Here is a 137,175-nt window from a genome sequence, read left to right as displayed (position 1 = left end):
AGTGACCTGAGACCTGATCTTTGGAATATAGCTTACCATGTTGGTTTAGATCGTTAAAGTGGGTGAATAGTATCTACATGGTTGTCATGGATCCAAGCAGCAAGTAGTTTTCACATTCCAAAATAACCTGGAATTTAAACAAAATCATTAGGCTCTCAGAAGCTCCTATTTGCATTTTCCATTTCATTTAGTTGCTGAAAACCATGCTTTCTCAAAGTCATATAGTCAAAATCTAAATGCAGTACCCTAACCCTGCTTTGGCATAGGCCCTGGGTATGCTTCAGACCCTGGGTGTTTTGTGCTGGACAAAGTTAACCTTTTGAACACTGAGCATTTATTTCTGTATTTACCTTCTATTGCTGCTGTTGAATCCCTTTCTAGGTTTTTGTTTTTAAAGTTGTATTTGTCCTCTGCTTAAAGTGTGTGTGGGGTACTACTTCCTCTGAACGGGCTGGACAGTTGTCACTCTGATCCACTTGTTGTCCTGCTCCATTAGGAGCTCGCACGCTGAAGTTTTGAAGCACCATACACGGTTTCTCTGTTGTATAATGTTGTGTGAAGCTGACCAGTGCTTTTCCTAAGAAAAGGGCCTCCCTCACCCTAGGGCTCAAAGAGAGCTAATATACGTTTTACTCCAACAGCACAGCGTTTAACTCTTTCCTTCCAGAATTCATAACTTGGTTTTCCAAGCTGATCGAAAGATCAGTTGGTTACAGACATTACTTGTTTCCTTTGTTGGTCAAAAATATTAGAAGTCCATGCTGGCCCCCACAGTGTCAGAAAATGTTCAGCTGTCAACAGTGGTTTTAGTTTATGCCCTGAGGTTTGCATTCCCCTCAGAGTTTCCTTCCCTTCTCTAACAGCCTTGGCCCTGCCCATGTGTGCTTCTGTGGTACTGTTCAAATACTTTCTCTGCTGCAAACTCTGTTGTCTAATAGCTTTTTTGAGGTCTTTTTGATCAGTTCAACTCTTCATCTCAATTCAAATTTCAGTGGAACAAACCTCTTATTTCCATGCATTCTTTGTGTTTCTTCCCATGTGTTTCACTGTAATTGTTTATGTATGGTCGTATTAACGTGCTCTTTGCGCAAGGCAAGCTGAGATGCATTTTGTATGAGGGATACTGTATAAAATGTAGGTCCACGGCATGTTGATGGTAAAACTGTGATTGACCTTGCTAGGAGTGGAATCAAAGCCTTTAAGATTCTGTTGCAAGGTATGAAAAGGAGAAGTTTTCTGAAATCTAAGCTGAATTCGAAAATCCTAAATTGCTTCTATGAATGCTTGGAGTGAAGAAATAATCTTTCAGTTGAAAAACTGCACACTTCTCCCCTAGTCTCCATAGGGATGAGGAGAAGTAAAAATGTAACCATTGCTGTCTTGATTTATTGGGGGAATCGAGCAGGAAGAGAAATGAATAGTCAGTTTTCTTTATGGAAAGCACCTTGGAAATATAATCATGTTGAGGTTAGTTATTCCATCAATCTTTCTTGAATTCAAAAAGGTTTTCAGGACTTTTAATATTTTTATTGGTATGCTAATTCTTGAATTCTGTCATTACAGTCCTTGTAAATATCAAACTTGTCACTAACAACATGAAGAATGTAAGCAGGTAACTGAGATACCATGCATTAGTTACCACTGGAATGAACACTGTTTGACAATTCTTTGAGACCTGACCAATGTCCCCGATTTGTGGAGACCCTGATCAGTAGCTGAAAAGGCACAGATCTTTTCCTGAGTGATAAAAACAAGCTGACAAAAGGAAAGATCTTGATCCACAGCTGAAAATAGGCTGTAATCATCTGAAAGAGCTCTTGCCAGTTCATGGGTGCATGGGCTGAACTTCCAGTTGCCACCTGTGTGAGTTGAGTTGTGCTCATTTTGCAATAAATTGAAAATTTCATAAACTGCTGGTGTGTTGGACTGTAAGAAGCAGTGTATTCAGATATGTACAAGAGATTTCTGGAGAATTGCCACCTTTCCATTAGCTAAGGGAGCTTAGAATAATGCTGTCCATTTAGTTGATCTTGCAGGTAACACATGCCCGTTTATGTCTAGATCCAGGTTCTTAACTATAGTTGTCTTTCAGTTAAGCCCTTTTGGTTCACTGGCAGAAAGAGATATTTTTATGTTCTCTTTGGTCTACCACTTCTGTAGACCATGCTGGCTACTTTCTATTTTTTCCTGGCAACTAGTCATCATGAGTTTTAGGTGGTGGTATCCTTGTTCCTAGCAGGCTTTCTGCTGCCCAGACTATGAATCACAACAAAATAAATTTGTCTTATGTTTTATGAAGTTCTACAGAATTGTAAAATAATCGATTGAAAGGGAGCTCCAGAGTTCATCTGGCCCAACCTTCCACTCTGCAGAGGTCAATATAGGTCTACAGCATGGTATGAAGCATACAACACCCAGCTCATTAATTCTTGGGAAGCTTTGATCTTTATTGACAGTGTCTGCAACCACAGCATATGGCTCTGCTGGGCAGGTGATGCAGCATCAATATACTCTGTCTATGTATAGTTCTTTATTAGTAAAAATCTCCCAGAAGCCTAGGTTGAAAGTCCAGCATCCAAAATTTTCTACTTCTGTAACAGTTTCCTGTTCTTAGTTTGGGTGTTGTGAGTGTGTTCTGATTGCTTACCTCCAGATTTCAGCCCAAAATACCAGCAATCTGTCTCCTGCTTAAAGAACCTAGAAGAAGAAAATAACATAGTGGTGTATTGCTGTATATTGCTATTTGCATATATCATTATGTGCTATGGCAATACAGAGACATTTATCTTCCCTCCAGAAGAAGGTATTTGTGACGATCTCCCTGTTAAAAAGAGAACTTTTTGTTGCAGTAGGTTACACTGTTCCTCGGGTACTGCTTTCTCATTTTAATTTTTTTGTTGTCAGGACAAGCGAAATAATGACTAGATAAGAAAGGCCTTATGAGTGGGACCTTTTACAGCTTCACCCTGCAAGTTGCTTGGGCACAGAGGTGTTCAGGTACCCAATTTCTGCAGATGCCATTCAGCCAGCACTGAGAACCATGGCAATCTGACAGAACAGCTTCCTTTTCTTTCTTTGTAGAAATTGAGGACATGCAGCCTTTCATATGATCTGAATCTGAGAAATTAACCTACCCAGATGCTTAAAAATTAATTAAGGGGAGGGAGTGAGCAAAACCAGCTCCTGGTTCCTGCAGCTGTCAGTGGCCATAAATCAGCCCTGTTTTTCCTTTTGAAGCAGGACAAGAGCATGAATTTAATTAATGGCTTTGACTTGCTCTGGAAACACACGGTAGAGAAATTGCCCTACCCACACCTTTCACAGATGCTGTAAACATACAAATGTTATTGTGTATTTACTCATGAGTGCTTTCCAGCATCATTGTGTTAGATACAGTTGAATGCCTCAGGCAGGTGGCGAGCCAATGACTGCAACAAATCCTCGTTCTTTGGACACCCAGATCAGAGCCACAAAGGAGCAGCAGGTTAGCTCCTGGTTTCTTGGTTCCACCCGAGTTCTGCTCAACAAAGGCATTAATAATGGCTACTACAGAAAACTCTAGAGGAAAACAAAAAGAGTGTGTTTGAGTGTTGTTTTCCATAATTGGGAATTTAATTATAATATGAAGAAAAAATCAACTAGATTTATCCTGCAACTGTTTAAAAAAAAAAAAAAAAGAAGGAAAAAAGCTTATTCTTTTTTTAAACTCTCCCTGCAATGGATCATCAGGAATATCTCTGCATTTTTTGATTTTTCTTGTATTTTTAATTCTACCTTATTTTGTGTAAAGAGACACAGAAACTGTCAGGCTGGATCAGACCCTAGTTCAGTGCTGTAGTCAGCATCAAATACCTCAGAAGAGGTTGCGCAAACACCCTTTGGGGAGCTGGTATTATGCAACTTTTACATCACATCAAACATGGCTTAAGTCTCCAAGTTTGAAGACTTACATTCTCCTAAAACCTTTAACTTTTTAAAACTTTTATTTGATTTTGTCATGTTCACTGTTGTGATGATGGATAGTGTTTGTTGTTTTGTATGGAAACGTCATTACACTCTTTACCTCGGTAACAAATTTATAGATAGCAATTGCCCAGGTTAGTTATGCTGGAGGAATAATTTTCTTTATCTAGTCCTTTTTTTGATCTGATTGAAGTTCCCTGGTATTTATATTATATAACAAGATGATTACACTTTCTCTTTAGTCCATAATGCAGTGTGGGATTTCGCTGTCTAGACAGCTAGAGGACTTTGAAAAATGTATACTGAGAAATGCAGCTTTTTTTTAGAAGAAAGAGTTATTCAGAGCATTATTTGAGCTATTCTATATGGATAGGTCTTTTTGGTTAGTGTGGCTGTCTCCGAGATGTGAAGTTAATCTCTAAGTAAAGAAAATTGGAAAACAGTGGTGTTTTATTCAAACACTGAAAAATAAGCTTGAAAACACTGAAAAAAGGGTTGAATGTTGCTTTATATTCCCTGTGTTGCCTGCAGGTGTAAGAGCATCCTGGAAACTCTAGGTGCAGTACAACATCCACTCTCCTGTGATTGCTTGAACACTGTGATGTTGAACTAACAGTATTACCTCTAGTTTTTTTGTTGGGGGGGGGGGGGGGGGGGGATGTTTGTTGCTTAGAGGTAGGTCCTGCCCAAAAAATATCTGGAGATTCAAGGAGAATTGAGCTTCTAAATTTCAGAACAACACTACTAGACCTGTGGTGGGTGCATTTATGAATATTTATCTGGAACTTAAGATTCAGAGTGAGTGTTAAGAGTGCAAGCCACTGCACGTTTTAATCAGGCAAAATCCTCAGACCTCTCTTCCTTTCCCTGTCATGCTCATATCCTGACAAGATCCATGATCCTTGGTTTTTAAACACTCATGCCAAAACAAGAACATCCATAACAAATTTCAGTCAAAAAATGCGTCATCTTTTCTAAGTTTAAATACTTAAACACACTTATAACTGCACTGGCCAGATACTGACATTGGTAATTCTGGGAAATGTTCACAAAAAATGCCAGACACCAGGTGACTGGTGCACTACGTCTTTGTGTTTGTTGTAAGAGAACATTTTTTCATTTAACTGTAGAATAAATATTTTAGCTTTCTCATCTATATATAACAGCTTTAATCAAAATACTTTTTTCATTTCTTAAGTTATTATTAAAGCTATATCTGGCAGCATTTTATCATGTGAAAAATTCTGCATCAGCCTGATTTCATCAGCACAACTTTCTGTAAAGGCTGTGTTGCACACGCTGAGGTCTTACATAGGGATAGCTGAAGTAAATCATCATCCCCAGCTATTGGCCTCATCTCAGTACTGGATAAGGCCATTTTCAGTGTAGGGAAGGTGGAAGAGGCTGCATTTTTTTCTATTCCTTTCTACCAGGGTTCACAGTACATATTAATGTGAAGTGAAACTTATTGCAGTTTAGCCTTCATTGCTTCACGTTCTACCATGACTTCTCCATGGCAGTGGGGCTTCCTCCAAGGGGAAGAAATGCGTGTGGTCCTTAAGCTTGGTAAAAGCTGGACTGCAGATCACCTGTACTTGAGTGTTAGACTTGGCTCTGTGTTGTTTTATTGCTTGATTGCTGGAGGATCTGACAAATTAAAGGCAGGGACTTATCTGCAAGTCATGCCCTGCTTTTAGCTGTTTGATCTGACTCTGTATTGTGTCAGGAGCTTCATGGGGATGCACTGGGGCAAAGGCTTGGTTTTGGACTTTTTGTCTTGTACTGGAGAACACTAGGTCTGAGTGCTTGGCTCTAATGCTGTGGTGTCACCTAACAGTAAGAGGCAAGAGCTAAGGATGTGCTGTAGGCCTGACCCCTCGCTCTTTCCCTGATGCTCTGCTCCTTGCAGTCCCTCTCTGCAGACCTGCCGTGGTGCTTTTCCTTGCTTGTACTTACCGGGGAGCTTGTGTTGTCTCTATTTTTACAACAAATCATGTATTTACTGGTGGAGGGTAAGGGGAGATGTGTGTGATGTGGATGTCTGTCTTCTCTTTCCACAACTTCTTTCATTAAAACTGTCTGATGTGGCAGCACTACCTGATGCAAATGTATCCATGGGATTAGCCAGTCTTGCCGGCTTTTATCTGGGTTGCAGCTATCTTGCTTAGGACCTGGATCTGTAAGCAATATTCCCAGATACCCAGTCATCTCCCAGTATCTGACTATTTTCAGGTGATGGTGACAAAGCAACACCTGATTTAGCTGGTTTTGAAACTATGAAGGTTTCTTAAGACTGTAACACACTATCATAAACACTTCTGTTGGCAAAGAGCCATGTGGAGTCACCTGTAGAAATGGGATTTCCCTCCATTCACATTTTTGAGGATGTGGAAATGTATGACATTAAATCATGGGTTATAATTTAGACAGTGAGAAGATTGCAGACTGATCCTTAAGGAGAAAAATCCCTTGAGGAAAATATTATGTCTATAATCCTGTCAGTCAAAAGATTAGAGTTTCAGTCAAAAGCTAACATATAAATGGCTTAATAGCAAAGACTGTGCTAATAGAGGTAAGAAATGTATTTTGCTGAAGGCTACAAAAATTGGGGAACTTCGAGGAATGGTATTTCTTTTCTTTTTGAGTAGACATAGTAGCAAAATATTCTGAGCTATAATTAGTTTACCATGACTCTTCCATTGCAACATTTGAAAGAGTCATTACGTAGATTTGTGGTCAAAAGAATCCCAATAAGCTTAGCATTCACTTATATATTTGGATAACATATACAGTGTTTAAGGCCCCAACTTCAGAGTGGGACTTGTACATTATAGTTCGTAATTGTGTGAATATTACACTGACTCAATTAAAGAATGAATCAATGTGGAATAGACGTAGTTCAGATGACATTTTGAATATTCAGTGCTAGCAAACATACACTTGGGAGCAGATTTTCCCTATCACTTTTGTTATGTGCATATATATATATTGTCTTCTGCTGCTTTCTGTGGTTATTGTGTAGAAAGCCTTACACTACCAAAGTTAGTTTTTAATAGTGTATATTCCCCTAGTTAGAAAGATAAATGGGTCACAGCAGTTGCTGCTGCTTCTTTCTCCTGCTTTTGGTAGGGTACATCCTCCTTTTGAAAATGAGTTTTTGTTGAGAGAGTGGAGCCAGGTTTCCTCTTGCTTAGGAAGTATGACATTGAGTGGAACAAATGGATGGGCCCTTATTTCATAGTTGACATACATTTATGTAGCTCATCTTACATCAATAATCAATGTAACCAATAGATGCTCAAAATGCCAGATATATTTGTTTTGCAATTTGGTATGAAATACTTGCACCCACACCATGAACACCCCTGCCACATCTAGGGGATGGGGGTTGCAGTCCAGGGAAGTTCGGCTGGCAGCTTCCAGGCATCTGCATCTCCTCTGGAGCACATAGTGCCGGAAAGCCAAGTCTGGAGCTGGTGTCAGTGAGGTGAAGTATTAGTACGAGGCTTACTGCTTTTCCTGAAGTTGCTCAGGAACAGTTGCTTGTGTGAGAGAGGTTTAAAGCTGTCCCCAAAGGCCAGAAAGCCCCATTGCCAAAGTAATCAACAGCTTTACCCCTTTCCCCTTCTGCTTTCTGTGCAGGCAGCGTGCTGAGTGAAACAGACCAAGACCAGACTGCAATAGGGTGGCTCCTCTGGGTGAGAAACTTATGCATTTTTGATAAACTTTAATGTGCCCGTAAGGGCCGAACAGGCACATAAAATCCTGCTGAAGCTAGCTTCTCCTGCACCATTGGAAAGTTCTAGCTTTAATGCTAGTAATATTTTCTTCCTCCAGATGAGTAAAAGCTCAGGAGGATGTATCCACAGTGAGTCCTCTGAGCAAAGAAGGCAGTAGTGAAGATAAAGATTTTGTAAATTAAAACATTTCCCTGATGGGATCTCTAATGCCCTATCAAAGTGGGTAGCAAAGGTGTTTTTCAGACAAGCTACAGCAATTCAATTAGACTGAACTCATTTTTATTTCTTCTCTGCTAGTTTTCCACAGTGATACAATTTAACTTCCTTAAGATCATGTCATGGCCTTGGGTTACAGCACCATTAATTGACAGAGTTTAAGTATAGAAAATGTTCCCTGAATGGTTGTCCTGTGTATATGCCAATAATCTGAGATAAGAAAACTGAAAAAGGACTTTTTTTGATTTGGGCAGGTGAAACTTTTTAGAAGGAAAGGAAACGCTGTTGCAGCCCTGAGCAAATGCTACTGGCTATGATTTATGCAATTTATATACTTTTTTAATTAGAACTCGAGGTTATAGGCCCACTCTTCTATATTTATATCATTATCTTTGTGCTGACTGCTCACAGTGACTTATTAAATGGCAAAAAACTCTCACTAAACACCTATAAACTCAGCTGTGTGCATCACATCCCACAGTTAGCAGAACTGGTTATGCATTTAAAGCAGTTTTATCTAGAAATAGAAATTCTTACTGGGCATTTCTTCAGCAGCATCTGTTTTCTTTATTAAACTTAATTAAAAGCTGCTTTAAAATGCATTGACGACATCAACATTCGGATGAGATTATGGAATGATGGTTCTAGGTTCCAACCCTTTGAAATAAGTTCTTTTCAAAGCATGAAATTACTTTTTCTTGCAACCCATTCCTTAATTTAAAATTGCTAATCCTATGAGACTGACAGTCCAAACATCTACTTAAGACTGAAGCCTTGTTTGCCCACAGAAACAGCACTGTTGTGAAGCAAGAGTAAACTAATCAAGATAAACAAATTTTAAATCAGCGCATCATTCTTGTGTACCAAATTGCTTCAGTTTAACTATGCCAGTGCAACACCACACTTTATTTAGAGCTCTGTGTGTAGTACACATCGGTCTTTCCATGAGCTGCTCTGAGCAATGGTTTTGCAGCTGAAGCAGTGCCACTGCAACATTTAATACAGGCTGGATTCTCACATGTGTGAGAGACCCCTGCAGTGCCCTGGTGTGAGACCGGTTTCCTTGGGTTTTGCCAGGTGTTGGTATTTACTTGCAATCTGCATATGCAGAGTTGAAACCAAAGTGATAGTTTTAAATGGTGAGAGACATCCTCACTGCTTTCAGTCTTTGATTACTTCATCTGTGAAGGACTCAAATTCAGGTATTTATTTTTCTGTTGTAGGTTTAACTTAACTAACTGGCATCATTTATATGTATTCCTGGTATTTTAAGCAGACAATGCAAAGGTTATTGTTAATCAGTATTCCTTTTGATTTTACATGAACAAATGCTGTGTATCATGTCTTGAAAGAGTTTTACTTAAATTTTGGGATTGCTGAAGATGGTTAAATCTGTATGATGGACTTCCTTTTTCTGCAATGTGATCAGATATGACTGATATCAATTCTTCAGTTGTGTGATTTAATTCTTACAATGGATGGTTCCCCAGCTTTGACAAAGCCTAGTTTTTAATGTTAAAATCGGTTAAAATTAAAATCCTGGACCTTCATTACACATCCCAAAGCCAATAGTGCTTTTCTTTTACAAATCACCTTTAATTGAGGGTCTAAGTGAGCTACGGGAACTAAAAATGAGTATTATCCCCAATACTAAGGACTTTTTCCCCCTCAACTATTTAAGTTGTTCTTCAGGTCCAAGTGGCAGTGATGTCTGTATGGACTGGACACTAGACCCCGCAAGGGTCTGTGCTGTCCCTTGCATTGCAATGTTCTAGGTCTTTTGTTGTGGTGATTCACCATATGCACTTCTCAACATTTTGACATCTAGAGACATTCAGATTTATCGTATATATTTTTTTCAAATGGTATGTGGTAATAAGGATGAGTGGGGAATGGTAAGTCTGGTTTACAGAAGCCACAAAAAATTTAGCTTTGTTCTGGTTGACAAAACACATTTTTTGTTGTGGTTTCTTTTTAAAATTCTCTGTGAAAAGACCGTTTCCCCCTTAACTTTATAGAATGATCTTTGTGGTGGTATTTCCGTATTTGAGAGAGCTTTGAGGTTCTTGTACTCTGGAAGAAACATCAGGGCTTAGTTGTGCTACTTGTCCGGCTGCCAGTTTGATTTCCAAAGAACTGAGCTTCTTTCCTGGTTTGGATCACAGTGCTGGTAAGATGAGATGGTGAAGTGACAGGGAAGCGGTTGAGTTGCTGATGGAGACCCAGATAGCTGCTAGATTCTATCAAATCCTGCCTTGTTCATGTCAAAAAGACACCAGAATTCATTTCAGCTAGGACAGACTGGCAAATCTGCATAAAAATGTAGTCGATGCTTTCCTAACCCTTCTGCTATCTGATCAAGTTTCAGTCTACAGGGCTTATTGTGATGAGGTGAGGAAGGGGTCTGAAAGATATTTTGTCCTTTACAGAAAAGAAGGCTTTTTCACAGCCTGCTAGCTGGCATATTGCCTCTTGAAATCCTTTAAATGTATGAAGCCGTATATTTATTTTCTCTGTAGCAAAAACTTTCTTCCAGCAAAAGTGGCATATGAGTGACTTGTGGTGTAGTTTCCTGTCACAACTAAATATCTGTGCTGCTGATATGCTGCCAAGAGATGGCCCTTTTCTCACCTATTCCCTGTGCTGTATGTATTGAAAAGGAAAAAAAGTGGATTTGAAAACTCACAATGAACAAAAGTCCTGAAAAAAACCCTCACTCTGCTGTGACTAGAGCTTAATCTTAGCCCATAAAGTGAGAGCCTGTGAATCAGAGGCCTTGACACCTGCTGAAACCATTGTATTGTCCAAACACAGCTGGAGCTGAGGGTGTCTCTGAGGTGTCCCCTTGGGCCCCGGCTGCCAATGGGAGGGAGAGGTTTTCCCCAGAGGTAAGAGGACAGAGAGACAGCTCTCTGCTGATTTCCTCCTTTCTTCCTCTAACAAAGGTGTCTCCTTATTCATAGTCAGGGACCAACAAGGGAGTTTGCAAAACAAGCCTGCTGTTTAATTTGCAATGCCTGCACTGTTGTGACATTGTCTTAAAACACCAGCCCTGCTGTAGCCTGCACGGGGAGAGGGGAGTGGAAACTCATCACTGTTGCTGCCTCTGGAAAGGAATACATTGCACATGATATTGTACAGAAGAAACAAAGCTTGGCTAGACCAAGTTATTTTGAAAGATGCCCTGGTATGTTGGTTTTTTTTGTGGCTTTTTTTTTTTTTTTTTTTTAATTTATTACTTTTTCAGATAGTATAAAGTTTTACAGACATGAAATAAGTGTGAAAACTTGTCAACTCAGGCTTAGGGAAAGGATGTGTCCATAGGCAAAGCCTACGAAGAAGAAAATCAGTGGCAAACATTAATATTAGGGCAATTGGGTGTGTGGTTTGGGTGGAGCAATGATTGGGGAGGACAGCTTTGTGATTAAGAGGCCTGACTAACTCCCAGCAGTCTGTTTGGCTTTCCTGCCTGCCTGTGCTCTCCATTGCCCAGTAGTGGGTGGGCTGCAGGAGTGGTCTGTGGGACACAGCTCTGGCCAAGCTCGCGCAGCGGTCAAGTGCCACATTATGGCAGAACAATTCACAAAAGCCCCACCTAGCTGTGTGGGATATTAGTGACTATTATGTATAAGGTTTAGCCCTGCAAAACCTGTGTAGCTGTCTAAAGTCCTGTTACTGGGCTTGACAGCAGCATGCTCATGGCAAGTACGCTTCTCTCTGAGCAAGGCAGCTTGACAGCCACATTGTCCAAAGCAATTTAAGGTTCACAAACCTGGTGTTTCCTTGGCCTTGAAGAGTCCCTTCTGCTCTGAGCCCACCTCACGCACAGGGCAGACAACAGACCTCACTGCTGTCAAAGCCACGTGAAGCAGTGGCAACCACACATTGTGCCTCCTGATGTCACCCATCAGTTGGGATTTCAGGTACCTGTGGTTAAGTGCTTCCTGAATCCAAAGGGATTAAAATCCAGAGTGTTTATTTCTCAGGGATAGTGTTCTTTACTAATAAGCAAGATGGGATCAGGTTATGCTTCCTTATTCTGCCTAAAGTAAGCAGGTGCCTGAAGTCTGGATCCATTTGGAACTGTCTAGGTAATCTATAAACGTTTAAATAGGGTATGTCTTATTAGGTGTCTAAGTGACAGCCAGAGCAATGAGGCCTTTATTTCTTCTGGTGCCTGTAGATGCTGCTGTAACACAAACAAGGAAATACTGCAAAAAACTGAAGGTAACTCAGAGGCAAAGCACCTACAGCCTCCTTATATGGGGAAACCCTGCAAGAAGGGAGGGGGCAAAAGCCCTGGAGTATAATGGGAGCTGGGTAACTGCATGCTGTGAATAACAAACACCTAAGAGTCTTCCAGGCATCTCACCCGGATGCTTCAAAAAGGCCATTCATGGAAAGCTTTATGGCAATCAATTGCAATCTTTGCTTCCATAAAGAGATCTTCAGGCCTCCTGGAAAGCAAAAGAAATGCCTGGAGAAAGAAGAAAGGTGAAGCCCAGGCTCTGTATCAGGCATGCCTTTGTTACCAGGACTTTCAAAAGGGCTCATTGACAGGAGTGCTAAGTCTTGTTTGTGTTGCTTTTTGTTGGACTAGAAATACAGTGTTTTAGTGGGAGAAAAGTGTATTAGCTCAGTGAGCAGAAGATTTTCTCAAATCAGGCTTTTCCAGGCTTTATGATGCTCTAGCCTTCGTTTTCCACATAGGTGTGTTATTTTTTCCATGGGAGGAAAGAAGCAAAAGATCTCTCTGTGTGGGAAGGTGGCATAGGAGGAGGGTAAAGGTAGTTCTGCAAACAGCCTTGTTTCAAATACCACCCTAGAGACAGACTCTGCAGATTTTTGGAGACTGGGATCCATGTGGTAGGTGGGAGGGCATTTCTGTGCTATTGATTAATTCTAAATTGTGTGGGATTTTCTTGGCATAAATGAATGGGGTCTTTGCCAACTTACGCTTAATTTTCCTTCTGTAAAATGAGCTGCGAGAGTTATGTGATGAAGTTTTGAGGATGAAGGACTCCGGAACCTGCAGGGCTTGATGGAGTTAACCTTTCCATTTACTTGGGAGAGGGAGCATGGCTTTTCCTAGGCTGCAGTATATTTACTCATGTAATTTCTTTTACAAAGTTTCCAGAGCCTTATTCAAGAAACCCTGTATATCTCCTGGAGCACAAAAGGCTTTTTAATGATATCTTTGGATATTATGCTCCTTACCAGAGATGCCATGGAGATGAGGAAAACCAAAACAACCTGAATAAAGTACAAATCCTGTAGGGTAACTTGCACAGATTGGGAAACAGAAGGCCAGACCTAGAAAACAGGTGGCTTTTGATGGACTCAGTGCTTGGGTTAGAAAATTTGTGCCAGTATCTAGGTGAGCTGTTCAACTGCGTTAGCACTACACTGCACAGTGAGCTCTGTGGACAGAATATTGCAGGCTGTAGGAATGTGAGATAAAGTAGAATTGAACAGGCCAGAAAAAAAATCTGTTTTACTGAACAAAGAAATCTCAGTCTATGATTAACTCTATTTCATGTCAAGAGCAGAACATACAAATCTAGGCTCTTTCATGGTCTGATACTGAACAATACAAGCCCTGTAGCACGGACAGCATACCACTGCTGGATTATCTGTCCTAATTGTACTTTAGAGCAATTCAGTCAGGTTTACTTTATCCTAACAAATACTCATTTAATGCAGCTGTTACAGCAGTGCAAACCACAGATTTGCAATAAGCCATGCTTCTGGGGCTCATCTGAAATACGGCTCCTATGAAACAATTTTTTGCAGATTTGTCTTTTTGCATCAAGATGGAATGATACAGAGAATGGAAAATAATTTCTTAAGATTAGAAGAATCAGCGGTTTACAGACTTCAAAATCGTGTGACAAAGGCAATCTAACGTGTGGTAGCTTAACAGGTTAAGGCAACTCAACAGGTTTGGGAGGAAAACATGAAACTTCAGCTCCTTGAAGGGCAAAGAGAACCCACAGAGAAAAGAATCGATGTTGGTTTCATTGTTGCAAAGGAAATTTAGGTAGATACAGGAAAAAAGCAGTGTATTTTTTGTGGCTAGCAGACTGGAAAATCTTTTGGGAAGATTTCAAGTTCTAACTGGACCTTCAAAGTAGAACATAAACAGAAGGAAAAGATACTGAAACCTGTTTATAAATAGCTTGAGTTTGCAAGAGTTGCATCCTTGGTTTCTTACTGCTAGCCCAAAAGTGAATCCTACACAGAGGAGTAGGTATGACCCATAAAGCACATGCTATAAATTCATTGTTCAGCCAAAATGTGTATTTTCCTGACAAGACTGAAAGAGAACACCATGAATTAGCAACTGAACCTCCTGCCCAAATGCATGGCTTCTAGTAGGTCTGAGAATCAGAAGGCTGTCCATAGGGCACAGTGTTTGGGCTAAAGTGTACACAGAAGAATGGAGTGGGAGAAGTAAATATAAAGCATGGAGAACAATATACTTGGTGCAGATGAGTCAGCGGGTTTGAAAGAAAAATTTGACTTTGCTCATCTTAAAAAAAACCAAACAAAACTCAAACTCAAACTTTCCTTACCCAGTTAACCTGGATAACAAAACTTTTAAAGCAGAAAAATACAGAAAACACTAAAAGTCACACTCAAAAATCTTCAAGAAAAGACTCTGATACACTACCTTAATAAAGACCCTTTTATGGTGACTTTTTCTCTCATGAGAGTTCTTTTTGACTCAAAGGGTTTTTCTTTTCTTTTAAGTACAGCACTTAGATTAATGTGTAAAGCATAGAGATAATTTAATCTAGAGCTGTTTAGAGTGCCTGTGAACTTTTCCATTTGGTTATTTTAAACCAATTTCCTTCACAGACATTGAGTGATGGTGGGTGGCTAAGGGAATGATTAGACACAACGATTTTGTGAACAAGAGCAGAGTTTTTATGTTATAATTACAATAATTATTTCTTAGCACAAGGCGGATCCAAAGTATTGACCACTGCAATAAAAAGGTCCAAATGTGGCTAAGATATAGTGATGGTGAAACAGCAGTGAAATACAGCTGCATTTCTGTTATATTATTGAATTGCTTATCTTGATTGTATTTGCAACCTTTTTCAGTCTCTCAGTAGAAGAATACTTGAAAGCTATAGAAAAGTATTCATTGCCTTAAAAGACTTCATGTTGTCTGGCACAGAGCCAGTTTAGTAATTCTTTTTCTTTTTTTTTTTTTTTAATCCTGTGTAAAAGAATGTGCTGTATTCACCAAAATTATCAATGAAAATTGCACAATAAAGTCTGACTTGTGGGACTGTGTTTCAGCAGTGGAGTAGCTCATGATGCTGTCTGCTAACAACAGGCTGGCATTTCCAGCAGAACTCCTTGTTCCAAAGAGTTTATGCCATGGCTATAAATGGTTTGTCTCAGGTAGCTTTGTCGTAAAGCAAATGCCTGCTGCCTGTGTGTTAGAACTTTATTTATTTGCCAATCTGACATATTGCCCCATGACAAGAAAGTTATTGACACTGGGTTGGATTTTTAAAGGGTGTTCGTCTCTAGAGGCAGATTTGTCTCTTAGAGCATTTGGGAGAACTGGATTCAAGTTCTGCTTGCTGCACAGAACACAGGGCTGGTTTAGCTCCTTGTTTCTCAAACATGGCCTTCTCCCACATGCAAAATGTGGGTAACAATATGTGCTCTGAGCTAAATAGGTGCTCTTTCACTCTGCAGGAGGAAAGTCCAGCTGCACTGATTTCAGCGGTGCCACTGTAAAGCTTTACTGTGGAAGGATGGCAGAGAAAAGAAACAAAGCTAAGGCTGTAGTTTGATGAATACTTGAGGCTGGTATGGGCTGGTATGGTATGAAAGCAGCAAGCTGGCCTTCTCTGAGCATCTAGCTCTTTGCCTTTACTCTATTTTCTTAAACTGTCTTTGGGGTTTTTTTGATCATTTGTGCATTAGCAAATCCGTATGTTTGTACTCTATATAAACATAAAGTGAATGGAAACATTTTGATAGAAGGTAATTAATTGGATAATTGCAATGGGATAATTGCACTGAGCATTAGTTTTTAATGTATACTGGTAAATATGGACTAGCCTTTTTGCAATCTGTGTGCATTCATCCAAAGCAACGGAAAATATTCCCAAGTGATTTTAATTTAAAAAGAGATGTTAGGGACAGAAATTGGACATTGCACATGGCTGTAGCTTCCCAGGCCCCCGGAGGCCTTCAGTTTAGGGCTGATGACCGTAGCTTTTGTTTCATTTACATTGCAAATGAAAGCTTATGGTATTTTTGGTCTTTATCCACGTTTGCCTCTGAAACAGTGCCTTGCAGTTGAATCTGTATCTTTGCTGCACAGACATTGCCTATTCATTACTAATGTTCAGTGGAGACATACACGTACTCTGACAACAGAAATGCAGGGCTGATATCAAGCCGTGCAACATCTGCTAAATTCACATGGGGAAAGGGAATATGAAAACAAATACACAAAGGGCACAGCTACTGAGATGGTAAATATTGTTTTTTCCATGCCACACCCAAACCAAAAATAGAGACAGAGGGGCCCTTAACAAAGCTTTATTCAGATTCCTGACAGCTGACAGTAACTGCTTGTTTTCCACTGAGCTCCAGGTGAACAAGACTGCCAGCTTACTTCAACAGCCTGAATTTGCCTGAAACTTATCCTTCTTTTACTATGAGTAGATCAGAAGTAGATGAGAAGTATAGCTCCATGGAAATTAGTAGTGTCAAAATCATGCAGATATGATCACTATCAAGTTTGCATGCTGTAAGAGGAGTAAGAGCTGATAACGCTATTTTGAGGGGAAAGAAACTGCCTGTAAAGTGGAGCGTTGTGGGTTTGCTGGGTGGGCAAGAGGAGCAGCAGGCAAGGGAGCCCGGGGCTGGCTGCAGTCCCAGAGCTGGGAGGTGCCCTGGCATGGTGGGCCTTGGGAGGGCCCCCTGCTCTACCCGTGCGGCTGTAGGATAGACCATGCAGGGAGAGGAGGAAATTCTTGGGTGGCTGTGTCAGGACATAGGTGGTGCTTTCTGCATCCTAGGTGCTTAATAGCATAGATAAAGCTGGGCACTCCCAAATCTACTGCTGATAAAGCTGTGTTGCAAAGTGGCTGTGGGATGAAGGGGGAAGTGAGTGTAATACAGCCCAGTCAATAAATACAGTCATTGCAATAAATACAATGGAGACGATAGGCATTCTGAGGAGGAACAGGCCCACAGCCTGACAGGTCCTCAGGACTGTTGGAATGTGGCTCTGTCTGGCTCGTTTGGGACACTCCCTGCCTGTCTTGCCTGAAAGTCGGAGTATATCATAGGAAGACATTAATGCCAGCCTGGGCAAAGTACCTTAACATTCGGATGCACCTGTCCTGAGCACGGCAGGTTAGGCAGAAGTGAAATAATCTGTTCTCATATGGTTTGGAGAGCTTCTGTCCAGCACAGGCAAACCCATGCGGCTGCTGCACTGTTGTTCCTGCTGGTAGCAGTGTGCTGGGGAGCACCACCACACATCAGGCTATTACTTTTTTTTTTTCCTGGCCTCTGTTGACAGCATGAGGATTTGATACTATTCCCACTGCAGCTGGTATGAAAAGTTCCCAGGGTGGACTTCAGGTTGAAAGGGTTTTCAGTCATTGGGTTTGTGTTCTTCTTGATATGGGATACTCTTGCCCTTGTTACTCAGCTCTTTCAGAAAAGCAGATTGCCTGCTATAACAAGGCATTGGACCTTGTTTACATAAAATCAGACAATTAACTGCTCTTTAATAGAAATACACAACTGTATTAAATAGTTGGGAAATGATGCAACGTTGAGCCAGGCCCAGTTGGTAACACCCAAAAAACGTAAGCCCCAAGGAGATGGCTTACTCCTCAATATCCCAAATGGAAAAGTAACTTATGTGACTTAATAATAGAATATTCAACCAGAAGTATTTTTCTAACCAGAAAGCATCTGTAGCTTTGCAGCAAACATCTGTGGTTAAAGTGAAAAAATGGAAGTTAAATAAACTTGTATAGAAACTGCAGACAGAAAAACGTCATACAAAAAACTTGGGCCTTTTTTTGCCTGCTTCCTGCTGTAAGTGATTAAATGTTTAGTTTCCAAACAATGTACTCGGCTCTTAATAAAATTTTAAAGTTCCTCCATATGTCTAAGCGAAAGTGACTCAGAGGAGAGCTCACAGGAAAATTGCTGCCTTTTTTTTTCCCCCTTTCCAATAATCCCTTTTGACCTTTCTACCAAAACTCGTTTATTTTGTCCATTTCGATATCAAACTTTCAATAAGTAAAACTACATCATGTTTTATACCTATTGGCCTTAGCAATACACCCTGCTTGCCAGCACTCTTCTGTAGCTCAGCAAAAGTCAACGATTTTCACGCATCATTGCTTGGACCTGAAGTTTTGATGTTACTTCTCTAGTTTTGATGTTACTTCTCTAGTGTGATCAGGTGCTAAATGAGGTGCTCCTGGTTGAGGAGCAGTGGGGATTTGGTCTCCTGCTCTGGGTTAGCCATGCCTTCCTCACCACAATTTTGTTGTGTGGAAATCACAGGCATACTCTGCTGACAGGTGACCATATCTAATTCTCAGATGAACAGGGTCTGAAGGAGGAAATATAAGTTCCAAACAAGTATTTATTGCCTGACTACATTTCATCATATTTCAGTGGGTTGCGTGTGTTGAGTCCCCTCCACCCCAAGTCTTTTGTGAAACGGTATCAGTGGAAGATGTAGACAAACGCTAAGGCCATGTTTAACTAGATACTGTGCAAACATAGCAAAAGACCGTCCCTTCCTGAAAGACGTGAACGAAGGCTTTCCTTGGCTTTCATTCAGGAAAGCCTGAGAGCAAACACTTACTTAAAGTAAGTTTGTTTCCTTGAGATCAGATACAAACAACAGTGTGGTTAGAGAAGGGCCTCAGCACTCACAAATGTTTACCTTGCACGGTGACCACTTTCAACCTGGCTTTTCAAGGAAGCTACGGTTCCCTTCACTTGCAGGTTTTGCTCTGTCTTCCCATCTACCTAGAGCTGTGCGAAAATCATCAGGTTGATGATTTTCGGTATTAGCCTTAAATCTGGTACAAATTTCCTGAGATTCGCAAGCCTTTTGGAAGATCTGTGTTGGCTTTTGACCAATACTTGTCTTAGCTCTGGTTTTGGGGTAAAAAGAAAACGATTCCAAACTTCTGGTAGTGTTTTGATTTTTATGTTTGCTTGAGTCCAAGTGAAAAAAACTCTTAGGTTTCCAATAATCTCTGTTTCCAAGAACCTCTCTCTTTCCTTGTTTATGGGCAGGAAGTATTTGATTTTTGTGTCTTCCCCATGAAGCAACACTATGTTTGACTCCATACTGATGTGACAAAGCAAGAGAATAGGTTGGTTTATTTAATGAGGAAAAAAAAGTAATAATTAGAGCAGTACGAATTCCTGTAATAAGTGTCAAATTGTGAGTATAAAAAACATCTGAACTCCTAGAGTGCTAGACAGCAAATGCCTCATTTGTATTCCTTTCTTTAGGACAGGAGTTATGGCTCACTCTCATTCAATGCCCAGTCTGTCTTTCTGGTCACAGAGTAACTTCAGTGTTCATTCTACCTTCCACCCTACAAAGATACTTCGCGTAGTTAACATTCAACGAATTTAACTACTGAGCTATTAAGTGCTGGGTTTACGATGACACACCCGATTTGTACAAACATTTCTTAAAAGAGACTGGCCATGGCAGGCTGTTCCTACCGTGTCGGGTACAATGTTCCTCCTCAATGAAAACCTGTGTAATAGGTTGGCTGTTTATTTGGGAGCTGGTGCATTCCCCTCACTCCCCTAAGATTTAAATTTAGCTTAGCAAATAAGCCTCTTATCTACAAAAGTTTCTAAATAGATTTTGTAAATAATTTAAGTTTAGAGGTCAGTTATAGTAAATTTGGAACAGTTCTTTTAAGGTGTAGTGGCTTCTTGCTACCAGCACAGTTGTGAGCGACTCTACTGGGAGCTTAGGAGTTTGATAAAAAGATTTTTGATGTCTCAGGCTGAACATACTAGGCCATACTATGGTCTTGGCCCTCCTCAACATTAGACCTACTGTGTTTCGAGATGGGCATCCTGAAAGCGAATGACAATATTAATTTTTTGAAACTCTGTTGGTAAACTTGTTTGGGCTCAAATTTTCTCAAATTTATTTTAAGTATTGGTAATGATAAACCTCCTTTTTTTTTTGCCCAAAGAAAGCTGAGAGCTTATCTGAAGCAAGTTGCTGTGGGAATTATTATTCTCCACTTCTTTTTAGTAACCCCTAGCATTATGTGGAAAGAAGAAAAAGACATGGGCTTTATAGAATAAACTGAGGAAAGAATTCATTGCTTGCAATCACCACCCAACCATTGCAGGAGTAAACCAATAAACACCACTTGCTGCTTTTGTGCAGTGGGAATCCCCAGGGGGTGGAAATCTTCTGATGCACGAGAGATCTTTTTGTAAATATATATTCTCTAGCTCTATAAAATGTAGTGTCTAACTAAATTCCTATAAAGGGATTAAAAGGATGAGTATTTAGAACACTGTCTGAAAACAATTACAGTTTAAAGAAAAATTGTGATGAGAAAAAGATCTTAGTGATAAAAATGCTAATGCTGTACCCTGGAAAAATCCTTCAGCACAAGTAAAACAAAATGAACTCCCGCAATATTGCCAGCAATTGTCAGTGAAACTTTATCACTCCATATGAAAATGGATATGCTTTAATGTAATTTAAATTTTTGATTAACTGGGTTTTAGCTGACTTTTCTTTTATTCCCTACTTTGTAAATTTTTCTCCTTTTATGGAGCACTGTAATACTCCCCATCTGCGTTTCATTTCCTTTTGTAAGATTTTTTTTTTAAATGCACCAAATTCTAGGAGGGGAAATCAGAAATCATGTAAGTGCAGTGAGGAAGCCACAGCCATTAAAATACACTTTGACTGAAGTGACTACAACAATGTGTAATTCATGGTATAAGTAAAGTCAGAAGAGTTCTAAATCCCTTCGTGTCAGACATCACAGACATTAACTCCCCCTTTGCCCCACATACTCTAACACAACCATTTCAATAACTATGAAATCTTTAAAAATACTACTTTTCAAATAGATTTAGCTTAAAAAATTGTTTTGTTTGGATTTCTGCTGAGCCAACTTTGTTTCTGAGTGAAAAACAATACCAACTCTACAACAGGTGAAACAAGTGCGATCAGATATTTTCAGGATAAAACTATTAAACTATTTTGAAAGCTGAAAAAGAAAGACAATGCAAAATATGCCCTGTAAACAGTTTCTCTTGAAAGCAAGATGCTACAAGTTTAAAGGAAGAAGAACTTTTCTTACCTGTAGCTTTTGTGCGGATCAGGAAGTGTAGCTTTTTTCTGATTACAATCTTCCATGGCTTAGCTTGGCTTCTGCATTTGAATGTTAAATATGTAAGAATGCCTTGTTTAGCTTGGGAGTTTGCATGACCTCTTAATGAGACACTGTAGTTAGTGTCATTGGGTATTAAGGCATCATGTGACTGTAGATGAAAATAAAATCCTTTAAAGTTTGCATTTAATACTTCCTAGAATCTGTAACCCTTTACCTGCAAGCTGGATAAAAACCTGACAGAGCTCACTGTTTTCTGGTCAGGGTTTGAAAAAGGAGAAGAGGAAAAACACATGCCAAATAATTCCTTTTCCTCTGGGACAGTCGCTTACAATAACCACAACAAAGTCCGAGCCCGTCAGTGTATTAATGCCATCATTTGCATATTCTTAAAATTAAATCTCCCCACGTCAGAAACGGTGCTGGAGGGATTTGGCAGAAAGTTCCTCTGTTACGTTTTGCCTAGCAATGACATTTAATCCCCGCTGTTTTGGGTGATGCACTATGGAGGAACTCTGCTCTGAGGTATATTTGCAGGCATCTCATCACATTTACCTGTGGAAGTTGCTAACTTTCCTGGAATCATTTTGGTTTGGGTGTGGTTTTTCCAAAAGTGATATGAAAGGTGTTCTGCTGCCACAATCCAGTTAGAAAAGTGTTCCCTGTGCAGGAGGAGAGATTTAAGTTAGGCAATAACTGCCAGCAGCTGGGTCGGGTGTTTCCCAGCTGTAATCTTTAACGTACATCGATTTACCTGGAAACTGTAAAAAAAAAAAAAAACACCACCAACCTTCCCAGAAAGAACTGGCACTTAACATTGCATCATCTAACTACATGTGTCACAGCCGGGAGGGTCCAAAGCGGTGCTAACAGATCCTACTCGATAATACTTTGGAAATGTTCTACAAAATCCTTCGTTTGTTTGGGGTGACAAGCCTCGTGGAAGCAGTTTTATGAGGTTCGGCTGCTGTACGTGTGGGTGTGCTGTTCTCACCCTAAATAATGGTGGATTTGGGGTCGCCTCCTTGCCTGGCGGGGCTTGCATCCCTGCCTTCCCCGTGTAAGGGGCGTGCTGGAGTTCCTGCTTGCCTTTCTCATGCAAAGCACCCTCCTCAAATCCCACTCCAGCAGCGGGCGGGGTTTGCCCTGGTGTGCTTCCCCTCCATGTGCGCGGCAGGGAGCTACAGACGAGACCGGCAAACTCGTTTCAGCAGTGGGCGGCGAGCAGGCAGGCAGGCGGGCGGGCGGGCGGGCGGGCGGCAGAGGCTGCCCTGCGCCGCTCAGCCCTAGCCGCCCGCTGCCGCGCCGCGCAGCCCGGCTCGCCCGCCGGGTGCCAGCAAACAAATTAGTAAAAGCTGCTTTGCATATGCTTATTTTAAGCGGAAAGCTATGTCAGAACGTAAAGGCCAAATATCATGTGCAGTCTGTACGCTAGTGACTGCAGAGCTCTGCAACAGCTCTTTGGCAGATTTTTCTTTTTTTTTTTTCTTTTTCTTTCTTTTTATTCCTGCAAGCTTTTAGTGTTAGCTGAAAACAGACTTCAAAAGCCAGAAATACCTTATTACAACACCTTCACTAAACTCCCAAAAGCTCTCTGGTCAGTAAGTAAAGGATTGTGAGGCTAACACATCCCCAGTTTATTAGAGGCAGTGAGGAAGGCGGGAGATGCAAACAGCTAGGGGCTACCTCTGCAGCGTGGAGCGTGACGTTGTGCGCAGACCAGTGTGCAGTATGTGCTGTGTACCCAGCTTACAGCCCTGCCAAGCTGGAGCCAGGCCCTGTGGGCCAGCTCTGCGTCCAGTGGTATTTTGCCATTACCTTCAAGGCGGTTGGGCTAATGAACTGGGCTAATAGGCTGAGAAACATCCCAGTCAGAAAGCTATACTCTAGGCCAGGAGGCCTCTGGAAGTGACCTCGGAGAGGCTGCCTCCCCCTTTCTTCTGATACTGAGCGTCCTCATCAGACCCTTTTCAGGGCTACCTTGTCTTGGGCATTCTGGAGACTATTCATTCTTGCAGTTTCTCAAACCCACACCCAGTGTTTCTGCAGTAGTAGAGTTCTGCCCCAGACCCTGCAGTCCCAAGGGTGCTGTGCTCCTATAGTACTATTCCTGAAACTAATGCTTTCTGTGAGTATGTGCAAACTGCTGGGATCTTTTCAGGTTGATAGTTTGGTCAGGTTTTCACAGATGTGTCCTGCATGAAATGATCACTTGTCTCACCAATCCGTATTCCTTGTTCAAGAACACAGGTATGACAACATTTTTTTCAAAGGAAACACAGCTGAGATATTCAGCCTGCAGAAATCCTCTTTTTCCTCTAATCCCATTCTTGTACCTTAGTCAACTGTTTTGGCTGAGGTTTTCTGGAGAACGTTCCTGCTGAGTTAGAAGTCTGCTTTGAAAAATTACAGCCCAAAAGGTTAACTTTATAATTTCAGATACTATCATTAACATGATCTTACAGGGGGAAGTGCCAGGCAATTTACTAACAGGCAATGGAATAATGGAGACAAACAGCAGCAAACTATCCTGTTGGGTTTGGGATGTTCTGTTTTCATCTGTACTACAGCATGGACCGATTGTTCCTTCATCTCTCCCCTTCCAGGTGTGCATATTTCACTTTAAATAGAATAGATCTGAATAGATCTATTTTAGTCTAGAAGCTTTCTCACATGCACTGAAATGTGTGTGGAACCAGATCTGTGGTATGAAAGCAGGGAGATGATTTTATTTATCTCTGTTATATGCTACGTAAAAGTAAGACGCGTGCTGGTGTGGCAGTATTGTGTGGTGAAAGCTGTGACAGCGGGAACATGTGAAAGTGCCTTAAATCTGCTTTTGTACATTCCCTGCCGAGGCTGGAGGGGGGCCCAGTGTGCTGCCAAAAGGGCAGGCGCTGCAGGTGGAGAGTGTACCATGGCTGGGAATACAGCCGGGGCTTTGCCGAGTTGGCATGGGAGCATCACCTACCTTGGCAAGCAGGAGCAGCGTGTGCCTGGGATGACAGGGGAGCAGAGGCAGGGAGAAGAGCTTGCTAGGGGCAGATTTTACCAGTCACTTTGGGAACCACTTGTGATTTTAAGAGCATGTTCTGCTGGACTGGACACCTTGGGAGAACATTCCCTCACTCTCTTCTGGTTATTGGCCTGTGTTTTCAAGTGATTTTAGCACTGCATACCTGGTCCTTGATAGTGAAATTCCCTTTTTCACAGAAGGATGGTGGTGCAAACTGCCCCTGCTGAAGAAGCACATGATAAAATGCCTCATCCTGCCCTGGGAAGGATTGTGATGACTATTGCTTCAGCCTTTGACCTCCCTGTTGAAATTAAGAATTCAGACTATGATTTAGACGCACACTGAGATTGTCACTTCACCTCAAATAAGTCAGGGGACTACCTCCAAAATGCCAGGAATGATGTTCAGTGACCAGGCTGGAAACCATGGGAAAAAAATGTAGCTCATTACTCTCCCTGCAGCAATGTGGTGTTCCAGCAAGAGATACTGAGTAACATCTTTAACAGGGCACAAGAACTTTGAAGTAGGTTGCATTTGTATCATAAATGCTTGATAGTGATTCTTAGTAAGAAAACCTTGATAACCAAAACTATTCAAAGGCTGTAGTCCACATTTGGATGATCACATAATCAATTTTATGGTTACATAAAAAGATGTGTTAAAAAGTTAGATGGTTTTGGTTTTATAATTAGAAGAAATAAAAATAGATTTCAGGATTCTGTCCTTTTGCAGTCTTAACATTTATGTTAAAAAAGGTATTTTTTAATCCTTAATCAACAAAATAAAACAATGCTGATAATTGCTAATAGCCTAGTGGTAATGACCCAAAGGACCTATTTTATGATGTATCTTACAGACAGACATAAGAAGTTTTTGACAAAGGGCAAAATCTCAAGATTTTAAGCTGATGTGGAGCTGAAATAGTCTCCCCTGCACATGGATACCATTTTAGCGATGGATTTTTGCTTTAAATTCCCTAGATAGCTAAATATAATGCTAGATAGCTAAAACTTCTGTTTCCATAGGTCTATGTACAGGTCTTGAGTATGCAGCATGGAGAAACCAGGGCTGGGGAACCACTGAAACCAGAATGCCTTCTGAATGCCTTTTCCAGGCTACATGTTAACTCAGATTTTGATGTTATCTGATAATAATGTGAAAAAAGTCAAATGGCCACAGGCCATATGAAATGAAGTCACGGGCCGTGCATTCCCCAGCTGTGGTACAAAGGAAATGACTGATAAAAATATTTTTTTGAGCTGACCTCTGGCTTACCTTTGTCTGCCAAAGAATTTCCGGCTAATTCCCCTCCAAAGCTTTCTTGCAGCTACAGCCTATTCCTAGAATCTTCTGTGTCAGAAAATATGTACCCTATCTGAGCCTGTTTATTGATGCACTTTAGATAGATACAGAATAAGTGCAAGCTTTGTTCTAAATATGCAAATAGTACTCCTTAAAAGAAAGTAAATTGCCCTATTCCTATGTAGGGATAGAACAGCACTTGGCATTTGGATGACTTATTAGAGAAACTACTTTGTCCCTGTATCACTGCATAGACATACTTGGGGACAGATTTGTGAGGGGCTATGGAGCGCTCACTCTTGCAGTAGCAAGTATTTGGACACGGAGTGGCCTAATGCCATTCAGAAACCTGTGTCTGCTGCTTAGGCTCAGTGTGAGGAGTCTGACCCCTGAGAAATAGATTCAGAAAGCTGGAAAGCTGAATGAGATAGTTTGTATATTAAGACACAGATTAACTATGAGGAGGGACAGGACTTAAACAGCATTCTTCAATGAGATTAGAAATCCAATACTTGGCTGAAGGTCTTAAGTGGATTAGGAGTCATGTTCACATTCATCTTTCTCACTGTTTTACAATTAAGAAAAATAGTGGTGCTGCCCCACTGTTGCTGTTCTTGGTTTGAACGTAAAAGACTAAGGTTCAAAGCAGGACAAGAACACCTGTGCCCTTTAATATACATCATCACTGCTTTCATGTGTCAGCCTATTGCTTTGACCAACTAGGCAAGGCCTAAAATCAATTCCCTCTTTGACCTGAGGTGAAGGGAAGATTGCTCTCACTTTTAGGCTGGTCCTCTGTTTTGTTGGGGATCTCCTGCCCAAAGAAGCTGTGCCACTGTGCAGAAGACCACAAAGTTCATTGAGCCAGAAAACAAGAGGAGCAAGTCTGGGTACTCTATCCATAAGCCTCTCAGCTGAGCTGGGACTAGCTGGGTTCTGGTAGTGCTTCCCCAAAAGAAAGAACATTTCTCCATTTCTGTGTTTTGCTTTATTTCTATGTTATACTCCTTTACTACTCAAAATTAACCACTGTCCTGCCAGAGAGGAGATGCGTTTTCACTCTTCCAAGATAACGAATTCCAACACTATGCAGGTTATGCACAAGGAGTTCAAGGCTGAAATGCGTGAATCATGCCCAGTGTTTGAAAGAAGGTGGAAGTCACTCACCTTCAGGACAGGATCCCGGGAGGCGTGGATCCCACAGCCCCTTCCTGTAGCTCCAAAGGTCTGAAGGGGAGTGGGATTTCAGGTGCTCCCCTCTTTTCTGAGCTTTTTACTGGGTAGGTTACACAGGCCTTCATGTCTGTTGACTTGCACACTGGCAGTATGCAATCTAGTCATAAGCAGCATCTAAGCATGGATTTTTTTGGTGCCCCTCTGCCAGAGTGAAACTTCACTAAAATTAAGGGTCACACACTAGTCCGTTTCCTTAGTTTATTAGTACAAACAATGCATACACAAGACTGTATATTGTTTGAAGACTGCAATAGATTTCTAATTTAACAACTCTGTAACAAAATTTAACTAAATTTGACATTTATGAAAATATAAATCTCTGATTGGGTAGATTTTCCCAACAATACAAAGTTTACATAAAAACATTCAATATGATCTATTAGTTGCAAACAAGTTAGGAAAAATCATTCAAGTCACTTAATATACTATATTGGCTTGTACACAGAACATTCACACACTACATTAAGTTCTAGCTTAGCATTCATTTCTTGGAATTTTGTGGCATGGAGTTCTGATCTTAAAAATAAAATTGTTTTGTTTAAATAATTTGAAAAAATTTCCACTGGTGTGTCAACTTTAAGATAAGTAAGGAGGGAAAGATCTTCTTATCCTTTCAGATGTTGTCCAGTATTTTATTTTACTTGGGCGAAATGTAATGTTTTAAAGCATTTGTCATTATTTCACCATTTCTGCCTTGTGACTTGTAAAACTGTACAAAAGGCTCAGAACAGTTCTAAAGCAGAAAGTGAAGCTTGTAAGTATGTGGAAGTAAGAAAACCCCATTATAAATTGGACCGGTAAAGAACCTTTGGACAGCCTTTACATTTAGTGGATTATTTTAGCACATATACAAGCAGTCCCAGAGTGTTTGGTCATCTGATCTGTATTTGTGATGGGAAAGAACAGAAACAATAGTAAGGCAAATGTTACCAAGATTAATACATGACATGTCTGAAAACCGTTAATTAAGATTACTTTGGGGACATAGAAGATACTTCAGACTCTCTTACAACAAAATGGATAGCAACCTCTTAACATAAAGAAATTAATGTGTTTAACTGTTCATCTGAAACACCCTTTCTCTTGGAAAGTTTTCATTACAACCTGTACTATACACACTGTGAAGACGAAAAAATTCCCCAAACCAAAAATAAAACCCCAAACCATGTATTCCTTTTATGACCTAGGTTTTTATCATTTTTATCACAAAACAGAAACCTGAAATCCCTGCATGCAATTAAAAACAATAATCTTTCAGTCCATTCATTGAGGTGAACAAATACTTATCAGCTCACATGTTGACATGTTTGCAGCTGACTGGCACCTAGTCTTTTCAACCCAAAGATTAATCCCAATTAAAAAAAAAAAAAACAAACAAAAAAGTAGGTATTTTTTAAATGATGATGGAATGTATCAAGTGTTTCAGGTTGGCAGGTGACATCTTGTCATTGCACCATCAAGCAGAAAACACATATTTTTGCAAGTGAGTATAAAGTTGGCTGTTAGCTATAGACCCATCTAGGTGACTTGGTATATAAAATAGTGGTCTGATTCTTCTCACTGATCATGTGGAGCTTTAGTTGCATTAAAACAGTTTGTCAATCCCAGATAAGATCACCTAACTTCTGTAATAGCATAACAATTTTTATAGTATTGCTAGAAATTTTTAATCAAGGCCCTGGTGAAATCCTGGACTGAACCTTGTATTCCAAAATTTAAAAAACCCTGCAGCCCATTTGCTTTATGTTTGCTTTTTTTTGTTTACATAAATGTAAGAATATTTGTCAAGGAAAAAACAGCTGGTCTGCCCTCTGCTGTTTCTATCTGTCTTCCAAGAAATGCACTGATTTTTACGTGAATTCAGAAGACAAATCTATGCATGTATACTATGATTCGGATAAGCTAGTCCAGATGGTTACTCAGTTGTCAGCAGCAAAGCTGTGTCCTCTGCAATCTATGGCTGAGCACACTTTCTCATAGCAATAGTTGTGTTTTTTGGTTGGTGTTGCTTCACTCACCTCAGGCTCTATAACTGTAATGGGGCTGTCCCTTGCAAATACTTCCGTTGATTCCCTCCAAATGCAGTCTGCAGTCACTTTGAAGCTATAATTGTGACATTTTGGCCTAATCACTTGTGTTGTGTTGTTGAAAATCTGTCGGCTGTTTGAAGTAGCAATTTTGATTTTCAGTGCAGCGTCGACTCGATCCACTACAGTGTAAGTACCTATACTTCCGTCATCAAATCCAATAATTATATTTAAATGTCTCTGTGAGAGTGCAAGAAAAGTGGGAGTTTTATAAAGAGAACAGGCACCAATGTTTTTGCCATCCGCCAGTCTCATTACTATTAAACTAGAGACCGCACCATTGTCATCATCTTCTTCACTGCGAAAACAGATGTATACAAGATAGCGGCCATCCCGAGACAGCCTCTGCCGCCAGATGACACCTGGAGCATGAACCACACGAAGTTTTCCGCTGTATAAATCAAGCACATTGATGTTCTCATCACCACGGGTTATAATTCCGAGTTTCCCATTTGGGGATATTTCAAAGTCTTCCAAATTTTTTAAGAAATTGGTAGGCAATTGTACGCGTCTGCAGATGACTTCCTCTGTTAGGCTCCAAATGTTCACAGTTTCAGTAGATGTTATAAATACTATAATATCTGGGCAGTCTGGTATCAGCTTAATGTCCACAATGCTTGCACCATCATCACAGGAAAACTTCTTGGTTATACTGCCTGTCCAGAGACTCACTGCCAACACTTTATTCTTCGCCATTCCGACTACGAATGTATTTGCAGTTGTTATAAATGCGTTCTGTAAGGCAACTAAAATATTGCAAACCCGATGTCCTGTAGCCAGTCGCCAAACTCTGGATGCGTTTTGCTCACAGAGAGAGACTACAAATTGATCGTTATGAGTAATCATTAACTCTGAGATTCTTTGTCCATTAATGCGAAAGATATTTTCACCACTAACAGTGTGCCATACATACTGGCTGCATTTATCATCTGATGTAACCATTATTTCTCCAGAAGAGGTCAGCACACAGTTTTCAACAATACCTTCGTGCTTGAACACGGCTTCAATAAATCCAGTGCTGAAGTTCCACTTATGGACAGAATCTGATCCATCCAATGTGTATATTAATTCACCCCTGGCCGGCAACACCAGTCTTTGGATAGGCTTGCCAGATTTGTCAATATTGGACATAGCAGTTATGATGTCTATATCCCAAATAGAAAGGACACCACTGGTAGATAAGGATAGCAGCATGTTATGATGATTTGATTTAATTAGCCTGACTATAGTTCCTGAGATTTCCTGTAAGCTTGCCATACACTGTCCCGTATCTCTTCTCCAAACAAAAATGGCTGAGGTATTTTCCATTGAAGCAATTATACAGTTGCCATTTTTGGACAACACGGCAGATATAAAGCGCTCATTGTGTTTAGCTCTAAACTTTTCAGCCACCTTCCACACATGAGTGTCAAGAAGTTCAATGCTGAGAGCCTTACAAATTAAAATTGCACTTTGGTCTTCAGAAAGCTCTATGCTGACAACTTCACTGTCTTCTCTCCTGCAGTCAAAGTCATCCGTAAGCTGGGGATTCGCAATTTCCTCCGTATTCCAAACAGAGAGGCTACCCTCGTTGTCCACCATCACCATTTCTTGGGCTGTGTCCAGAATGAGAAGGAATTTCACAAATCCACTGGAAAATTCAGAGGTTACGGTGGCCAGCTTCTCTCCACTGCCCAAGTGAAAAATGGTGGCGGTGTTTAAATACTGTCCGCAGAACGCATAAACTCCATCTGGAGAACACTGCACACAGGTCACTTCGTACCAGCAGTGGAAGTGATAGAGAGGCCAACCGTAAAGCAGATCTATTACAGTAACGTCTTTGCTGGCCTCCAGCCAAGCAAGCGCATGGTTGACTGATAACGTAAATCCATTTATAAAACTGGAGCCCCCCCCCATTCCACAATGTTTTGATCCCTTAATTTCCACCTCAGATAGAAGACAGGAATTTATGTTATCGTATATCAAAAGAGTGTTTTTTGTTGTAGCCACTACCAGATACTTCTCATCACTAGTCAGCTTCATGCCTAAGATAACAGATGGAGATGTTGTGATCTGCCTTAGTAACTGGCGGGTCTCTACATCCCAAGTGCTGATGGAGCCATTTTCTAAAGCAGCAATAATTGTGCTGGGATTAAAAGTAGGCAAAATCTCGGTGATGTGCATGCAGCTGGATGACAGTGGCAGACGCTCGGGGCTGTAAGTCACATCCATGGAGGAATGCAAAGGGACGATAGAGCAGTACTTGGGTCCGTCCTTGTCACATTCTAAGAGGAGATGTCTGAGTTTGGGCAGTGAACTTACTACTGGGAGAAGCCTCTGCTGCAATTCAGCGGAGAGCGAACCTGGGTATTTTACTACTTTGAACTTTATACTGCGGAGGGTACTGGCCAGAAATTTCAGCTCCTTTTCTTGCGAGTAGGTGTAAGCCAGTTCTATGTCAGAAAGAGCTTTATCAAACTGCCCTATTCTGATCATGGTGTACAGCCAGCTGAAGTTCATAATGACTCCATACAGAAGATCATCTGTTCTTCCACATCTTGTCAAGTGATGAATAAGCTCTGTCATTTTTCTGTGATTGATGAAAAAGATATCAGGCTCTAATGGATTACACTGAAAGACCCATGGTTGATCAGGTGCCTGCCTGTCAAAAGCAGTCTGGTCCATGCAGTGCTTTTCATCCTCGTTCAGGCCTCTGCTGTCACGGTCAGGACAACCATTCAGATATTGGTCAGTGCTGTAAAAAGGTTTTCTTCGTCCACCTGACCAAACACCAAGGAAATACTCTGCCATGACTGTGTGCATTTCATGTAAATCTTCTTCATTGTGCAGGTACAATTTCTGGGCAATTAGTTGCAAGTGCCTATTTGCCCAAAGAAGCAGCGTTACATTTTTCACCTGTCGCTCTATCAAGTACCCCTGTAAGCCCTCCTTAAGCCTTGCAATGTATATATATGGAATTCTCAGTGGGTTACTTTCTCTGACACTCTCACTCAGTTCGTACATAACACTGTTGTCAAGGGCTAAAATATCTTCCAGTTCCATTTCACTCAGGCCAGATTTGGACATAGTGATGTAGCCAAGTGCTCTTGACAATAGTCTTGATCCACACTTGTTTTCCAGTGACCAAAACAACTGCTCTATGCTTTCATGGACAGTGACACAGAGGGAGGACTCATCTACGTCTTTGTGAGATCTCCAGTTCCTGACCTCTCTGAAGGTTAAGTTCACAAACATAGGCAGTGTGCACTTGGAGAATGCTTCATTGACGTAGATTTGTTGCCCTGATGTTACTTTTCTTTTAACTCGCAGCAGCTGATGTTTCAGTACTTGGCTACACATCTTTCTGTCCCTTGCGGTCAATTCAATGTAGTTGTCTTCTTCATGAATAAGGCACCTCAGTTTTTGCAGGATCCCATGCTTGTTTGGCAGTGTTGACAAAATTATCCGTACTGAACGGGGAAGGTGAATGGGAAGCCACCAGAGCTTCCTACCGTCATCACTATCTGTTAGCTGTTCTAGGGCATCAAATATGATCACCAGCGGCCTATGGAATGAAGACTCATTCAAGAGATTGATGAACAAGTCCCGAAGGTCGTGAATCTTTTTTGGGTAACTTTGTACAAGGCAATGATAGTTGACTGCTAATTGCTCACAAATGCTTTGAAGTATATTCTTCAGATCTGTACTTGTTTCAGTGGATCCCAGAAATCTTATAACTACCACTGGGTCAGAATCTGGTCCCATCTCTTCTTGTAGCCAGGAGTAGGCCTAGAATATAGAGCATAATTTAGTTAGTATGTAAATGAAGCACAGTAACAGTTTATAAGTAGTGATTGCCTATATATAAATAAACATTTTTAAATGTTACTGGTTGAATGGAAATGCTCTTGCTGGCAGAGTTAAAGGCTGTTTTGATTTACGTGCATGGGATGAAATTTATATGATACGTTATCTTTGTTTAGCACAGCTAATATCCCAAAACACTAAGACCCTTACATTTAAGGGGACATGAGTAGAATGAAGTCCATAAATCCCAGGGATCTCTTTGCAAAATCTGTGTCTCAGTTCTGAAAGTCAGTAGAAAGATTCTTTTATTAACAAACTTACTCAGGCACTAAGCAATGTCATCCTTGGCCAGGCAGACCAGCTTGCGACCTAAGCTTGTTTAACATTGGTTCCCAGCTGAGTGCATGCCCTGATGGTTTTGGAGGACAGGGATGAGAGTACAGGATTACCCTTTACTAGCAGGTTACCTTAGTTCCTGGATCACAGAAGTTTGCTCTGTTTTGGTGTGCCTGTGATTCTTTCACATTGCCACAAGGGGTAAAAAGTATCTCTTGCTGTTTTTTTGGTTAACATACTCTAAGTAAGTGAGGAATGTGGATTTAAATCCTCTCAGTCTGTGCAGGCTAGCACACTCAGTTCTCTTACTTTCTAAGTCTTTTCACCTCACTTTAAGTTTTTCCAGAATATTTTAAAAGAAAAGTGTAACCAGAGTCTCTAGGTTAAGTTATGTACTCAGATCTGAAATGAGATCTTGAGTTGCAAATCCAAATTTCATGTAGGCAACTAATGTGAATCTATAGGAAGTCACATTTGGGAAAGATACAGGATTTTAAACGTTATTGTTGCCTTCTCCATTTCCTTCTGGCTGATATGGCTGTTTCCCAGCCCACTGTGTGAGCGCCCTGCAGGGAACTCAAAGTTGTGAATCCCAGTTGGAGAATTAGGCTTAGGGATGCCCACTCAGTCTTCTTCCGCATCTGGTTCTGCCTTGCAAGTGTTTCACTCATCTCCCTGTTGTACTTGACTCAATGAATTAAACAGCATATGTCAGATAAATAAGTACAGGTATTTTTGCAGGTTTTTACAGATAGATTTGTAGCAAGTGTATCAGACTAACTCTGGAGTAATTTCTGATGAGAACATAAGATGGCATGACTTGGAAAGACATGTTGTATTTGTGAGTAAGACTAAAACCAGCATATGATGTTTAGATGGTTCCAGATTCACAGGACCTCAGTGGAACAAGAACAAAAGAGATCCTTCTAAAATACACGTTGTTAATTAAAAAATATATTGATTCCTCTTAGGTTTTTAAGACCTCTGTTAAAGTATTTTTGTTTTGGCTAAGCATATGATACAGACAAATTATTATTGGAACGTAAGTCTTTTTCTGAATATGTATACAATAATATGTAGAATATACTTTTAATTATTTTTATTTTGTATGTTGAGGGCTGATCTATTGACAAAAGGAAGAATGCAAACTAAGATGGCCTTTACACACTAATGCTCCTAACATCACCATATTATGTGAAGAATTTATTTACCTTCTTCGCCACTTCGGCTAATAAAAGAGTCTTCCCTGTGCATGGTCCTCCATATATGATAAGAGGGTTAATGTGTCCTATTTTGCTAGGTAGAATGTACTTGTGAACTATGTTTAATGCCTCACATCTATATTCATAAAACGTGGAGTATGTTTTACACAGTGATGAGTGTTGAAGAACTTCATCGTACAGCAAGTCTGTCTCCGTGTCAAAATTCTGCTGGACTGTTGCTTGGATTATATCGATCATGTCTTCATAGAACTGTTTACCAAGTCCTTCAATGTAATGGTTCTCCACTTCTTGGGAGTAGCCCAGTTTCATGTCACAGTGAGTGACAGATGTGTACACTCTCAGATTGGACGATGCCACGATGGTAGGAATGAATTCATCCCTGAGCTTGATCAGTTTCTCATGGGCTTCGGGATCTCGTAGAAACTTCCCAGCTGTATGTACCACATCCATGTATTTTCCCATCTCTGGAATTTTAACGAAACGCTCAATGTTGGCAATTTTCCGAATGTAGCAAACACACTTCTTTAGGAAAGCTGGTGTTTGTTTACCCAAGGCAAAATCAAGTTCATCTTCAATAGCTGAGGATGAAATGAGAACACAGAGTCTCTGTTATCTTTTCTTTATAAACAGTTCAAGAACATCCCCCACCCCCAACATGCAGACTCTTAAATGATTGCATCTGTTTTCTGTGAAAAACAGAAAAAGCACAGAAAAATCACTGGGTGCTTTCATATCGGTTTTGGTTTCAAGCAAGCGCAATTAACATCTTTTTTCTCTTCAATTATATGAGAAATGCCAACAGATACATGTTTTCATGTTTGTGGAAAGGTTGATAGAAAAGAAGATAAACGAATATATAGAAAAAGTTAGACTGAACTTTACCAGAGGAAAGATATCTCTTTGCTTGGCTGTGTTTCATTTTCCCTTTCTCATACAGCAATTTCACAGCAGTCTTAAAAATCTTCTTAATCTCTTCTGATATATCTTGCCATTTGTTCTCATTCATAGAGCTCGAAGAAGATTCCATCTTTTAAAAATATCCATAGTTAGACAGTAGCTGTAATATACACATCTACAACTTCAGAAAGTAAAAGTCTAATATTCAAGGTCATATATAACATGGTAACAGAGAAACACATACATTAAAAATAAATAAATGAGTTAACCTTTTTATACTGCAGATAATCATAATGTATTCCATTTTAGAATTATAAAAGTCAGCTGCTTTGAGTATTTTCTGAATTCCTTCTGTAGGCAGCTAATTTTCAAGAATAAGACCAATAACACCTTTAGAGAAAGAGGGTTTTGAGAACCAAGCCTAAAATAATGATAATAAAGCAGCAGTAATACTGCTGCTTTATTATTGCTCCTTTAATGAGAAGTAATAATAATAGTAACAGTAATAATAATTTAAGCTTGGATCTCAAAACTGAAAATGAGGTTCCTGGTACCTGTAATTAAGCACCTCATATTAGCTACCATATTTGAAAAATACGGGATTAGATCTGACATTACTTTCATTCATTCATTGCTATAGTAACAGTAATCTTGCTTTCATCAGAGAGGGACTCTAATACAAATTCACTAATCCTTTCAGATGGTATCTCGCAGATGCCACGATGGAGGTTTCTCTAAGGTAGCTGGTAGTCACTGCTGCATTACTTACTGCAGGTGAAGTGTCTAAGGAATATCCAGTTTTCGTGGAGGGTGTAACTGGAAAAAGAACAGCCTCCAGGATAAGCTCCCTAGCAACTCTTTCTTGACATGTTCAGAGCTCTGTATCTTTTATTACGTTCTGTAAGTTTATGACATGTAACTCTATGTTAGCTCTAAGTTATGAACATCTTTTTACTTACTCCTGTGTATCAGGAGCTTGAGAAAAGGTACGAAGTTTTAATAACAGAAAAGCCAGGCTTTATTCAAAGGGATACTGTGGGCATTAGCAAAACAATGCAAAGTTACAAAACTTGCTTCCTCCCTTGTGATCAATACTACAGGATTAGCCATATTATACTGTCTTCAGCTCATTAAAACTCTTTCCCTGTCTATGCTTTTCAGTTTTCAATGTTTTTCCATACAACAGAGAAAACATTACGTTACACAATAAGTGAATGCAGTATAATGGTTTTATTTCATTCTCTTGTATAATACGGTATGCACTCAAAATGAAGTGTATACTCTGTTAAAGACTTCATTTTTTGTACCCTGAAATCTGTCCTTGGGTATGTAGGATGTGTAGGAGGGTAGAAATGAGCCCTGGGTAATATAGAATCATAGAATCATAGAATTAGTGAGGTTGGAAGGGACCTTTAAGAACATCAAGTCCAACCATTAACCTACCCTGATAAAAACACCACCACTTCTAAACCATGTCCCTAAGCACCTCATCTACCCTTTTCTTAAACACCTCCAGGGATGGTGAATCCACCACCTCTCTGGGCAGCCTATTCCAATGTTTAATAACCCTTTCAGTGAAAAAATGCTTCCTAATATCCAATCTAAACCTGCCCTGACATAACTTGAACCCGTTTCCTCTTGTCCTATCACTTGTCACCAGGGAGAAGAGGTCAGCTCCCATCTCTCTAAAACCTCCTTTCAGGTAGTTGTAGAGGGTGATAAGGTCTCTCCTCAGCCTCCTCTTCTCCAGGCTAAACAACCCCAGATCCCTCAGTCGTTCCTCATAAGGTTTGTCCTCCAGACCCTTCACCAGCTTTGTAGCCCTTCTCTGGACACGCTCCAACACCTCAATGTCCTTCTTGTAGTGAGGGGCCCAAAACTGAACACAGTACTTGAGGTGAGGCCTCACCAGTGCCGAGTACAGGGGGATGATTACTTCCCCAGTCCGGCTCACCACACTATTCCTGATGCAGGCTAGGATGGTGTTGGCCTTCTTGGCTGCCTGGGCACACTGCTGGCTCATGCTCAGCCGGCTGTCCACCAACACCCCCAGGTCCTTTTCTGCCAGGCAGCTTTCGAGCCACTCCGCCCCCAGTCTGTAGCGCTGATTATTGATAAAGATATTAAAGAGAATGGGCCCCAGCACTGATCCCTGGGGGACACCACTCGTGACTGGACACCAACTGGATTTAACTCCATTTACCACCACCCTCTGGTTACGGCCATCCAGCCAGTTTTTTACCCAGCGAAGCCAGTTTTTTACCCAGCGATATAGTTTTTTATAATTAACAGTATTAAAAAATCTTTTGTTAGAATACATTTAATAAGTTAAAAGTATGAGACCTGACTCAGGGCAGCACTAAGCACTTGTTTGACTGTTAAAGAGCTTTCTTGTATGGGGATAGAAAGGAAAATGTGTATTTCCTCTGCAAATCCTGTTCATTGAAATCTAGCAAAAGCACAATGCCAGGGCGGGAGAGCCTGAGCTCTCTCTATTCCAACATCAGGGAAGGGAAGGGAAGGAAAATCTGTACAACTGTCCCAGTAGCCCCAACAGGTCATGAATGACTACAAGCCACTTGCTCTAGCTGTTATCAGAGAGCGCATCAACACAGCAGTCATGACTCGTCGTGTCCCTTGGTGTTTCGCAGCTCCTTCCTTCACCACATATGGGAAAGGAGCATCACAGCACCAGTTGCCCAGGTGTGAACAGGGCTGTGGAAGCTAATTCAGAGACAGCAGGAAGTGCCTGGCCCTGGGGACTGCCCGCCACTGTAACTGGTAGAGAAGAATTTGGTAAGGAGGTGACTGTGACTTACTGTATTCTGGTAGTTCTTCAGCATTTCAGCTTTTGGTCTGAGGTAATACGCTGGTGGCACTGCGTTCTCATCCCTGCAGTACCACTCTTCTAAAATCCTTGTCTCTAGCTTGGCCTCTACAGCAGCATCCAGGATCATTTCAAATTCTGCTGACTCAACTTCCCCTGGTATTCGGATGTTCCCGTATTTCTCTCCCAATAGACCCTGTGTATTCGCAAGAAAGCAGGGATTAAATTTTGCTTTTTAGTTATGCAAAAACCCTCCTCAGGATCTGAATTTTACAAAAATCAATGTGGCAATTGTTTAATGATTTTGAAATTACTAGGAAGGGAAACTGACACAGTGTAAGATGAATTACTGTTAAGGGTACCGTACTGAGCTGCATCCTACTATGATGGCTTGGTATGATGGACTGTCTTTCTTAATATTAACTGGTAATAAAAATACAAAGGCATTCACATGAAGAAATTAAAAGATACCAAACATACTTTCTTAGCACAGTATTTACTCGTGTATTATTGATTCCCATTAGTCACAGGTTGGCATTAATCTCACATGCAAAAGTGAATGTGGAAATCCTTTTCTCTGGACTCTGGATAAGGATGCATCTCTGGATTCTTTACCTCTTGGCTTTATTCTTAGTTTCCACAGTAATGGAACAGAAGATTTTATTTTCTGATTGATGAAAATTCAAAAATTCACATGATGTTATGTACAGCTCATATTGGTATTATTGAAAATGTACCAGCAATACCAAGGATCAATGTTGCAGAACCACAAGCTGCTTTGCTGTCTCATATTCCCTTGTTGGAAAAATATCCAATGTCTTTGCCCCAGTAGCTGTCCACTGAATGAATGGTGGGGCAACGGAAAACAGTTTTGATCAAATACCAAATAGAAATTGAAATTTTATAATTTAAATGCGCATACTTGGTATACAGGCAAAGATTTGTGGAAATCAGTTCTTAAACTGTGGCACAGGAGATTTTTCACCTTCAAAACTGAGGATTAAAATATTGGTTGGGATGCTCTGGGTACATTTGTTTGAATTTATTTCCATAAGTTGCTGTCCATAAATATTTTACAAAAAAAAAAAAAAAAAAAGACTGGGAAAAACTTTATAGAAGATAGAGTTGCAGGACACTTGCATTCTTTTGACCAAATTTTTCAAATTTGCGATCATCAGCTTATTTCTGCATTCAAATCTTGGTCCACAGAAATCAGTGAGAACTCTCACTTCCTTTAAAGTAACATTTTTTATTTCTTTCCTCATTTAAATGTATTCAGTAAAGATTTCAGTTAATGAGGAGTACTTAATGTGGAGAGGAACCAACAGTATCAGCATCTTGATTTGAATCAGAAAGATCTTTTAGTAAAGTAATGCTAATGGAAACACAGTTACCCTAAAAATGTAAATGACCTTGTTTGTAAATAATAAAAATCTGAATATTCATTCTTTTTAAAGCACTCATCATAATGAGAAGCTGTTTTCAGCTTTTCCAGCTGTAACTAATCCCTGAAAATCAATAACTGATGATGATGAAGCCTGCTTCACTGATTATAAAAGCATGAAGCTGCAGACCCCTTTTCTGAAACCAGTTGTGTTGGCAGAAGGTACTCAAGCGGCTCATCATACGAGATGCTGTCACCTCAGAGCAAAGACGGCACAGCAGTGCATGTGAACACTTCCTAGCCTCTTTCAGGCAAAACCGCCTTGGTAAGCTCAGACCACGGTTCGCATTGTGTGAACCAATATCTGGCTGTTTTTTGCCTGGAGCAGATGAGGAAGAGCTCACATGAACTACAGTACTGGCTCTGATGGCCAGCGGTTGGCATCCTCAACAGAGGAGTAGTGACAAAGAGCCAGTGGACAGGAACAAGTCAGTGTCTGTCCACTGCTTAGGAGAAATGGAGGAATGTAGGAAATGTGATAGTTCATATAGTCCATGTTTCAGTCTCTGACAAGTCCCAGCACTCAAATCCTTCAAGAAGCTGCTCCAATAGAGAGGCATTAGGTGAAATATGGGTTTGCCCAGCTGCCCATTCATATCCCACAGTAGCTTCATTCAGAGTAAACATCAAGGAGTCAGGAGAAAGGAATAAATATGTTCAGTATCTAGAATTAAATAATAATAATTTTAATGAAATGATCCAGCATTTTTATGATGTGAATTTATTTTTTCGATGTGATCGTTCTAACTAGTAACTGCCCTCATAGAAGGAGCTACGTTGCTTCACAAAATGAGATAACTGGGAAAAATTTCTAAGTTTTTACTGCTCTAATCTATTCAGAGCCCTATAATTTTGGAATTCTGAAGCTGCAGAGGTTAAACAAAATATAATACTTTTTTTCTTCTTTATTCAAGTGAGGTTAATAACTCATATCATGCTGAATTGCACACCTTTGCACATTCAGATTGATGTAGAAATCTCATAAGTTTCTCTCAGAGGAGCTTTGCTATGCAAATTTTGCAATTACCTTGTATAGCAATTATTACTTGCAATTCATTAGGCTACACTTTTTCTGAATCTAAGTCCAGTGGTTTCAATAAACTGTTACCCAAGCAAAGATCAATAGCTGGGCCCTTCATTAACAATACTAAAATGTCAACATTAAAATGTCTGGTCTTAATGTACTGCATTTAATCAACTAAATTTGTTTTGGAATTATTCTGTGTACTTTTCTGCTTCTCTGGTACAGTTTGTACTCTTCTCTCTTCACTGTACTGTAGGTAAATAACAAAAGGCAGTACTTTAAAATGAAAAGGAGGATGTTTTTTTCTTGTATCTTATCCGTCATTGCAACAGACATTATGTAAATAATGCTATATTAGGGATCATCCTCCTGGCTACTAGAGCGAAACACAGTAAAAAGGAACTTGGATGTGATCAGAATATTAGAATCACTGTGGATGAATGTATCATGAGCTTTTAAATAAAACGGAGGCCTATGCAAATTCTATTTGAAAGCCTTCACATTTTTTTAAAATCAAATGTTAAACAGTAGAGGACATATATTTATCATGGTGTACCTTGGTGCTATAGATGGAATTGCTAATATTTTGCTAGAAGTCTAGTATTAGTTGAGGGAAGAATAGACACACATAGAAGAGGAATCACACAGATGAAAGAGTGTCCCCCATTTGGGATGATAGCAGTGAGTACCCATAACACTTAATAAACAACAAAATAAGCCTTGTATCCTTTTGCTTTGAGGTATTTCTCCTCTTCTTGTTTGGTTGTGGTTTATGGAAAAGTTTTAAGGTTAATCTTAAAAGATGACACATGCATAGTGCTACGAAGGAAAGGAATGAGGAAGTGTGGAGGAAAGAGAATTCTGAGCGAATATACATTGCAATGCAAGGTGAAAACTAGGTCTAGCTTGTTATCATTGACATCTGGTGTTTAGGAGAGCCTGAAGCTAACAGCTGTACCAAGAAAGGAACACATCAGTTGAACATTGTGTAAGGATCTAAATGTGCTAAAATACTTAGTTTTAGGACATAAAAAGTGGACCATGGCAAAAAAAAGGAAGCTGCAAAGGCATGACAGCACCCCACTGCCACATATTTTTTTCCCTGAGGGAACAGCAGGCAGCACGGTGCCAACCAGTCTTCTGTAACTGTACCCCCTGCACACCAGAAAGCTACTGTAGGGATTGCGGTAGATGTCCTTCAGACAAGCTGCATATGTTGGCCAGGCTCAGAGCACACCTCTGAAACTTGGTGGTGTTTAACTCAGGAATACTGCTTCACGTGGCTGCTGTAAGCAAAAACTCCATGGGTTAGCCAAAATTTGGGCCTTTCTGCAATCAAAGCAAAGTTAAGGAGCAGCTGAAGAGAGAGTCTGAGGACACCTGTGGCACCTACTTGGTGAATGTGTGCATTTAGAAAGGCAATTAAATGAGTTAAGTCTTTGATGTTCTAATATAGTAGAATTGACAAGTAAACAGAAATAGAAATAGGAACAGGATAGGGAATAAAAAGAACAACACTGGAATGAAGAATGGACTTGATTACACAAGTAATCGTAAATACTGTGCTGAGCAGGTCTATCATTTAGAGCAGAACAATCCCAGGCACTGCACTGCAACTGTGCTCCTCTTAGTGCCCCAAAAGAAGTTAGCTGAGGTTCTGGTATTAGTACCTACTCTGCGTAGCCATTTTAAAAATGTTCTGGTAAAAAATTTATGTGGTAGAAAGCTCTTCATGGAGTCATTCCTGTGCTTTCCGATAACTCCAGACTAGCCTCGACCTACAGCCCAGTCAACACAGGCTATTTAAATGAGGTATTGAAACACAGATACTTTTCATTTTTCTGGAGAGAACAAAAGTAACTGACATTGTTTTTCCAAAGGATTGCTACACCACACCCTGATGCTGGAAGCAGGAGGCATGCTGAGTAAATGCAGCTGTTCTCTACTGAGAGACTGATGTTCCAATGCTGGGTTACATCACGTAAACACACCAGGTTCCTGCGGAAGAGTTCTTCACCTAAACACACCTTCCCCCAGCTGTGCTGCATGTTTGCCATTAACCACGGTCACTAGTTTAAAAAAAAAAAGACTGAGGACTATAAACAGACTATATGTGTTTGCTGAACTGTTCATAAACTATTTGGTTGTAAGGCTACATGACAGCCTTAGGATAGGTGTATTTGCATGCACAGGCTGTGAAAACTTAATCTTCCCATGTTTAGACACAGAGGTGAGGCTTGGAAATATCTCTGTCTAGCTGGTACCAGGGAATAGCCACCTCCCCTCCACTCTTTTGGTGTCGTTATGGTTAACTTTATATCTGGCTGTATAAGTGTAGTCCATCAGGGTACCACAAAAACACTCAAACCTTTAGAGGCCTAAATGAGAAGCTCTGAATTGCACTTTTCCTCTGGGGGCTTCAGTGCCTGAACTGCATCCATGCCACAGGCTTGCAGCAGCCTCTGGAAATATCTGCCTCCCCCCCCCGCCCATTCCCTATATATTCAAGTAAATGCAAACTTCTTCATAGAAAAATGAAGAAAAATGAACAACAGAATTGAAAGAAAATGTAATTTCTCACAATATTCATGTTGTTTCATACTAAGTCTGTATATTAGAATACTGTTATTTCAGACCTTTATGAAAAATATCACAGTACTCTACAGTAATAACCTAAAACTTCAATTTGTGATAACAACATTGCAGCATTTTGATGATTATTATAAGAAATTATTTTTAAAGGGAACAGTAATGTTTACACTATGTTCAGTACCAAGAGACAGTTTTATATGCAGACTCGTGAATCAAAATCTCCCACCTGATGAGTCATTTTCCTTTAATAGTAAAAAAACAAATTAAAGATTCATTAGATTGAAGGTGATTGAACTGTTTAAAGCTACCAGGCTGGCGAACATGTATAAATCCCACAGCAACCATTTGTATCTAACAATACTTTATAGAATTAACACAGAGCAACCTCAGCAGTAGTCTTGTTAGCTTTGTTGAGCCTGAGGCTGAAGTAACTATTAAATGAAGATTAAAAAATTACCATTTAGATCCAGATGGGAAATATTTTTTCCCTCTGTTCTTCTTGGTGTGGAAAGATATTCAAATAATAGGCACAGTCACAACAATGACCATAAAGATGAAACTAACCAGATTTGGATTTGATCTCGATATGGTGGGATTCACAGTGCATTTCATGTAATTAGTTCATACATCATCACTACGGTGTTCATGAATGCTAATACCATACCTTTTATTAATATAGAACAAGTTGAAATTTTAGATATATTTAATTCCAACTAAGATATTTATTGGTAATTTTAATAAAAACAAGCTGTGAATTAACAGCAAGTTATAGATATTACTGATTGGTTTCATTAATCTGCTTGTTTTTCTTTTTAAATTATGTGTTAGCATCTGCAAACCGAGTCATTTGAAAAGTCAGATTTGTAATGTTTTGTGAAGTGATTTCAGATACTTGTCAACTTAAGAGCAACATTTTTTTTTGCTGTTTTGCCAGCACAGAAAGCTTCAGATTCATTGAAAATACAGTTTTTGAGCTGGTGAATGATCTGATCAAATGATCTTTTGCTGATCTTCATGGGATCAGTCCTACCACTTTTCCTTCTTGCTCTTTGTGAAGTTTCACGTGTGACACTCAATCACATACATATGTCCTCTCTGCCTCTTCCCAGAGCAGTCTTGGATTGCCAACTTTTTGAAGAATAAGCATTCAAATAATTGTCTTTGAAGGAATTAAATCTAAACACAATATTTTTTAACCTAAGATACCTCTGTGTATCCAGATCTAAGCACCTCTTAAACAATTTGTTTTTGCAAGATCCATGAGGGATTAGGAAGTATTATTGTCCCCATTCAACACAGGAGTAGGTGCAGGGAATTAAAACTGGGCAGAGATTCAGAGCTGTGACAGGTATGCAGTGGTTAGCTATAACTGGGTAGTGGAAGTTGTTCCTTATTATCAGCCCTGTCCTTCTTACAGAAACTGCTCATGACTAAAGGAGGAAAGCCTTGCCCAGCCATGAATTAGGTCTTGAGTGACTCACATTTCAGCCCGCTAGATTAATATAAACTTAAACTGAGATCACTTATCCAAAGTAGAACGGCTCCTTTAGGAGAAAGAGAGTATCTCACATTATTGAAGATGCTCTGGGTTCATGCTCTGGGCTGAACATTTCCTGCAGGCACCCAACATTAGCATTCAGGTGCCTCTGAGATGCACCAAGTGGTTCTTCAGCAGCTGCTTGACTTGTAGGGACTTAAATGCTGTTAAAATCCCTTGGGATGTTACGTTCATCTGTTGTCAAGGGTTGGGAAATGCTGCTCCCACTGATGTCCTGGAGGTTTCCTACCATCCTCAAGGGAACTGTGGATTGCAGCCTGATAGAAACTTGTGCCATGCCTCACCAGGAGGCCTCAGGCAGAAAACCGATGAGGAGCAGGCTGTAGCTAGTGGGTCATAATCTAAAGCAAGGCAGGTAATGAGGGAGCTCACCCACGGAGCAAGAGGCCTGTTTCAAAATCTCTCCTGAACTGGAAGAAGGACAAGTCTGTGGTCACCAGGTATGTACGCTGCTCATCAGGCTTCTGGGCATCAGTGATGGGGTAACAGCAGCGTGTCAAAGCTCCTGCTAGCGCAGCTCATCTCTGGATATGAAATCACATAGCTTTGTATAAGTAACTGAATACTAATCGTAGCAGGAACATGAACCTTATCTTTCCACAGTTTGCATGAGTGCCCTAATCAAGGGCTACAAAGTCAGTCCTCTGGACCCCTGTCCCTTCCTGTGGTCACTTGCTCTTCACTGCCTTCTGTGAATTCTGGGGATAGAGATTGAACTCCCTGCTTCCTCAGCCTGTGCTTCTAGGCTTCCCTCCTCTTGTAGTTAAATCTTTCTTATGAAAAAAAAAAAACCAAACTTTTTTCCTCTTCAAAGCCATACATTTCAGTCAAATAGCCCTTTTACTCAGAGAAATGTGTTATTTTGCCTTACTGCTTGCTGTGATGTTAATATATCTATTAGCTGATTAAAAGTATGTAACTCAGTAATAGATCAGACTGCTATACGCAACACACAAACATACAAGTGAAAGATTGGCATATCTGTTTAATTTCAGTTTTGAAAGACCTCGAATTTCTTATAAATGTTTTGTCTAAAAAGTATATTTATTATAATCAGATGCTAATATCCATCAAGTTATTTCAATTGATATATACATATGTTTGAATTGAAGACAGAATCACTTCAGCATAACTACAAGAAATGCTCCATTGTCTTCAAACCTTATTTTTATATGTATACTGGCTACATTCTATGTCCTGTCTAACACAGGATGTGGTAACACAGTCCATCTGCATGTGCAAACCTGCAAAGGATGCACTTTCAGGTCAGGGAAGGTACGCAGAATTTGTAACATGAAGGTGTATTTACTCTCCTGGTCTGCAGAAATGTCGTCTTAACTGACATAACCAAATATATAGGTAAATCACATCTTCAAAATCTGGAACAAATGGTCAGGATACCAATTTTTAAGGACCTTTTATTTAACATCCCATTCAAAGGAATTTAGTACAACTACAGGTCTTTTTGGATTGTTGCCAGTAGATTATATTGTAACAGTACCCTATAGAAATTATTTATGGGATATAAGATGTCCAAGCGCACCCAGAGACATCTGGGGGGGGGGAGAGGGGTGGGGGGAGAAGCAACAAAATAACAGGATTAGCTGGAATCTTGTTTCAGAGACATAAATATGATTTGAATTGAAATTGAGAATTTGCTACGAGAAACAAACAGAAAATAATGTCCTTTTTTTTTTTATTATTATTCCTTAAGGCAACAATAGCCAATTCTTCTCAAATTCAAAGCAAAAATGCTAACAGCTAAACAACAGTGAATCATCTGAACTGAAACTAGAAAAGTATATTTACTTAAATTTATTGGTAATGCACTAATGATTTCAGTAAGAAGAAAAACAAATATATGAATTAATTTAAAATCTCAATGGAGTATATATGTTAACCGCTCGTTAGGGTAAACTCCAAGCCATTAAACTGAACTGAAGTGAACTGAAACCAAGATGGAGAAGGCTGTAATGGGGCTCTTCATCTCCACCAAGTTTTAGGAAGCTAGAGTTCCAGAGTAGCTGGTGTCAAAGAGATGTTTTGAAAATAGCTGCTTCTACTCCCTTTTTTCCCTTCTAGCTGCAATGCGGTACGGTGTGAGGGCCACCTCATACATGCACAGAGAGAATATTCTTCAATTAAATACATTTGACTGCTTTCCTTACCTATTCATGTAGTAGTGATCAAAGGACAAAAGTTATGTTGCGTTGGAATTAAACGTCCCCAAAAAACTGCCATTAGAAATCAAAAATATGGAAAAAAGGCCAAAAAAGTTGTAACCTGTGATTTCTAGGATGTACAGGTCAAAGTGCCTTCAGAACAGCATTTTTCTTCTACTGCCTACAGTTGTAAGGCAGTGCAACTTAGCAGACAGAACATCAGAGCTGGTGCAGAACTCTTAAATCTTCTTTCCACTTTTGCTTCATCCCAGTATGGAAACTGGTAGCTTCCTGATGCTTTTGCCAATGCCTCAGATTGCCTATCTATCTATAATATGAGGCTAATGATAGCTTGCAAAATAAGCATTTCTATTTTGAGTCTTAATATGCAAAGGATCTTGTGTAGTTATGTATCATCAGGGATGGGACTGTTGCTTTACATTGTTTGTCCTGTTTAGCTTTTAAGGGAAAAATGATACCATAGAGCAGTATCATACATTTTAATTTGATTTTTCTCCATACCTAGGTTATAATAATAGTGTCCATACCTCAATCCTTTGGTTGAAGCTTATGGGTAAATAAATTTAGTTTTAGAACTTCAGCTGACTGTACAAATTTTAAATTGAAATTATTGAAGTGAGTAGAAAACTGAAGGCATAATAAAGACATTTCTGTGCTGAGAAATAGATTTTTTTTTCCACCTGCCTGGATATGCATTTATATTCCTTGGCTTGAGAGATGTTGCTGTGCATTGTTTCACAGAGCCATGCCCTAATTTCTATCTTCCTTTTTTCCCTGGAGGTGCTCCAGAAGTGCACTGGGGGGGCTATAGGTATTTCAGAAACTTGAGATGGGTATTGGTTTTGGTTCCATGAAGAACAAAAAAGGGCTGTTAAACTACCTTGTAAGAAAATTGACTGGAATCGGGACTGGAAGGACAAGGTGCAAGTGCTGAAGTTTTTTGCTGTGAGTAATGTTCTTGACAAGCTGCAAGAAGAAAATGATGGTGGAGTTACCTGATGCTTAACCTGTCTTTCAGAAAATTAAAGAGAGCAGCTGAATCCAGCTGTAAATGAAACAATTCCCTCAACTCTGAACTTCACCCACAGTGCAATATTTTTAAATCTCCAAGCTTTTCCCTAGTGGTAGGGAGATATGAAACCATGATGAGTAATTTCTCAGGACATAGTGGGTAGGAGCTAACAGTCCACCATGCACAGGGAATGTGCTTCCTCAGAAGAAATTCATGACCTGCTTCCCTGATCCACTTTGCTTCATCAGGACTCTCTCCTGGCTGTGAAAGTATCAACGGTCTTCTTCCTCCACACTCTTTCTCCTGTCTTACACATGATCATGAAGCACCAGTTTAGTTCACTTCGTTGCCTTTTCCTTCACTGTTTGTCATTGCTGGGTCTTTCATCTCCCTCAGCATGGGTGCAGGTGAGAAATCAATCAGAAAGAATAAAATTAGGGAAGAGGTCTGTGCACAAAGGTAGGGTAGAGGAAGGACTGGAGAAGATTTTTGCCTACCTCTGGCTATAGATTTGAGCTGCTCACTCACTCTGATTCTCCTCCAAACAATGTATCATTCTCACTTTGCTCTTTTTTTGAAATTAGGTGCGAGATTCCCTGACAGGCACATACATTTTTCCTCGCACATAAAGCTCAGGACCTTGCAGGTAACTCCTACTGCAGTCCAGACTCCTGTAAACTCTCTGACAAGTCCCACAACACTCTATAACATTGGAACTTGGTAGAAAAACAAACTACAGGGCCTAGGTTTAATAAAAAACTTTAGCACCCAGCCCAGACTGGAGTCAATAACCTTGTCTGTAGAAATCACTACCCTTCCTACAGGGAGTAGGAAACGTACTTGTCCTGGAAACAGGAGGGCATGGTGGTGTAACCTCCCCCGCTTTGTAAAATAATCACAACACTCATCCAAGCAGTGAGGAACTGCAAAAGGGTTTGACATCCTGTCTCGCATCTCATAGGTGAAAGCTGGCTAATGGAGAAAAGCTTCTCCTACTGTTGCTGTTTAATGGGTTGAATACCATTTTGGGATGGTATTTAAGTGATAAATGATGAGCCAAGGAGTTTAGATTAAGGTAATGTTGAGCATAGCAAGGAGAGATGAATTAGGCACTTAAGGGATTAACAGAGGGGCATCTAGTCTGTAGTTGCTGCCAAAGCTGCAGCAACTGTGGAGGGGTTTTTAGGACTGCAAAACTTACCCAAATCCTACTATAAGCACATACACACACTCTTTATTGGAAATAGACCTATATATTTATGCTTTTTTGTAACATCATCAAGCTGTGTTTATCAGTAACATATATAGCCACTATGAAGGTATTAGAAAGTGTTAATTAATGAGCATTATCAGAAGTAGAGACCACTGATGGTATAACAGAGTTTTGAACACCTCTCCTGGCTAGTTATAACACGATATGAGATTTTGCTGCAAATTTCTTTTTGCTGTTTTTTTCCCCCTACTTATTGAAGCTAAACAGGTTGGTATTCATTAGTCTACAAATGAAAACCTAATTTTGTAATTAAATGTCAAGAAAATGATTTCACAACTTGCATAGAATAATACAGTCCACATAAGCCTGATATGACCCATGACTGCGTAGTGTGTAGTGAAGCACCTAAAATACAACTAATAAACATGTTTTGCAGAGATATAAAATAAATGAAGGCCCAAAGGCAAATTTTTAGTATAAGTGACATTAGCTCTAGCAGATTACAATGCCACTTCTCTACCGCACCCAGAATTTAAATCTAGTGTTTATCACAGTATGCAAAACAAGTAGCATAATGTAACATCAAATCTGCTTTGCAAGTACATGTGGAATGGCCTATATTATTTATTTTGACTGGTTCCTGGATTTTGATGACTTTTATTTGATTTCTGTATCCTGATGTGCCACTTGTAACGAAACATTTTCTCCAAGCCAGCTGGCATAGGTTTCAGGACTTGTTATTTGGGAAAATCGATGGCTGGTACTCTCTGAACTTTATCAGTCTAGTCCTTCAAAGATGAAAAGAAATTATTAGATAATTCCTTGCACAAGAAGAGACACATATAGAAAGCATAATTTTACTTCCCCAACAATGCTAGCAGTATGATGGCCCAGTAAACTTAAAACTGATGTGGAACTATCAGGCCCTTCTATATGTTCTTAAATTATTTGCATGTGTTCCCTATTTTTCACATGCTTGGAGGGGGAGAACTGTTTTTTTCTGGTTTATTAAAATATTATAAATTTGTAGGAGGCTAGAAAGAAGAGTTGCATAGTTGCAGGATGAAAGGAACTAATTCCTATGAAAGGAACTAATAATCTAAACTGTAATAACAGCAGAGAGAATGCAAAATGTGGAAAGGATCTTCAAAAAAGCTGAACCGGAGGAAAAAGACTAAAGCAAGCACTGTGATAACAGAGACTAAAGCTTTCCTTGGCCTCATAAACCACATCCCTTACACACTTGACAAAGATTGCAGGTGATGAAGAAGAGCGTTACTTAAAGTATTCAGAGTGTCAACAATCCTTACAGTTAATTCACATCATGAAATATTACAATGAGAATGCTAACCCTAATAATTATAGTAATATATATTAAATATAAATCCATCTTTTCATAAAGCCACCTTCAGAACTGCCACATTTCAAAAACTGTTGTTCTTCAATACTACCCAATATTAGTTTTACATTTATAATACAGATGAAAAAAATCACCTTTATAAACCCTCTTAGCTTTATCTTACCATACTTCTTCAAGAATGGAATATGTTAAAATAAAACCTTACCTATAGTAGCTTTCTACTGGTACATCTTCATGCTTGTTCTAACACAAATTTTTAACTAAAAGCTAATTAGACCTAAAATTAACGGTAAGTGAGCAAGCACTAAATACTGCCTGCAGGTAGTAGGTCAAGTCATTAGCCAAATGTTTAAAAATTCTGTGGCAAATCCCCATGGGAAACGAATGAAATATAGCAAAGAACATCAGGTCATGACACCTCTTTCAATAAAAACACTCTCTTGCCTATGCCATGCAATGGCATGACCAAGAGGCAGCGTAAGTATATGCTCTGCAAAAGTATGTGGCTAGGCGATTTGCTGTTTGTTCCAGCTACGAGTAGCACTACTATTCTAAATTATTTTTAAACAGTTTTAAGCATTAAAGTAATTTCTATACTATGCAAACCATTTCGCAAGAAAAGAACATGTAGTTTACTTATAATAATTGCAGTCTCCATAGCATCCAAAGCAAGTATTCTCTGCTTCTTTTTTTCAAGGTGGAATGGAATAAAAAGTTGCTCTGTGAGGTTTTCCAGTTATAAAAGAAAGAAGCGTATGATAATTAGCTGCTACAAGCTGCTACATGGCATGCTAACAGAACAGTAACTCCAAAAAAGCACCTGGCACTGAAAGCAAATATTTTAAGAGAAAAGGGGCAATACCTTACGGATGCATACCAGTATCACCATGAAGAACACTGATACTGTCTCTTATTTTACTTATGCAAATTAGTATCTTTCATTGAAGAAAAAAGGATCTTGTGAAATGATGCACTCGGATTATCTTAAAAAAGCAGACCTAGCTACTGCTAGCTGGATTTAACAATAATCAGACTGAAAAGTGAAGTAGTTACTCTGTGGGTAAATGTTTATTTCTGGGTCTGTTATTGGAGAACCAAAGGATCCCTGAAGTCAGTCTCTGTATTTGAGATAGGGAAGGTATATATCCTAGGTGCAAGCAATAGCATTAAGGGTTCTCTTTGAATCTGTCGAATGCCTGCTAAACGCTGTAAAGTATGTTCTTTCTTTACATAGAAATAGAATTGCAAGGTTTAGGATTTCCCCCCCCCCCACCACTTCTGCAGAATAGCCAATGTTGGCTTTCTGAGCTACAGTTTCATTTGTAGAACAGACCATTATATCTAGCTGATTACAATACTACCTCAGAAAATGGTTTGGTAAAGCTCTTGAGGGTCAAGAGAAAATAATTCTCATAAATCTCATGCAGCCTATTTCTTCCTCTACACATTACACATAGAATGATGGAAACGATTTCATGCTAATCTTATTCTCACTAATATGGTCATTTATATTAAATATAATACTTGTCCTTTCTGGAAGGCAGCACCAAAAATTCTATTTATGACAAGAAAAAGAAATACAGTGACTTAGCAGAAAATATGCACAGTCTTCTGACTGTAGGCTGAAAAGGCAAGTTATTTTAAGACTACATCAAACCCCATGCAGTTTCTATGTTCCATGGAAAAGCTGCCTGATGAATCTTGTAGCTTTTTTCAGTTGAATATGTTTAAAAAATGGGTAAGCATTTTTAGACTCTAGATTTTTGATTTAGAGAATCAGAGATTATTCACAGGAAAATACATTCGCAGCCCTAAAGCAGAACAAAGAACTCACTTACAATAACTTAATCATATAACATCACCCTGTGCTTGATTCCACTCTGTGTGTAAGTGTGTTGTTCAGAGACAAACAACATGGAAAGGGATATACACTCTTTGCCTGTTAGTCTGGAAGCTGTGAAAGAAGACCAAGGCTCGCTGAGAGGAAAGTTGCATACTATGGTTTCAAAATTTAATCACTTTTTCTATTTTGATGTTTTTTAAAAAAATATACAAAGCTCTACTTTGACGTTCACAGAAAAATCTTTCCTGTTGGCGAAGTCTGTCTAGAACAGGATTAGTGTCTGCAGACACTTCAGATTAATGCCAACAAGTCCTGTGGAGCCATTCCTGATAAGCTGTATGACCCCTAACCCACTTATGTTACAGGCAGTTCTTATTTGGACTGGTTTTGAATCAGATGCGATGTAAGAAGAAAATTCAGTTTCATATTTGTTTCTTGGAATATACTTTATTGGGAGTGGTGGGCTGTTGTGCCACATCTCGTTCCAGCTATTTCTCCTTATTCCCTTAAAAAATTGAGGAAATTTAAATTCTGAAATGTACCAAGCACGTATAACTTCTGCTGAATTCCCAAAGAGCACCAGGTGCTTAGCATTCCCCCTAAACTGGCTGTTTTACTATAGACACATTTGACCGACTTTAGCCTTCCTACTTTAAAATGTATTACAATTTTCCCAGGAAAGCAAAAACACTCAGGTGTTCCAGAACCTGTATATATTTGGTTTTCACATTAGGAATAAACCCTAAAGTAACACCAGAACTGAAATGGGAGTTAAGGAGATTCAGCAGAGCTGAAGTACTATAATTTGGAATTTCCTCTGAGCTGGAATGTACTCAGAATTAATTATCAACCATTTGTACTAAGCAAAGAGAACCAAGTAACGGTGTACTTCATGGAGTGATTAAAGCATGCATTGTACTGCAGGAACAAAAAGATCTAGAGTAGTAAAAAACATTTCATTTCTCAATTTACCATATTTCATCTTCAATTTCAGAGTGATTTAAGGACATGCCAAATATTGTAAATTGCTACTATTCTTTCAAAATCCTACTGGAATACCGATTTTATAATGCTAGGTCTTTTTTAATAGTTCATTAATGCTGAAATTAAAAACAAGCCGTCAATAATTTGAGAAGGATACTGTAATTACAATGTCTGTTCAGAGTAGGTATAAAATGTTTTTACTATTCTTTGGACCAGATGATTTGAATGATGGGTGGGGAGAATCTCTTGGGTTTGTACAAACCCAAACATATTTAATTAAGCAAACCGTTACAGGCGACAAGCTAATGTTTCATTTCCATTTCTCCCTTTCATTTCACAATTTTTCAGGATGTAGTCATGCAAGAACAGCAGTTCAGGCAGAGACTGTGGTGCTGCACAGATGGAAGAGAGCACCCACGTGTTATAACTTGCAGGGTGTGTTTGAAGAGAAGTGCAGAGAAGCTTGCCAGTTCTCACACCTGTCCTAAGGCGTAATCAACAGCAGGTTAGTACTGGAGTATTAATTAGGGAACCCCAATAAAAGGGCAGTAATCTTATTCTGCAATTGTCACTATAGACTAACGACATCCTAAATAGCTCAAGGCCTTAACTGATATCAAGCACTGTACTTGGGTTCCTAAATTAGCAGTCTAACTCCCTAGTGTCTCTTTGCCGTTAATGGAGAAACAGTCATTTGGAAGGTAACTCAGATATTACTGGAGGTACCTATATCTTTCTATTAGATGTTAAAGGTGTTGAGACAAGATCTGTAACAGATGAATCCTGTTCATGATCAGTACTAGTTGTGGGACGGTAATATAACCTTTATTGTCACTCTGCCATCCTGTCTGTATTGCCATCTGTCATGAATTTACTAGGAAATATAACCCAAGAAAATGTAAAGGTTCCAGTGATGCACTGAATGCACTTTGCAGAGTTCAAGCAGTTCACAATTTAATAAATATACTACATTGCAATTTCTCCATGTAGATTCCAGAGACAACCAGTATGATTTCTGCATAAAAATTTTTACGGAAAGTATTTTTCCCATAGAAATAGTACTTTTCCGCTCATAAATAAATCTTGATAAATTATTCTGTAGTTCAAAAATTGTGTGGTATGTATTTACATACAGTAAAGGCTATAAGTTTTTAAATGATCACACATAATAGGCACTGATTTTAAAGAGCAAAAAACCCAACTAAACAAAAACCCCAACCTAATCAGAAAAGAAACAACTCCCCTCTCCCCTATTTGGATCAAGTGTTGATAGAGCTCAGGCAGCAGGTAAGAGGCAGACTGTACGTTCCCAAAGACAATGTGACAGGAAATGAATTACCCATTTTTTTTCAGAACTGCTTCCTCCTTTGTGTTTATGAATATGTGTTCATTTGGATTTTGTTGTTTCATATTTGAAGAAAAGCTTAGGACTTCCAACTTATGCACTGCACTAATTTAAGAACTGAATTTCATCTTCTCACCATCTGATATCACAATGCAGGCAAAAAATGCTATAAAGAAACACTTTCTAAAATCAATCCATATCTGCTAGTTAATTCTGAATAGTTTGATTTAATCCCAGATCTGTGTCTGAATTAAAAAAGTGGTAATTGAAAAATGAAAAAAATACCCAGCTGAATGGAAGTGGCACATTTCATAGAACTTTCTCAAGAAATGGGAAGTTGCCCAAAGCCTGCGGTGCCAAAGTCAGTTTTTAATTATGTTACTATAAATTAAAAGTAATTATGCTTGTTGGAGTAGAATCTTCTCCAATTTGTGTCGTAAATGAAATAAAACCCATCCCACTAAGGTGCAACAGAGCAAATAACAAATGTGCATAAAGAGATTTCTGTGGTTTTGCCAGTCTAGTCATTGGGAGAGCTATTACTCTGGCCCATAATTGAAAAACCTGGAATAAATATTGAAGTCATTGGCGCACTGCAACCTCTTTGCTAACTGTTTTGTGTTGTTTAAAATTTCTGATTTGGCTTGATTTCTTTCCTTAGTTGCAATATCAGGCAGGCAGTTCTTAACAGCTTCAAAATTCTGAGCTGCTAAAATATGCAGCAATGGTACACAATGAGGTTTCCTTCGCTGTCAGAGATTTTAGAACATCCATGTCTAAGGACATCGGGTGTTTCTACAGGAAAAAACGCCATGCCTTTCTGTTCCAACTCTGTTTTTTCATCAAAGGGAAGATAAAAAGTAGAAAAATAAACCCAGAATGCTAAATTTAGTCACCTCAGATGGAAGCTACCCAAAATCTCTAGAGATTTGGGCCAGTGTGTGCTTGTGAAAAACAGTGTCATGACAGCATCAAACCCAGCCCAGACTCAGTACTCCAAGCGCCGGGCTCTCTACGGTCTAGCACCGAGGACGGCCTTTGTTCCCCCAGGCTCTGATGCTAAATAAGAGAGTGAAGCCAGCAGGTGAATGAAGCAGAGCCAGCGAGATGTTTGTAAGGGGGTGATAAAAGTACAGAACAACGCATGCTACAGCTTGCTCTCTGTCTAATCTTTGGCATGCAAAGAAGTGATCTCCAGCCTTCACAGCAGGCAGTGTTTTGTATCCCTTCTGTCCCCGTGGGATTTTGTGGTTTTAGTTTGCTAAATCTTTAAAATTCTTCCCTAAAAAAAAAAAAAAACTAATCAAGGACTTGCACTTTTTTCAGAACTCTTCTCTGCCTTATTATGACAAGTCTACGAAATAGACTTCACTTACCTGCATTTAGGTACAGAGGAGAAATCTACCTTTTCTAAATTATTTTCTTAGCAACTGTATTATAGAAAAGAAAATTTGGAATAGCAAAGGCATGATCTTAAAATTGTTTTCCATTGAAGTCTAACATCAAAACACAGGTTAATAAGTTAGAATTACAGCTGTCAAAGGAGAGTAGCAGGTGTTCTTCGATGTCTGAGCAACAAGCATTTCCACTGCACTTCCAGTTGGAATAACAAGTGACTACGTAGAGAACAATCAGTAGTATATTAGTAGTAAACAGAAGCAAAGTTTTTTTACTTTAGACCAATACCTGAAAACTTGTAATAAGGACATGTAATAGCAAAATGCTTGTAATTTAGTAAAATTTACACTAACAATTAATATAATAATTGAAAAAATTAGTTAAGTGGGATTAGGCATGTTTACTTGAAAACATCCAGCCTGACGGATAGGTACTGAACGAGTCTGTCTTTTGCCCTGTATGCTCTGGTACTTCTACAGCACTAGAATGAAACTGGAACTGAATTTATCTAATGCAGGCAGGATATGCAAGCACTCTGTGGTACAATAATGTTGGTTGTCTTCTTAAACACAAATGAAGAGTTTTATAGAGGTTAATTTAACTCGAGACTTATCCTAATATCTCTGCAGTCCTACAACTATGCATAAAAAATAATTGTCATACATCCCCCATTTATTTCTCAAAAAGATGGAGCCTCAAGACAGCTAATAAAGAATGAAATGTGTTTTGGAATAATATAAATATTTATCTTTTAGAGAAGCATTCTTGATCCTAGAAGATCCTACTCATTGTGGCCATTTTTGTACTTTCACTGAAGGCTCCCTTGCACATATTACGCTTCACATGCAAAATAAACCCACATTTTTCACAAATTGCCTTTAGTTTTGATGCTTTAGTAGATGCTGTTAAGTATACAGCATATACACTGAATAGCCAATCTCATCAGAGAGATTCTCTAGATCTACCCAGAAAGTTAAAGAATAGCCTTACTCTTCACAGATAAAGAGGATATGCTACTCTCTAAGCAGCTTGGAAAAGGCATTTATCAAAAGCCATATATTTTTTGTCTATGCACTGAAAACTAATACAGTCAGCATACCATGCAATAGACTGGTCTCTAAATATTTTTCAAGTAAACTATGTTCACCTTAAAACATGGTAAAAATCTTTCTAAGCACAGAAGAAAGAGAAAAAAAATGCACTAACTACTCTGAATTGTATATTTAATATAACATCAGTGACAGCAAAATCTATTGTATATGATTCACTGGAACAGAGAAAAGCACACCTGGCAGGGCTTTATACATACAGCCTACTCCCAGTGCCTTTCAGCTATTAGAACCCTACACCACTACATAAATTCATACTGCTTCAGCTGTAAAAGCTGTCAGGGATAGCTGAAGACTGTTGAGCTTAACGTAAAACAACAGGTTCATCTACAGAAAACAACCTCTCTAACATTAAAATAAATACGTAAACCTTTATAAACCACTCCTGTAAAAGTGGTTCAGTCTCTCCTTTAGGCCTAACAGGAAAAGCCAGTGAAGATCTGTCTTTTTTGCCCACTTTACTCTTGAAGAATCCTACAAGCAATGCTTGTTCTGGCAACAGTAAAGAGAAGGCAGAGAGTAAGAAAAACACAAAGACTCAAAGCCTCCTCAGGCTGTCACTGACCTCCAGTCTTTTCACACTCTAATACCTGGCATCCTAACTCATCCTGCGTTTAAGACACGAAACTGCAAAATGCAGTCCACAGGAGATAGCTCTTTACTGCTGCTCTGCTTCTCTAAGTCCTTCTAGGTCAGCCAATAATGCATGTGTGAGAAGTGCCAAGAATTAATTAAAGGTGGCCTCCTTAAACAAGTAGTCCATACTTCTGTTGTGATAGTAGTACAGTCATACCTTGTGGTTTCTAAACCCAACTTGCTATGGGGACTGATCATGAAAGATCCTTCTTTCCTCTCCACTAAAATTGAGTAATCACTGTTAACCTACAGTGCTGTATAGGGAAACATTTGGATGCAGTATAGCAGATGTACAGCAAGGAGTATCAAATACTTTAAAAAGAAGAAAAAAATACATTTGTTACTGAATCATGCATGTTAGGGTAGCTAACATTATATTTTTGTTGTAAAGTAACACATTTTTATACCCACAACAAAACATGGACCTGCAGAACTTTTCAAGCAATCTTCTAACAGCTTCATACGAGTCTTTTGCAGCTCAGGACTGTCCCATTCATCTGCTTCAACTCCCCAGTATAAGTCTATGACCTGGAAAATAGTATGCAATATTGTTACTTTATCATATGCCCTTTCTACCTATCAAACTAAAAATTAGCTTTGTCAACATTTCATGTACTGCTAAGCATTGCTCTGCAGTGCGGTAAAAGACAATGAGGTCTATACCCAGTCCTTTCACAGACTGGCAGGGTTTCCTTAGGTAAATGACAATTCAAGCCTCTTATTTTCCCTCCCAGATAGTCCCTCCTGGCACAGTCTCATTTCATATTCTTTTTTTTTTTTTTTTTTTTTCCAGAGATTAGCATGACAAGATCTTGATTTGATGTAGTCTTTATTTGCTACTAGATTGCATATAATGGATAGGTAAGAATAATGACATTGATAAAATCCTGGCTCCATGGAAATTAATGGGAGTTTTACTGTGGATCACAGTCAAGATGACTTGACACCCTGTGTCATTTGTATCCACAGGATATAAACTCATCCTGTGCGCATGACTCGAAAGAATATGTGCGGTTCTGTAATATCGTACTTCCTTTGTTAGCTGGTCTTTGTTACTTTGGAAGCAGAGATTGCATAGATACCGAATGGCAGACAGCTTGCTGTCTGGCCTGTCATCTGTACCTACAGACTCAGTTTTATGATGGTAATTAGTTGCGAACAAACTCCTGGAAGAAAACGGAATGTGGATGTTAAACTTATTTGAAGAAATTAAGTGATGAAGTGTCATTTCACTACACATTTTAACTAAAAGGATGAATTCTTACTGTGAGGAGTTGAATTTAGAATAGGGATCATATGTATGCATTTCTTTTGGAATAAAACTTATGGTACGTGCTATGACTCTCTCATTTAAGCTACTATTGATTGCATACATCATGTATGTAAACTGAACAAAATAAAGTCCAAATGGATAGTTACAAAAAAAAAAATCAAGATTGTATTCAGACTATTAAGACATGAGAATATTACAATATTGTTTATTGTAATATTATTTATACTGTGGAAGCACTCTGCTGTTTCCATAAGAAACAGAATTACAAAACCAGCTGTTGTCTAAGCAGATCATAAAATCAGCCTGAAGGTCTAATATAAGAACGAATAATGGGTTGATGTAAAAGTAAAATTCACAGGTTTACAGCTGGTTAATCTCCTTGGAAAATTTCTCATAACAATAAATGCCAAGGTTTAAGACCTAATTCTAGAAGTATTTATGCCCATGTTTCATTTCACAACCAACAGTCTCGTCAGTTATTTCTGCCAGAAAATTTTCGGACACATGTCAGTGTATGCTGGAATAGGCACACTGTTGTCAAACACGAGAGGTAATCTACCGTCTGACTCATGATCAGCGAAATAGCCCAAATGTATAGAATGCATTGTAGCCTACACTGCCAAGAAAATACATTTAATAGCTTTATTTTTTACAGAAACTCCGTTCCAAAAGTTTGCTGGAACAAGCAGCTTCTACTTTACAAAACTGCACCTCAAACAGACTTCCTATTTCCCTCATTTGCACTCATTTCTTCTGTGTCCTTTTCTCTTTTAGTCTCATTAGGAAAAAAGTGTTCCCTTCTTCTTCTCTCCCTTTTGTTATTTATATATACGACTTCATTATTAAACTTCATGTTGTATTCAGCTGTCTGATTACTTGAATGATGTATGATAGAGCTTAAGTATTCTACTCATAAAATTAGAGCAACTTAGCATACAGTCAAAAATATTTGAATTACTGGTTGAATGAATTTATTGTGAAGCTCATCTGAAACATAAAAGCCATTTCTATTTTAATTAACTGTTCAGAAATCACATTAATTCTCTAAATGTGAAGAGGAAATTCTCTGGAATAGCAGATATTGTAGGGGCTCAGCGGCTGCCTTCTGTGTCTTATAACATTATAGATTATGGGGTAACACAATTTTGGTGCTGTTCTGGTTCAGCTATGAACTGCTAACTAAAATAAATAGGATTTACAAAATTAAAGAAATGGAACAAGAAGACAACTGTATCTGATGCTGAAGTACATTTTCACTTGTACTTGGAAAAACTGTGTGACAAACACCCACTCTAACTTCCAGTAAGGCTGCCAAGGTGAGATACAACCAGCGTTCTGTGTGAGAGCTACTTACACTGGTCTAGTTCAGTTCCACGCTAGTCACCTGACGGAGACTTTCCATTCATAATTCAGTGTTTCCTTTTGCTTATTTTAGCTTTTGTCCTACCAATCTTACAGTTTCACAGATTCTTCTAAGGAAATGAAAAAAATTTATCTTTATCACTTACAAGGGTTTAAAAAAACACTAAAGAATTTCATTCATGCAAAATTCCACTTTCCTTCTAGCATATATCACATGGTAGAAATGATTTGAAACAGTTCATTGTTCCCAAGAAGGAAAGAATATGCTGCTAATTAACTATGGTTAGTTATCCTCCAACATTCTTCTACTACAACCACTTTCTTTAACGTCTCTGTTCTCCCCTAAAAAAATACTGTATTTCAGGTACAAAATACCATGCACTCTGGAAGTCTTTTTCTCAATTTACTTGCTTTCTGTCCTCACCGATACCTGTTTTTCAGAAATATTTTCTGAAAAGAAAGTCCATTGAGCAAACAAATTCATAGAGTGATTGAATATATTCAGTTCTACTTCCACACACATGGTAGTTATGTTCCCTAACAGCTCCCACCAACTTGAGGGTGCCTGACGGACCTCACGCTTTGCAACAACTGAAACACTTATCAGTGCAGCCAGATGACTCAGCGGAAGCTGGAGCGATGTACTCAAATGCATTTAATTTGGGTCATGATTTATCAGGAAGAGGGTGTCTTCAGGACACCCTATATTATAGCGCATTTGTGGTAGTCACACGCAGGGTAGTTCTTGTTTGGTCAGCAGAAGATTACGTATCAGGATGAAAAGTTATGCGTTCTGCTCTATATGGGGAAATGTAAATTTATCCCTGTATCTGAAAAGTACATAATACTTTCTTGATATCGCTGCACTAAAAACCGTAGTCTTGATTCTGCATGCTAACCTAAGAAACTCAATGTATCAGGAAAGGAAAAGGAAAAAAACATGTTTTGATAAAGCCTACCTCAGAACCTACTCCAAAATGCTTTACTACTTTCCCTTGGTAATTTTTGTACAAGTTTTCCTACTTTGCTTCCACAGAAATGTGATAGCTTTCTAGCTGTTTTCAGAAATGTGTCAGTGAAGCTGTCTCTCAGACCTCATATCACATAAGGATCCTCCTGGTGTTGAAACTATATACTAAAATAATTTTCTTCCGTGAATATCAACTAGAGTAAACTTCATTATTCCTCCCCTAGTGACTATATTACAATCGATTTGAAGACAGACATGTTTCCTCTCACAAAGAATTCATGGATTATGATCTACTTGGAGGAGATATTTCCCTCCTGTCACGGAGATGTCTCCTCAAAGACAACCGAGAAATAAAGAGTTCATATTTTACCGTAATATTACATGGTAATAACAGGTGAAAAATGCTTTATTATTTAAATATCTTTTGCTATTCCTTGCATGTACCACTGCAGCTGGGACTTCCCAATCAGCTGACGAGCTAGGACTTTCAGATGAAATTCTTTTATAGCCATACTCAAAAATCACTCTGGAATTTACCACTGTGCAGATTCAGCAACTCCACTGTGACTCAGGGAACTAAAACCAAATATCCTAATTTAAGAACTTTTAATTTTGATTAAAAACCAGCTGCACGTGCATCAAGAATAATAGACTAGGAGGAATAGGATGTGGTCTAAAAGGCATTAGCTGTTTTCATGTAAGCTACGCTCAGGAAAGCTGAGGTTTTGGGGTCACTAAGATGGGAGGTTAATACTAGTATGTGAGGAAGGCTTAAGGATGTAGAACCACAATTGTTGAAACACTGAACAACATTTTTACAACATCGCAGCCTGTATTTGTTTCTGTTAGCAGAGAGCCATTTCCAGGCCTGCTGATGTATATGGGACCTTACTGGATGACTTTACTGGACTGTGAATTAGGATATATCTGACTTAAAGTATCAGTGAGATTAAATGTGGTGCCAAACTCGTGTGTTTTAAGTCAAATACTGTATTTATTATCAATTGGCTCCTACCAAAGATGTGGATGGGTCTATGTCTTCCATAACACAAAGGAAAACATGAACTGACTTAGGCAATGGGAATTTTACAGCTGACATTAAAGGAAGCAAATTCCATAGTATATAATCTCATTAGAAATGTTCCACATTCAATTCATTTGATAATCAGTTTCAATATTCACCTGGTTAAATTATTTCCCACATTACAGTGGAAGACAAACCCGTAGTAAGAGTAGATATAACAATTATGTGAATATACAGATGGTGCTACTTAATGATGATTACATGAAATTAAAAACAGGTTGCATTAACTTAAGTATGGTTTCTAGAACATGGTAATTCAGATGTAACATTATTTCTTCTTAAATACTTTGAATATCTAAAATAGAGGTGGTTTAATTAAGTTTCTAATGTGAAAGTTGTCTGTTTGTTGCCATATTGCTTTTACCACCAGCTCTATGCTGCATTGTAAAACCCTGTGTTTTTTTCACATATTCAGAATTTACCCCAAATCTGCCTGTAAAATAATCTATGTATATCAATTCAGTACAATTAACATGTGAAATATATTTTTTTTTGCAATTTTCTATTTTACCAATGATAGGACAACAATTACAACATTTTAAAATGTTATCATCTGTTCTAAACAGAGTTAATTTCAAGATAAAGTAATGCAAGATTCAACAGAACAAAACCTACCTGAAATTCCAGCCCATAGTTTTCCCTGCAGAATTCTCTCAGCTTAGGATACACATGTTCTCTTAGGGCACTCCTTTCTGCTATTGTATCTGTGTTTGGGAAAAAAATGTTACTAAATATTTATATGAACTCTGTTCTTTTAGTCAGAGATATACATTTATCACATTAAAAAGAGCCCTTAAAACACACACATACGCACATACAAACCTAATCAAAAGCAAGTGCTGGGATTTAATCTCCAAACTGTATGTTGCACTTTGTGTTGTTTCACATAAATGTGTTTGTATGTGCAACATTAGGCTTCATGCACATCTTAATACTGCAGCATATTTCAAAAAAGCACAGACAGAATTTCATTATCAGTTTGACTTCTGTTTCATTTTCAGGAAGCTGAATTTTACTAATTAGAAACACCACGGGACATAGAGATATACCAAGGATGAAATAGTTCTCTATACTTAGAAATAAATCAGTGATATGAATTAATGACATTAGGTCAAACACTATCACTTTCTTCACCCTCTTTAATCTGGTAGTATTTTAACAGGAAGAAATTGTTAATGGCATTATTTATGGTATCTTTTGGTCTAGGTGATTCCCGCTATCATACTGAATGCACAGTTCTGATACCATGTTATTCTCACCTCAGAAGATGACACATGTTTTGATAACAAAGTACAATATGGCAATGACACCAAAATTATTATTAACTTCTGTCTGTCCAATTTAATCTGAATACATTTATATATAACATATCACTCAAGAAACACACTGTCAAATCTGAAGTAAATTTGGTTAGTAATGAAACCTTGTCTAGATAATAAATTTTATTGTCTCTCTCAATAAGACTAAGATGTGTGATGGACTTTGCTAAGTCTAGATTGTGACCAGTGTCGACTGAGTTAAGACACAGAGGGATGACACCATTGCTAAGTTATTTTCAAAAATAAAACACAACCATTGTAAGCCACTAGATCTGAGTGCCACGTAATGAAAAATAAACAGTGTTAACTTATGAATGATGGAGAACATCTACTGCAGTTAAAGCAATATTTATATAACCGCACTGAAACAAACCAATAGGTTAAAACTGATTTAACAATCCCCATATTGTTGTAAACCAGAGATATGCGTGCAAATCTAACAATGTTTTGTTTATCAGAGGCCCAGCTGATACATTTAAGTCAGAGGTCTGTTCATAGAATCGTTGTCACAGATTTAGAATATTTTTTATTTTGTCAATTCTAGGAGAGTGTGAAATACATAATTTAATTGGTTACACCAAATTCTTAATATTCTTCTTAATATTTAAATACACCTTTGAAGTATTACACAAACATGTGCTATAATTACCATTTATCTTTATAAACAGAAAGCAATCCAGGATACCTCCCGAGAATTATTTCTTGTGAAATCTGCATCAAGGTAAAAAGGATATACCACAAAGGTGCAAAAGTACAGCCATGAGTGTAATAAAATTTATCTGAATTACGCAGTTTTTCCTTCACAAACTTTTGATGGGGAAAAAAGTCAAAGGCTTAGTAGTTTTCATAAAACATCCTCTCTAAGTGAAACAATATTATGTATTTATGATTTCATGTTTTAAAATATACTAACCATGCTAATGTGTTTGAAGACAAAGAATGGTCCAGAATCATTAGTCAAGTCCTTGCTCCATTGCAAGCTTTTTATTTGACAGTGGGCATGCCACTCAAGGCAAGATCCTAAATCTCCAGTGCACAGCTTTTATATATCCAGCTTGAACACTGCAAATAAGAGACCCTGCTCTGGGTTACATTCGTGGGAGTGTGGCCACACTCCCTCTCCCCTCGCTTCCCTCTGGGAGGTAATTACCCTCCTCTCCCTGGCACTGGAGAGGCTGCAGCAGGAGTGCTGGTGCCCAGCTCTGAGCACCCCAAACCAGGGGGAAGATGGAGAGGAAACTGGAGAGGCTACTGAGATGGTCAAGGGCCAAGAGCACATCGCCTACAAGGGGAGATCAGTGGATCTGGGCTTGTTTGGTCTGGCGAAGACTGTAAGGGGGACCTAACCTCAGCCTACAACTATTTCTAAGGCATTTACAAAGATGATGGAGCTAAACTCTTTGTGGCAGCATCAGACAGTGCAACAAAGGCTATGATAACATATTACAGCTTGGGAAGTTCAGGTGGGACACTAGGAGACGCTCCTCTGTCCTTGGAGCTCTTCAAGACTAGACAAGCTCATGGTTACTGTTGGCAGCACTTCAAGAGGGAGATTAGCCCATATGATACTCCTGATTCCCCCTGCAACCAGCAGTGATCTATCTCTCAGAAGAACCTGCAGGTTTGGCTTGGTCATCCAGGCCCCTCGTACAGTGCCTGGGAAGACTTTCGTTATTGTGTGGGCCGGTGGCATCAAAACTGTAGAGTACAATAGCTGGTGCCATGGACCCAATGTCCATGCCATATGTATTTCAGGGGATTTCACTCTGTATTGGGTCCAACCCCCACAGACATTTGGAGTGCATCAGGTGAGATCCTGGAGTTATTTTGCTGGTTTTCATCCCAAAGGAAACGAGTTAATGCACACCAAGACTGGTCTATGATGTGTGTCAAAATATATTAGATAGCGATGATCAAGAGATTCACCTCAGAAATGTAATCCAGATCTGGATGAATACAGATGCATCCTACAAATATTTAGGAATGGAGTGCAAAAAACAATGCTCTCAGCCCAGAGCCGCCTGAGTTAGTACATAAGGAACACAGGGGCGGATGAGTTGCTCTCTCCTTAGGATCCACAGCCATTAACTTTCTCTCATACTTTAGTGCCTAAGTCAACCTTTTCTTGCAGAATGTAGTACACAGCTAACGAGGCTAATTAGCCGGAGGGTTGCACTGTGCCGATGCAGCAGTATTATTCTGGCTCCAAAGCAACTTTCTCAGTGCTAGCTTAGAGTCCCTGTACTGCACAGTGTTGCTGTACCTTGTGATAAAAGCTACCTGTGTACTTCGCTTCATTTGAAATACTTCACTTTTATTTTTTTACCTTCACAGTAACCAAGGCCCTTAGATCAGTCAATGACAGATGACAGAAGACTATATATTCTATATTCTTTGCCTTAACACAGCTTAATTTTGGCATGCAAGTCTACGAAAACACAGAGCATCGTATCTTCACAATTGAGTAGAATAAACTGTTGAAAACCAACTTACTACTTGTTCACTGAGCTAAAACAAAATGATTCTTGCCTCTCAACTAAAATTAATAATGACTACAGCTTTGTTATTAAGGAAGCAACAATTCAGTTACTGTTTGCAGTTACTTAAATGATCAGTGTGACAGCAGACGGAACAGTCTTGCTAGGGAACTAAAATAGGTTAAGTTGCAGGAAAAAAAAATATTGGCAAAGGGCTGAAGTTAAGAGGAAACACGATTAAATGATAAATAGGAAATATATTGCCTGAGGTATACAACAGATAAAATCGTATTCTGCTGCTTGCCATTTATGCCCGTAGAACTTTTAGTCTGCAGAACTCCACTGGCTCTAGATTTAGAACATGGTGCCGCTCCCTGCAGCGTAACTTACAGAGCCTTGTTCAGAAAATGAAACAACACACCGCAAGAGTAGTGTTCCATTTCTAACACCTTATAAATGAAACAGAAAGAGATAAAACACTCCTTCAAGTAGATCTGCGTTCTGGGTAAGACACCCGGCATACCCATGCTGTATTTTTATTCCTACCTCCAAATCTATGGAATGTGCTTATCTAATTGGAATTTGAGTCTGGTGCTTATATTAATGAATTTTAAGAATGCCTGTATTTGTAATAATTGTGAAACTTTAAGGAAACAGAAGTGCATATAGTTAAGATGAACTACAGTAATTAGTATGGATGGCAGCTAAGCTGGTTTAATTAAATAAAATCTAACCTGATTTACAGTGACAGCAAATCTGTGAAGCTGGCAGATCCTAACAACAAAAATGTCACACAGGCAAATTCCACCTTCCAGGCTGCTGCTGCAGATGAACAGATGAACTAAATAACATTCTTCTAGCAGCCAAAATGAGACAGTAGCTGTGAGATGAGCTTTGTACACCTCCTAATGTTAATTCTGATACTCTGAAATCCAAATGATAGTCCACAATGACCTGTGGGAATGAAACTTCATCTGCAAAACAGTTAAGACAAGACTTAAAAAAGCTCCAACCCTAAATTTGCATCCAATATTAAAAATCAAACCGAAAAAACACCATCTTGTGCAAGACAGTGACTTGCTGAACACATATCTTTCTTGCAAGTGCTAACTCTTGCAGACAGCTGCCTCCTAAGCCAGTCCACAACCACACCATCCTGCCTACCCCTACACTTTGAACTGACTGAGAGCACCATCGCAGCCCTCCCTCTCTCTGTGCATTCCCCATGTAATGCTGAGGACAGAACTGAATTAGCCATGTATGCATTTATGGCCTCTCTGCCAAATAGTAGGCAAACGCTCTTTAAAAATGAGTGTTTGGGTGAGGTGTGATTTCTGAAGGCTTGTAGCTCAGTCAAATAACTGCCAGTTTTCATTAAAGTACTCCAAGGTGCTGCTTCTCAGCATGAACTATTTCCATGCCAAAGTCTGACCTTCAAACACAAGCTGTTCTGCTATTAAAGTCGCTTATTTTATTTTTAATAGGGAAATTACATTTTACATGCCTGTGTTAGTAAACAGATGATGTGTATTTACAAACAGTTGCCAAACATTAATCTCTGGGATAAAATAAGTCATGGAAAATAGCCAAGTTGAAGAAAATTTTGAAACATATATGCAAGTGCACAGAAAAAGTTAATATGGAAGCCCGATGGAAATAATTGCCCGTTTTCAAGCACCAGTTATTCTACCCTAAGACCAGTTTCTCTTCTTGCTGGTGGTCTTCCTGGTCTGAGTTCAGCCACAGTGATGGGAATGGCTGCGTGTGGGCTGCAGTCCCATAACAACTCTCACTCAACCAAGGCTCGATGCAGCTGAATGAGGAGGTTGGTCAGCCCCATCCTGTTACCATGTGTTGCACAGAGGGTGCCACTGTGGGGGCAGTGAGCCCCGCTCGACCACCCTCAAAGGAGCAGCGCATTCAAATTGAGAGTCTGTTCACAGAAACATAACCCGTGAGTCACCTTACCCAAGCACAATGCAAGCTAAAGCCCTCAAGCAGGGGAAAGTCCTAAGCAGGGAGGGTGTTTGCGCTGCCACAGGTTGACCGACAGAGGAACGCGGCATTACCCAGCTTGTGGGAGCCAGCAGGAAAATTGCTGATTGATATATCAGGTTGAGGCAGGCAGCTGAACCTGGAAGGACCAAGGCAGAAAAAAAGGAAGACGAAGAGGAAAAGAGCTGCTCTTGCAGCTGTTCAAGGTACCACAGAAATAAACTTCATACAGGGTCACAGAGCTGCCTGCAGGTTGCATCTCCAGCCCCTCACCCAGGAAAGAGCAGCTCCTTGAAAGCACGGAAGAAAGAATTTCTGTATCATCCCCTCTGTGCTTGGTTTTCCCGTGCTTTGCAGTGGGTCAGAACAGAGGCTTGCTGGGGGTCTTGACCTCCCCTCTCTCACAGCCTACTTCTCTGCTAGCTCAGTCTCCGCACAAACGCACACAGATATGTTTATTATCACATAATGTTGGAGTCTTTTGTGCAACTATGGAGGTCTGAGGCCCTGGATGAGCAGAGGACATCTTCTAATCTAGTCCTGAATGCGTATCCACTAAGATACCCAGCTATTTACTTCCTCTAAGTATTCTAACTGCTTAGATTTGCTGGATGGGTAGGACAGATTCTTGCCAAATGATTTTTTTTCATGTGCTGCAATCTTAAAATATGTGGGTATTTTATAACCACTGTCTACTAACCGCAGTGAAAATTTCTGTACTTGAGTTATCTAAGGATATGATGCAAATAAGGTTAAAAATTACTTAGCAGCAATACCAAGTAAGGAAGTGGCTGCCAAACCTCTTAATGCTCGTATGTTCTTGTCACATTGGACTATTCAACTGAATTATTCCTTTTAAACTGCCCTTTTTTTTCTAATAATGCACAATAGCATTCTATATTACCCTCGATACTAAAAGCTTTGAATACCAGTAGGTAACAAATGTCCCTAAATATTATGGAAACCTTGTCTCTGAAAATAATACTGTAATAATAAGTCATTTGCATTTGTATAGTGCCTTTCATCTGAGAATCTCAGAGCACTTTGCAAGCAATGAGTTTGAATCCTGTAGCTGGTAAGAGAGGGAAAAATGACTTGAGCTACCTAGTACCCTTGCCTTCCCAGAAAATTAACTCCATAGACTCTGTTGTCATTTCCTTTCCTTGGGGTCTATGTGAGTAGACAGCATTAGAATAAGTATCCAAAGCTCCCCAAGATTCTTTTTAGGGAATGGGAACAGATTGATCTGGGTGACTTCTTCCAGTATGCCCTCCCCAAACAATACCGCCAACCTTCAGGTCTCTACTGGCTCTCTAAGAAGGCAAATGAGAAACTGGACAGACTGAGAGCCATTCATTAATTAAACTAAAACTCACAACGGACTCTAACCATCCAAATAAATTCAGACCAGCAAAATACTGCAACGTTACTGTGATGTATGCAGGTGCTTATCCTCACCCAGCCTGATGGTGGGAGGTCTCTCATGGGACGTGCAGAAAGCATGCATGACTCTGGTGGACTAAGAAGGACCTAGATCGCAGTCCCTCAGCTCAGAGGTTAGTGCTTTAGCCACCGAGATATTGCAGAACAACATTAGTGTCATCTCCCTCTCCTCAACCTTGTCAGTTCTTAAAAAAAACAAAATGCAACAACAGTGGGCTGAGCATTTGAGCGCAAAGGAATAGCCACGTGGCATGAAAATCAGAAGAAATAACAGAAAATAGCATTAAAATAGTAAGTAATCCTGAAACGTGTCTCTCAATTGTGAAGAAAGAGAAGACCACAAATTTGTGGTCTACATCAGAACATTTAAACAAACACATTTTCAGAACAAAAGATCTACCTGAAGCAGGATTCAAAATGTAGGGCATAATTATAAGTCTAAAACTTCCAGTTGCAGCAATTAGCTCTTCTTTTTTAGCCCCAAATCAAACAACCTATTTAAAATGAGGTGTAGTTTTAAAACGTGTTTCTCTGAAGTGTTCCCTACTGTCAGTTCTATAAGATGACAAATTTAAACAACACATATAGAGTATGTATTATTATTTATGATAATGCTTAATAGCTGGCCATGTTTCACAGTGACATCTTATAAAATATCCTGCATCTTGACTGTTAATATGATTAACCAGTGCCACCTATTGGCTTAACAATAACACCCAGCTGTCAATTTATTTACCTAAAAAAAAATGAGGCAACTAGTAAAATCAAAGGGGTCAAGACCCGTGTTAAACTACAGAATTTTGGGGAAATACCAGTATGGAACTGACGCAACAGAAGAGAAAAGCAGTTGCTATATCTAAATATCAAAAGACTTTTGATTATTCACACATGATTGTGTTCCCAATTTAAAACAAATGTTGGTTTCTAAGTGTTCAGAGTTTTATTATGTGTAAAGTAAGCTTACATGAAACAAATTTGGATTCTGATCCAAAGGATGGTGAAGTTAATGGAAAGGTCTTAAATGAAGTCCTACATTTGTGGCATATACTGAAACCCAGTACCTTCTGATGCCTTACTGACTTCCACAGAGTTTGGATGAAATCCTTCAATCCATAAATTAATAAATAAAACCCTGCTACATACTCATCAAGTCTAGTGGGTATGGTATGAGTGAGGACTCTTGAAGCAGAATTTTATCTCATAATATATCTTAACTAACCTCACATTACCCCTTGAGGACACAACACCCTTACATGTAGATGTTCTTAAAAAAAGTTAGGTTGACCTGGAATCCTTTCCCAATCCTGCAAATGATCCCTGGATTGCAGCTTGGGTGCCTAGGTGCCCTTGTATCCCTCGGCTATGATTTGTGGCGAACACTACAAATGCAAATTCATCTGCCCCCAAATGCCAATGCACAGTGGGACTTTAGCGGCACCATGGGTTGAAGGCAGAATCTCTACAGGGGGAGAATTTTGCATTCTGCAAACTGCACAAGTGCAAGAATTCAACAAAATCTAATTCTTTCATTTAATAAAGTAAACTAGCAAAAGCTCTTGAAAACATGACAATTTACAAACATTTATTGTCATACAATTAAATGATGTGACAGGAGAAACTGAAGACACAGCACATTTAGAGACACCAAAATTAAGTCTGAAAATTATCTCTGCGGAACACCGAAGCTTATTACAAGAAAGCACTGGAAAACAGCAAAGCCTGCAAGGACAAGAATTTGCAACTATAATCAGAATTAACGTGAAAAAAAATCTTCTCGTGTTATCTAAAAGAGGACTTCCAAGTGAGCTGTGCAAAAAATAAAACAGAAGACATTAAAAGGGCCAGTGCAGTAACAGAGATACATGCACAAATCCTACTAATTCATCTAGAGGTGTCAACTCACACTTCAAAAAAATATGGAATTACCTAGAAAGCAGAAAAAACACTGTAAAATATTTTTAACAATTAAGTTGTGTGTATGGCAGTAGATTTACTATTTTTTTTCTGACATTACTAGACCAAAGAGAAAACAATCAGGGTACATTACTAACGCACTTGAGGTAATGAGGCAGTGGCAATCAATAAAGCAATGGGATGCCACAGACATTTCGTCTCCTAACTGAACTGCAGATTCAAGTGCTGGAAGCAAACGAAGTAGTATGTTGTAGGCTTAGAGAAGGCATACAAAAGAGGCAAGCCATAAAAAAAAAACCATGAGAAAGCAAGAATCATAAAAGCACACGCGTATTTCACAGTACAGGCCAGTGCAGGCCCATTAAATACGCCTCGTTCTGAAGAAATTCCAGTAAACACTCCAATGTGACTTTACATCTGGCAGTGCTGCAAAGCTATGGAAGAGCTCTGCAAGCACTGCTGGCTCTCCGGTAAAGTTGCCCTTCCCTTCTCTAAACTTTCTATTCAAGTTCACAAGTCACAAAATTCTAATCCAGGTCATACTCTTCCTTATGTTTGGTGGAACACGGCCATGGTTTGGGTCACTACAAAACTGCTGAAGTCAGTCAGACCAGCTGGAAAAACATGACTGATAAATGTAGCCTACTGAAAGATGTGAAGACTTTTACGCCAGAAGATGAAAAAGTCTTGAACCTGACCCTTGTGGGTGTGCAGACACCCCCAGAAGAAGTGAGAGATGCTGCTTGCAGTAAGTCTGCATCAATAAAGCAGGAGTTTTCTTTGCAACAGACTATTTTTCTTGATGCTAAATGGAGAGGGCTATTAAATAACATCACTGTGCTGTCAGGATAGTACTTGGCTGCTGTAGAAACAGTTATCAAAGATGAAGAAACTAAATGACAATCCCTGCAAAGGAGAGCAGCTGCAAGAGGGCATTAAGCCCAGAGCAACAGGACTACATGAGGGAGGGATGCCAGAAACTCAACCACGCCTTGCCTAAATAAGAGAACCTCAACTAATTTCTTACATGACTATTTCACAGACCGACAGACAACTTCTACCTAGCTATAAACACCCACTTACAGGCACTGCAGTACAACAGATTTTAAAACTGAGAATTCCAGGCCGAGTCTGTGCTAAAAGTTGTTGAGCGTGACCAAATAATTCACAAAACTGGCTCATTCTGATGGATTATGTAATGTCTGAGAGGAAAACAGTGATTGACATGTAAAGGAAGAGTGATTTATCTTACCTCCATTCTCTCTTACCCTTTCCAATTCTGATGATTCATGTAAGCATTGTTTGCAGTTAAGATTCTAGATCTCTAGGAGCTAGAGATGTGTGCACGCCTCCAAGGCTACAATCTCATTGGCATTGTAGAAACTTGGTGGGATGACTCCTATGACTGGAGTGTTGCCATGGAGGGCTACAGGCTCTTCAGGAGAGACAGGCAAGGGAAATGAGGAGGTGGTGTTGCCTTATATGTGAAGGAGCAGCTGGAATGCATGGAGCTCAGCCTAGGGATGGATAAAGAGACAACTGAGAGCCTATGGGTCAGGATTAAAGGGAAATCGGGAGCAGGGGACATTACAGTGGGGGTCTGCTACAGGCCACCCGACCAAGAAGACCAAGTGGATGAAGCCCTCTATAGACAGATAGGGGCAGCATCACATTCACAGACCCTGGTTCTCATGGGTGACTTCAACCACCCCGACATCTGTTGGAAGGGTAACACAGCCAGGCATAGGCAATCCAGGAGGTTCCTTCTCCAAGTGGTTGAGGAGCCAACGAGGAGAGGAGCTACGCTGGACCTTGTTCTTACCAACAAGGAGGGGCTGGTAGACAGTGTCAAACTCAAGGGTAGCCTGGGCTGTAGTGACCATGAAATGGTTGAGTTCGAGATCCTTGAGGCAGTGAGGAAGGTGTGCAGCAGGCTGACCACCCGGGACTTTGGGAGAGCTGACTTCGACCTCATGAAGAATCTGCTTGGTGCAGTGCCATGGGATGAAGCGCTGGAGGGAAGGGGGGTCCAAGGAAGTTAGTTAATATTCAAGGACCACCTCCTCCAAGCTCAGGAACAATGCATCCCTACAAAGAGGAAGGCAGACAGAAAGGCCAGGAGGCCTGCATGGATGAAGAAGGAGCTCCTGGACATGACCAAAAGGAAAAAGGAGGCCTATAGGAAGTGGAAACAGGGGCGGGTAGCCTGGGAGGTATACAGAGGAATCGTTTGAGCAGCCAGGGATCGGGTTAGACAAGCTAAAGCCCAGATAGAACTAAATCTGGCCAGGGACATTAAGACAAACAAAGAATCCTTTAAGTATGTCAGTGAGAAAAGAAAGACTAGGGAAAACTGTAGGCCCTCTCTGGAAGGAAACGCAAGAACTGGTTACCCGGGACAGAGACAGAGCTGAGGTACTCAATGACTTTTTTGCCTCAGTCTTCACTGGCAAGGACAAAAGATGCAACCACACTACCCTTGACGCAGAATGCAAAGACAAGGATTGGGAAAATGGAGAACCGCCCACTGTAGGTGAAGATCAAATACGAGACCACCTGAGGAATCTGAAGGTGCACAAGTCCATGGGACCTGATGAGATACATCCGCAGGTCCTGAGGGAGCTAGCAGATGAGGTCGCTAAGCCACTAGCCGTCATATTTGAGAAGTCGTGGCGGTCTGGCGAGGTTCCTGCTGACTGGAAAAGGGGAAACATAACCCCTATTTTCAAAAAGGGAAACAAGGAAGACCCAGGGAACTACAGGCCAGTCAGTCTCACCTCTGTGCCTGGCAAGATCATGGAGCAGATTCTCCTGGAAACTCTGCTGAGGCACGTAGAAAACAAGGAGTGATTGGTGACAGCCAGCATGGCTTCACCAAGGGCAAGTCATGCCTGACAAATTTGGTGGCCTTCTACGAAGGGGTTACAGTGGCAGTGGACAAGGGAAGACCAACTGATGTCATCTACTTGGACTTGTGCAAAGCGTTTGACACTGTCCCACACGATATCCTGGTCTCTAAATTGAAGAGACATGGATTTGAAAAATGGAACACTCGGTGGATAAAGAACTGGCTGGACGGTCGCACTCAAAGTGTTGCAGTCAACGGCTCGATGTCCAAGTGGAGAGTAGTGACGAGTGGCGTTCCTCAGGGAATGGTACTGGGGTCTGTACTGTTCAACATCTTTATTGGCGACATGGACAGTGGGGTCGAGTGCACCCTCAGCAAGTTTGCCGATGATACCAAGGTCTTTGGCGAGGTAGACACGCTGGAGGGGAGGCATGCCATCCAGAGGGACCTGGACAGGCTGGAGAGGTGGGCCCAAGCCAACCTCATGCAGTTCAACAAGGCCAAGTGCAAGGTCTTACATCTGGGTCGGGGCAATCCCAAGCACAAATACAGGCTCAGCGGGGAATGGCTGGAGAGCAGCCCTGAGGAGAAGGACCTGGGGGTGCTAACTGATGAGAAGCTCAACATGAGCCAGCAGTGTGCGATCGCAGCCCAGAAGGCCAACCATATCCTGGGCTGCATCAGAAGAAGTGTGGCCAGCAGGTCAAAGGAGGTGATTCTGCCCCTCTGCTCCACTCTCGTGAGACCCCACCTGGAGTACTGCATCCAGCTCTGGAGTCCCCAACATAAGAAGGACATGGACCTGCTGGAGCGTGTCCAGAAGAGAGCCACGAGGATGATCCGAGGGCTAGAGCACCTCCCCTACAAGGAGAGGCTGAAAGAGTTGGGTCTGTTCAGCCTGGAGAAGAGAAGGCTCCAGGGAGATCTTATTGCAGCCTTCCAGTACCTAAAAGGGGCCTACAGGAGAGCTGGGGAAGGACTTTTTACAAGGGCATGTAGCAATAGGACCAGGGGGAATGGCTTAAAACTGGAAAAAGGTAGATTTAGATTAGATATCAGGAAGAAGTTTTTCACTGTGAGGGTGGTAAGGCACTGGAACAGGTTGCCCAGAGAAGTTGTTGAGGCCCCATCCCTGGAGGTGTTGAAGGCCAGGCTGGACGTGGCCTTGGGCAACCTGGTCTAGTGAGAGGTGTCCCTGCCTATGGCAGGAGGGTTGGAACTTGATGATCTTCAAGGTCCTTTCCAACCTAAACCATTCTATGATTCTATGATTATATAATCCAGTTGAAAAGGTCATTTTTTATAAATTTTCAAATTTATCTGGTTTTATGAGAAAAATATTTTTGTGATTATTTGATTTTACTGTATTTTTTTCTTGTTCCAGATTTTATTATTTTTTTCTGCTTGCTAACCACATTTAGTTGATGATATATATTAAAGTAATAGTAAATTTGCAATGTAACAAACTTGAGGAGTTAGCAATTGAAAAAGGACAATACATGTTCTCATCACTTACTCCATTTGAGAAGCAGATGTAGTTGAAACAACTAAGTTCAATTTCCCACTAGTCCATTTCACAAGTGTGATACAGAAAATAATATTTGAAGAAAGTCCAGAACTGGCATACCAATTTAAGCAATCGGTGACTGAACTACAGACTGCCTTCCAAATTAGTACCTTCCAATTACTTTAGTGTTCTTCCCTAACTCTTTGCTCTTACTTTCACAATAACAATACCCAATGAGCTACAATGACCTGTAAAGGAGGACAAAGATCTTCTGTGATGCTATACTCTCAATGGCAGTGTAGAAGATGGCTGAAAGTGTGGACTTGACTTCATCTCCATTTCTTGCCCTGCCAGACACTATCAGTCTTTCTCAATGCCTGTGAAGGTCTTTGTCCCTTAGCCACAGAATAGCTAAAAACATCTTCAAGTCATCTTTTACCTTCTACACCTACATAGGGTTAAACAGAACTGAATCCACAACTGGGGATCCCACTTATTTGAAACAATTATGAATTGATGTAATAACTATGAGGAGCTGACTGTGGTATTAACACTGAAGAAATACACCAGCAATGGAATTGCTCAGTAGAATTATATAGTATTATACATGGTTGATTATAGAAAGTATGAAATAGAAAATTCATAATTAAAACAGGTGGAGTGTAAGGAGATCATTTGCATTTTTAGCTCTGTTTTCTAAAGAAAGGAGTAGTATATGATGATCTCTGTCTTCTACATGTTTTCTGTTCTCTTTTGAAAAATATTTTAAACTCGACTGATTAAACAAATCTGACAATGATATTAATCTCAAATATAATGAATATCCTATATGAGAATAAATCAGCAGGTAAATAAGAAAAATCCTGTAAATGAGTCTCCTCCTCTCATTCATAAATAAACCATTAAAGGAAAAGCCATAACACAAGCTATTAGACCCTTCAGAAATGCCTTATTTGCAGAAGAGCTTCACCTGAAACAAGCATTTCTCTGCAGGACGTGCATACATGGCAAAATAATATTTATGGGCGTTTATTGCTTTATATTATACATGCTTTTCTTGGATGCACAGATAGGCTTCCTGACATGGTAAACGGATGAAAAGGCAGAAACCAGATTTGAGAAATTTATGAATAATGACATAGACTAGTGAAAGTTACTAAAACATTCTAATCTAGGAAATTTTCAGGGAATATTTTACCTTCGGTCCTTTGTATTGACTAATGAGTTTATTTTGTGTCTGTTTATGTTGCAGTAAGCACTATCAGTAGTGCTGTGGAAGACAGTGCAGCAGTGTGCTGTACAGTCCATTTTCCTATGTATTTTCTTAACTGGCTTGGAGACAGCTCATAAGAGCTAGACTATCTTCAGTCAGGAATGGCACAGGTATTTTTCATCCTGCTTCAGGCAGGAGGACAGATTCGAAGGCCTCAGGACATCCCTTCCAGCCTCCTGGTCTGTGATTTGCACAACAAATGACTGTCTAAGGTTCTTTGGACCTCTGTTATGGACACATATTTCTGCTTTTATGGCATGTCATTGAAGTCAATGGCGCTCATTTTTCTCACCACAGATTTCTTAATTCTTTATAATCCCATATTGTAAATGACTTGCATTTCAAAGTAAATCATACAAACTTTGCTAGTGTCTTGATATGCCAAATTAGGGACCACATACGCAGTAACTTGCTTCAAGAGCATTGCATAATTCTTCATCACATTTAAATGTAATCCAATATGTATATAAGTAAATCAAGACCATCATCAAACAATATGATTTTATCATTTTCCTAACATTTACTGGTAACTACGCCTAAACAGAGGATCAACACTTACTGCTCTGTTATCAGTATCTGAGCTATCAGAAATATAGGGTGGAAAATGACGAAGAAAAATAGACATTTTCTTCAGAATAAATAACTTTGTCTTGCCAGAACAATACAGACTATGAATCTAGCCACCAGGATTATTATCAAGTAAGAAAATATTTTTCCTCTGATCTCCTTTTCTAGAGTTCGTGGGGCCTTTATTAAACAACAGTAGGTACGAAAAAAATTGTTTGAATACACATGGTCTTGTTCATACAAAATTCCCACTGAAGTTAGTAGGATTAGGCATTTCACTGGGCAATAATCTATCTCGAGACTTGGAAAGGTTATTACAAGTACCAAGACTATTGACTTAATTAGTAAAGCAACTAGACAAATTCATGGAAGCAAAGGACCTCACAGATTATTAAACACAAAGACATAATCTTTATTATTTTGTCCCTGCTGTGATCTTTTATTCATCGTGCATCTGAAACTGCCAGGGTCACAGGAGGAGTACTGGGCTCCTTTGGTCTAACTCACTATGTCCCATCTTACTGCATCTGCTTCTCGTTTATCTTATACATAACAGCTGATGTGCATAACTCTACAAATATGGATAACTCCTCTCATCTAAAAAGATTAAGCCCACATGGTTATTCAATGGTTCTCAATCATTTAAAAGTAATCTTAATCTCATAAAATCCAGTCAGTGAGATTGCTTGTCAATAAACGTTGAGTGTAAACTCAGGCAGTGTCAGGGATTCTGTTACAAATACTCTAAGGTGCCAGTCATTTCTTCCTGCATTGCATGGTCAGGCATCAATCTTGTACAGCACAAATAAACAATACCAACTAACAGATAATATATATTGAAACCATTGTGCTAAAAAGGGATTTTGGAAGGTTTGCACAAGCCATTTATTTTGCCAATGATTTTTAACTTTGAACTTCTATATGCTTCTGAATGTCTATTTTGTACTTTTATGAAGTGCTGTAGCTTGTAAGAAATGCAAATGCTCTTTAGCAATACGAACACATCAAAGGGTCTCGGCTTCAGAAATGCCCGCCAATAACACACTCCAGTTGGGCAGCTCCCTGACACTAAGGCTGCGCAGATAGAGCTCTTAGTCATTAATTCTCATTTCATCTTAATGGTTTGTAAAACATTATGAATTAGGGACTCTGAATAATAATTTTACAAAATAACACTGCTATGTATCATACATACACCATAGTAACTACGTGTCTCAATACCTGATTCAGATAACAGAGTTGGAGGACAAAGCTGGAGATTTATAAAGCACAGGTGTGACTGCCAAGGTACTCAATGGCTAGTAGAGTGATATGGACTCTATTAATAAACATTTTTGAGTATTTAATCATACCAAAGACACGTTACTATACTGAAGGCTGCAGCTGTGCCACCCCAAGCAACTGCTAGAAGCAGGTCGTACAAGACTGACAATTTGAAATCTGAGCTGTTCAGATACTTGATCAGTCCCAAAGACTTATACTTGGCAACAGCATGACTCTGGATTAAGCCCATTTGTTAGACTTTCCAGCCTCTGGCACCAAGTATATTTTGAACAGTCTGATAAATCTAGTCTGTAAAGATGGCTTTTTTTTTCTCTAGATCCAGCTTCTGTACAATAATGACTGTAGTGGGTCAGGCGTAAGGTCTGTCCAGCACAGCATCTTATCTCTGACCATGGGCATTAGCAGATGCTTATAGAGGGAGTTGAGACCAGGTCAAAGATAGAGGCAGGCATGTAATTATGGTGGTGATGGGGTGGCTTACAAGCGTTGCATGTGGCACATCTGCTCCTTGCCTGACACAGCAGCATGTGCATGGTACTTAGCACTGACTCAGGGCTCCCTCCTCCTTACCTTGCTGCGCTCCCTGCTTTCAGCTACCTGTGATTTAGCCCTACTCCCCTTTTGACTCAAGATTTTGGAAGTAAAAACCTCTCTCTGATACAAAACCCAAATTAATCAGAGTAGCATCAGGCCAGTGGAGTTATTTTAGAGTTGCACTGGCACAACCATCATTAAATTGGGTTCTCTAATTCTATCTATTATTATCCTTCTTTAATTAAAATTCCAGTAAAGGGATAAAGCAGTTGTCTTGAACAGCACTGCCTATATTAAAAACTGCCAGATTTCTCTGTATTCCATACACACGACTATCTATGACTACATTATATTTATATCTATCACCTTCAATATATTAAAACCTTAAATTACTGGTAGCTAAATATTACTAATGTATTATTATTGCAGCCTGAAAGGATATCTTATCACAAAATACTCTTTCAGCAGATGAAAATCCAAAGAAATTTCATTTGTTTCAGATGCAAAATATTGCCACTTGGGCACCGCCCTCATATCTTGTATTAGAAGTTCAGTGACTCCTTGATCTAAAGTTTTCTTTCGGTAATAAATATTTTAAAATTCTCCAAATAAAACTTAAAGTCTAACCTTGGATTTTCTCTTGTGTGTTTACGCATCCTGTGAACACATGCATACGCCTACATAGTCGTGTATTTAAGTTTCTTAAAAGGAGTTCTTTTGCTGCATAAGCTTAGAGATGGGATGTCACATTATGTACCCTTTGTACTACAGTGTTCTTACGCGATTACAGAAATCCCACCACAGACTACACGTGGTCTCCTTGAAACGCAGCCTCGGAAATCCTCGTTAGCATGCTGCCCAGCAGACTGTTGCTCAGCTGCGAGGTCATCCCACCACCCTTGCTGAGGCAGAAGGGACGCTCCCCTGGGTCGATGGGGAAGGCGCTGTAACGCCGCCCCCACAGTGCTGCCTCTCATTTCAACCTCGGTCTCATACCTTGCTCAAGGAACAATTCACAATAAGGGCTCGATGCAACACTGCTGCTGTCCACCATCTAACACATTGTTCGAGAAATCAGTATTACATGGAATTTGCACAAGCGTTTCATTGTCCCTCACTGCGTGTGGAAACTGTGTCAAGTGTCCAGGGGCCTCAAGCTCCTCTTCGTCTGTCATTGAAAGGATGACCACTTTGCACAAGAACAAGGCACGCTCCAGTGTCCTGCACACATCTTGACTGCTCTGTATTTCTAGCGTAATAAAAAGCTGCATGCATATATATCTATGCATAGGTACACAAACTAAAACATATGGAACTGGTCTAGCATGCAAATACATCTGAAGGAATAAAGCAGTATTCACAAAGTCACAACGGAAGAAAAGAAACTGTAGGTTCTGCTCTGTTTTAATACTATTTCTTCAATCTAAGAAAAACAGTCATAAAATTAGTCATAGATTTCCGAGGCTGCGTTTCAAGGAGACCACGTGTAGTCTGTGGTGGGATTTCTGTAATCGCGTAAGAACACTGTAGTACAAAGAAGAATGCTAGGCACCAGTACAGGTTAGGGGCTGACCTGCTGGGAAGTAGCTTGGAGGAGAAGGATCTGGGGGTTGTGGTAGACAGTAAATTATCCATGGCCCAGCAATGTGCCCTTGTCGCCAAAAAGGCCAATGGAATCCTGGGCTGCATAGGGAAGAGCGTGGCCAGTAGGTCGAGGGAGGTCATTCTCCCCCTCTACTCGGCACTGGTGAGGCCACAACTGGAATACTGTGTCCAGTTTTGGGCTCCCCAGTTCAAGAGGGACAGGGAACTGCTGGAGCGAGTCCAGCGAAGGGCAACTAAGATGATTAAGGGCTTGGAGCACCTCCCTTATGAGGAAAGGCTGAGAGAGCTGGGACTCTTTAGCCTGGAGAAGAGAAGGCTGAGGGGAGACCTTATTATGGCGTACAAGTATCTAAAGGGTGGGTTGAAGGAGGATGGAGCCAGACTCTTTTCAATGGTTCCCAGTGACAGGACGAGGGGTAATGGGCACAAGTTAGAACACAGGAAGTTCCGTTCAAATACACGGAAACAGTTCTTTACGGTGAGGGTGACAGAGCACTGGAACAGGCTGCCCAGGGAGGTTGTGGAGTCCCCTTCCCTGGAGATTTTCAAGACCCGCCTGGATGCATTCCTGAGTAATGTGCTCTAGGCAATCCTGCTTTGGCAGGGGAGTTGGACTAGATGATCTCTAGAGGTCCCTTCCAACTCTGATAATTCTGTGATTCTGTGATTCTGTGAAAACCTAAGCTGCTAGTGCATACAACCCTGAATGTTTACAAGTTTACTCGGGGATAAAATCTCAACTCCTCTGTAAGGCTTTTACTTTTACAATAGCATTCAACAAAACCTAGGCTGCTCTTCAGTAATGATAGAATTGCAACCTTTGAACAGAAATACCCAGTTCTCACAAGGGGTCCTAACAGCAAGTTTGAAAATTGGCTATGATAGTGCTGCTGGAGTTTTATACATCCATTTATACCATTTTATACAGTTTACGCTATTTTACATAATTTGTGTATATGTGTGCGTGTGTGTATACACACTATAGACATATATACAAAAATTATAGAAAAATACTATTTTAGTAATTGTTTTTAAATTAAAAAAGAATGGTCTTGTGGTTAAAAATTTGAAGTGTTGTTTTTTAAGTAGATAGGGGAAATACCTAATCCAAACTTTTGGAGCTGATAATTCCAGATGCTGCTTAGCAGGAAGGTAACTGGTTTGCTTATTTGTAAATACCAAGAAGAAAGAACAAACCCAACAAACTAAATAGCTTGCTGTTTTACAAAAAAAAAAAAAAACACAAACCATGCCTATTGATCTTAGTCTTGTTCTCCAAATGCACATCCTACCTTTTGAGTACATGAATTAAAAATTTTGTTGAAAATCAAACAAAAGTTCTGAATGTTTCCACTTGCATATTTAGTACACTTAGAGGAAATCCTTAGCACAGTCCCCAAGCTACATAAGCAAAGAACCCACCAAAAGAAGAGGGTGACACGAAGAGCCGTTCTTTTCATAAAGTTTGTCAACAGTTTCTCAAGTTTACCTGTCTGGCAGAATAAACTTCAATCCAATTCTGTCTCCATTCTGGCACAAAATGATCATTTCCTCTAACAGGAACAAAGGCTTGAGGATCTGCTCAGCAAAAAATCATCTCGTACTGGTTCTGCTTGAGATCTACCAGCCCTGCCTTGCAAAAAAAGTTAAAGCCTACATGAGACTTGGTCACACAGTCTCGAGGAGAGTCAGATCTTGCTTTCTGCTCAACCACAGGAGCACCACAGTTGTTCTGTGGCACCAGAGGAAAGAGAGAAAACTTCACATAGAGGCAGAAATACTGAAAATACCACGCTGCTTTCCAACCTAATGAACTGTAGGTATCTCTGACCTTTGGGCTTCCTGAAATAAGACATATTTCAAATCATGGCCCATACCAAACCCAGGTACTTGAACCACGTTGCTCTCCCAAACTCTGAGATACTCAACTTTATCTCTAAAACTATTGAACTTCTCTTTTTTCCCAAATGTAGCTTGGTTTGTAGCTCTTAAACACTACAGTGATGTGCGTCACACAAAGCCATAAATAGCTCCAAAGTTAGGTAACCAGAACTAACACTTAGCATAAAAAAAGTCCTGGAGTTATTTGTCTCCACATCTCCGCAACACCTCCTTTGCAATTTCATACACTTGAACATCTGTGTTTTCCTTTAGCTAAGGAATAAATTCCACCCAGATTACATAAAATTGTCTTTATAAAAAGATCTTCATGCAGTGTACCCAAGAAGGGACACCATATGGTATTTTGGGGCTGGCCAAAATGGACAACCATTAACAGAGCATTATTCTGGCTTTTAAGTATTTTTCCACATTAACAATTCCTCAATTACATTTTCTTTTTAGAGAAACAACATTTCAGCTAAAAATAATAGAATACACCCGGAATATGCTAAGAATGAAAAGTTATACCTTTTTCTTATCACATATGGCAATAACTTTGTAATTAAAGCAATGATAATTCTTCATCTGTTATGAGTTATTCACCCTCATGTTCAGTAGCAGTAAACTACAAATGCACATAAAATGTTTTTTCTTTCAAATGTACACCAACATGCATAAAAATATATGTGACCAACTCCTGCAAAGCAGCCAACAACAGTAGGTCCAAACAAAAACATTGGTAAGACCAATTTCTGCAGTCATTATTTATCGGAATACTCCTTATCTAGTCAACAAAACTAACTGCAGATGTGAATCTTGCTTTATGTATCATGAGAAAATATGTAAATTGGGCACTGAACATTTGTGCTTTATTAGAATGGAGAGTTTTTCAAATTAATACATTGTTCTGGATAATGCATGTCAATGGAAACCATACAAAGTTGAACAGTTGTATAACAACTCAATAAAAGTCAAACTCATTCAATATTGTAAGAGAAGGAAATCTCACTCAGGCAGTCTATGGGGAAGCTGGTGAAGTTCTGACTGTGCAAGTTAGTTTTATGTGGCGCTTGTACAATGGAGGCATTAAAGTGGTGGTAGTATCAGCAGTATCTTCTATTAGAATAAGATCTTAATTTTACATTTCTACATGTATACATAGCACTTCATACTTAAGATTGTTAATCATGCCAAAACTAGTATTATTTAGGTTTTTTATAAGTAATACGTTTTATACGTTTTAAAAAATGGGTACTTGAGGCAGAGAAACCATGAGGAACGTAGCCTTTCTGTACAAAAAAGGGCTGTTCAAACAAAGCTTGTTCATGATCTCATCACAATTGTTTCTGTTTGTACAATAGAAATGTTTTGAGTGACCAAAAAAATGGCTACAAAGTATTAACTGTCATGATCCAGTAAAAAGCAATCCTGTGTTGGAACTTAGGAGGTGTGCAGAGGTGCTGCATAGAGGAGACCGTGCAGTACGCAGCTCATACAATGGCTGGAAAAGGGAGCATCCTTACCATGTGAAGTGTTAAATGCAACCCTGCTCACACTTTGAGATAAGACTGGCTACCACCACTTATATGTCAGGACAAACTCAGATGCTATATAAAGGTATTATCATCCTGTCTTCAATGGAACCACCTGTGTGTGTAGGATTTGGCTTTGTACACCTCTCCCGTCAATGCATTTGCCTCTGCTAAATTACGGACATGAAAAGCACCTTCACAACCAAAACTTAAAGAGCTCAGAGTAAAAAATTATCTATGTCTTAACTACTCAAAGCAGTAACAAGACCTTAAGTCAAACTAGCAGAAGGCTAACTTCCCCACTTTTGGAAGAGCCAAGAAACTTTAAAATTATCAGAATTTTGACTGTATGTTCCAATTCACAGGATTTCGTTTTCAAGACTAATTCCTAACTCCGGTTAAGGCATCAGTTTCAACCGGGGCTTGTAATACCGCCTTATCTCACCACATAATTTCTTGAAAGAGCCAACTTTGCAACTCGAATAATTTTCTGCTTGAAGTAGTGATGAGAATCATTGGAATGTTCTGAACCTACATAGGGCTGATGTCACATCTCCATATAACAGGACCGTATGGAAGTTTGTATCTGTTCTATATAATAAGAACTGTATGATAATGGAAGGTGTCTATCCAGGCACTAATGAGTAGCAGAGAAACTGTCATTAACAGATTGCTGTTACAGTCCACAGATCTCTACATGTAACAGTAAAAGCACTTACTACAATTCAGTGAATATAACTTACTTTCCTTAACACTTTGAAGCAATAAAAGTATCTTGAGAAAACCAATAAATTATTTAAAGCAAAATCTTCAACCTCTCTTATCCAAAATACATATTTAAAATATGTCTGATTGCTTATGTCTACTGAAATGAGAAAATAGACATATTTATGTTCAAATGATAAAGCAACTTAAATTTTTCTAAAGATCCAGTCATGTTCAGTGATACAAACATTGATTAACTGATATCAATAATTTGAACAAGATAATACTGTTAACTACCTGGGGAAAACACAATTTCCCTTATCTACAACATTTCCTCTAGAAAACATGAGACTGTAAAACGAAGCGATTTTGTTCCTATTACCCATGCTCGCTGTCGCCACTTATTGTTCTTTTCAGGGATTTCTGTTTAAGAAATTGTACAAATAATCATTTTCCTAGTTGCCTAATAAAGCCATAATACATTTCAGTCATACTGAAGTATGCTTATAAAGAACAGACCAAACACTGATTCACCAGACTTCTCCAAGATACACTCGTTAAACTGATATAATTACGGAATCACGGAATTTTCAGAGTTGGAAGGGACCTCTAGAGATCATCTAGTCCAACTCCCCTGCTAAAGCAGGATTGCCCAGAGCACGTTACTCAGGACTGCATCCAGGTGGGTGCAAGAAATTCAAGAAAAATACTTTTAAGATTGTACGCTTTAAGTTGCAGATAAAGTTTTCTTGTGACTGCTAGCAGGATTCATTCCTAAGCTTCTCTGGCACCACAGTTCTGGCAGGTACAGAGCACAGCCAGGGGGTATTCACTTCTACCTCTGGGATTTTGGGGACTTACAGCCCCTTTCAGGAATACTCAGCACCAAGAAGTATGGGTATAAAGTGTATTGACATGCTGACAATGAACAAGAAAGGCCTTAGTCATGCAAATATACATTGTGGTTTGGGGCTTAAAGATGCTAAACAGTTTACTAAGTTGGAAGCATTTAACTCTGGCATTGTGAACTCTTCCAGGAATTTTGCAAAGAGCATTTTTATTTCTAAGTTCTTTATTAGATGATATCTAAATCCCACTGTAGGCTTCTATTTCTTGTTTATCCATATATTCTTTTTTTAAGGTCACATGCACATCAGTAATGCACAAAGGCCACATTAGTGATACCTCTGTGTCAGTAATATCACAGATAAATAGTCATGGTTGTTTCTCATCGTTTGGAGTCCCTAAATGTTCACATAAGTGGCTCGTGTTGGTAACCAAAATCTGTAACCACTCTGAAATTTCTGTCCCATACTATCACTTCTGAAAGCAGGAGCAATGTTGCAGATGAAATGTTGGACATGAGAAGTGTTAATCATTGTGATCATATGATCCTAGAAAGAAGCTAATATATCTAATGCTAAACTGACCAAATTATTTTCTTCCTCTCAGTGTTTTTTTTCAAAGCTGAAATTTTGAAATAACAATGCAAGGGTAAAATCCTGCAAATGGATATATATGGCTTCAACCCCCAACTTTTAGAATTAGTTTAGTGGTTTGGGGTTTTTTGTTTATTTTTTTTTTTAATTTTAGCAAATATCTAGCTAACATGCCGAGCTATCCTGACGATAAATGCCATTCACATCAAATACGGAGGCATCAGTAGCTGCACAGCTAAGGCAATGCTGGCAGAAACCCATTTCTAATGAATAACGTATCTTCTAAAAATCACACCAGTTTTCTTTCACAGCCAAATAAACATTTTCTAGATTATCGCTATTTATATGCCTTTGCTTAGATTGCAACAGTAAAATGCAAGCATTTTCATGCCCTCCTTAAAGAATGGCATCTTTTCAAACCAACAGGGATGTCAGATGTGAGAGCAGAGAGTTTTCTCGTGTGGAGAGCAACTCGGAAGACCTGGAGGTGTGGGAATTCTTCAAGGCAGCGCTATGCCCACTTTTTTTTACTTGTGAGCGCTATTTCGCATACTCACGTAAGTATCGGTGCCAAGACAATTTTCACTTCAAAATTCAAACTATTTTGTCATTTCAGGCGTGATTTTCAGATCTCTTATGTTTGCAGGAAAGGTGACAGTATTGTTGAATTAAAAGTGTTGGGGGGGGAGGTGGTGGGTGGTGGTGTGAAAGAGAATTGTGAATATAGCGGGCTCATTTTTACAGGCAAGAAATGTCATAGGTGTGAATGCTTAATTTATTATTTCCGTGCTTCAAGTGGGAATATGCTTCAGCAACTTACATCTTACGGGTGGGAACGACACCTCCCGAATGTATGCAAATGCCTCGTATCAACGGGCAATTTTAAAAACAGGCTTTAAGTGGCAGGATACCTAATTAGTTCAGGTGTCGACTATGCGATCCCGACTTTATTAAGCTAACACTGCAGGTTTCAGCGCATGCTTCCCTGGAAGCACAGTATGACCGGGATCAAAGGACCACATTTGCTGTAGCCCTCAGCCGGCGGCGACCTGCTTTCCCTCTGCTACGAAATCAATGGGCAAACTCTATTAACCACAATATTAATCCACAAAACATCCCCCCGAAAAACCTGCCCCCTTCGCTAGAAGTCAGCCCGTTTCCGTGGCCGAGACCTCCGCGTATCCTGTGCCCCTCCGCCGCTCCCACACCGCAAAAAAGCCACCACCACACACCCCCCCGGTGCGTTAACAACTTCAGGAGCGGAGTAAACGGGCGCCTCCAAACCCCTTTCCGACCTCGCACACCGGCACCCCACCCCACCCCGAACCCCCACGGCCCGGGAAGCTCCGCGGCGGCGGTCGGGAGCGGGGTGCGGGGAGCGGCGCGGGCGCTGCGGGCGGCAGGGGGAGCTGCGGGGCGGGCGGCGACAGCGACGGCGGCGGGGAGCGGCGGCGGGGCCCGGCGGGCGGCGGGTTTACCTTCGGGGTTGGCGCTGATGAAGACGCGGACGCTCCTGCCGCTGGGCACCAGGTGGGACGGCAGCGCCGAGAGGTTGCCGGAGAAAGCCGCCCGCCGCAGCGCCGCGTCCCGCGGGCAGGGCAGCCTGCCGCCCGCCCCGGCCGGCCACATCCCGCCGCGCCGCAGGGCGATCCTGGCAGGCAGACGCCGGGCTCGGCCTCAGGGTAAACCCCGCACCGCCGCGGCGGCGGTGCTCGCCACCGGCTCGCCGGCAGCGGCCATGCGGACCCTCCGGCCGGGGCCCGCCGCCCTGCTTCCTCGGCGGCGGCGCGGCTGGGGCTGGAGCCGCCGCCCGGCGCCGGAGCGCGGGGGGCAGCGAGGAGGAGGCGAGCAGCCGGCCGCCCCCTCCCCGGGAAGAAAGTTTGCGGCGGAGCGGTGGGGGAGGCGGCGGTGGCGGTGGCGGCGGGACGGCGGTCCCACGGCGGCAGCCTGGCCCCCCTCTCCCCGCCCCCCCCCCCAGCGCCGCCCGGCCGCAGCGGAGAGCAGCGGGAGGCCGGGCGAGCCGCCGGGCCGGAGGGTCTTCTCGGGTTCCCCCTCCGCCCGGGAAGGTTTGCGGTGTCCAAAGCAGGGAGGTCTCCGGGCGAGGCTGAGGGCGCCTTCCCCTCCTCCGAGCGTGTCACAGCCCCGCGGTCGGATTTTTATAGGAAAAGCGCTGCCGGCTCATCCTTGGGGCTCTGAAGAGTTCAGAGCCCTTCTGGTGTCCTGGTCTGTGATCGCCGGCACAGGAGTCCCACCTGCTCAGATACAAAAGAGAGATGCTCTTGCTGCTTTTTTCTTTCTTTCTATCTTTCTTTTTTTTTTTTTTTTAATCAGTTATTTATTTATCGGAATAAATGAAAAGCCCCGGTTTGAAGAATGAAAGGGGAAGGAAGCGGCGAGAGCAGCAGCCGGCGGGATGCGGTCCCTTTGCAGCAGTCAGTGGCGGGGCGTCCCGTCGGGCAGCGCCGATGAAATATTCAGGAGGGCGGCGGCGGGGTCGGGGCGGGCGGGGGCGGCGGGCCGGTCCCCGCTGGAGGCTCCCGGTGCGGCGCGGTGCGGTGCGGCGGCCTCAGCCCCAGCGGGCGGCGGGCCTCGGGCGAGCCGCAGAGTTTAGAAACCTCCCAGGGAGGGGCGGGCGGGCAGGCAGGGACCCGGCAGCAAAGCGGAGGGGAGGGGCTGGGGAGGGGGGAACGGGGGGGACGGACACGACGGGGACAGGGGAGGGGTGGGCACGGGGCCTCGATTAGCCCGATGGGGCAGTTGGCCGTGGGAATGCCTTCTTGGGAGGAAGCGGCAGGCTTGGACTGGAGGGGTTTGCAGGTGTTTCTGCACGCTTGAAAGGCTGGAGGGAAAAGTCCTTAATGCGGGTGGTACTATATGGGCTGTTTCATGCGCTATATCTGATGGAAAGCTGGCTTGTGTATTTACACATGTCAAATATATAATACGCTATGTGTACTGTATATAAAACAACCTGCTTGTGTATTTATACACAGTATGTAGGAGCCGAGGTCTTCATCCACACACACACACACACACACACCCCTCTTCCCCGTCCTTTCGGTACTCGCTTGCCTTCCCCCCTGCCCCGGCCCGGTCCCCGCCGGGCGAGCTGCGGGCGGTGGCAGCAACAGGGGAGGCTGAGCTGGCTTTTCAAGGAGCTAACGCTACTGAAGTCGGCACAAGCAAACTGCTCAGCTCTCTTTCAGAAGCGAAGGTGACAGCCAGATGGGTTGCTTAAGTGTTGCTGAGCAGATTTTTTTTTTTTAATCCTCATTTTTTAAAGAAATAAGGCATGGGCAAAATTGCGTCCCGTGTGTGTTTGCATGTGAGTAATTTTGTTGCTCTTTGCTTGCTGTTGCTTTATTAGTTCTGCACCCCATAAATTTTGGGCCGATTTCAACCAAATGAAACACAGGGGCAAATTTTAAGATATTAATTCTCCAAGAGAGAACATTCCTGTAAGTTCTGTGAACATAGCTGGGCAGGGGAGAGCGCGCTTATCTGCAAAAGAAAAATATCAGTGTGCATTTCAACCATTAGTACTGAAATGTCAACACTGGACAGAGAGGTTGTGCCACTGTGTTGGGAACTGAGTGCCTAGGGATTGGAAAATCCCTCTTTCAATCAAAATATGTATTTCTGTAGGATTCTGTGGTGTCCAATAAGGACCAAATCTCAACTGAAGCCTTTCATGGCAGACATGCATATTTGTCTTCTCTGTGGATTCTCTGATGCTCTGTTTAAGACAAGCCTCAAGCTTTGGTATAATTCGGTTAAAAAATCTGACAGTCATGAGATGCAATTCCCTAGGAAATGAGACTTCATATATGTCACTGCTTGCAAAACTATTGGTCTTATCTGCACTTCACTTACCCTTTGTAGAGCCAATGCGCTTAGACGCGCCTTTTTCTGGCTTGTGTCATGAACAGGTAATTTCTGTAATACAGAGCTGAAAAGCAGCTCCTTGAGGCTGCGGACAGTTAATGAATGCACGGAGGAAATGATTTATAGTGTAGGCTGAATTACGTCTTACGTACTTTGCTGGGACTAACCCTCAGTTGGGCTATCTCCTTTGCTTCTCCAGCGTAACGTACTAGGCACTTCTTAACCATGAATTTGCTTGTGAAAGCAGCTCCTGGTAAGGATGCAGAGACTCTCACTTCATATTGCTGCTGCCGTAGTGTTATCAGCAGTAAATTTCTCAGGCAGCATCTTTGGAAGATGAGGCTCATTGATCTACCCTTTTACCATGCCAGCCATAATGCAGCGTTTCATTAAGGCTCTTTTTGGCAGTCATCTTCACTAAGTTGAAAACCTGAGTTTGCATAATTTCAATTCTTTTGGAATTTTGTCTTTGACGGAGTTGCCAACAGCATCAGCTTTTAACTGAATATGTCGTCTCATGAACCCAGGCTGTATGAAACAGGACCAGACCTATCTTTTCCAGCTGTTCAGCCCGTCCGTCCGTTGCCTGGATGTCACCGCTCTTGCAGCAGGCACAGTTGCACTCGCGTGTGAAGCAGGTAGTCCGTGCAGCTTGCGGGCTCCCGCTGTGCAGCTCGGAACCTGTGCTGATCTATATTGCTATTTTGATCTGTAAACTGGATTGCCTTTATGCATGACTCAGCTTCCTGTCACGGTTGCTACCACCTCTTGCAAAAGCTGAAGTGGACAGATGCCTCAGAGGGGTCATCTCGTCAGCTGTCCGGCTTCAATCTGCCTGGATTTAGGGCTCAACATCCTCAGATTCAGCACCTGTGAATATAAAGTGCTGGGAATGAGGTACAATGAGGCTGAAATGGAGAGGATAAAGAAATGATTACAGCAAAGCTAATTTATTGCTTTACCCGAGACTTCATTAGTATGAAAGCACTTTGGATTAACTCAGTTTGGAGATTAGTTGGTAGTTTTTCTTAAATTAAAAAATATATTTTTTTAATTCAACAAAAAGAAAAAGAGTATCAAAGGATATTGAGTAAACCCAAACACAAATCATAAAAACGGTACTGCTGTGTTTATCATAAAACATACATCAAAATTATCCTGCTTCATATTGAATAATTTTGTACATTTTTCATTTAGCAAAATTTACTACTTTTAGGAGTGATATTTTAGAATCAGTGTTTGTATTTGAGTCCCAAACTTGTTATGTGGAAGCCGCCTGAGCAGAGATTCTCATCCTGTAGAAAGGATTGCAGAGCGTTGCCTGAAGGCCTGATCCCCGGACCTTCACACTGACTTTACTGTACTTGGTGCACATCTTTAGTGTCTGTCATTAAAGTTAATGCAAGAAGTATCCTTGTGCTGAACAGGAATAAAAACAGATCTGTAATTCTGCAAGTGACTTCATATAACCACAGCTAGTAGCTTGATCCTGAAAAACCGTCAATCAGAAAAGTAGCAGGAAATCTTTACTCATATGCATTCAGTATACATATTTTCCCTTTTATCTGAATGTTTCTTGGTTATCATTCTGGCCTCATTTGCTCCAAGTTTGTATATATTTAAATGAAGCTTACAGAATGCACCCCTTGATAAAGCATATGAGTAAAACCAAGTTATTCCTGATGGCCTGATCCTGCTGTAATTCAGAGAGAGTAGCGCTTTACTTCTTCAGCAGTGCCACAGGAAACGGTAAGACACTGGAGGTATGAAGTATAGATCAGTAGTCCTGATCCAAATCCATGGAGATCAATAAAAAATGCACCAAGCTGTTTGTCTTAAACCCAGCATGAACAAGGGTTTGCAGTTTACACACAGCTTTCCGAGACATGTCAGTCTGAGTTCAGTTTTGTACAAAAATGAGCATTATAGGTCAACTCTAATAGTTTGAAGAGCTTGGGAAGTAACCTGAGTGATATGCTATAGGCAGTGTTGGGGTACAGACTTAACTATGAGAAACAAATTTATTCTGCAAGCTAAATTTATGTCCTTGCTCATATGTGCTTTAATACTTTAACACCTGTTGTGGGGTGTGCAAAAGTGCTCGGTAGTGGTCTAATTTCAGTCTCACTGCAATCAGTGGAGACAGGCACAGTAATTTTGTTGAAGCGAAGGCATACCTGTAGTTAGCACTTTTGGAAATCCTATACCAAGTATGTGACGGGGTCCTAGTATCTGAGGGTTTTTTTTATATCTTTCAATAAAGTGTTTTGCCCTGCACTAAAATACAGCCACTGAGGTATGACCTAGGTACTTAAAATACCCATCAGTTCTCCTCAGATGTTTAGAGCCTGGTTCTGCCAGGGGCTGCATGTTCAGCCTTCCTATTGTCTTCTTCCCAAAACGGTAGCTATTTGCAGGAGTTGGGAAGGCAAAGTTTTAAGATCAGGTCAAAAATCAAAGTTTAAGGGTCAGCAAATGGACCAACATCTCCCCTTTCACGTAGAAGGTAAAAGACTCCTGTGTGGAGTTACATCTTCTGATTGAATACTAACTTAAAGCTGAGTGGTTTTTGCAGCTCCCTAGCAAGCTGGCCCAGTTTTAGGAGCAGGCAAAGCAGGCAGTTGCCTAGAGCGACAGACGAAAGGAGGCAATAAAATCACATTTTAAGCAAGAAAGAGACCCTGTGACTCTTTTTCCTGTTTCTGCCTGTTTAATGAGGTCTCGGTCTGTCCCTCAGGCGTCATTCTCCCCAAGCTGCTGAGGTGCGGAGCCTGAGCAAGCTCCTTACCACAGGAATTGTGGCCACGGTCCTGTTGTTTGAACATCCCATGTATTTGTTCTTGACTCTGCTTCAGCCTGCTGCTACTGAAACTCAGGGGAGAAACTTTCTGTGCTCCTTCTCTGCTCTTTTTTCTGGATAGTGCTGTATTACTTTTGCCGAGGTGGTTGGATTGGCAGGAGAGCAGGGGCAGATGTGCTGAGACGAGAGAGCTCGCAGAATTCATGCTTCACTAAAAAAAAACCCTGTTATTATTATCATTGCAAATTGGGAACGACAGGCTGCCTAGACTTACTGGTTTATATTTATGTCAAGAAACTGATTGCAAGAAATAAGAGATGCCCTAGCAAGTCTTACACAGGTTCCTAGAAGGACCTTTTACAGCCATTTCAGGGCTCAGTTAAACTCTACTTGATGTAGATTTCCATTTTCCACCCAGTTTTGAGTGGTAAAAATGTTTGTTTCCTTCCTTCCCCCCAATCCCACTGCTTGCGCTGACATCTCGAGACTTTTGGCGTGAATCTCTTCCATGCTGTGAATAGGTTGCTCTATCAGGCTTTGCCAATAGGTTGACTCGACAGTAGCCTTCAGTCTCACTGACAACATGCTTACAAGCTGTAAGAGAGAACCTGTCCAGAGTGATGGTCATTCTGCTCTGCTGCTCTTCAGAGAAGCTGCTTGGAGCAGCAGAGGTCTGTGAGCTGACTGCAAGGTCTGAGAGATGAGGCTGCACTGGTTTGCATTAGGGTCACAGGTTTATCCTGCCATCCAAAGGCGTACGCTGAAAGCACTGGTGGGTCAGCCTTCACCACGCATCAAGATCCTTAATAACAAGGTAGGAAATGCATATGGATTACAAAAAAGACAATCCAGTCTCATCATATAAATAATAAGAGTTTGAAAGGCTATTACATTTAATTAGACTTTGCAGCTTTAGTCAATCACTGCCTCACATCAAGAGGAGATTAATGGGAGGCAGATTATCCCACATTGGCCCACTGGAATGTTCTCACACTTTCTCTGAAACACTTACATTATGGCATCCAAAAGAGGATGCTAAACTCATAAAAGAAGGACAAGTTTGAGTTTCTGTGTTTTTTAGTCCAGGAATACGTTTTTCCTCTGGGTGAGCCTGTAATGAAATTCTGGTAACTTCTCCGTGTTCTCTGCACAATTTAATAATAAAAAAGTTATCTCTTTCCATTTTGCTATTTTGCTTTTGAATATACAGTAACGGAATATGTGTTAAGTCTTCAAACCACATCACTTTCACAAGTGCTAAGGAGGGGACTCCAACCTGGAATAAGATTTCAAATTCAGAGGCATGAGAACAATCCTGGTTTTCTGGAGCTGCCAAGCAATGTAATTGTGCACCTGTACAATATGCAGATTAATTTATATTTCAAGGAAAACAGGGAAGATAATACCTCCAAGCTGGTTAGGTTTGTGTCTTTGTAAGCACAGTGGTACTTCATCCTCACCTCCAAGTCCCAGTCTTATTTGCCAGCTGGCGTTGACACAAGGAATTCTACTTTATCCTAAAAACAGCGCACTACCAGGAATCTGCCTTAACCCCTGGAAGGACAATGGTCTGGAAATGGAAGAGGTCTGCATGGGTGGGGTTTTTTTCTTTTTTGTTTTTTATCTTCTTTTTGGGCTTCTTTAGAAATTTTGTTTTCCTTGAAACACAGCAAGGCAAACACAGCCTTTTCTCTTAAAATATTGTAAGTGGCTACACAACATCTTTATTTTTATTTCACGTTGCACTTGATTGAAAGGTTCTTCACAGCTAAAATAACATGATGAAGGCATGGAAATTATTTTTGTCTTAGTTTCTACTGGAAGCTTAAAAGAAACCTGTTTCTTCATACAGAATTAGCGTTCTCTTGCACACATACATACACAGATGTACGCTCCCCAAGGACAGGTACATACACACATGCACACACACTCAGAAGACACACAAGGACATATGGATTGCTAAATTCACACAAGGAGTATGCAGTAGTGAGATTTCTAAGTTAGTCATTCAAATTTGCCCATACAGCTTTAAATTTTACCCTGTTGCACATATAAATTATAGCAATCCTTAATTAACTGACCCAGTGCTCTATTTTACCATCCCTTGGCATAACTCAGTGCAGAAAAGAGGGGTGTTCGCTTAATGAACAGTATTCAACTGTTGGTCAGTGCGTGCTTGGTGGCATCGTACATCTCACCATTCAGACCCTGGTAAAAGACAGAAGCAGTCTTTTTCTCCTGAGCTCTTCCATATAATTTCCCAAGTTAGCAAGCAGATAAGCACTTCCAAAATCTGAATAACACCCAAGACAGAGAATGTTTCATTATTGAAGCATACTTGTTCCACTGAAGCACAGGAAAATTAACACCTAAAGTATCTGTTAATTTTGGATGCCCTCTCTGAGATACCAAGGACTGCATTTTTTTTTTTTTTCAAAGTAACTGGTATTGGATGCTAAGTATAAGACACAATTTTTATCAGCTTCAGTTGTAGCTGAAAGCGTTCCACATTTTTGTGTTTTCACCTTCAGACTTCTAAGCCCAGAAAATGATGAACCTACAATTAATGACCACCCCAAAAAATTTAAATGCCTGTCCTGGTTTGAGGGCATCCTAGGGAATCTGTGGTGGAAACCAGGGTAGATGTAATTCCCTCCCCCTGTGGAGCAACATTCACTTTCTTAGCCATGAAATGATCTTTTCTTTTCTTGTAATTCCTTGCCTCATTCCTGCACCTTCTAACCTCAGCTAAAAATAAATTGGCGCTCTGCTTTGTTTTACAGTCCTGCACCATCCTTAAAGGTTATCCGTAGTTACAACAAAACAGGCAAAATATGCCCCCATGTGTTTTTTTCTTATTCAGTAAGCTATAATTTCCCTCCTCAGCCCGTCATCCCCATCTTCCCACATGCTCAGTATTGCTTCCCTATGGACTTTATTCAATTTCACTCTCCACTTCTTTATCCCATTCAAATTGTCTTACCCAGTCCTTTTATCCTCTCCCCAGATTCTTGTCCAACATGGCCGTCTCTTTCCATTGCCCACCGCCTATTTTTTTTTCCCTAGTCTTCCATTACACACTTTTTGTGCAATCTCAACGTCTCTCATTTTTTTCAGCCTTGTCCTCATCTCTTTGGCCAACCACTCACTCTTAGCCCTTCTGTCCCCGTGCTTTCTAGGGATCATGACTTTGCATAGCTGTTTTGAGCTCCCCTTCTCCCCATTTCTCCATCTGACTTCGGTCCTCCCCTTCCCCTCTACCTGCTCTGCTCCCTCCCATCCCTGGGGGCGGTGGGATGGCCCCTGCCCATGCTGCTGTCTGACAGGCACTTCTCCTAGGACAGTAAAAAGGAGCTTTAGTCCTTAAAAATAGGTACTGGTAGTGGTGACAAGCATGGTAAAGTTCCATATGGTGAGAACATTTGAGATGAACCTGAAGGCTTCTGGGTCTAGAAGTTGCTTACGGCAGCAAAGAAGATACACATTGCACTCCCTCTGAGGAAATGCAATCCAAATACAAACCAGAAAGTAAAGGAGGAGGAGGGACAGAAGGCTGAGATGTTTCTCTGAGAGTCTGTCCAAGTTTCTGTGCCGCTGCTTGTGCATAGATTGTTATGGCAAGTAATCTTGGAATCGTATTTGAAACAGCAATTAGGGAGAGGCTGAGCCTAGTGAGCATGTACATGTCTGCAGCAGAGTTAAGAGAGAGCCATCTGCTGTGCAGGAGTTTATGAGTGTTTTCTTCTTCTAAGTGAACTACTCCTGCTGCACATGTGGCAAGTGAATTTTAAACAGACGAGTCAAAATATTCTTGCTGATAAATAAAGCTTAACAATGCGATCATATGTGTGTGTGTATATTTATTTATTTGTGCACATTACATGGAAAATAAGATCATTACTCTCTGATGTGTTTGTGCTAATAGAAAATGAAGCCATTTGCACTCCATTGTTAATGTGATTTTATGGGATTTATTGACATGGCAAGTTTATTTTAGACATATGAAGACCCAGGGGACTGGGATTATAATAGCAACATTAATTTGTGTTCTTAGTGCTAAGAAAGAAAAAAAACCCCAAACTTACTAAGCTTTGTTTTAACCTGCAGGGATTCTAAAAAAGCAGCTGTCACTTTTTTTAGTCTTATTTAGTATAAGCCATCATTTTTTATCTGGCTCTCGAATTGATGCTGCAGCTATGCTGGGGTAAAAGGAAGCTCTCCACCTGCTCCAAGTCCAGAACAAAGTACTTAATCTCGGAGACAAGCACTGAGAGCAAAAGGGAGTTTCTCTGCATGAATCTGGTTGTTCTGCCACAGAAATGATGGTAGTGGATTTCTGTCTCTAGTCTACTGTTGCTAATACTGATTGCTGTAAGTTGATGGAGCATGGAGTGCCTTATTACCAAATGCCATCATAGACATGTTTTGCAACCATTGCTGCGTGCCGCAGTTGTACAGTGCTGTGCTCTGAAGTGTTATGAAGGCCCTTAGGCAGCCTGAATGTAAAAACATTTGCTGAAGAATCATGAAGACAACTATCATCATCCAAGGGTGAATTTTAATTTGAAATAATCTTTATCCCCAAATAAAATCTGTCATTTGGGTCATTGCTTCTGTAAAATGATTTTTTTTTTTTTTTTTTACAGAAGCAAGAATAGTTTAGATTTATTCTTGGCGGTTAATCACATTTGGTAAGCCATTTAAATAATTCAGTAAGTCTCTTTTATGAGTTATGCCTTGCTTATTGTAAAAGAATGGCATCAGAGTCTGCCCTTTTATTAATGTAGGTAACGTATAAACCAGCAGATCCAAAAATGTTTCAGAGCTCCCAGCTATACGGTTGTATCGAAGGTTGTCGTCGGGTGAGATCATGTACCAGCTCCTCTTGTGTTTGTATCCTGGAGAAAATCCATGTCTTTGGGCTAGACGGGAGCAGCAGCAGGTACCAGAGAGAGAGGCAAGTGCCCCGACGCTCACCGGCTGCTTACTCCAGGCACCAGCCTCTTACTGTCTCTTTGCCAGGTATTCTGTGAGCAGGTAAGTGTGCGGAACAGGTGATTTAATATTTCCTATTGCCTGAGCTGCCAGATGGGCGCAGCAACTCCTTTTTTAGTTTTCCTATGCAAGATAGTTGGTGGCTGGTCTTCCAGGAGGCACAGTTTTCTTTTGTTTGTCTGGATGCCAACTAAAACGAGTTGGATGGCTTTAAATCTTTTAGAAAAACTACCCTCTAAGTAAAAGGTCAGCTTTAAGGTGCCCAACTATCCACAAAAAAACCCTAAAAATAATAATCTCCCTCTTGTTCAGAAATAGAGCTGTTCCCCCACTACGAGTGTGTGAGCTTGCTTTATTGGCTTTTTTGTGGCCCTACCCTATTGACAGAAGTCAGGCCTGGAGATGCCTAGTGACAGTTCAGGCATTTCTGGGGTACCAAAACCCAAATTCTTGAGTCTCAACTGAAGTGACTGAAACTCAATTTCAGTTCTCTCTCTTTTTCTGTTAAAAAAAAAAAAAGAATGAAAGCAACTGAGAGTGTTCTATCACTCTCCCCCCCTAATTCATTTGTTCACGGAAACACATAAAAGCATGCAAGCTGGGGAGAAGTGCCATCCTCCAAGGATGTGAGTCATAGAATCATAGAATGGTTTAGGTTGGAAGGGACCTTGAAGATCATTGAGTTCCACCCCCCTTGCCATGGGCAGGGACACCTCCCACTAGACCAGGTTGCCCAAGGCCCCATCCAGCCTGGCCTTGAACACCTCCAGGGATGGGGCATCCACAACTTCTCTGGGCAGCCTGTGCTAGTGTCTCACCACCGTCAGAGTGAAAAACTTCTTCCTGATATCTAATCTAAATCTACCTTTTTCCAGTTTGAAGCCATCCCCCCTGGTCCTATTGCTACATGCGCTTGTAAAAAGTTCCTCTCCAGCCTTTCCTGTAGACCCCGTTTAGGTACTGGAAGGCCGCAATAAGGTCTCGCTGGAGCCTTCTCTTCTCCAGGCTGAACAACCCCAACTCTTTCAGCCTGTGCTCCTGTTGATTTCAGTAGGAGCCAGAGCACAGCTAGAGTGGGATGAAGCCCTCTGCTTCCTCGTAGCTTGCATCTTGCTTGTGCACACGTAGTTAAACGAATTGCTAAATCTGATGGTTCCCTGCAGGCCAGGGCTGTTGGCTATTTCTGCTACCCACTGTTACGGGTGGCCTGGTCTGCTTCAAGCAGTCATTGGGCACGTTCAACCCAGAAATTCTCATGCCTGCAGTAATTTTGTGGCTTTGTAGTGCTGAACAAAGTATGCAGGCTTCAGTTTGTTACTGGGTGTTGAAAAATGTGTTATGGTGTGTAATAATATGTAACTAAGTAAAGTGGATTTCCTTTTAGGTTGTAAATACATGTTGTGTATTCTCTTCCACTCGCTGAAGGAATTGGCTACTGAATGAGGCCTGGTCAGGGTGTCAGGAGACTTGGACATGACTCCCAGGCCTGTCTAAGTTTCCTGTGCAAGGACTAAACAGGTCAATTAGGACTAGACCTACTGAGGAATTTAAGGATATATCTCCAGGTGATCCCAATCCTTCTTTACTGCTGCTGAATCCTTAGTTCCATAGTTGCTAATTTAGGCCACTCAGCCTTATGGCTTCTGAGAGCCTCTTTCCTCAGAAAATAATTCTTCCCATGGATGTTCAGGAGCCAGGGAGACAAAGCTGGGGCTGAGGACTGAATAGCTTTAGCAACAAGTTTATATACATCATTTCCTCATTTCTAAGCTGTGAGGAGGCTAAGATACAAGCTGTAGTATGTCCTCACCTCACAGGGATGCTGGAAGCATTAGAGATCATGAGGAAAACATAAAAATGAGACCATCCAGGTACTACTGGGCGTCCTTACAGATTTCAGTGGTTGTGATCCTTAAGAAGGAAGAACTTAATTTAAAAAATGGAAATAAACTAATTTACCAAGTCAGAGTTTGGCCAGGACGGTGGGCTTAAATCCACTACTCTTGAGATGATTGCTTTTGGTACTCTCGTAACGCAAGCGCTTAAGACGTCATTTAGCTTTTCACCTGAAAACCAGCATTTTGATCCACACCCTGTGCTAAATTCGTCCCATGGTATTGAATCAGTGAGAGCAGATAGGCGTTACAAGTTACCATGGCACCTCCTCGGCGATTTCCACTTCATGGTTCCCTTGAGGAGCAGTGCCTTTTGTGTGAGTACTGAATTTTTCACGACACTGCTTCCTGGGACAGTGCATTTGTATTACAGTGCTATTTGCATTGCTGGGTCTGTACACCTCTGCAGGGCTGCGTGGCAAGTAATGTGGTCACAGTCTGGTGGTATTTTGGGAAGCCAGCACCACAGAGGCTTCTTGACATAGGGGTGGACCATATTTAGGAACGAATTAAAGTTTCATTCTTCGTATTAAGGGTGTCACAGAGGTTGCTTGCTGCTCTCCAGAGGAGACGGGCAGCTGCACTGTTCAGAAGATAAAAGCTCACTGTCAAATAATCTGTTGAGCAAATAACTGGCTGTGCCTTTGGAGTGCGATGATACCATGGCTCCTTGGAGAAAACAGCACTGAAAATGTTGGACAACAGTAAAGTCTCACACACTTTAATCTCACAAGCTTATTACTCACACACTTAATGAGTATCACAGTGAAATGCATAAAGCTGTTTACTTCTGTACTCTTAAGGGCTTTTGTGACATTTTGCAATAATATAGAGATATAAGGTGGCACCTTACAGCTATTACAGTCTTGCTGTGTTTTCAGGAGGCAATGGTCAATGGAGTTCTTTCTTAGTTGTAAAATTAATTTTATATGTATTCCAGTAAACAGGATTAGGTTTAATTAACTGTAGTTTTCTTAATTGTGAATTAATTTGCTATCATACCTATGCTATAATTTAATTAATGTCTTAATGGATACTTACATTAATATTTTTTGGTCCCATCTGCCCTGCTTTCCCTTGCAAATAAACATCCATGTTACAATTAACAAATCAGTGGATGCTGGAGAACAGAACAGCCTTTACTTCTGTGGTGCAGATTGATTTTGAAACCCAGAAGTGACAGCAGCAGAAGGGCAGATGCCGCTAGGTTACAGGGAAGTGCATTCATATGCACTTTTGAGATGACTCTCCCAGTTGTCCCCACTTACTGGGTTTTGGCTGGTATCATTCAATAGTCTTGGAGTGGATGAACTGGATTCTTTTCAGGTGATACTACACTGAAAGACAAGCTGTGGCATTCAGCCCACGGGGCCAGACTGGAGATAATCTGAAGTAAAATATCAAAACCCCAAACGTGTGCTCTTGGTGTCAAAACCTCTGCATCAACAGTTTTCGTCTGCAGAGTGGTCCACACTACTTGTAGACCTAGCTAAAAGGTAGCATGAACTAGAGTCTTTTTCTGTTGATGACTTCCAGAAAACAGGGAACAGAAAATATCCTTCATCTATAGAAAGACAGACCTCAGGATTTGTATTTTTTTCAGTACTCAGAAAAGAAATAGCATTCTTGTGCATTATTACTGATTATTTAAATTGCACTATTGGAATTCCTATGCACTTGAAAGAACAGAAATAAGGATGCCAGGAAATAGTTTAATCTGCTGCTCCAGTTTCTCTCTACTGCTAGATAATAATTTTTTTTGATGGAAAATGTGGCCAATGTATTGTCTTCTTCATAGTCAGCACCTTTGACTTCTTTAATTTCGGTTTCCGCTGTTTCACTGTTCTGAAAAAATGAAATCACTTGTCATGAAACTGAAGTAAAGATAATTTGAATCAGCCCAGCCATGTACATTGTCTGCTTACAGCTGTGATAAACATACTATGTGAGGAGGAATCCATGACACATCATCACATAAACACACTGGTATAGGCACACGGGGCTGATCCAAACTGATTAGCAACATCTGTTCCAGTATGGCTAATACATGGCTGCCATGACATTACTCAGGTCATTTATTATCAGATAATAATATAAATATTATGGCAAATATTTGATGACATTTAATAACATGTAATAAATATTATTATAATAATAGCTGATGATGATAACACAATATTATAAATATATGAATATATTGCAGTGAATGAAGTCAATGTTTAGCCTTATAAATGGCAAGTGATTTTCCCTGGAAAGTTTTCCACAAAACTTTCAGTTCTTACATTCTGTAAGAGGGTATCCAAAATCGAATAAGATGCAGGGAAAGCATATAAATATACAGCACAGCCTGTATATTTAATTCCTGATTAGACAAGGGAGAGCAGGTTCCTAAGTTCCAAACCAACCAACTTTTCATTGGCTTCAAAGTGTTTCAGCCATATGGATTCAGCTTTTTCGAGTCCTTGCGCCTGCCTCACTTCCATCAGCTGGGGCTGACTTCTGTCTCTGGTAGGACATACTGCAACTCCAGGAGGCTTTTTATTAAGCTCATTCAAATGGCCATTTCTTCATAGGACGTGTTCTTTTCTCAGAAATCCTCTTTTGTTGGATCCTGCAGGAAAGCATCGGAGTGAGACATACCATGAATTATTTATTGGAGTGACTGGGTCAGGCATGTGGCAATAGTTTATTCTAAGTGCAAACCAGTGTGCAGTGAATAGAAGCACTTTTATGTGATTTTCTGCTTATAGTGGCTTTTCAGTCTCTAAGAACCAAAATTGAGAGTACATACTGAAGTGGAAGCTGGAATGTTTTCCTATTTCCTGAGTTGGTATGAGCTTTATGTGTCTCTAAAGCACAGGGCTTGGGAAATGCTCTTGCTCTGCAGTGTCTGTCTCAGCACAGCCAAGCATTCAGCTGTGCCCACAGTTTCCAGAGGAGGAGCACACAACTGAGGAAGACCTGCTGGGAAAACACATTGTGGGAAGTCCAAGCATTCAGGGAAAGAGGCTCTGGACCTGGAACCTCCTTGTGGACTCATCAGTGAGAACGCCACGTGAGAGGACTTGCAGAGGGGGATCCTGGCTGTGATCTGCAAGAGGTCTGTCAGGGCAAGGACAGCAGAGGAGGCCTAAGAGTACATACTGCTGGGAGGGTTCCTGGGAAATAGTGAAGCGGGTCAGGCTGACCACTGGAAGAGATGGCTTCCCACTGATTTAATAGGCTAAGCCTGCAGTACTACATGGAGAACGTAATCCTGTTCCCCTGATACTTCTCTGGAGGTGGTGGCAGAGGAGGACTCGTAAGCTTTAACAGAGGCTACCAAATGGACTTACTGGGATCAGCCAATTTGCTCTGCTTGTCTAGAATGTTACTAATTCCTTGGAAGAAAGGGAAAACATATCTGAGGACATTGTAAGTCCAGGTAGCCCATAGCTGTCATTTATTCATCAGGAAAAAAAGAGAAAGGTCTATTTTTGTTCTTGAGCAATCTTTTCACTTTCCTTCTTTTAAAGCACAATGACAGTTAATGATTAATAGACAAAGTCCGCAGTGCTGCCAGCAGGAAGCCAGCCTAAGTGTGGGGGAAGTCTAAATAATTGAAGGGAAAAGGTGACAGAGGCATCCATTAGTTCTTCTGGATAAGAAAGTCTTCATTGCCTGGCTATTTGCCCAAATAAAGGGGAAAATTTACCATTTGAGTGGCACAATGTGTAGACTTCATGATGCAGTTCCCTTGGGGGGGGCGGGGAGGAGGGAAGAAATCGCAGGGCTGGGTGTTTCTAAATCAGTAGAAATTGATGCAACCCCCCTCATTTTTAATTGCGTTACAACACATTGGCAGGCTTGCAACATAACCAGCTTGTCAGAAATAACTGGGCAGCATTCCAGGAAAAAAAAACCCTGAACGCCCTATAGCAGAATGGATGCTGTTGCACTGGGCACTTGCCTTCACAGAGTGACACCCCCTCCATGGACATCCTGGTGGCCACAGGAGACCCTGTATACTTGCAAAGAAGGTCAGTAATTTTTAGGGCTGAGCAAACCACAGCGGCAAATGTTGAGCAGAAAACTAGCTCCAGTCTTCCCAAACTGGGTGATGAAAAACAGAGGTATCTGAAATAAACCAACACTTTTTGAAGAGCAAGCTTTAGTTTGTTTGCTGAACTGTCCATTCTGGAGCTCCGTGTCATGGGCATAAGTGGAGAATATTATTTCAGATTCTTATCAGAAGAATAAAACAATCCTTTCAAGCATTTTTTGAACAAACTGTGGATTACTGTCGCATCTGACACTTTGCATAATTTAGTTTCCTGTAATTTCTAGTCATAATTTAACAAGTGCCATATCATAGGCTGCCCTGTCTTCTACAGAAAAAAGTTTTCTAGAGCCTAATTAGTCCTTTTTGCACAAGCAATAACAGTAAGTCAATTGTTAAATTTGTTCACTTAATTGGTGATGTAAAATGAGAGGGTGGAAGCAGTAGCTACATCCAGCCCTTGAGAGCATCGCATCCTGGACAAAGCTAGTGGGACCTGTGAGATCATTACAGTGGTAGCCGTACCCCATGCGATGAAAGACATATGTTGATGCCTCTCCCTGTGGTGTGACAGTTGAGCTCTCTGTCAGCTGTGGCTTTCTGGGAAAAAGCCATGGTAGTATGTATAAGGAGAATCATTCAGCAAAGTAAATTTGAGTTCCTTGACTGTGGCAGGATTTCTCGAAGAATTTGTGTCTGCTACTATCCTGCCCTCTTGATAAGGTCTTGGTGTTAGTTCTGGGACACTGCTTGCATTGTCTGATTGTCCCACTTCTGTATAACTTCTCTAAGAAGAGGATGGTATTGCTCACACTTTTTCTTTTGGCTACTACTTTTGAAGGGATGCGTAGAGTTTATCTAAATCAGACAGACCCCATGCAGTTGTGCTAGCCAGGTAGGGGGCTGCATAGCACCATGGTCATGGGGATGACTCTGTGAAACACTGCGAAGATTTCAGAAGTTGTTTGTTGCACACGTGTATTTTACCATAATTCAAGGGACCCCCATAAAAAAATCTTTTTCCTCTAATATTTTTCATTGTGTCTGTCACTTGCAGGTGGCAATAACCTAACACTTTTTCATATTGAGATTCTCACTCTTGAATCCTTTAATTAGGATCCTGATGCGCATACTGTGTGGAGAAGAACTGGAATTCGTTTTTAGCACTTTTTCATCCAGTAAGTCCTGAAAGTATTTATTTTTTTTTAATCTATAAAAATACAAGCAGATCTGCCAAACATAAGCTTGTACTTAATATCCTGGTGAAGAGGATATAGTTATTGCATAACTTATTTCTGCACTGGCATTTAGCTATTTACACAAGTTCACTGTGCTTTCATCAAGGGGGAAGTTTGTGACTTTGTGTAACGTCAAGTGGCTCTGCACAACCAAAGCTGTGTGTCTGCTTGAAGTATTCCAGAAAGGTACTGAAACAATGTAAAGGACGGTAGTAGAGGTTAATGCCCTTTTCAAGGAGTTTTTAAATGAAAGGGAACCACAAATGTATTTTGGATTCTTTTCCCAAAGGAGTCACACCCAATGATAATAATACCAGGAGCAAAGGCTGAAGAGAGAAACTGGAGTTAAGGGACTTTATTTGAGAGCAGAAAATACTAGTGATTCCTTGGATGTCAATGAGAAGGAAAGATGCCAAGAGAGAGACAAAGTAGAAGTCAAATAGCAAGCAAAGTCAAGCAAGAGAAGGTTATGGAGGAGGAAAGAGGCTGTGGCTGTGGCAGGAGAAAGATGGCTGAATGCACAGGAGCAGGAAGAGCTCCATGATCCAGAATCGGATGCATTTAGCTAAATTACAGGCAACTCTTATGTATGAACGAAAGTCAACGATATATTCTGTTGCTTATTTCAATGTGAAACATTTATAATAGTATTTCCTGGAGGCATTTTGCCTGCAGAGACTCAGGATGCAGCAGCTACCTTCCCACGGTGACAGTCAGTGTAGAAAACTCTGGAGAGGCCGTGTCCTGATCCCACCACTAGTTCCCATCTGGTAATGCTGAGCTGATTTTCCCTTCCTCACTTAACAACTTTTGCAGCAAAAGGGCGGCTGCAGTCAGGTCCCAGATCGGTGCCTAAGGGAAGGGTCTCGGAGCGGCATTACAGGAGGATGTTTGGAGGATGAAGGAGGGAGTGGAGCCTGAGGGCTTAATCTGAGACCATGTGGGTATTAAAGAAGGGGCACATCTAGTCCTGATGGAGAGTGAGGTGGAGGGTTTTGTTGCTTTGGGTTTTCTGAAGCAAAACTTGTGTGTTTACCGTGATCTTTTAGAGGAAGTGGAATATAATTATTTCTTTTGAGCAACAATTTTTACACGGACAGTTTGTATATTTAAGGTGTTAACAGCAGTTCTCATGCTATTCCTAGTAGAGCTAAATTACAGAATAGAGGCTTCATTTTTATTCATCAAATAATATGTTGCAACTGCAGTGATTCTGAGTGAGACTGAGGAAAAAATAAAAAATGTGTGTGACCTGTTTTGTTTGCTACATCTGTCATGTTTCTCCTCTAATCCTGATTTTTCTTTCCACTATTTTAATATCTTTGAGTTTGATAAATTATTTCTAAACATAGAAATGATGAAAATTACAAGAACTGGCTGTAACACTGCTTAGATGTTGCACTTTGTGGGGATAGTTTTCATTAGAACCCCACCATATTTACAAAATACTCAGAAGCTGATTTATTACGTCTCCTGGGCACTCTGCACTTCTCAATGGATGTTTTCCTGAGCTCCTGTGCCTTCTGGAAGTCTGCTCTCATTTTGGCACATGAGAAATTGATGTACCAACCAGCTTGCTTAAGCTGATGAGAAAGTCTGTGTAAGAGGTAGGTACTACCGGATTTCAAATCCCAGACTAATATTTTAAACTCACATTTTAAACAGGTCAGTGCTCAGCTGGATTATCATAGTAATTTCAATTTGGCTTCCTCACATGAAGCTGACTGAAGTAATATTTTCAGTGCATTGATATCCTTAACTCATTCTATTCTCTTGTGCTTTTCTGAGGTAGGAAAGGTGCTGCAGGTGCCTTCTACTTTCATTTCTTGTTTCGCTTGCAAAGGAGTTTAATCAGCTTTTATTCACTGAAGAGTATGTCCATCTAAAGAGTTCACTTACTGACAGAAAGGTCAATGAAATCATAAGGGAACCATCAACGTTTCCATTCCACAAATATGCTGTAGAGCGCAAAGGCACTCTTATTCTATCTACTAGCAAGAACACCCTCACCATTTCGTGCAAGAAAAGAGAGTCTTTTTCTCTGTCCAGTGGAAGCATCTCTCTTTCAAGCTTTTATCTCTAGATTCTGACAATTAGGCATAACTGGAGCCTTTTCTGAAGATCAGTTGCTCATGAACAGGTGCGCAGGTGTGGATTAGTTGTTATTAAGCGAGGTCACTGAGGAAGGCTGAGTCCTTACCCTCTGTAAGTATATGATGATGGGAATTTTTTTCAGTTAAGAACTGGACCGGAACCATTTTGGTTTTGAAATTTTCCAAGTAAACTTTTCTTTTAAACATTCATATATTTTCAGAATTAAATATGCTTGCTATGCTTGGAGCTATTCTGTGAACCTGTAACTCTTGTCTGATTCATGTTGGCCAATAAAAAGAATGCCAAATTCACCGAGTTGTGATCTAAAAGGCTAGGGTTTGTGGTTTCGGCTAGAGGCAGGGATTTTAGATTCCCAGCTCCACTGCAGAGCTAGAGTCCTGGGTTATATGTCAAAAGATCCACCCTGAAAGTGTGGACCTTGAAAGAGCTGTGCTCCTTACTTTGGGATGGTCCAGGCACACCTGGACCATCAAGGGCTCTTGATTCCACTAGATTCCATGTCCTAGAGCACTCCGTCAGCATTTGGCAAAAGCTTCTCAAGCCTGAGATATTTTTAATAAAACAGTTTGTGTTCCACACGTTGACATTTTCTGACAAGCATTCATCAGAACATTTCCAGCCAGTTTAAATCCTGATTAACAGGAGCCGTAAGATTTCACCAAGCAATCCTACAACAATAGGATATATTTGGGTCAAACTACAGCATGCATCTTCAGTGCTAAAGTAATATCCTCTCTGCTATTGTTAGTCTAGCAGCTCATAGCTAGTCGAAGCACAAGAGAAGCTGATATTAAAAATTACTGAGCAGTGGCTAAAATGGCCAGAGAAGTGGTAGTATGTCATGTAATTATCTTGATACTTTAGGAGGCACGGTTGCTACCTATTCAAGTTATATATTTTGCATATATACAGAAAGCCACTGTACTATGACTTTGGACTGATTTAGATTCCTTTGTCTAGTCGGAATTAAATGCAAATTTTATGAGAAAAGTAACCTTGAAATGTCCAACAAAAATATTCAGAATGTTCAAGTATTCAAAAAAGAGCTTATGAACAAGGATGATTCTCTATTGAATTAATTATAAATGATGTGGGCAATAACTCAAACATATTTCCTTGAGGAACCTAAAATCAGACTTTTAAAAATACTTTTATAGTAGATAGCTGTAGGTTTTCTAAGGAATTAAGCTTAAGTTCCATATTGTGTTATCACTGCCATATGGATTATCTTTGCCTCACCCACCTAGACACCACAAATTGTTGGTGACAACATCTATAGCTCCTGCTCTGATTCTGTGTTAGATTATTTTAAAATAGAGATAGCGATGTTTCAGAATTACCGTCTGTAGATGTGATTCTGCTGCGGGAGCGCAGCCTGACATAATAGCATAGCTACTTTACTACATTGCTAGAAGGATAAGATTTTAAACACCTGTTCAGATATGAGTGATATATTTACTTCTTATATCTCTACACTGAAAACTCATTTTGCTCCAAAGATAAAAGTAGTTCCTCCTGCCAAATCCCCCAACACCCTCATTTCCACCCAGGAACCTGCTGACCCCACAGAAGCAATCCGTTCCTCCCAAACTCAAATCAGCTGGTTCCAGATGGAACAGGTCCATGCATCGGAGCAAGTTTTTGAAGAAGGTGATTGACTAAAACTACATGCATGCCCTGGTTGCCACTCTTTCAAATTGCCCCTAATATATCAATCTGTTTAGAGCAGATACTTACAGGGCAGTTGTAGCCCTCCTGTGAGAGAAAAAAAATATTCATGCTTTTTATGAGAAGCATGTCAGCCCTATTATGAGGTTACAGAACAGGATGGAAAAAGTTTATTTAGTAGCCGGAAAGCAAGTCACAAATACGATGGAGGCCAAATGCTAGGTGAAAAACAATCTGGCTTGATCTCAACTTAGTTTTTATACTAGGTGTCATACTTTTCATTGTGTGCTTGGATGACTTCAGGTCTAGTACGTGGTAACGCTGTGTGCTCTGCTAGGCGCACAAGAATATGGAGTTGCGATATAGGTAATGCTCAGAGGCCAGTTATGGGGAAGAGCGTATAACGCTGAGACTAATGAGAGTATGTTTCTCAAGCATACAGTGGAGTAAGCTCTGCATGTAGCAGGCCAGACCAAGTCATCTGTACGTAATATGAAAATGCCTGCTAGGGAGATATTAAGTCTGCAGAAGTAATTCATACTCAAAAGACCAGAAAGCAGAATTTAAGAGGCTACAAGAATGCTTCATTCTCCTAGGCATGTCTTTGCTGTTATAAAATCAAGCTCTTCATGTTGACACTCGTTTCTTTTGCGATTCTGTACTCCAAATGCAATTTTGAGTGAGGATTTTGTTTAGAAGTCAGAAAGCTCTGCAGAAGATGGATAGAAAAAAAATCATTGGCAAGTTAGATATTGTTAAGCTAAATCATACTGTGCAGACCTTCTGTGAAAAATTAGCTCCAGAACTTACTGTGCTGCTTAAATGAAGCCTGTAGTAAAAAGCAAAATTATTTCCACTGTGAGCAGATTAATTCATTTCCTATTCCGTGGGACATGCCTATAGTGGGAGTAATTCTTCAATGTCAGTTTAGCAACAATATTTGTATCTGTCTGTACACCTCTTCTGAGATAGAACTTGTAATCCATCCCATTAAAGGCTGAAATACTTCTTTGATACTAAAACATTTTTCTTTATTCCATAAATATCTGGTGGCACTTATTCTAAACTGAAGAGAACTGGAATATACTGCCTAATGCAACATAGTGAGCTATGAACTCAGAGCCAATGAGCGTCAAAGTGTGCCTTTTTCAAAGCAATTATTTTGATAAAACTTTCTTTAACACATTCTGTAGGCCTATAAAAAGACCTGTCAACATTGCAGAAGCCTGGTGTAAGTTTTTCGTTGCTACAGCTGGCTTTAACAGATATAATGGGTAATTTGTTAAATTTTGCTTCAGAAACTTTCAGCAGTGCTGATCCCAGCAGAACAATGAATATAGTGCGGTGTAGTACAGACACTTCTCCGAGCACTTATCCCCCCACCATTTCTGTCTTGACCCAAATCCCAGCTGCAAGGGTATTAAAGACAAACCGGGAAGTGACGGCCCTCTTAACCATGGCTCTTCTGAAGACAATCTGTGGGACTTTCTTTTCAGAGAAGGCTAACACATTAATTTCAGTGGATGTTGGTTCAAAGTCTTAAAGTACCTCATGTCCTTCTCCTCCCCAAACTAGACCAAGCCTTGTTCCTCCCCCCTGCCCCAACACCCCAAAACCAGGGTAAGCAGTGCAGATGGGCAAACTGGCCTCACTGATGTTTCCTAGGATGGGTTTTGTCCAGTCAGGAGAAAGTACTTTTGTTTCTGGCTTTTTAAGATAGGATATGGAGCGTCAGTAAAAGTAGCATCATTGTGGTAATTGCATTTGCATGCTAATAAATGCATTGTGCACTTGCTTCATACTGAAATAGAAGTTTCATTTTAATTTGGTCTTCTCATTTTAATTTGATCTTCTTAATATTGTCCAGAATAACTGTGTCAGTTCTTCGTCAAGGAGAAATGCAACAGAAATAAAGTTAAATGGCATTTGAATGCACTGACTTTGTATTTATCTCATAGGATTTTAACCGAAGAAAAATATGTGGATAAGATCACTGTCAGATTGCTGTCCTATGTAAGGCATGAGGACAAGCTGGATCAAGGTAATATATGTAAAATACAAGACAAATGTTATTTCAAATGCATGCTGATATTTATTGAGACCTTGCAGAGTCATCATTAGATTTAATTCAATATAAAGGTCTTAGGCAGAAGGAGCAACAGCAGCAACTCCTCCAGTGCTGCTATTGCTGCTTTGGGGATTTTATCACTGTTACAAAACTTTTATGAAAGCTCCAGAACTATTGCCAAGGAAGAAAAAAAGCTGGAGCACTCAAATTGTGGCATTGAACCAGAAGAAAATAAATAGAAATTGACAACTTCTTACAAAGCAATCTTACATTTAAGTTGGGGGAAAAAAGCGTTAACATGTATGAGTATGTGCTAAGCATGCTATCTAAAAGTCATTTTAACTTGTCATCTGTTAAAGGTTTGTAGTAGAGCAAAATGAAGGGGAAATAACCAATGACCTCACATTAGAGATTGGTTAAGTCTGTAATACTCCCTTTATCTGATCTATTTGACACACTTCACATACAAAATTTATGGCAGTAATTTTAATGTTATTCACTGTGTATCATCTGGTTAGAATATAAGACATCACCTCAACTGGTGACAGTCTAGGTCTATTTCTGAATGGAAACTCATGAAGCTCACTTCTTTTGGAAATTCTGCAATCTTGGCCTTTGTGGCAGATTCTGTATAATTTTAGTTGTGTTTTTTTTTTTTTTTATGACACCGACATACAGTAAAACATACAGTGGTATGACATAAAGGATCTGTTACTGACTGCATACTTTCAAATGAATGAAGGTGAACTCAATACCTATGGCGTGTCGCTTTCCAGCAGATAAGCCAATTTTTGTGCTATTGAATTCACCAAGAGGTGGCAGCCTTCACTCAGCTCCCTCCAGACTTGTCCTCTGATGCAGGCTGACCACATGTGTGTCTGGCATCCACACGCGTGTATGATGGTTGGTGGATATCTCGAGATGTATCCTCAGGCTGTCTCCACACTGTCGGTATTCTGTATTATTGGTCTGATAATAAAATAACTGCAAAAGACAAAATGCGTAGGAAATTAAGTTAGTTTTGAAGAAGACTGGGCACTACTTCACCTTTGCTGCCATTCCCAGTCTCTGCTGAAATCAGGAATGGAAGGTTTGTTCCATTCTCCCTTGGTTTGGGGGAGAAGTGTTCGTCTGCTTCTCACTGGAAGTTCTGGACAGGGATAGGTGCTTGATGCACTCATAAGAACATGCATACAAAACATTATTAAAAACTGCGTTTATGTGCTCTTGTGTTGTTACACATTCACTATTTTCAATGCAAATTAAGTTGTCAGAAAACACATCATATTGTGTGTTGTGTGATGGCCACCCTGAGCAGTTGGAATGGAAGTCAGGATGGCATCTGCATGCCAGACAGCTATCAAAACTGTCCAAATATGCCCCTCTTTGACGACATGCTGACAATATATTGGTGATAACAATTGTTTGTTTGTTAATTATTTCTTCTCTCTGGGTAGGTAGTATGGAAAATTTAACATAAAGAGTTCAGGTAGGATTTTCGTGGGTTAATTTTCTAAGAGTCAGATATCTAACTTAAACCAATCATTTGTGCTGTCATCATTCCTCAAACATCTCCACAGGCTCTTCGTTGCATCCTGAGAGGCTTTAGGACGTATGACTCAAATAGCTGGTTAAACATGCCCATCTGTCCCTGCAGACTGTGGGGGAAACCTAGGTTGCTAGTTTAGATTATATCTGAATTTGAAGAATTTAAGTGAGATGTCCTGAATCTTTCTGTCTTTAAATTCTCTTTAAAGGCAGGCATTAATTTTCATAGTTCTTCTATGGTCTTGTAGGCATGTGTGTGAATGAAAAACACACAACCAAATATTCTGGCTGATCTTGGTTGCCTCCTATTTATATTAGGAAGAGATGGTTGAAAAAAACCCACCCCAATTTTTTTGCACATTTTTCCCCTCAAGAAGACGATGTTTACTTATTTCATGAAGATTCTGTAAAATTTGTAGCTAACTGAAGTTTCTAAAACATAATTAAGGCCAAAGAGCCTCTGAGGTAGGACTATATCTTGTGAGATTTTGATTCCTTATATTTTGCCTATTGAAGCACGTAACAGCTTTGATTTTAGATTTTCTGGCCTATGAGGAAGAATACTGATAGAAACCAGATTGAGATATGATGCTCTGTTTGTGATTTAATCTCCCATATGCCTTTTGAAAGCAGATCAGTAATTTCCATCATCATTTGCATTAATAAAATCCTGGAAAAAAACATGTTAGAGAGTGATTTCTCTCTTGGTCATAACAGTTCTTGACATTTGAAGAATTCCATCGGTAATGGTAACAGAAACATCACAGCTGAAACAAGGGAAGGGCAGAGGAATTGGCACAGATAAACCAGATGCAGTGACTGTAAGAACAATGCAGCTGTGTGAGCGTGCTGCCAGTGTCGCATTGGATCACAACACTCATCCCCTGTTTCTGTGACCTACACCGGCACCGTGCTTTCGCACATTACTGGCTTTCATGTCATTGTGGAGGTCCTTAGAAGGGTGATTTAAAACACAGGGCGCAGTCTCCAGTTTTTAAACTATTTCCCCATTCCCTGGTCTTAACACTGGCAGTTTTGAGGAAAGTAGCTGTACTTTATCTGTGGTGGGGATGCTCCTCCTAGTTTTCTTATTTCTAGGAATAAGATCTGCAGTATACGTTTGTACTAAGAAACTCTGAAGGATGTTTATAATGTTCTTGGTCTTATTTGTGCACTTCAGAGGCCTCTTGTTCTGACTGGAGACAACATATGCATGTCTTAGGCTATTTAAATAAATGAATGTCTGGGCTGGAATAATCTGTGCAGGGATGAAAAAGAGAGGAAGGTTAAAAGCTAAATGAGATCATTCAGAAGATTTACAATCCACTGTGAAAGATGTTTCCCTGCACTAAAGCTAATCAAGACAATGAATTTTCATGTTTGTCTTGTACTACAGAGGAAATTGAATCAGACGTCTCCTGGGGATTCCTTTATTATTTGGTATTCACACACTGGCACCCACACTTTTTCAGCTGCTGGCAATAAGATAATGTCGATGCACATATGGTAACTAGGCTTCTCACAAGAAAGTGAACAAGCAACATTTCCCAACAATCCCAAATGTAGGGTGTCTAATGAAAAGATATCCGGCACTTAGATAAGGAATGTGTTCATTTCCTAGCTGTAGGGCGGTCCTATTTGGTCAGCTGCATGGGACAGATTTGGGTTTTAGGATCCCTTGTGGGCTGTGTTTTGCTCTCACCGCTGGGAGTGGGGGAACAGCTGTTGCCTGACACGAAGAGCTGGTTTGCGCAGCTGGATTGTGGATGGGATGGTGCATGTGACTACTAGCAAGAGGCAAAGGCTTGCCACCCACTGCAGCAGCCGCACTGCTTCCTGTGGCAAACTGTGGCTGCTATAAAACCAGCAGGAGACACTCTTTAGGCTGAGTTCACTGAATAAGCTGCTTCCCTTCTCCTTTGGGTAAGAGGAAGGAAGCCAGGACTGCTTTTTTTTTTTTTTGCGTGTGTGTGTTTTGGTTTTTTTTTTGTTTTGGTTGGTTTGGTTGTTTTTGTTTTTTTTGACCAGGCTGCATAAGCATTGTGTATTTGTAAATCAAGAACTAAAAAAAAAACATACACAAGAGCATTATGTCTTTTTTTAGACATAAGCCTGTTATTCTCATGCTGTTTCAGCTTTTTTTTTTTTTTTTTTTGAGAGGGGCACAAAGTGGAAAGTGACCCTTTAAGTGCCTTGCTTTGGGTAAAGAGAGAGACTACAAAGTCATAATTCAGCTGAAACTATAACGTACAGGTCCAACTACAGTTAAATCTGGCTCAGGTCATCTGTTTTAGAAGATTAGTTTTGGTTGGGATTAATTTGCCCTGGTGCTAGCACATCATGTTTTGGTAGGTAAGCCTTATTCAGTAAATTCCTTTCCAGTATCTCAAGATTCATAGACTATAGGGCAATCGTTGACTTTTTAGGATCTGTGAAAGGTCTAAACCAGTAGAAGATGAGTATTGAGCAATTCCTGGCACATGAAAATGTCACAGAATAACTGTCCTGTTTTTATTAGGTCCAGAAGAGATAATTAGGACATTTTTTTTTCTGCAAAAAGAATGTGAGATACTGTTTGATTAAAAAAAATGTGCTCCAGATTGCACAGAACTACAGTTTTCATAGATCATTTAAGAACAACTAAAAAAAAAAAAAACCGAGCTGCTACTTCATAAAAGATTGTTACTCAATACAAGCATTTTTTAAAAAGCAATGCCATTAGCTTTCTCTAAGTGAAATACCTATAGAAATCCGGCAGTGTCTCATGAGAATTGTCAGAGTTACTGACACTACAGCCCTTTCTAAGCAACTGAAGCTGCTGTGGACTCATTGCATATAAAGAAAAATAGAGTCAGGCCTCCCGGCTGCCCCATGGAGCAGGTGTTCCCCATCCAGCCCTGATGAGGTGGGCAGTCCAGGCAGCACCTGCACCTAGAAATGAGGAGAAGAAAGGCATGCTAATGTTTGCACGGCTTCCTGGGGATTGCCTTGTGTTCTTTGTCTCTCCTGCAATAGTGAAGGTAACTGGAAGATTGGTTCGCTGGCTCTGTTTTTTTTTTCCAAAGGGAAACACAGTGGGACAGAAGTTTCTGTCTGCTTGTTACCTGGACATTGAAGGAGAAAAAGGTAAGTAGGAGTTCGCTTTTCCAGGACCTAGGGAAGAAAACGAGGCAGGCAAGAGTTTCTAGGGAGGGGCTGTTGGTTTCTTATTGAGAAAAGCTCTAGGAGGTAGGGTTAGAAATATAATTAAAAGGACAGGGGGATTCTGAAGGTGTGGGTGTATTTGTGTTGTGGTACACTTCAGCATATTTGGATTTTTAGTCCTGGACATAGGAGAGGTACCCCATGAACTTTTCTGTCCCTTTATATAAATTGAGAGGAAACGCATGACTCTATTAAGAGAAGTTGGGGAGAAATGTAATTAAGTGTGCAGCTACACAAGAATAGAAGCTGTAGCTTATCTGTGATAAAGTAGGTGTGATCTCCTGGCTTGTGATGAGTAGATTTCCATGAAAATAAAAGAGGAAGGAGAACAGAGGGGATGCTTATAAAGGGGTTCCTGGGTAAAGTTTTTGTGATTTCCCACTTCAGATGAGCTCTGTCCACAATGCTTTTCTTCTACAGGAATATTGTGAGGTTGTCCTAAAAGGGGAGTACGCCAAGGCTGAGGAAGTGCTTTCCTGTGTTGTAGGCTTTGTAAAGCGGTTATTAGTAGTAAAAAGGGTCATACAACTGCATATCTGATAACTTTGTTAAGTGGCAGTGCTAGAGGTATTGCTCTGATTCAGAAAGAGGAGTCTATGCAGAAGTGTGCAATTGAGTCTGAGAAATATCTGTGTTTTGGGTTGTTTTTTTCTGTTTGCTTGGTTTTTTTTTTTTTTTTCCTTCCAACAGCTGGAACCCTGATACTGTAGTCATTTGAATAGGCTCTCCTGTGGAGATGCTTTTTTGCTAATGCGCATAACACTCTAATGATTGGGAGTATCTGAAAATTGTCAGGTATTGAACAATCTTCTACTCCTCTGTATGCACACCCGTGAACGTTGCTTTGCTGCTAGCATGGTGAGATGACCTTGGATGTCACTCCTCCTTCCTGCAAGAAGGGTTTGTGTGTAAGTGAATTTGGCTCTGCGGTGTGCTCACAGCCTCTTTGCATGTGGCAGGAGAGAAAACAGATCCTTCAACAGGAGGAAAAGGTGAAGGAGAGGGGAGAGGAGCAGAAGACTTGCTTGGTTTCTAAGCTAGTCAATGACCACTGAGTTGTGCTGACCAGGTAATTATCCCCACCTGGCTATAGAAATGAAAATGTTGTGTACTTCTCTCTGGCTGTTCTCTCAATTCAGCATGTTTTACTTTGTAATGAAGTCTAGTTTTCCTCCGAAGCAGGCATGGTAAACCCTTTTCTAGTGAGAGTGCTGTTCTTGTCCTGTTTGCTCAGCCATGCATCTGACTGATTCTTGTACCTGGGCTCTGGATGAGTGAGCCGAGCTAGTGATTTAAGTTTTGCAACAGGGAATTGCAGCAACTTCTTGAAGAAAGGCCTCTGTATCTGTGGAAGATACTTCTCTGTGAGGTAACTGTGAGCTTGGATGAACCAGTTGTTCAAAATCTGTGCAGAGAAATCTCTTTAAACTTCTCCTTGATGGAAGGAGAATTGGGGGCTTAGCAAAGCCTGAAAGTTGTCCATGCAAGTATGATGGAAGCACTAGCATGCATGGTAGCAATTATGAATTCCAGGAGTTGCAAGCAAAACTTCCAGCTCTAGCAAACCAGCCCTTAGTTGCTTACGTTGCCTCTGAATGCCCATCCCTTTCCCATGTCCCTTCTATATCTGCAAAATAGATTTGTGTGGCCTATACGTGTTGGAGTCGAGGAGTACTTGGCTTTCTTGCTGTAATGGCTTTCAGCTGTCTGACATATGCTCTTGCTGTAACAGGATGTTTAATGTTATGAAGTGCATTGAAATTAGCCAGGTGCTGATGCAAAGAAGTGCTGTCCCCAAATGCTCTGGATGAACTTGAGTGGAAGGTGGAACAATTAATTTGCCAATGAGAGGGGGAGAGGTGCCATTGCTTAGATGTCACCCTCTCTATAATGGTTTAGATTATGCTAAAAGCTCTCTTGCATTAAATTGCATTTTGCGAAGTTACCAATAAAACAAATGTTTATCTCAACCTTTGTGCATCTCTTTCCCTGAAGCTGCAAAGCACTCAAATGCCACTTATGAAAGCTTCTTATGGTATAAATAGTATGAACATCCTTTCTAAGAAAAGGAGTGAACCATACTCGGTACATCAGGGAATATGGTTATCATGACCTTTAGTTTCTTATATTAAGGTATCTAGTTGTGATGTATATTGGTATTAATAGTAAAGAATTCTATCTGTGAATTTTCAGGGAAACTGTACGCTTTTGGGAGGTAACTAATACAAAAAGATAACAGTAAATCATGATGTGTGTCATCGTGTGTGGTGTGTCCTGCCTCCCTGTGATTTTTTTTTTTTTTTTTTCAAGAAAACCTGAATTGTATGATTATTTTTTTAACTTCAGAAGAAAGTAGACAATGCTAGGCCTGTCTGGAGAGACCTGCCATACAAGTATTTTTGTTGGGCTTTTTTGGCTGGTATAGACAAATGCATGTAGTTACCTTATTTAGATTTATTTATTAAGGCATGATGAAGTGAAAGCTCTCTAACTTGTACTTTGCTGTAGCTACTCCTGTGACTTATTGTGCTTCTAAGACATGTAACTGGATAGGAACTCTGCCTGGTCTAGACCTTTCCCTAAACAGGATTTGCGCAAGGAGAAAACATTAGACCTGATCTCTGTTTAACCTGTTTCTGAGGCAGGATTTCTTTGCTTCGTGCATGCCCACTGTGTATTTCCACCTCATCCTGTCTTTACTGCAAAGCATTTCAAGGGACTCAATGGATCTGGAGTGCTTTTAATGCAGTGTGGATTAACTGAAATAAAACTAGTTTGAAGACTCGACTTTAATCAGGCAGGATCCCAAGATCTAAATTGAACTCTGCAGTTACCTACTGCAGAGAAATGAAATGAGAAATTAACTTCATACAGTTTGTGTCGTTCTTCCTAAACTGACACAAATTTGAGTAAAACTAAAAAAGTCTTCCATACCTACAAATCTCATTATTCTTAGGAAATGCCTTGTTTAGTACCTTTAGTTGATAGTTATGGATCTTGTCTGTGATGCCAGTTGATGCAGTAGTCAGATCAGACTAGAACAGACAGGATACGTCATCTTTGCAGGATGCTTGAGGAATCCTCCTGGGCAAAAAGTCACAAATAAGTATCATCTTAATTTCTCTCATGTGAGTGCTCCAATGACCATTGACTGGTATGCACTAGGAGTACAAAAATCATTGGGTTATCCCAAAACAACAACAAAAAAATTGGGTTACTTGGAATGCTATGTGAAAAAGATTTACGTTATACTTGGGGGAATATTCATTAGACTGCGGTCGTATTGATTGTTTTTTGGAACACTCAGAGTGAAACTGTTTCTAAATCTTCATGCAAAGATGTATGATATAGAGAAGCCTCTCTAATCACAGGAACTGACATGCCATGGAGGCTGCATTGTGCTGGTCCTACAATGATAAATTTTTATCAGATTTAAGGTTTTCCCTAAATGCTTAGAGCAATAATATTTCAAAGCATTCCCTAAGCCTACTAATGAAGAAAATTTGAAATAGGTCACAGTGACATTGACCTTTGAAGAAAACTCAAACTTGATTTGAAAAGGAGCCTTAAGGCTTTTTTCCAGCCTGTCAAACTTGACCTTTCATCATAGTCTTTCTTATTTTGAACACAGATTTTTTTTTTTTTCACATATCTACATATGCATGCCAAACAAATGCTGCCCATGTCAGTTACTAAGTCAGGTATTCAGAACAGAATAGCAAACGCTTTTCGGTAGCTAGCAAGCATTTTGCACAAGATGCAATCGCCTAATACAGAAGAAAATCTCATTTTAGCCTGTTGGGTATCATATAAATGATAAGTAATGTACGCATTGGGATAAGTACTTTTAAAAATAGCTGCAGTAGTAGAATAAGCAGTTTTAACTTTTATTCTTGCTATGGGCCTAAGCTATGAAAGCTTGCTTTATTTCTGTCTCTGCGAGGCTGCTTTTACAGGGCCAGATGGTAGGCTAGGAAATGTGGTGTAGCTGGGGAGAAAACAGGCCCTCGTCACACGCAGCTAGGCAGGAGGACTTAAGGGCTGCGTTAGTCTCGATACAAACGTGCCAATAAATCTGGCGTAACCATAGCGCTGATGGGTATAACTGTGCTGCCTCCAATATACTACCTGGTTTGCTAAACAGTGAATTAGCTAAGGGTGAGGCTAGTCCTTGTCCTCAAAAAGATGATTTGTGGTTTTTTTTTTTTTTTTTTTGGTGCTAGCTGGGGTAAAGCAGGTGTGCTTGCACTTTTAGCAATTAAAATCTTGACTTTGGGCAGATGGTGGTGTGCCAAGTTCAGTGGTGGAAACTTACTGATTTATTAAAAAAAAAAAAAGAAAAAAAAAAAAAAGAACTGTTCAAAAAATTTTTTTTAACAGTTTAGCATGTTTTTGGAATTTTAGCTCGTAAGACACCTGGGTGGATAAATGGACATTTTATTGGGTGAGCACTTTGAGGTTTAAATTAACAGTGAAATGAACAAGTTACAGTGGACTCTCATCAATAACCTGTAGATTATATTCAAGTTCTACTCAGATTTTCACGCTAAACTGTTGAAAGAAGTTTGTGAGGCGGTACCCCGCAGCTCAGCTGGGCCCTCGTCCTCAGGCGTCCTCTTGTGCTTCCACACAAACTGTGCTCTGGCGCTCGAGGGGAAGAGTCCCAAAGGAGCTGCAAGCACGCTGACGGGACCAGCTCCGCCGCGGGTAAGCCCGCTCTGGGGAAGGGAATCGCGGCGGTAACAATCGCCGCCTCTCGCGGCTTCTCGAAGTTTCCGGAAGGCGGGAGGAGGGCCCAGAACCGGCAGCGCGTGGGCGGGGTTGTGACGCGACGGGGGCGGAGCCACACCCTCGGCGGCAGTTATAAATGGGCGGTGGAAGAAGACGGCGAGCCTTTGTCTCCCGGGAGCGCTGCGGGGAGGGACTGGCGGAGCCGGAGCGGTACACGGGCGTCTGCTGCGCGGGAGGGCGTGCGGGCAGGGGCTGAGAGCACCGCCGGCTCAACAGGTAAGAGCGACTGGTGGTAACTGGTCCCCCTCGTGTTCCCAGAAGCAAACCAGTAGTCGCTGCCTGCCCGGAGGAGGACCTGACTGTGGTTACCACTCGGCCCAAAGCTGTTTCTAGAAGGAGTGTTGCGACCCGAGCACAGCTCCCACACAAACCTGCAGGTCTCTGGCTGCAGGGAGTGCCTGAGCCCGTACCTCGTACTGGAGGGCAGCAAAGGCAACGCCTGTGTGCGCTGTGAGCAGGGGAATGGTCTGCTCAGCATGGTGGCAGGACTGAAGGATGAAGCGGAAAGGTTAAGGACTATCAGGGACAGTGAGGGAGAGATGGATTGGTGGAGCCGCAGACTGAGGCTCCACAAGTGGCAGAGGATCCCCTCCCCGCTTGCCATCAGGCAGAAGGAGGGGACTTAAGGGTTGGGGAGGAATGGAAACAGGTCCCTGCTCCAGGAGGCAGGCGAAGCCCTCCCCAGCCTCCCTTCCCAGTTGCCCTTACACAACAGGTATGAAGCTCTGGAACTTGAGGGGCAGGTGAATGAGGACATAGAGGAAAACCCATCCAGGGGGTTGCTAAGGGCAAGCCAGCCAGCCCTCTGCATTAGGACTTACACTGTTAAAAAGGAAAGGAGGGTAATTGTTGTGGGCGATTCCCTTCTAAGGGGAACAGAGGGCCCATGTGCTGACCAGATGCCAAAGGCTACCCGCCTCCAAGGTGCAACCACTCTTCCTTGAGTCTGTGCCCTGAGTTTTCTGTAAACTATACCTTTAAATGTGAGGTGAGAGAATTTTACACCAATCATAATAAAGGTAGTTATGACTAGAGTCCCTCAAACTCCACCTTGAAGGTAAAAAAAAAAAGTAGTATAAAAATAGCCCAAGAAAGAGGGAATATCAGGGAAGACACCATCATGAACAAGTCAAGGAGGACTCCATCGAAGACTGCCTTTGACTTCTTGGACTGGTTGATGGGTACCTGTTTGAGTAGCTAGTTGTTTCAGTTTCTCATTGAACATGACCAAACAGTGGCCATGCTAGTTCATGAGCATGACTAGACTGAAGGTGCAGTCCACTATTAGTGTATCTGGAGTCATAAGTTTAATATATTAAACACAACTGGACTGATAGTGGTGAATTGGGCATCACTCAGAATTTAAACCTAGCCGCACCTAGCCTCCCACCTCAGTGAGGAGTGTTAGAACGCAAGGGGGTTTATTTTCTGCCAAAACTACTCTGCCCCTTAAGGCAACAAACAACCCCGGAGGTTCCTAGAGTGTGTCAAGGACAACTTCCTTACTCAGCTGGTGAGTGAACCTACCAGGGAAGGTGCCCTGCTGGGCCTGCTCTCTGTGAACAGAGAAGGACTGGTGGGTGATTGGCTAGGGCACAGTGATCACGAAATGATTGAGTTCTCCATTCTTAGAGAAGTAAGGGGGGAGGGGGGCAGCAGAACTGCCACCTTGGACTTCCGAAGGGCAGACTTTGACTTGTTTAAGAGACTGATTGACAGAGTCCCTTGGGAGGTTGTCCTGAAGGGCGTAGGAGTCCAGGAAGGCTGGGCACTCTTTAAGATGGAAGTCTTTGATACCGTTTCCCACAGCATTCTCCTGGAGAAACTGGCTGCTCCCGGCTTGGATGGGCATACATCCCATTTTGCTGGGTAAAAAACTGGCTGGAAGGCTGGGCCCAGAGAGTGGTGGTGAATGGAGTTAATTCCAGTTGGTAGCTGATCATGAGTGGTGTCCCCCAGGGCTCAGTGCTGGGACCAGTCCTGTTTAATAATCTTTATCAATGATCTGGATGAGGGGATTGAGTGCCCTCTCAGTAAATTTGCAGATGACACCAAGGTGGGTGGAAGTGTTGATCTGCCTGAGGGTAGGGAGGCCGTGCAGAGGGATTTAGACAGACTAGATCAATGGGCCAAGGCAAACTGTATGAGTTTCAGTAAGGCCAAATGCCGGATCTTACACTTTGGCCACAACAACCTCTGCCAGTGCTACAGGCTTGGGGAGGACTGGCTGGAAAGCTGCTCAGCAGAGAGGGACCTGGGGGTGTTGATTGATTGCTGGCTGAACATGAGCCAGCAGTGTGCCCAGGTGGCCAAGAAGGCCAACAGCATCCTGGCTTGTATCAGGAATAGTGTAGCTAGTAGGACCAGGGAGGTGATTTTTACCCCTGTACTCAGCATTGGTGAGGCCCCACCTCGAGTACTGTGTTCAGTTTTGGGCCCCTCACCACAAGAAGGACATTGAGGTGCTGGAGCATGTGCAAAGAAGGGCAACAAAACTGGTGAGGGGTCTGGAGGACAAGTCTTATGAGGAGCTGGTGAGGGAACTGGGGTTGTTTAGCCTGGAGAGAAGGAGGCTTAGAGGACACCTTATCACTCTCTACAACTATCTGAAAGGAGGTTGCAGAGAGGTGGGAGTTGCCCTGTCCTGTCAAGTAACAGGTGATAGAACAAGAGGAAATGGCTTCAAGTTGCACCAAGGGAAACTTATATTGGATATTAGGAAGAATTTCTTTACTGAAAGGGTCATCAGGCACTGGAATGCGTTACCCAGGGCAATGGCGGAGTCCCCATCCTTGGAGCTGTTTAAGGGTTGTGTAGATATAGTGCTCAGGGACATGGTTTAGTGGTGGATTTGTCAGTGTTAGGTTAATGGTTGGACTACGTGATCTTACAGGTCTTTTCCAATCTAGGAGATTTCTGTGATTTTGCTAATGTGTTCAAATGTAAATGCTTTTTGTCCTTGTGATTTTTCTGTGTGATGTCCTGGGCTGCAAATCCAGAGTTTGTGTTACAAATATTTTCTGTTATTGGTAAGGGAAAATGGAATTGTGAATACTTTATAGAGATGTGTGCTCTTTCCTGATGGTTCTAGCTGAATTGCCTTCCAACATAATTAAAGGTTCTTCCTATGCTCTTGTGAAGAGGTAGTCTATGAAAGTCCCTCAAAGTGGAACTACCAAAGCCTAAGCCTCAAGTTCTCTGCCAACCTTGTATCTGGTGGGGGGACCCTCACTACAGTTCTCAAGAGTTCTCTGCAGCTTCCTCCTGCATACAGTTCTTTCTACTGGCTTCTAAAGCAGCTAAAAGATCCTTTAATCCCACAGTTCAATCTGCAAGCCCTGTGCTTTCCATGCTCTCATTTTCTTGATGCATTTCTGGTAATCTCAGTACTTTCTGTGCTCATCCCATTTGATCTGTTGCCTAGCCAAAAGACAGTGTATGCAACAACTGTTTCAAAGCTTGTGCTTCTTGATTGTTTATCAAGACCCCAAAAAAGGACTTTTTGTTTGTTTGGAAGGGGAAATGGGATGGGAAGTGAAGAAGGGTGAGCAGGGAATTAGATTTTTACTTTTCTGCTGACTTTCTTGAAACCTGAAGGGACTTAAATTTTCTGAGATGGCTCTCCTTTGTCAAATTGAAATTGGTTGGGTCTCTAAAGCTTACCCTTTTTATTTTCTAAGCACTTGCAAAAGACGTTGAGTAAAACTTTCTTAAGCATGCCATTTCATTTTTCCTCCTCTTGGGAGATGTGCTGGTTTTGGTCAAGGATGTATTATGAATGAAATCACTATCTTCATACTATACGTGACAGTCCACTACCTATAGGGGGAGCAGACCCTGAGTCTTAAAGCCATGCACCTAAAGCTGCCTGTGTCTGTGGCAGGGAGTCAGAATCTCAGCAGGTGATATCTGACAGGTTTGGAAGTGGGTGATTTTCTTTAATGTCCTGAAGCTACCAGAAGATTAATAGAGGATACTCCTGTCTGTAGGGAAACCTGTGAGCTTAAATGAGACAGCTTTTGAGCTGAAGGGTTACTGTATGTGATTTGCTTTTAGGATTAAGACTGAAGACAGGTGAGTATTAAAGCATGTATGGGTTGTCAGGTGTAAACTGACACCTCTGTGTGAGACATGAATTAGAAACAAGAACAGACTTCACAGAACAAGTTTCACATGTGCGATCCTACCAGGGCCTCCAAATAAATCAAGGGAGATCTCTGTAGGTAGGATTTGAAAAGTCTTAGAGCAACATAGGTTTATTTTGTTAATCTAAACTGGAGCTGAAGAAGTAGTAGTCTCTGACCTTGTATGGATTAGTTTGCAAGTACCTGAACTCATAGAGCTGTTCAGAGAACAGCTGGAGTGTGTCCAGAGAAGTGCAACAAAGCTGGTGAGGGGCCTGGAGAACAAGTCTTATGAGGAGTGGCTGAGGGAACTGAGGTCGTTTAACCTGGAGGAAAGGAGGCTGAGGGGAGTCCTTATCGCTCTCTACAACTACCTGAAAGGAGGCTGTAGCGAGGTGGGGGTCGGTCTCTTCTCCCAAGTAACAAGTGATAGGACAAGAGGAAATGGCCTCAAGCTGCACCAGGGGAGGTTTAGGATGGATACTAGGAAAAATTTCTTCACCGAAAGGGTTACCAAGCATTGGAACAGGCTGCCCAGGGAAGTGGTGGAGTCACCATCCCTGGAGATATTTGAAAGATTGGTAGATGTGATGCTGAGGGACATGGTTTAGTGGTGGACTTGGAAGTGCTAGGTTAACAGTTGGACTTGATGATTTTAAAGGTCTCTCCCAATCATAATGATTGTATGGTCCTGGCTGGAATCACAATGGGAATGCATCGTTCCTCAGCACATTGGAGATGGAAGACCAAGAGCAGCCCAGTTCTGTCACAATGCAACCTTGGCAAGCCAGCATGTGCTACCTGAGCAGGCTTTGGAAGCCATGCTGTGCTCTTTGTTGCTAACAGGTAGTTCAGAGCTACCTGCCATACTGGTTGCAGATTATCAATTCGGGGTGTACCTGTATTGTTTTCTCTGCACCTGTCTGAAAAGTGATGTGTGTCTTGCACGTGGCTTTTGTGCATATCATATGCAAGGTTAATATATTGTGACCTACAGAGCTGAGCAGGAGGAAGGGAAAAAGTGGAAATGAGAAACTGAAATGAGAAATTTTGAACAGGATATCAATCAAGAGGTCATTCATGTGGAATTTTTTGGTGGTAAAGCCTGTCCATGAGCAAGGTATAAGGAAGCAAGCTATGGAGGTAGTCATACAAAGAACTTCATAGCTGTCAAAACAAATGCAGATTCTGTGAACACGAATGTGCTTGACATCAGAAAGGTCAGGTGCTTATTGAACTGATGATGTGTAAATCAATAAATCAGACAAGAAAACATACCAAACTGGAAATCTTAACTCTGGAGATCAGTAGGAGTAAAAGTATTTAAGCTCTATTGCATGAATCATCATTTTACTGACTTTTTTTAATTCAAGTGCTAAGAAGCTAGAATATTGATGAGTACACCACCACACTGGCTTTCCAAGAAGAAACAACCTATGTATAAAGACAATATAGCAGCAAATTTAAATGTAACTGCACAAAAGGAGAGCTATATTAATACTTTTTTTATTGGCATTAAATGCTTGTGTAAACTGAAGCACTTGTTAAAGTGCTAATTAGCATTTCCGTTCCTGTTCATGAAAAGCAATCACTGAGCACTTCCAGTATATTATAATTACACTGGTGAGAACTACTTAAACTCTTATTTACAGTTAAATGCATATTTTGACTTGTATTTGTCTAACTGGCAGTTGTTGTATTGCTATGGTCCATCAGAGTCAAAGTTATTTTTTAAAAATAACAGTAAATCCCAGTAGGTTGTGTGAAAAGAGATGTATCTTAAGAGCAAATAATAAAAATTATCTGAGAACTAATTAATACCACAACTAAATTAGCAATATTATGCTTATAAGTAGATGAAGAATCAGTTGGCAGACTAGTCTCTTGTCCCTGCCAACATACATCTAAAGTTACAGTAAAACTTCTATATTAGTCTTTCATTTTGCAATTAAAAATAACCTTGTAGGCATTAAACAGGAGGTGTGGAAAAATGCAGTATTTTTTCTATTGGTGCTTTTTTATTATAGCAGCATTTGAATCACAAGCAAGTTTAATCTTTAGGTTGTATGAGGCGGGCACTTCAATTTTGTATTTTAAATGGATTCCAAGTGACTTAATATTTTACTGGTATTTTCTGCAGTTGTTGACATAATATAGGAATTAACAATTTAAAGTGATACCCTTATTCATGGGAATGAAACCAATTCTGGACTAACTTAGTGGCTACTGAATTAGTCCCCAAGAAAAGCATTTAAAGAGTGTAGGGATGGTTTTCCCTGTTTTTTTTTTTTCTATAAAATAAATCCTCCTCATAGGCCTGTGACTAACTATATTCACACTCCACGTATTTATGCTCATTTAATCTCTTAAACTGGATCAAGGAATTAATTTCTTACAGGATTTGTTGATGACTTTAACCTAAGAAACCATTTTTCACAGATCATGTTATCTGCTGATGTGAGCATCTTCAAAAACTGAACGGTGAAAAGAGCTGGCTGAAGGTTTATCCCTACAAGAGAAAGGAGGAAGTGTAATTCTGTAGTATTACTGAATATCTCTAATCATATATTTCTTAATAAGCCTGGTTCTTCATTTGTTTGCACCTGGTAGTCATTTAATTAGAAGTTAGTGGCTCTTTGCTGCTGTTACTTTAATTTGATAAGCTTGCAGTCGATTGGTACAGGTGGAAATGGTATGTGTGATCATGTAATGTGATTTACACTTCATGGTGAGTAAATCTAAGCCAAGGTTTATCATGACAATTCTGGAGTTCCTGTAGTCAAACCAGAGTGAGAATATACCCCCACCGCTACTGCCAAGTTCCTCTTAATAGCTAGAATCTCTCTTCACTGTAGGTTTCCTGCTGTGTTGAATTTATGTGATTCTGTGTCTATACAGTACATAACGTGGCTATATCATGGCAAGGACTGATAAGTGGCAATGACAAGCTGCTTTAGAATGAGGTGTTAGTTCTCTTTGCCTTTACTGTGCCCATGACATCGTGCAATATTTTCCCAAGAACTTATTTCTGACTTGGCTGTGATGAACTCATGACCTAATTCTATATATGGTTAGCTCTCCTAACTTTACATGGTTACTATAACTGCTGCTGCTATTGGTATTTGTGTAAATGGCAGTTTTTGAAGAAGCTTCCTTGCTACTGGATTCACTGCATTTTTGTGAGGTGTGGTCTTCAGAAGAGCTAGAAGGCCATACAAGTGTGTGTCTTGTGTATAGAAAATCAACAGAATTCTCAAAGGTGCTTCCAGATGGCCTAAATGCATTTGCTTTGAGTAAATTAAGTAGTAAAAAAAATCCAGTTAATTCCATGATAGCAGGCTCGGAGGCATTTTTTCAAATGGTTGGAATATTCAGTAGATCAACAGGAGTGTGCCGTAAAAGTCCTGGAGCAAATGACAGCAGAAGAAGGATCAACAGCACAAAAAGTATAGTCGGGGAAATGATCAAACATTGGTCATTGTATGTCCTATTTATGGTATTCCTGAGATCTCAAAATGGGAATATTGTAGTTGGTGCGTACAAGCAATCTGAGTTTGCAGAAAATATGAAGAGCAAAGTTGCCATCTGAATGCAGGCTTTTGTGCACCTGTGATTAATACCAAGTGGTAAAGTGATGGAAACTCCCCATTAGTATCAGGCAACAAGAACACCACCCTGCTCTTCAGAAACGCGTGAGCAACATCCCAGTATCAAGGGGTTTTTTTTTTAACCTAATGATATCATGGATGGATTGTCTCAGAGGTAGTTGCAAACGCAGCTTGACATGGAGGGTGATGAAGGCACAAGCCTTAGCTGTGTGAAAGTCAAGAGGCAATTGGATGAACAGATTTTTAAAGCAATAAAAATTGAATTGCCCAAAAGGAGTGAGCTTGCCTCTTCCTATTAGGTCTTTTATTGTAGAAAACGCGTCACTGCTCTGCTTGAGTCAGGAATGTGAATTGCTTATAGGTTCAACTTTTAGTCTAGTGAAGGGGTAGTACTGTAAGAGACAGTTTAAGCAGGAGGGAAGTTGCCTGGTTTTAGTCATCTTTCAGATATACTGCTTTAAGTCTTCATAAATGCACGAGTAAAAGGGGGGGGGAGGGGGGCTGATACAATCTGCCTTTTCTCCTGACTTGCTGTCTCCTGTATCTGTAGAATTTTTGGGCTTTTTGCTTTTCTAATTTTTGTTTGAAAAACAACAAATAAACAAAACAATAACAACAAAAACAGAAAACCCACAAAACCAGCAAAACAAAAATCCACAAAAGCTTTTGTACCCAAAATGCTTTTAACTTCTGTGAGTAGTTCCTTCCCTGGAACGGCTGGTGACAGAGGTGGAAGGGGTGTGCCGTGGCAAAGTAGTCTTCAAGTTTGTCCCATAATTTTTTTTGGTCTTCAGAATTGCCCCTTATTTCAAGACGTAAAAATCCCTGCAACCCCATGGGATTTATTTCATCCTGCATTCTAGCAGGTGTGAGAGGCCAAGTGTGAGGCAGCAGGTCCTGGCCAGCTGTGTCCCCTGCCTGGTGTGCTGTGTGCATAGGACGTGGCAACTGTAGTCCCCGCTGCCTCTTCTTTCTAACTGCCTCCCTTTCTTGTAGGGTCAGTAAATCCAGAGGACCTCCAAAGGGGTTGGGATTATCGCCATAAGATTGGGAGCAAAGATAGCACATCCCTTTGCTCCTGCTGAACTGGGGGAAGGGGAGGCCTAAGGTTCGCTCTTGGGACCCGCGGCTGCCTTCTGTTGATTCCGAATTTCTTTCTTGTTATGTATTTTTCATCTGTATTGAATGCATTTTTCAGGGAACTTAATGCTTTGATAGTATCAATTCTTGATTTACTATGTATAAAGAGGATAAAAATATTGAAACAGAGTGGAAGAAGGTCCAAGTGTTTAAGACTTCAGGAATAAAACCTCCTTGATAGACTGTTGGAAGCCACACAGACTTCTGTGGGTCCTCTTAAAGCCCTTACAACTCTTCTATCCTGAAGACATTATTAAAAAGACGTTATTTTGTAGTTTTAGGGATGTGACGTCAGCTTAACTGAAATATCAAAGGCGGCATCAATGGAGTGTTTTAAAAATATTCAAACTGTACCCTGCCATTGACTGGATTGAAGTAGACTTGCTGTGAGGTGAGGCAGATAATTGTAGTGAAGTTGATACCAAAACAAATACTGCAGGCTCATCCTGAGGCACAGAGGGAAGACCAGTTTTGACTAATGGGAGGCACCTGCATGCTGAATGGCAGAAGCTGATAACCTTAGATTACATAAAAAAAAATCTTGTTGCTCTTTCAGTTGGTTTTGTCTGGGTGCGTATCATGCAGGATCACATTTTTAAGACAATTTAATCCTGTATTGTAACTATAATATTACTTGACACATCTGACATTTTCTTATCACAGATTTTTTTCTAGCTGTTCAGTTTCATGGGTATGCGGGTATATATGTGTATATCTAGGAGCATTTTTACAACCTGAATATCTCTTTATTTTGTGCTTATTTCTGACCTCTCCTGGGGCCTTTTTCTAATAGTGTAACTATTGCCTTTAAAGATAGTATTCATTCTTAATACTGTTTTTCAAGAAAGTCAGAATCAGGCTCCGAGAACTACACTTCTCTGCACTGGTAACTTTTTTTCAAAGGGGTTAATGCAAATATGCAAACTTAATAAAACCTGTCAATTTAATAAACTGTCAGTTAAATTGTCTTGATACTGAGAAAGTGGTATGCGTGTCTGTCCTGGTTCCGGCAGGGATGGGGTTAACCCCCCCAGGAGCCGGCAGGGGAGGCGGGCGTTCCCTCCCACGTGACCCATGCCCGGGCTATAAGAGGCGCGAGCCGGGGGCGGGGGGGCAGTCGCCACCCGGGGGTGGGCTGCGGCGGGGCGGGCCCGGTCGGTGCGCTGCGCGGCGGTACTGTAATCGCGTCCTTATACTCCTTTATCGGTGTTACTGTTTGCCTTTCTTCTTCCCTTTGGGCTGTTCTGTTAAATTAGTGTTTCAACCCACGAGTTTCGCCTTTTTCTGCCGATTTTTTCCCGCGGCTGTGGGAGTCGAGCGAGCGGCTGCGTGGTTCTCTGTTGCTGGCTGAGGCCAAACCACGACAGTGTCCTTTAACAAATCCTTTTCCAGCCAGGGAAGGAACTGTAAAATAAGTCAAAGTTTTGTCAGAGACACTGCTTTGTGGCTGTGGGATGAGGTTTAGCATTTTCACCTCAAGAGATACTATGTAGTCCTTTCATGGATGCTCAGGTTCTTATTACTACTGAGAAGATTGTCTCAGAAGAAGTATGATGACTGATTTGTATTAAAGAACTGAGATTTAACTGAGAAATAACAATTCTAAATTTCAAGTTCACTTAAACTAACAGGCTGATTTGCGTGTCCCAGTCTCTGCAGAATTTTATCCTTACAGTCAGTTGGGGGGGGGGGGGGGGGGGGGGAACCCTAACAAACCAAAAAACATGACATGTACAGGTTTTGTTAATTTTGTTAATGACCTTTTGTAATTTGCCACTGCCTTCAGAGTAGGTTTACTCAAAGTAATTTTTTTGAATGTAAGTACAGAACAAGATGCTAGTAAGTGGTTGCATTGCCAAGCAAGGAGACATCTCGGCAAAGTAGATGCTCTGTTAATGAGGGAAAGAAACAGTGTTTACAGCAAGGGAAAAGGTGACATTTTGTTGCATGAATGCACTCTAGGGCTCCTCATGACATTTGCTACTTTCCTGCCTGTCTCAGTAATTTCAAATCAGGCAATGAGTAATGCTGCCATATTTATCAACCCAATTTAGATTGCTACAGAACAAATTACCGGAAGTTGAGGGAAACTCTTCAAGTTGATCAAAAGCAATGCAAGTCCAGTTTAAATGTAAGCATATATAGGTCTTAACCGTGGGAGTATCTGGGTTGATAGGCCTAAGCTTCAAATTCCTTTGAGTTTGCAGTGATGGTAAGAACTTATCTATACTTGCCAAGTAAGTAACTGTTATTTCCTTGTAGTCATTGCTTTTCAGTGTGTTAGCTGACTTTTTTTTTGGGGGGGGGGGAGGGGGAGGGTTGTGGGTTTGTTTGTATTGAATCTATAAGTTTCTAAATGCTTCAGGACTTGCTTCTCTGATAGTCTTGCCATTCTTGACAGAGACCCTTGGTCAAAGAGAGACAGGGTAATAGTTGAGGTATTTGTGTAACTAACCTTGAATGCTGGAATTCATTCCAGCCTGGTGTAAATTTGCATTCTTTGAATGCTGACATGCTGATTCCTCTTTCTAGGATTGCAAGCTGGGACTGGAAGGGTCTTCCAGTATTTTTGATGTCAACTAAGATATCTAAACTGCTGGAAACTAGAAGACCTAGAGGAAAAGCTAAACTAAAAATGTCACTCTGGCCTCTCTGAGGATGCTGCAGACTTGTATGCTTTTGACTTTACATCAGCGGGCTTTTTTGTAAGAGGAAATAGGTACGCAAGTGATACTGCAGTATCATTCTCGTTCCCCATCTTTTACCTTCATGTCACTCTACATAATATTCATAAGGTTTGAATTTCTGAAAATTTTAGCTTTGCCACTGGCTGCAAGGGTAGTCTAGCCTTCAGAATGCTTGTGGAGAGAGGCTTTCAAGTTTCCGGCAGTTATAACTACATCATTTCCCCACTTATTTCTTCTTGAGCTCTGACATTCTGGATGTGCCCATTGACATGTAAGGTGCTCCCTGTGTTGGAACTACACTGTAGCAGTAGAAACTGACTTGAGAAAGAAAAGGGGAGAGTGGATTTCTTCTATGTAATTAACCCGGAATTGTTTACTTCTGTTTCATTTATGACTTCCTTCATGAATGATGGCATTGATACAAACGTTTCTGGATTGAGTGAATATTGTTTTCAGTACAATTGTCTTAAATGTAGGCCAAGTGAAGCTTAATTTAGAGATTCAAAAACATTAAATGATTTGAGATGTGCTGGTACTTCACTGCAATCATTGAGATTCAGGATTCGTTCATGTTGAGGAACTGAGTGCATGCATATTACAGAATCTGTTTCTGGGTTTAAAATGCTTTCTACTGTATACAGCACTAATTGTGGAGGTTAGAGCAATCAAAGCTGAGGTTTGAAAGGAATTAATGACCTCTCTTTCAAAGAGGCTAAAGAGTTTTTGAAGATGGTTTGGAAAAGTGCTTTCAAGTTCTTTCAAATGCTACTCTGAATGGCGAAGTTAGCTGCCCATATGAAAGTGACAGGCTGCTTTCAGGCAAAATAGCATGCACTTGACTAATTTTCCCCTAAGAAATGTACATTATGTCCAGCGCTCTTGAAACTACTGAGACTCGCACCATAAATAATGTAGTCAACAATGTTTTGGAGTTTGGTGGTTACTGCTCGGGTAAAACGGTTGCAATAGTCAAAGATAATCTTAATGGTTTGTGTGCTCTCAGGAAGCTCAGAAATTAAGGGGGCGGGGGGAATCTTGTACTTATGATGTTCACCAAGCTAGAAGTTAAAAGCTAGAATATATCTTGTTGGAAGATTTCACGTATATTAACTGTAAGGCTTCTGCATCAAATTCTTGTGTATTTGTGAAATCAAGATTTTTTTTTTTTTTTTGAAGGGACCTGGGTAGGTCATCTAGTCTAGGCTTGTGTTCAGTGGGGGACTGTTGTCAATGTTAGGTCATCTCAGTATTTGGCTGGACAAAACCACAACTGAGAGCGTTCAGGGCTGGAAATTCCATGACACTCCTGGGTAACCTGTTCCAGTGCTGCAGTAATCTTAATCAAGAAGCTGTGTCTCATGTCCAGACTGAGCCTTCAGAAGTTGGCAACTGATCCAAGTGATGTATGGGAATTGCATCCAGTGAACTGTTTGCTCACAAAATATGTTGCTTGGTTTAGTTTTCTTAGCCAGGCTAAGATGTGTGCTAGAACTGAAAGATGCTTCCACCTGCTTGTTTCAGATGCTCACATCAAGTGTGAATATACAGTTATGGATCAGACTCTTGCCCCAGAGAGAAAATGTTTTCTATTTAGCAAATATAATTGTATATATTAAATTTGCTATTCTTTGAAGTTACTGTAATAAGAGATAAAGTGAGTTGTTTTTCCCTGTCACAGGAGGCTCACACCATGTAAGCACTGTGAAATTTCTTAATTTTTGGGCTCTGTATTATCAATCTCAATTTAATGGTTTTGAGTGAATTTACAGAAGGTGACAGATGTTAGGTAAGCTGTCACACAAGCTTGACCAAAGGACTGTATAAGGAAATGTAATGTAGCATGACTGTCAGTCACAATAACATCTTAAATACACTGTTTGACAGTGTCGTAATCATTGTAGATTTGATTCTACTTTTAGAATACCAAGTATTATATTTTAATGTATCTTTTTTTTCCCTTGCCACTTATGGAATGCTGTATATGATATCTTAAAGCTCCTGGATTTTGGCCACTCTTTTACTTTTAAGTGGCTCTTCTCCAAGGAACTTAGTGTTTCTACTATTTTATGGCTAGGAAAAATAATTAGTCATTATCTTACAACTTCATATTTGCTATATCATGCATAATAATAAAAACTGATAATTGCTGTGGCTGTTGCTAAAAACAGACACTATAGCCATGCTTCGTTCTTGCAAATTTCCTAAAAAGAAGGTTCCAGCCTAAACACAGCACAAGACACCTGTGTTGGTTTAACAGAAGAAATACAGTGGATGAAACTGGTTTTCTATCTTTTGACAAATACCTGTAATGTGTGGTTTTATTTTATTTTTTTTTTTTCCAGATACTAACATTTAGGGTACATCTACATAACATGATGCACTGCTCCTGCAGAGCTTTGAATGAGGGAGCTTAGATTATCAAACAGTTACAGATGCATCGCAGCAGCATAACATTTGGGATAAATAGCCCTGTTGAGAAGCAGAAGGCATTATTCAGAGGAGTGCTGTGCTAATTTGGTTTCTTGTTCTGTGGTATGCCCTAAACTCTTCTTTCTTTGGAATAATATTAAAAATATATTTCTTGTCCTTGTCAACCATGAAGCTACACATTTTTCTAGCAATTTCCCTAGATCTTTCAATGACAATCTAATCCAACAAAAGAATGCTTAAGTATGAGTCCAGCTTAGCCCAGGAGATCACCAACTTTAAAAGCTGCTTTGGTGTCACTTTTTTAAATATGAGAAAATGTGGCAAATGTGTGTATTTTTTCCTGCTGTGAAAAAAGGCCCTCTGTGCTTTTTCAGAGCGGAGTGCTTTCTGTTCTTTGAGAAAGGTAGTGCGAGTGTATGGGCCAGGGAGGCTCTTTCTATTGATGAGCAAATCCTCACTTTGCTTTATTTTACGCAAGTGATAAATTATTTGATATTATGAGGTACAATAGTAAATTAGTAAATCTTTGTCTGTCCTTGCACTAAATACAGTAAATAGATCAGTTTTATGTGCAAATGGGGCTTATGAAGGTCACTTGTCTCTGCCATCCCTGGATGTATATGCATTTAAAATACTACTTTACAATTTCACTAGGATTTGTTTGATAAAAGTAATTTTATTACCTTCAAGATATTATGTTATTGTTAGTAGTGTTCTGGAAATGGTGTTGGTAGCAACATGAGAATAAAAACCCAGACACTTCTGATGGCTGCAAATAAATTATTGTAATAAGATTTAATTTTTAACATGTAAATAGATTCCTATAACTAAAGCTCTATGTTAATATAATCTAGCTCAAGTAAAGCCAGTAGATGTTCTGTATTCATGCAAAACTCCTTAAGGCAGTGTTAAGACTGAAGGCGAACTTTGGATAATCTAGTGTTAAGGTGAAATACACATCTATTCCTTCATAGCTTCAGAAATTCAGAAACAGTAACATGCTTTTAAAATTGTAAACAGTTCAAAAGTACTTTTCAAACTTGATTTGATTACAGGTTTAATAGAAATCACAAAATAAGTATGTATTTCATTCAAGGAAAAGAGTTTCAACTTGTTTTGTGTAGGAAAACGTCTCAAAACAATTTCTGTAGACTCTGTAAAGTCTTTCATACATCACGTGAGCATGGATATGTTGATTTACTTGGTTTTATCGGTAACCAAAGAGCAAAGCTAGTTAAGCTTTGTTTTATTTGTAAAACCTTTTGGGTGTGTTCATTCAAGGCTTGTCTTTATTCCATGAGTCTTTGATTTTGATACTGTGATACTCTTAACATCCTGAATGTTCCTGTCTGGAGTGTGGCAGCTGTGGTTGAGCCCATGTGAGTCTGAGATTACTGGGGTAGGCTTTGTCCAACGTGAAGCTGGAGGAGTGTAATATACTGTGGGTGTATGTACAGATTTCTTTTGACTTTACAGTTCAAATCTGTGTGTCTTGTCTAGACAGTTTAATATTTGTTAGCCAGCAGACTACAGCTTCTCAAAATGCAAGCAAATATTTTGGGTGGGTAAATGTGTTTAGTGTAAGACCACTGTACCCTGAAAACTTCACTGAAAAGCTCTACATAGAGAGCTGAATCCAAATAATTTTGTATGGGTTTTAAGTCAAAGGCTTGAAAGTCTGTTTTATTTGTTAGGTATGTGTTGAAGTGCAGTCTTTAGCATAATGGCAATGGGAGTAGTCCTGGGTGGAACAAATTGATTGCTTCATGTGCTCACTTGATAGAAAATCATGACCTAATGAAGTTGCCGCATTGATTTAGAGTATTTGATTCTTTAACTTCAATATCTGTTAAAAAAAAAAAAACACACAAAAAAAACCCCCAAAACACAAACCATGTTGGTTTGTAACACTTTACTCTGTAAAAAGACATACTCTCACTCCTTCAGGTATGTTTTTATGCTTGCTTGCTTAGATGATTTAATGATTTAAAAAATAAATTGCTGAAACCAGACAAAGACTGTCATTAAATGCAGGTTGCTTTAGAACTTTATCTTGTGGAAGTAGTAGAAAGTGAGGGAACAGTTTCAAAGTCTGAGCCTGAATATAGGCTGAAATTAGTGGTTCCTTTTTATGGTCTAGAGATTTGAATGCACTCACATTTGGAGATTCTCAAAATAACCCCCCTAAG

General features: G+C 40.5%; 1 protein-coding gene across 1 annotated transcript; it reads right to left on the bottom strand.

Moving 5' to 3' along the window:
• Positions 1-28,801: 28,801 nt before the first annotated feature.
• On the bottom strand, positions 28,802-88,380 carry NWD2 (NACHT and WD repeat domain containing 2; the record flags this gene model as incomplete). Its single annotated transcript, XM_082482808.1, has 7 exons — positions 28,802-32,737; positions 34,303-34,892; positions 35,197-35,341; positions 38,031-38,234; positions 58,151-58,267; positions 63,044-63,132; positions 88,230-88,380. 7 exons carry the CDS (start codon positions 88,378-88,380, stop codon positions 28,802-28,804), a joined length of 5,232 nt encoding a protein of 1,743 aa, XP_082338934.1.
• Positions 88,381-137,175: the final 48,795 nt, after the last annotated feature.

This window comes from Vanellus vanellus (assembly GCF_965231255.1).
Source record: "Vanellus vanellus genome assembly, chromosome: 4".
Lineage (NCBI taxonomy): Eukaryota > Metazoa > Chordata > Aves > Charadriiformes > Charadriidae > Vanellus > Vanellus vanellus.
Note: the sequence above shows the minus strand (reverse complement) of the source record. Positions and strands in the feature narration are given on the sequence as shown.